This window comes from Diadema antillarum, unplaced genomic scaffold (assembly GCF_040938485.1).
Source record: "Diadema antillarum isolate AM-2024a unplaced genomic scaffold, OU_Dant_1.0 scf00000047, whole genome shotgun sequence".
Classification (NCBI taxonomy): Eukaryota; Metazoa; Echinodermata; class Echinoidea; order Diadematoida; family Diadematidae; genus Diadema; species Diadema antillarum.
Window position 1 is genome coordinate 1171394 of NW_027270936.1, and position 144179 is coordinate 1315572.

The 144179-nt window shown below is 39.2% G+C and overlaps 3 protein-coding genes and 1 non-coding gene across 5 annotated transcripts in view; 3 read left to right on the forward strand and 1 right to left on the reverse strand.

The window, feature by feature from the left end:
* The first annotated feature begins 19427 nt into the window (after positions 1-19427).
* On the forward strand, positions 19428-36073 carry LOC139715355 (nocturnin-like). The gene is made up of 3 exons (XM_071626932.1): positions 19428-19583; positions 33440-33714; positions 34797-36073. The coding sequence occupies exons 2-3, from the start codon at positions 33456-33458 to the stop codon at positions 35630-35632; spliced, it is 1095 nt and encodes a 364-aa protein (XP_071483033.1). The 5' UTR covers positions 19428-19583; positions 33440-33455; the 3' UTR covers positions 35633-36073.
* A 15814-nt stretch (positions 36074-51887) lies between these two features.
* On the reverse strand, positions 51888-115749 carry LOC139715380 (uncharacterized). Of its 2 annotated transcripts, XM_071626952.1 has the most exons (10): positions 115608-115749; positions 80302-80388; positions 78328-78472; positions 60167-60301; positions 58280-58393; positions 56274-56351; positions 55209-55379; positions 53735-53809; positions 53143-53335; positions 51888-52340 (listed from the first exon to the last, which is right to left on the reverse strand). In XM_071626952.1, the coding sequence occupies exons 2-10, from the start codon at positions 80365-80367 to the stop codon at positions 52238-52240; spliced, it is 1080 nt and encodes a 359-aa protein (XP_071483053.1). In that variant the 5' UTR covers positions 80368-80388; positions 115608-115749; the 3' UTR covers positions 51888-52237. The 2 variants fall into 2 exon arrangements, with proteins under 2 accessions (XP_071483053.1, XP_071483054.1); XM_071626953.1 differs by lacking the exons at positions 78328-78472; positions 80302-80388; positions 115608-115749 and adding an exon at positions 74070-74255.
* Positions 115750-116190: 441 nt separating this feature from the next.
* On the forward strand, positions 116191-116262 carry Trnaq-cug (transfer RNA glutamine (anticodon CUG)). Its single transcript has one exon. It is a non-coding gene; the product is annotated as a tRNA-Gln (tRNA).
* Positions 116263-136252: 19990 nt separating this feature from the next.
* Positions 136253-144179, forward strand: part of LOC139715356 (histidine--tRNA ligase, cytoplasmic-like) — a 17071-nt gene continuing 9144 nt past the window's right edge. The window contains exons 1-5 of the mRNA XM_071626933.1: positions 136253-136366; positions 139809-139895; positions 141141-141356; positions 142634-142759; positions 143560-143667. Of these exons, the coding sequence (XP_071483034.1) occupies positions 136253-136366; positions 139809-139895; positions 141141-141356; positions 142634-142759; positions 143560-143667 (651 nt within the window). The remainder of the gene's footprint in view (positions 136367-139808; positions 139896-141140; positions 141357-142633; positions 142760-143559; positions 143668-144179) is intronic.

Genomic DNA, 144179 nt, shown 5'->3' on the forward strand with positions numbered 1-144179 from the left:
CCTCCTTGGAGTGAGACAGTTCTCCCGATACCTCTATGTAAGGATTCTCTGACTTGTTTTCCCCAAGAGGTCGATGGTGTGCTCGTACCTGGTAATGAATTACCTGTTATTGTTGCATGTACACTTGGCTCCGTGGTTGATGGTACAGTTCCAGTTCGTGTTGCAAACCCGACATCGTCATCGGTCACACTTTATCCAGGCATGCCTCTCGGTGATTTCCATCCCATGCTGGGCCGCACAGGAGAGCAGTACTGTGCTTTGGTCGCTCCTCCTGTCTCTCTTGACTCTCCCCCTTCCTCTCTTCCTAGCCATTCATCCTTTGATCTATCATCAACATCACTGACTTCGTCTCAGCAGGCTCGTGTTAGTGCTCTCCTTCATGACTATGCAGACATTTTCAGTCAATCTGCCGACGATTATGGGCACACTGATCTGGTTCAGCATGAAATACCAACTAACAATGCTTCCCCTATTCGACAGAGGGCATACCGTGCATCACCCACAATTCGACAGGAGATCAAACAACAATGTGATCGCCTGCTTGAGGCCGGGGTTATCGAGCCCAGTTCCAGCCCCTGGAGCTCACCGGTGGTCATGGTCAAGAAGAAATCAGGGTCATATCGTTTCTGTATTGATTACCGTAAACTGAATAAGATCACTTGCCCTGATTCTCACCCACTCCCTCGCATCGATGACACGCTTGACTCCCTTGCTGGAAACACCTATTTCAGTACAATGGACTTGTCCAGTGGGTACTGGCAGGTTGCCATGGATCCCGCAGACAAAGCTAAGACAGCATTCACAACAGGTACAGATCTATTCCAATTCACAGTCATGCCCATGGGTCTGCGTAATGCTCCTTCCACATTCCAGCGTCTCATGCAACTGGTGTTACGAGGGTTACACTGGGATTCAGTCCTTGTGTATCTTGATGACGTTATCGTCTTTGGTCGCACTTTTGATGAGAAACTCAACCGCCTGCAAGCTGTCTTCGACCGACTCAGATCGGCCGGGCTCAAGCTGCGACCTGACAAATGTGCCTTCTTCAAGCAGGAAGTTACATTCCTTGGTCATGTAATTTCTCCAGCTGGCGTCCTTCCTGACCCTGCCAACATTGACAAGGTTCGTTCGTGGCCCGTTCCCCGGAATGTCACGGAATTACGTGCTTTCCTTGGCCTTTGTTCATACTATCGTCGGTTTGTGAACAAATTCGCACATGTTGCACAGCCTCTGTACACCTTGACGAAGAAAGGCATTTCATATGTGTGGTCGGATGAATGTGATCAGGCTTTCCACTCTTTACGTGACACCCTCACCTCACCTCCTTTGATGTCATTTCCCATCTTTTCCAGGCCATTCACTCTACACACTGATGCGTCAAACTTTGCGGTGGGTGCAGTCCTCACACAGTGTCTGGATGGTAAGGAACGTGTCATTGCATACGTTAGTCACACGCTGTCACACGCTGAGCGACGATGGTCTACGTATGACCGTGAGCTATGGGCCATTGTATGGTCTGTGCGGCACTTTCGTCATTACCTGCTGACGGCACAATTCACCATTGTCACGGATCACAAGCCTCTAGTAGGGCTTCGTCGGCTACCAGTTGGTCACGATGCTGGCATTGCCTCTTCACGCCGCGGTCGCTGGGCACTCGAGCTTGATACTTTCGACTGGGTTGTTGAACATCGAGATGGCGCTAAGCATGCAAATGCTGATGCGCTATCACGTATACCACAATCAACTGATCCTGCATCGATTGCAACTGTGACTCCTTTTTCTCCTCCTCCTCCTCCTCTTTCTCCCCCTTCTCATCCTCCTCCTCCTCCCCCTCCTCCTCCTCCTTCTCCCCCTTCTCACCCTCTCCCTCCTCCTCCTCCTCCTCCCCCTTCTCCCCCTTCTCCTCCCCCTCCTCCTCCTTCTCCCCCTTCTCACCCTCCTCCTCCTCCTTCTCCCCCTTCTCCCCCTTCTCCCCCTCCTCCTCCTTCTCCCCCTTCTCCTCCCCGTCCTCCTCCTTCTCCCCCTTCTCACCCTCCTCCTCCTCCTTCTTCCCCTTCTCACCCTCCCCCTCCTCCTCCTCCTCCTCCTTCTCCCCCTTCTCACCCTCCTATTCCTATTCCTCCTCCTGCTTCGTCTTCTGCACATCCTCCCATTTCCCCACCCACTCCTTCTTCGGCTCTCCAATCTCCATCTACCCCCTCTTGTCCTCACCCTCAATCAGTCCACTCAGTCCACACATCTTCCTCTTCTCCCTATCCTAACCTAGCATCTCCATCCCCGGACAGTGAAATTGCACTCTGTGCATCATTGTTGGCTGGTGGTCATCGCTTACACCAGGCTCAACATTCTGACCCAATCTTGCGTGAGGTGGTGTCGTGGGTTCGTTCTGGTTCGTTTCCCCTCAGGTCAACTATCTCGAATGCTGAGCTCTCTTTACGCAAGTTCTATGTTGAGCGCGACAGGTTGCACATTCGTGATGGCCTGTTATATCGGCAAAACCGTCTTCCCTCTGGTGCTACTGTGGACCAAGTTATCATCCCCCATTCTCTCATCCCCGAAGTTCTCTCCATCCTCCATGGCTCCCATCTCTCCGGTCATTTTGGCGCTGACAAGGTAATACAGAGAGCCACTCCAAGCGTGCTTTTGGCCGGGAATGCGTGCGGATATTACAGATTTTTGCAAACGCTGCCTCCCATGCCAAACGCGTCGTGCCCCCGTCCCAGCGCTTCGCGCTCCCCTGCAACCGATCACCTCCTCGCGACCTTTCCAACGAATTGGTGTAGATATTACCGAAATGCCCCTCACGCCTCGAGGAAACCGATATATACTTGTAGTCGAAGACTATTTCACCAAATATGTCAACCTTTATCCCCTCCCCCATCAGACAGCTGATGCTGTGGCAAGCTGCCTCTTCGACAAATACATTTGCCAGCATGGCATCCCTGAATCCATCCACTCCGATCAGGGTCGTCAATTTGAGTCCCGGGTTATGAGTACATTGTGTCAAAAGCTGGACATCTCTAAGACTCGCACCACCCCATACCATCCTCAGTCTGATGGCATGGTGGAGCGACACAACCGGACCCTGAAACTGGAAATTGGTAAGCGACTCTCCTCCGCCCTCACTGACTGGGACCTTGTCCTCAGTCAACATCAACTCACATACAATACGACACATCACTCCACTACTGGTTTCACCCCCTTCTTTCTAGTCCATGGTCGTGAGGCAAGGCTGCCTCTCTCCCTCTTCACATCATCAGACCCCGTTGTCCCTTCTCATACACCAGATGATTATGCGAAGACTCTCCTCATCCGCCTGCATTCTGCATTTGAGCATGCTGACGCCAAAACAGCAAAAGCGCGGAACTCACAAAAGTCCCACTATGACAAGTCAGTGCGATTTGTGCCATACAACATAGGTGATAAGGTACTAATGACAAATCCAACTGCATCACGAGACAAACTAGGTGAAAAATGGAAGGGCCCATATTGCATTGTGCGTAGAGATGAGCAAGGCATCATATACCACCTTTCGTGCATGTCTGACCCAAACTCCCGTCCAAAAGGCATTCACTACAATCGTCTCAAGCCTTATCTTGAGCCGCCACCATCCCACCTCAACCTGAAAACCAAGTACCACCAACTCCCAATGATCAATCAACATCTGTCTTTGTCCCGGTTTTCACAGACACCACCCGAAATCCTGTTTACAATTCCCACAGTTGCAAAGTTCCTACATCCTTTTATTAGCAATGTCATAGAACTTCTCAGTAAACTCCTGTTTACAATTCCCACAGTTTAAAAGTAACTATATTCTTTCATTAGCAATGTCAGTGAACTTCCCAGCAAACTGGTCATGTAATAGCCCACCAGCACAATATACCATTTCCTCTAGTAAACCCCCATTAAACTGATATTTAATCCTTTCCTTTGTTCTCCCGGTCAAGCCCAAGTCAATCCAGACTCCTGTATTTACAATTCCCACCGTCAGTCCTTTGTCTAGTTTTAGTACAGGTAACCAAAGTAATTCTTACATTAAAGACCCCTTACTTACTAACCCTGATATATCTGACCCTCACATGTTGAGAGGGATCATTCTGGACGCCCCTGTCTTGGGCAGAAGTCCTCAACTCTGATTCTCCCTGGCCATCAGATAGATGGCTATGGTTGTAACCTTATCGGGAGTGCTCTTATATATATTCGCTGTCATTCTACGCTGGATATACAGATTGTGTATATCTACTACCAATAAATATACACACGTTATGAACTGAATATCGAACTGTGTACTTCATATTTCTTCGCGTCTGAATGTACAGTAAGAGTTGTGATTGTACCACGCTACATAACCCGACAAGGGACTCACAAATCACGCTCTTACAATTGGTGGCAGCGGTGGGATTCGAACCCACGCCATCGAAATGACTGGTTTTAGGCACCAGTCATTTCGATGGCGTGGGTTCGAATCCCACCGCTGCCACCAATTGTAAGAGCGTGATTTGTGAGTCCCTTGTCGGGTTATGTAGCGTGGTACAATCACAACTCTTACTATACATTCAGACGCGAAGAAATATGAAGTACACAGTTCGATATTCAGTTCATAACGTGTGTATATTTATTGGTAGTAGATATACACAATCTGTATATCCAGCGTAGAATGACAGCGAATATATATAAGAGCACTCCCGATAAGGTTACAACATAGCCATCTATCTGATGGCCAGGGAGAATCAGAGTTGAGGACTTCTGCCCAAGACAGGGGCGTCCAGAATGATCCCTCTCAACATGTGAGGGTCAGATATATCAGGGTTAGTAAGTAAGGGGTCTTTAATGTAAGAATTACTTTGGTTACCTGTACTAAAACTAGACAAAGGACTGACGGTGGGAATTGTAAATACAGGAGTCTGGATTGACTTGGGCTTGACCGGGAGAACAAAGGAAAGGATTAAATATCAGTTTAATGGGGGTTTACTAGAGGAAATGGTATATTGTGCTGGTGGGCTATTACATGACCAGTTTGCTGGGAAGCTCACTGACATTGCTAATGAAAGAATATAGTTACTTTTAAACTGTGGGAATTGTAAACAGGAGTTTACTGAGAAGTTCTATGACATTGCTAATAAAAGGATGTAGGAACTTTGCAACTGTGGGAATTGTAAACAGGATTTCGGGTGGACTGGATTTCTCAATGAACCAATGTTTAGGGTACCATCTTTCCGTCTTACATTATCATACATAGGGTTTTTCCCTGACTGTTTTTACTCCGGAGCTCTTGCAATATTCAGGCTTTTGTAATACTATCTGACAAACTTTTTACTTTACCATTTTACTTCATAGCTCAGCATTCTCTCTCATACCCTCTTACCCATTACATTTAAATGAAATACAACTAAATTGAGTTTGCGTGCCTGCATAATACTCTTTGGAAATTATAAGTGAGAATGTTCTTAGGTTTTGGCTCACTTCAAAATGAGAACCAATCAAACTGTCACAACATGAGAAAATGTATAACTAATAGAGAACTGGAGTAAGACAGGCCTTTCATTTTGTTTTGTCTCTCCTGATCGTTCGTAAGAAATGCTTATTCATGACCACCTTTACACAATTTGATTGGAGCATGCATTCATAATGGAAAATAGTTGACATAATAATCTATCCCAGGCATTATCATGCCAACATGTACTTATATGTACATGTACTATATCTTTGTGAGACGTAGATATAAAATGTCTCAGGTTTTCGATTATAGTAATTTCGAGGAAATTTCTTTAATTTTTATCATATGTGACCGTGCACCTCAAAACGAACATAAAGTCGCACACTCTGATTTTGCGTGAGGACTGAAAATAAGTGAAGTGGGTCAACCTAACCGAACTTGACTTTTTCATATTTTCTGAAAGAGAGGGTCTTCCTTTACATTATGCTAAAATTTGGTATCATAAAATGGGCAGGAATTACTGTGTTTTTTAGCAGTTTATCTCGAACATTTTTTGGTAGAATAGTGTGGTTAGGTGTGTCTTTAGAATCCCTTTTTCATTTCTGAAAAACCTTGTCCACACTCTTCACTTTCAACTGATAACTTTTGAAAAGATAGTGTTACCGCTTTGAAGTTGGCATTGATTATGGACAGAATGTGTTAATGAGGCATGCTTAATTTCAGTTTAATCTGATAATCCCTTCATTGTTGTTACTCTGGTGGTTTACTTCCTGTTTTTTTTTTGTCTTATTCATCGCACAGCCAGCACGGTTTGGTAAAGATTAAGCGCTTGAATAGACACTGTACTTTAATAAGAGCCTCTTTTCTCAGTTCACACTTTTCCTGAGTTTGTGCTTTCTTTCCAATATTTAGATAGGTTAGGAGAGTCCATTTGATTTGAGTTATACATCATTTTAAAGCTTAAAGTGTGCTCTTTCAGAATATGGTCTTAACTAAAAATTCATGTCTGGCAACTATTTGTTTGTTTTGAGGTGCAGGGTCACATTATATGTAAACTTGAGGCTATTAGATTTTCATCCACTTACCTCTGTTCCTGTGAAAAAATGCAAGTGTCAACCTCAATGTCATCCACGAATCGCACGTACTCGGGCGGCCAGTGGAAAAAAAAAAAAACACCGGTCACACGCGCCAAGGGCCATGGCATGCAGTGCCAATATAATAATAGCTCGCACAAATTGATACATAACATTTGTGTTTGTGTGCATGGGGACGATCCGATGGTTCATACAACAAAAGGGTTTCGTACAATTATTTTTAACATTGTTAAACGTACTCTTCCACATTTACGTAGCATATAATGTGTCTTTATATTTATTTGGATTGTTATCTTGAGAATTGCTAAAAACCGTTATTATGAAAAAGTGGACCTTTCAGAATTTGGGGGGGGGGGTGCGTACGCACCCGACGCACCCCCCCCCCCCCCCCCCCTGGCTACGGGCCTGTATCCTCGTCTTCATCTCCTTCTCTTCCTTCTCTTTCCTTCTCCCTTTTTGGGAATAAAAGACGGAAGGAAGCGACAATTATATCAACCTCAAGGTAAATCGATGCAAGGATGTTGGAACCACCTTATCCCCCCTGGCATGTGCACCACCACCACCTTCAACCTTTGGACTTCTCCTTCAAGCGGGGCATCATTTCCCGTCGCTCCGATTTGAGTGATAACTGATTTTTGTCTGATCCCAGGCTATTTTAAATTCTCTGCCACATTATCGCGTAATAGGCCTTTATCACTGAAAACAACTAACCAACAATAGCCCCCCCCCCCCCCCCCCCCCCCACCGAAATCATGTGAACCCACAGGGACTGGTATGCAGAACCTGATGTGCATCTACTCATGCACATAGAAGGAATGCTGCACATTGACTGCTAGTTCCGCCATTGGATGCTGCAAATTCCTGCAGGTTCCGTCCTTGTTTCGTATGCAGTTGTCCTTGTTGTAGTCTTTTTCTCTCTGTCAGTTTCGTCTGACGTCATGATGTCAAAATTAATGACGTGGAGTCCTTGGCTGATCTTGATATGCCCTTGCTATCTTCCAGAGTCATTTACAAATTTTACAAGCTTTTGCTTTTCTTGTGGATTTCTCTTTTCCATATATTTATAGAGTTAAACAATACAATTTTGATTGCTTACGTATTGGTAGGCCCAGTTTTATAATTTACCGAAATATAGGCCTAAAGATTTAAAAAAAAAATCACTATGATTGTATCACGTAGGCCTATTACTGGAATTTGTGTGATTTGAGATTCTTTACTCAGTTAAGCATTATGTACATTATACCTTGTTATACTTCTTTTGATATGGAAATAAGATTATTTGAATTGAATTGTACTGAAGTGAATTCAACGCTCTCTTTTTTTTCTCCGTCGTCCACACCCATCATAATCATCCTAATCACTGCTGTTAGATCACCAGCTATGGTCTCATTGCGTTGATAGGCAGACCAAAAATCTCGAACATGACATGTACAGTAATTTGGACCAAGGATACTCTCTTTGTTTGGACATGGAGGTAGATTCTTCTCATGGTTTTGGACCAACACGTGTCAACAACATACATACGTCAATAAATTTTTAGTCCCCCCCCCCCCCCCCCCCCACCCCCCCCCCCCCCCCCCCCCCCCCCCCCTTCTATTGCCTACGCTGACGTCTACATGGTGATGTAGCGCGCGTTCATTACGTATATGCGATATGCATACTCAGTATTTTGGTACATGTATTGACACACACACACTATACTACACACACACGTACGTATCGGTACAGGATCAGCAGCGAGCGAGTTTACTGCTACTAACGCTTTTGTCAAAGAAAGAAGGTTCTGTGACGTCGGATCGACGATAACACCAGGTAAAACCTGATAGCCTGATAGCTTTAGAGTGATATTTATCAAATGTTTATGTTTATACAAATATCAAACTACAAAGTCAAACAAGGTGGATTCCTTGGTTGGCTTGCACCGTGAGGGCCCCTAGATGGATGTACTACTGGGTTTTTAATGGTCCCATACATTGTTTTCGCTGTTTGCTTTGCCTGCTGAGAGCTTCCAAAAAGGGAAGGCATTAGAATCTAAAATCTAAATAGAGTCTAGAGGATCTATAGCTTTTCTATAGGTCTACACTATATATAGCGATACCGGCCCATTGTAGTAACGGTAATTGAAAGGTTTTCGCTTAAAAGTGTCCATTTTGCAATTTTGCTTTGCCATGATAAAGGAGATCATGTGAAAAATTACACGGCCAAGCACACATACCGTTGTCCTGTTGAGTGTTCCATATACATTGTGGGCTTCATTTCATAGCATAGAAAAAATGAAGAGTGACACAACAAACAAAATCCAACATTCCAACCGCAGCAACTTCTTCAGACTTAAATTTACTCAACTGTTAATATGGTTTATGAAGTTTTGGTATGATTATACGGTAGACTATTAAATTTACAATGTCGTTTTAGTAATAGTAGAAAACTGGGCATAATCGTGATATAGTCCCCACCATAGGCCCCAACACAGTGCGCGTGCACCCGCGGACTAGGCTAGGGTATAGGGTTAGGTAGGGTTGTATTTAGAGTACGGACACTCAGCAGTGGGGACTATATCACCATTATGCCGAAAACTGTATACCACACGTTGATTACCATTATTAAGTCTCCAGACATTCACATCGCATGTAGTCATAGGCGTCGGTAGCGCGATGCGCTTTGTCATCCCCTTCAAAATTCACGCACAAGTCGAGTTCACAAGTCATCTTTGACCTACAAATGTAGGTCTATGCATTTACAGAGCATAAAACTACTTTAAAACATTTTTTTTTTAACAATAAGAGAAATCTATCATATCATTCTCGATACATATGATATCACGGAAGTCACATTTTGGTTGCAAAAGCACTAGCATTTTCAAATTAACTTACGTCTACCAGATGCGTTCAGTGCATGTTGGGCAATGGGCAAACGTAGGGCGCGCGTTTGGTCGAAAAGTGGACCCACAATTTTGGCTTAACATCACCTTTCAGGCATTTTCGCGGGTTCATCCCGGTAACAAATCCCCATAAATTTGGTGTCATATGAAAGCTTGTGGTGGTCTCATTCTTCTCATCCTAGGCCGAGTTCAGATATCAAGACGTATTGCTACCTAAATTCAGATTTAAGCCTAAACATCGCTATAACTCGGCTGTTCCGTCCGATTGTGAAACTGGCCAGGCTGATGTAGGAGGATTCAATGGTGCTGAATCCAAAAATAGCATTGGTTTTTCGCTTATTCAACGGAATGAACCCGCGAAATAGCGATTAAGATACCCTGTCAGCATAGTAACAGCATCAGCGAACTAAGCGAGGTGGGGCCTACAAATCTAAAACACGTAGTTACACGCCATGACTCGTGGTTACGGCGCGCACTTACGCGAAGCTCCAGAACAGTCGAGTCGTTTTTGCATACATACAAATGTAGGTACGATGTTCAGCCTCCGCACAGCATAGCGCACCGCCGGTACGTAATGTGAGTACATGTGCGCGTCTCCATGCAATCTGTAGGCCAAAAGCTATAACAATGCACATGCACCACTGTGCGCTTTTACTCCGCCGCGCTGTTAGACCAATGTTTATACGTACTGGGTCATCGGTCTCGTAAACCCATGTACAAATCGGTCTGTGGCCGGGAATATGTTCCGCGGAGACTACACTATACGTCTAGCTTCATGGAATCCTTTCTCATGAAAGAGAACCGTGAATGTGAAAAATGAGTAAAAATTCCTCCGGACCAAGAAATTTCTCTGTAACGACCTCAGTTGCTCACTTTCCGTGTTGTATTTTCCCAGCTAACCGTAAGTGCAGTATGGTAGTTAACGCAATAGCGCAGTACCGTACCATGCAAATGGGTCTAACGTTAGGGCAATTGCTTGTACCCCCTGGGCAATTACCATGGACCCTCCCCGTGGCCCTAACCCTAATCCCAATCCTGAACCTAATCGTAACCCTAACCCAAACTCGTAACCCTAATCTTTACTCTAACCTTATCATTAATCAGTATTTAGCCGGGGGGGGGGGGGGGGGGGGTAATTGCCCTCTGGGGGTAATTGCCCTCATACGTATGCAAGTATGTATTGCTGGCATGATGCATGTATACTGTATGACATCACAGAAAAAACCAGTGCGTGCAAGTACAAGTGCGTGCTGCGGGATAACGAAGCGGGCCTCGCACAGCTAGCTGGGTAGGTGTGTGCCAGCTGACAAGGATGCGCGCTTAGCCTTAGAAGCACGCGCACTTTGAATGTGATAAACACAGTGAATAGCACCGCCCACTGGAGTGCGCTTGACAGTGAATTTTCATTATGCTCGCGACCCACTTTTTCGCCAAGGTTTTAACAGCGTGACAATGTTTTTATTTGCTCATAACTTCACCATTATTTATGATTATGGTGAGAAATTTTGCACATGTATTATCTTAACTATGGACATTATGGATAGAATATCATACTATGTTTTTGTGTGAATGACGTGTATTTCTCCAGTTGCAAAAATCTACCAGATGCCCGACATGTAATGCACGCCGCGATCGGAGATCAGCTGGGGCGATGGATTTTCATCCCTCTCAAAAGACATTCCTAATTCACCTTTTTCCTCCATAAAAACACAAATAATTGTAATCCAAATGTATTTTACCATATGTAACAGATGACAAAACTATTTTTTAATGCGAGAATATTCTTTATTTCGAATGGATTTCAGGTGGCAGATTAACAAAGTTTTTCAAACGCGATGATGCACAATGCATCCTACATTGAAGTGTGTGTATAACACACGCGCTAATAATATGTGTCGCGCTATGGGTGGCGAACTAAGTCAGTGCCTATTGTTAGTTCGCCAACCCGGGATTGCATAGGAAATACACGCAAGTGGCGACTACATGTATACAGTAATTGACGTTACACAGTTTTATTGCATTAAAAAGTTCTTGCACAATGAATCTCCCAGTTGTCATGTAGGCCTTTCAATAGGTAATGTAGTAGTTAAGTAGAATATTCTGCTAGAGTTCTAGTTCTAGATATTCTGGTAGTCAGCAAAGTTAGAAATCACTTCAAGTCTTGATTACTCTCATAGTTAAGAATAGGCCTAGGGCAATTAACCCCTGGGCAATTACCCCCGACCCTTCCCCTGACCCTAACCCTAACCCTAATCCTCGATTCCTAATCCTGAACCTAATCCTAGCCCTAACCCAAATTCTACACTAGCAAGTCAAGGGTGAGTATGATACTGCTATATTGGCTGACCTTTGTAGTCATACATTCCATGGCCTGGATGGAGTGACTTAGAATGCTTGGCTACATTTCAGATAGGGTGTGACTAACTTGGTAAGACTTAAAAAAATTGATAAGCCCAATATATGTCAGTATAAACAATCATGTGGATTGAGGGAATGCAGCAAAATATCAGTATCACACATCAGCAAAGTTTAAGGAAGATAACACAGTGAATATGTTCAAAAGTTATGAATTTTGTATGTTTTGGTGCAGACTACAACTTTGTAAATTGTATGCACAACATGTTGCGACATCAGGGGGGCATTTCATGAAGCAATTTGTCAGATATCTCGTCTAAACTGTTAAAAGCTACTGAAATCCTTGCTTCTGATTGGCTGAGAGCAAATTTTGTCCGACAAGTTGTCGACAAAATGCTTCATGAAATGCCCCCCAGATATGGCAATGATAAAGAAAATACAGTGAAAATTCAGCATATTTTCCCTTTTCTAGCATAATGAAAGAGCACTTAACTTACTCTTTCAGAAAGCGGGAAAATGCGTATACTGGTATTACCCTTCATATACAACATTGACTAATTTTTATATTTTGGCCATCAGGGGCCCGTTGCATAGAAGTTACAATTACAAATGTATGGTAACTTTGCCATCCAATACAGTACTCTCCGCGTAATCGGGTATCGCCTAAACGGGTACTCCGTTTAATTGGGTAGTATTGTCAGAGTCAGTTCCAATGCACATTAAAATTACCTGATAATCGGGTTGCCTCTCCGCATAAACAGGTAAAATTTTTTCTTCTAATCTAATTTCTACCCACATTTTATCGCAGATATAACACTTTAAGAAAGCATGCATGTCAAATTTTTCACGGCTAATCACATTTTCTGCTTAATTTGCAAAGAAGACCGATCATTTTGGGAGTGATTAAGCATGCAAACACTTGTACACCCCACCGACTTGCCACACGAAAATGAACATTACAAAGGTAGCTGGCACTCACAACTGCATAGGCAGACAGGAGTTGAACACATTTGCGCTCCTGCCTTGCTCCGCAACAACATTCACAATACGAGAAGCTTGCAACGAAAATCAGGCCATGCACCATCTGGCCAGCTCCATTTAATTTTGCTGTTCCCCAGTCACTTCTCGAAAAGTAACCCGACGTTCAACGTGATTTGTGCACGCAAAGAGACGTGTTCATTTCGGAAAACGTCTGCGTGTTAGCGAGGAGTCTATAGTCAAATGACAACGTGTTCTGAAGACATATTTGTCCATAAAAAAGAGTGTAAATTCTATTGCTCGTGACTGAGCAAGTGTAAGGTATTTATAATGTGCCGTGCAAGCACGGGTGTTTAAGCATAGTGTAGGTGTTTGGTGCAGTATACAATGCATGTAAATACATATTCTGTGTGTCAATTGTGAATGAAAAGGGTTCTTCTTTTAATCGGGTACTCCGCTTAATCGGGTAAGAAACGCTCTGCCCGAGCCTACCCGATTATGCGGAGAGTACTGTAGTAACTTCCATGGAATTCTTGATTTTGATTGGCTGTTGAGTATTGTTGCCATGGTAGTTACCATTGGATGGCAAAGTTACCATAATTGTAACTTTTGTGCAACGGGCCCCTGGTGTCCTTTATAATTGTGTAGTTTCATATTAATCGAAGAATGATTGTATGATAATGTATGTTATTATAAAATGAAATGTGATACTGTACAAAATTCTGCAATTCAGCCATCTCCATGGCTGCAAATGAATCTTTAAATAAACCATTACCATTACCATTGTAACATACACACATCAGTCTTAACAAGTTGAATGTGCGCTTTTCATGGAAAATTAAATTTTGTGGAATTCTCTTCATATTTTACATTGTCCATACAGTGTATGTGATGTTACAAGATATTGAGGTCTTCTTCATGAACTGTGTACTGTATGTCATCTCATCCAGCACTATGGCAGCACCGAAACTTTACAAATTCATAACTTTTCAAGAGATTGTTTGATTTTCGTCAAAATTTGCTGATGGATGTTGTTGTTGGTGCATCCATGCAACGCACCTTTTGGGTTTCGTTCCCCTAAGTTAAATAAGAGGTATATTGTAAATGGATATTCTTCATGATACATAGTCATGGTCATATCATCGAAGGCCTATTTCTGACCGCCAAAAAAGCAGGGTGACTGAAATCTTAACTCAATATACCATATTATGTCATGCAACTTTCACTATTGAAGGTGGCTGATGCTGCTGCTCCCTGCTGAATATATTCACCCAGACCTACATGTTGTAGCTGTACATACACGTAGTAATCCAGGCGAGCTGCTGCAGACTGTAGCATAAATATTGCCCACCCACTCACTGCCAGAGGAGGGGTTTGATGTTATTAGCATCCCAGCACTACCATTGTACTGTACCACCTTGGTCGCAAGATGAACATCATGGAAAGGGTTAACGTACTGTTCATGTATGATTTGCACATGTATCAGCTTTAGGCAGGGTTGAATCTAGGATCTCTTATTGAAGTGTCTATGAATTTAACCATGTTTTATGCTTCTCTGACTAATTCTATGATAATATGCAGTGACACTTTATTTGTTACTTGTTGACCTCTCTAAATAAAGTAAAGTCAAGCAAAAACAGGAGATCAGAACTTTTATTAAAATTACAAACAAAGTGAAAACTTATGAACATTTTTAAAAAGTTTTACATACTTTTTAAGAAACAGTTAAATTCAGTCGTAATGAAGTGAACAAATTACTAGTACATGTAGATGGAAAGTGATTTCATTGTCTCATAGTTTCCTGTTGGTTTTTATAATGATAGATTACAGGCCTCGAAATAGGATTTTGGAGGGGCAAGGCCATTTAGAAAAGGGCACTTTTTCCAAGAGGCCAGGGCACTTGGGTCAGTCAGAGGGGCACCAAGGCCACATTGGAAAGGGCATGTTGGGTGTTTATACGTGATGTGAATTCCCCATAGAGCTGTGATGCTATCGACCGTGCTGCTACACTCAAACAGCGCACGCACGCATAAGATCTCTCCGCAGCAGACGACGTTAGGCAGTAGGCCATACGCAATACGATGTAGGTTCTGTAATACACTACGTTCTCAACGCGTACGGCGCGCTCGCTTTGGAGCACTTCCGGCGCCATTTTGCTTTGAGCATGCGGGCATGAATGCAGAGCGAGAGAGATGGCAATGCTCGCAGCCGTCCAACAGCTCATTTTTTAGCATGGCTTGCTACCACTTGCTCCGGCCCGCCGCTGCCTAGCTAGTAACTCTATGGCCACTGCGCTGCTGCGGAGGCGAGGCAGTCGGGACAGTAAAAGCCGGTCAGGCGTACATGTACGTAGACTTCTACACGTAGTCTCGTATTCGGAAAGATACTTTGAGTTTGAATCGGATATATTGGGACGCGAGTGAACTGAAGGTATGATATTTGAGATCAGGAAAGTTGTTCAAGCTTATTAAAGTGTAGACTTTGAGAAAGGGCATATTATAAGTCATAAATTATAACTTTCTTTCTAAAAGGGCACCACGGCCACAAGAAAAAGGGCACATTTTTTTTGGCCGTAACTTTGATCAAGGAAAAGAAGGCATTGCGGCCAACGAGAGGGGCACCGACGGCCATGGCCGTCGGTGGCCGTCGGTTAATTCGAGGCCTGAGATTATAAAGAACATACAATTTGTATGCCTTCAATCAATTGATAAATCACCAGTTACAATCCGCTTTCTTTCCCTTACAAGTCATTGCTACCAATTTATAAAAACTCTACCATTATCTAATGCGGCGGATAATCTTTTTTTTTTTTAATTTCAATGAAAAAGAATATATAGGGAAATGTTTACACATACTGTACATTGTATTTTAATCATTGTCACTTGAATTGGAAACTTACACTTTTTGTTTGAGGCCATGGCATCATTACCTCATCGAATCTGTACATAAAGCATCCTAAACTAAAAATTTTACAATTTGTATGTGTGGTGTTAATCCAGCTTCTTCCATTCTCGTGAAGTGTGATAAATGGTAAACATGGAATGACTAGATGCACTTTATCCATGCACACATTGTAAAGTTATCAATTGCAACTTCCCTTTGCACTTTCACATCCTATCTTCTGCGATTCTCTTTAAACTTATGTCTCCTTTGTAGGTGTGTAATTTTGTTTTTTTATTTACCCAAGTGCTGCAAGGAAGTGCAGGTCAGCTTACACTTTCACCCATTTAATGCAATTTATGTACAACTGTAATTTAACCATTTGCATTGGCACACATGGAAATCTCCAAACCGTAGGTTTCAGGACATCGGGGGGTGGGGGGCAGATTACAAGTTGCTGTATTGTTATCACTGCTTGGGGCACTACAGTATTTTATATACGGAATGATTTTATTAATTATATTCTTCATTGATAAAATTGTTTGAACAGAAATGATACATAAGAAAATATGATATTAACTTTTTTTTTTCTTTATCTTATTTCGTATTTTGATACTATTCAGATTGTCTATGGAATACATCATCAAAGCCATCATACGAGGACTGATTTTTCCACTCATTCGTGCTGTCGGGTGGTAAGTTGAAAAAAAAAATCTTGACTCTGTTCATGTAATAGTCAGTGTTTACATGTCAGCAGGATTTGAGTACAACGTATGTCAGATTATCTCCAGAATTGCATGTCAATGCAGGGAATACACAACACTCACAGCGTACTTTGGTGCATTCAATATTCATGGCTTAGAGAAACAAAGTACGGTAGGTAGAGGGTAAATTTTACAGTGGAAGAATAGAAAAATTGTTTAGATAGAAGAGCTGAAGTCAGATCAATCAGTCAGTGAAAATTTTAGAGCACTAAATCTGTGAGGTTTAAGAATATTTGACAGAACTTGAGTGTCAGGTACAATACATGCAGTCATTGGCTATTCAAAGGCTTCCTATCCAGACCACAAAGAAGCTGTGTGTGTCCATATGACCACAACACACAAACTTGCTTGGGTGGGATTTGATCTGTATGCAAACCAGCGGAGCCATCTGATTTCTTATGGAATTTGCCTTGTTTAGAGAACTATCAATTTTTTACTTGTTTGTGATTATATCACAATCTGATGAGTTGGAAACATGATTTGACTTTTGGATTTTGTTTTTTGTTTTTTGTTTTTATTTTAATTTTGTTTTCTTTTGTTTGTTTGTTTGCTTGTTTGTTTGTTTGTTTTTTAATCAAAATAGTTTGACTTTGTGCCTGGTCAAAGTTGTGATGAGTGACATGCTAGCAATGATATGGTCATTTGATGTGTATTGCACTAATGGAACCCATTAGGCAGAATGGCAGATGAGGTACATGTAGCAATCCTTACTGGAATGGTCATTTCATCTTTATATTTTCTGATTTGCCAGATTTTCACACTTCTGTCGGCTTTCTTTCACTGCGATTATGCATTGTACAGTCTCTCCTGCTTTAATACTCTCCCTGGGTATCAGCACATATTTACATTATGGCATTGATAGCAACAGTGTTTAGGATGACACTTATAATGTTCAGCATTGATGATTCTTGCACCAAGTTGTTGTTTTTTATTGCAAATGATTGATGAATTGCTCTTTATCATCATAAATATACACTGATTATTCGGTGTCAGTAGTACACTGTAGGCATGGTAAAAATCATGGGAATACAGTATAGCCCAAGTACAGTTGTATGGGTACCCGTAGTTTTTCTCTCGGCCATAATTAAAACAATGAGTAGTAATTGTGTTACGTACACCAATGAAGAGCGATTTCGTCTCGGTTGCAATAAAACATGCAAACTTTTACTTCAGAGAATACATGTACATGTGTGTAGGGGTATTCATCGGGCAAATATGTAAACACACAAAGTAAGCTATCATGGTAAGGCACATATTAATTATGTACTGTAAGCTGTCATTTTCACATACAGATATTTTCGCGAATGATGTGATCACAAACATTTTTGCAAATTGACACTGACGCTATCGTAAATGTGCTATTGTTAAAGTGTGTGGCGACTTTTTTGCGTGTAAATTCACGATCTAACTGTGATTCGTGAAATTCGCGAAAATTCACCCCTTGGGGAAAATAACAGCTTACACGGTATGTCAAGATTGAGGAGTGAAGTAGTGTAAAATTTGCTGTGGTCTGTCCTGTGTGTGTGTTTCATGTCAAGCTTTGTGAAAAATCCCTCGATGTACAGCAACGTCATACCAGTGTAGGTGTCAGTTCCTGCTGCTTTGCCCAGAAACTCTACCTGGCTGTTTGTTTTTACAGCCTGATCAGTCTTGTGTTATCTTCACAAAAAAAAAAAGAAAGAAAAAAGAAAGAAAGAATGAAAAGAAAAGACGAGAAAAAAAGAAGATCAACTTATGACATTTTCCACTGATGCCTTTAGTGATCTTTTTTAAATACTTGTGTGTGTGTGTGAGTGTGTGTGTTTGTTTGTATTTGTGTATCTGTATCCATGTTTGTAATTTCTGTTCTTTTCTGTTATGAGGGGGGATGTGAAGGCTCTATGGTTGGAATCATGAATACATGTAGCCAACTTCCTGGATTTGTATCACTTCTACTCTCAGTTCATGTAGTAGTTTACTTGGACATGAGAAATTTCTGAGGTCTTTTTATTTGTTGGAGGAGCAATTGTGGGTGTAAATTGCTATAATGCATGTTTATTAGACTTGGAAGATACAGTGTAGTTCTTGATTTGCTGTATGCCCTTCCCATCTACACCCTCATGCCATCATACACTAGTACATCGACTGTACATATACCAGTAGTCTTCCACTAATTGCTGGATGCATGATTGACACACTTCCTGAGAAACTGTTGTCACATACATATATGCACACATGCCCACACCCACACAACTATGAACGTACAAAATGTACATTGTTTTCGTTCACTCAGACCGTGGACCTACATTTTGTACACATACTATACAGTGTAGGTCTATGCTCAGACACTCCACCCACTTCCACATGTGGCCCATTCAGTGAACACAATAAATCATGCAAATATTGAGGAGGAAAGTTGTGGTGTAGCTGTCCTCATTACAGCACATCATTAGCTTTGCTAAATCTGTCCCTGGCCACTGCACATCAAAGTGCAAGTATGTGTAGTCTACAAGTGCAGACTGCATTATGGATGACATCTATAGATGTTGAGTGCCACTATACCATCTATACAGACTTGGAAGATGTGATGAATTACTGCTGTAGATAACAGAATTTGTGGTGATCTCAGAGCTCTGAATGTTATCTTCAGAGCTTTGTTAAAGGTGTATTGTTACCTCATGCAGCTCAGGAAGAAGGTACACGTGCATCATACGTGTATGGTGAGAAGGTACTTCCTGTGTGATGGGAATAAACAATGGATGGCTCTTGGGCAGAGGAAATAGCCAATTCTTTTCCATGTTGATCTAGTTTAACAAACTATTAAGGTTTTTCTTCTTTGTTTTGATACTCCAATAATATCCACGTTTGACTGCACACAAGTTTGATACCATTCATGCGTCACTCAGGTGTTAATTATGGGAAGTTGTGATGAGGAAAGCCTTTGATGGAAGAGGCAAGAAGAACTCATCTGGATGAAAGGGTTCTGGGGAGTTGAGAATAAGGAGCACCTTTTATCTAGGCGTTATAAGTGATGTGCTCCTAGCTGGTATAAATACACTTGTTCTTGCCCGCTCTGGATAAAAGATCTCAGGCCACTCCAGGAGACGGCTGGCACATATTATGCCTGAGCATATTCCTTGTCTGTGAATGAAGTTGTACTTTGCCTGAACCTGGGGTTTTCTGCTAGATACGATTTTATTGAATGCTGTATTAAGGTAAGAATGTCTGTCAGGGATATATTGTATAACCATGATGTCTGTGTCATTGTCATTTTTTAAAAAGTTATCACATGATATATTGTCAAGAATTATATAGTTCAATCATAAAATTGTTCAATCTTTTAATAAATAATCACAATCATTCTTAGTTACCAAGCAAGTGAGAAATTAAAATGCATGAATCTGTGTTATGTCTGTAGGTGATTGTCTATCATGCAGTTTCATGATTTGCATCATTTACACTGTAAGTACAGATTAAGTTTACATCATGGACGTTTTCTTTTCTTGATATGCAGTAACTGCAAACCCTAGTGTAGAATACCAGCAGAATTTGTAATACAAAGAATAAATTTAACATAAGCACACTCTGACACCCCAGGAACAATGTAATTTTCAAGAGCTGCATACATTGATATTTGTGTTCATGGGATGGAATATTGTGAGAGCAGATGTAGTCATCTCTTGAAGTGTATATTTAGGGATCAAGATTGATTATTATTCTCTCTATTTCTAATAATAGTTAAGCCTTTGTGTTTGCAAATATTGCACATAGAATTAAAGCCAAATTTTAGGGCCAACTTAGTGTTTGTAGTCTGCAAGAAAGATTCATTTCAGTGCTTTTATAGCAGTCTGTAATTCTAAACACATTTAGAATATGTTTTAGAGCATTACAAGGGGGGAGAGTTTTTTTTTTTTTTTTTTTTTTTTTTTTCCAGTCTGGGAATAAGCACAGATTGTTGTCTGTAATCCCAGGGGGATATTCCAGCTCAGCTATATTTCTTCTTGCTGCTTAATTAGTGTATTTATGCCAATTCCTTCTGTGATAAAATGGAACTTCCTATCCAGTGCCTACTGTATCTATATAAGTGTATACTGTACAGTGGATACGGCATATATTTCGCAAGTCTGTAAAGACAATAACACGAGTGGTTGTGATTGAGAACCACATTGACAGAATAAGAAGTAATGCACTTTCCCTTGTCAAGAGAAAAGTTGGCAATTTTCCACCTCTTAGACAATACAGTGCACACCATACTGGTATATTTCATGGGTTTTTATTTTTGTGAATTTTGCAGGTTAGGTGCTATTTGTGTTGATACAGTAACAACATGCAAAAATATGAACTGTGATCCTGACATAAATGTGATGTACTCGCATACATTTCTCCATTCATGACTGTACTCTGCAATTGCGAATTTAACCACATGTGAAATTGTCAGGAAGTCCTGATTTGCAAAAATTTCAACTTGCTACATTGTAAGTGTATTGCATACAGCAGGTATGCAAGGCATTTTTGTCACTGTAGACAATATCTGTGCGGGCTATTGCAAAAAGAATAATACCCAAATATACTGTACACGAATATCGGATACATGGGTAAACCTGTACACGTAGAAAACGGGAATATTTGTATGGATGATGGTACACATGTGTAAGCCCTGTAATTGTATGCCTTGCTCAAGGATACTACTGTAAAACATGATATATTCGCGGCGTGAATTTTTCGCGAATTGGAGCCGACAGCCTTTTTCGTGGCATGAAATTTTCGCGAAGTGCCACTGGCGTCTGAATGCATATAATGTAAACATGGACTTTCGCGTGCATTTTAATTTCGCGAATCCTGGCGCTCGCGAAATTTGTGAAATTAAAGTGCACGCGAAAATTCCTTGTTTTACAGTATGTACAATACGCAAGTCACTTTATTAGGCAGAACTTGAAACTTGGACACTCTCAAAGGTTGAAAACATACTAGGCCTATCGACTGGACTGCAAGCCCCCCCCCCCCCCCCCCCCCCCGTTACATTCCTGATACATGCACTTATGAACTCATATGTACACAATACATATTGCAGTGATAGCCCATCTGATGCAAAATTAATGTACAAACTCTATAGGGCTCACATGGGTAAATAATTCCCCATAGAGACGTGTGTTAAAATTCAAATTTCAAAAAATTCTGTAAAATAGCTGGGAGAAATGAGGTGTTTCATCTTCACTAACCTGAATAAGTGAGATATTACCTTTCATCCATCAGATTTCCAGGGTGGGTTGTTCTGCTCTAATTCTGTCCAGGGGTCCGCAAAGCCAGACTACGAGTTCTTGTCACTCAAAAAATCACCTATTTTCCGTACACGTACCCAATGAAATATAGTCCCCTCAAATTCCATCAGAAAAGCTTTCATCTTCCAACCAAAATGCAGTTTGTAGAAGAATTCATACTCAATATCTACAGCTAATCAGTTTTTTGCCAAACTACATCATTGATTTTTAATTAATTTTTTCTTCATTTATTTTGGTATCTGTGGTACGAATTTGTGAAGAGGTCTGGGACATTCCATTTTATTTACAGGTGTGAGCCCTATATAACCACCTGTGTGTCAATGAAACAATTTTTCTCAATGATTTCGGCATCCTTCAAGCTGAATGCCCACTGTGCAATTTTTGTACCCTGTGAATTTCAATAGCACAAATTGATAGCAACCTCAGATCTGTGTGAATATCCCCGATTTGACGCAAGTCAGCCCAATTTGGCATGCTCACTGTGTGATTCTGCTCATGAGTTTCCCCAAACTGAAGCTGGAGGTCGGCAAGTTTTTGAATGTATGTCGTAAACCCAGCAAATGCTGCCACCACCACCCCTGTAGCTGCAAGTTCCAATGATCAGGTGTGACCGTTTGGTGCCTACTACGAAACTTTCCACAGATCAGAGGGGATCACTCCAACTGACTCTGGCAAGATCTCTCTAGATTGCTACAACGTTTAGGTGCAAATTGCACAGCAGCAGGTAATGGGCTTTGTGACTGACATGCAAGCTGTGCCAAAAATTTATATCAAAACATGATGTACTGCAACTTAATTGTTTTGATCTGGTATGACACATCACCTACGGGGGAAATATTTATTTCTTCTGAAAAGGTTAAAATGTCTACAATAGTTACTTGTTACTATTGTTTTTGTTTTTTATTTTGGTTTTGTGGTTACTGGTAGGTAGCAATGTTACCAGCATCCCAACCCTAGTTTCTTCCTGAATAGAGACAGGTGCTGGTATTGATGGTGTTCAAATAGGACTGATCTTGTATGAATCAGCTGTTTGCATCACTGCTAGACTTCCCAAAAGCCTTGTGTGGATCGAGCCTGCTATACTGCAAATGATGCGTTTGTGAATGGCTGGAGTTTTTTAACCATTAACTTGTTGGTGTGAGATACATTTTAATTTTCATGTCGTTGCTCTGTTTGGATCAAAAAGTTGACATTATGGCCTCTACCTTTTTCTTCAGGATGTTTGGGACTATCGTGAGGTATGTAGTTTTGTACAAATGTGGAAGCCTCTTATATATTACACTCTCAACTGTTACCAAATTTTATCTGATCTAGACATGAATTAGAACCACCCAGGTTAAACTCATCGAATGTAGGACACCATGTAGTTTGTTGTAGAATTAATTTTGGTCTTATTATGCATACAGCTGCCCTCTTCCTGCTGAAAAGTGTACAATTTTGTTGGAGGTAATTTAAAGATGATAGCCTAAATCAGTTTCATTAGATTCAAGATTTATTTTTAAAGTAGGTTTCAGATTTTGCTCTGTTTTCAACCCTTTACAAAATTTTAATTTTACACAGGGGTCAAGTGGTGTGTAAAGGAGTGTGTGGTTAACACCCTTACAATGGTCCTGAACAATGGCCAGGATTGGAATGCTCTATTACATATTCATTAAAATTCCACAATCACAGCTAGTCTTTATTCATCCTGAAATGAAGGGTATGCAAGCACATGAAACATACAGTGTACATAAGAAAATATGCTTATTTTTTCGTGTACATAAGAAAATATGCTTATTTTTTTCATGTGCATGCATTTTACCCTTTACCATGAATTTAGACTGGCAGCGCCCAGGGCAATCCATCATGAATTATTAATAAAGCATTCATGTGCTTTGGAGCAAGAGTCCAGAAGCCTAGTCAGTAGAACTCTGAAAAGGTGGTATTCGTGGTATTCATGTCTATTGTTCAGGGTCATTGTAAGCACACACTCACATACACATCATTGGTTTTTGTGTAAGGTTCAATTTTGTATATTAGAGGGTTCAAATTTGACCAAAATCTGGAACTTAACTTTAAAATTAATCATGGATATGATAAAATTGATTCATGCTCTCATATTCAAATCACCTCCCACTAAATGGTACACTATTCAGCTATTACTCATATCAATGACAGTGTTATCTGATGTACTATAGTTTTTGAACTATTAAAGGGACACAGTCCTCACGAAATTAAAAAAAATATGTTGTTGTTGGTACCTCCAATGAACTACTTTCACCAAAAACAAACTTTAAAATCACCAAATAAGCTCGTACATTTTGGTTGAAAAAGTGTGACTCTGCATGGTGAATATGCTAATGAGCAAGTCTTGGCGGAGAGTCATACGTCGTCGATGCACAACTCTTCCCAGTCGTGTTCTGCTCGTTATCCGTACGCTCCCCAGTTTACCCGGATGCATGAAGACGTCGGTGGCTACTCCGACTCGTATTTGACATTGTTTCTACGTTGTGTGTGTGTGTGTGTGTGTGTGTGTGTGTGTGTGTGTGTGTGTGTGTTTGTGTGTGTGTGTATGTATTGTGTATTATATTCGCACGTGTGGACGGTACAACTAGATGATAGATCTACGGTAGATACGCGTACGCACCCCGTACGCGGTTTGCCCTTCGCACTTTTCCAGTCTCAAGCGCAGCTGCAGCCCTACCTGTCGCCGCTCATGCATGTTCTATAGTACGTACAGAGTGTACATATTTGTAGGTAGAAACGATTCTACACAGGCGCTAGGCCTGCTAGTACACTACAGGGGCGACCGCATTCAGCGTCGTCTGGTCAGGCTATCTTACATCAGTAGTTTTGCTCGAATCGTGCAGAAAATTTCCCAGGAAAATATCGTGAAAGTATCGTGAAAGGTGAGCTGTATGGCTGGGAAATATCGGTACAACGATGCCGAACATAAGAAACTTAGGGCCTACAAAATCTCGAAATCGTGTTGTGACCTACCTGTGCGTGGACAATTTGTGAAGCGATGTTTTTACGTGGACCGGCAGGTTGTGGCCCTCGGTTATAAACCGAGAAAACTCCTGAAACCAGATGCAATCCTGACCATTTGCTCACATGAGTTATAAAACAGAAACACCTCAAGCATCGACTTCGAAGAGAACCGAGGGAAAAAAGTGTAGAGAGGTAAGGAAAGTGGCTAGCTATGTTTAATTTACCGTGGGCCTGCAGCCGGGGTTGGACTGCAGTACAGTGCCACTGAGCTAGCTGCTGCCAGTGCCGACTGGACATGCACGGCAAAGTGGAGCGAAATCATATCCCTACGACCCCCTGTGTTTACCCTTCCCGGCTCACGTCATATTTTTTTTCGAGGAAAGGCGATTATCTGACTACTTACAGAAATATTGAGATACAAACAATATTTTCTTTGAAGAATTCGACTCTCTCATGCACAGGTTGTCTTCGGTTTGAATGCCAAAATCGACTGGACGGAGTCGAGTGTGTACTGTGTATGTATACATTGGTATGGTAAGGATTTGCGCGCGAGAGTGGTTTCTACGCTAAGAAGTATGCAACACGGACGGAAGCTAGAAAACGACCGTGCCTATTTGATGTCAAGTTCATGGTATATTTGGTTTAAAAATACATATAAATTTATGTTTACAATATTAATTTTTCATAAATTATATATATCTAAGCTTGAAATATTTTGTTTGAAATGATAAAACCACAAACTTTCACATTATATGATAAAATTGCAACTAATCATTTGAACACTTAAATTGGTTTTTAGAGGCACGGCTGTCAACTTGGTGAGTAGGGCATGCACTACGTAGCATCTTTTTGCCGGCTCTTTCACGATCGCTTGCAGGAATTATTTTTCAAAAATCGCGTACGGAGACAATTTTTGATGTCCAAGCGTATAAATTGATGAAAGTTTATATTTTTTACTCTTCTTAATTATCAGTACAGTGAAAATCTCAGGACTGCTTCCCTTTAAGGATCAAAAGTGGGAAATGTTTTTTGTAACACCTAGTGTAGTACAACAGAGTCACCACCGTTTATTCAAGACTTGTTTAAACAGGATTGATATACAGTATAAATGTAGTTTGTACTAATAATGGAAAGAGCTCAGCATTTCAGTGATGCATGAGTTTTATTTTACATAGCTAAAATAGGACATATTATTTTTGTTTATCGGATATTCATTCATATTCTGATATTCTGACTGAAGAAAGGAAATTCATTAAACTTTGCGCAAAATGTAGCTATGGGTAATAAACAACCTTTCAAACAAGTCATGGAAACTTCACATACAATTGTACATCGTGTACAATATGCTCTGAATGAAGGAACATTCAGTTTGATTTGTACTGCATAACAATGCACCACAGCCATGACAGCTACACATTTACATTTTTTAGATGAGCCTAGGTTAGTTACATAAAGTGCAGTCGGGTTATAGCGAACATAGTTATAATGAAAATCTCAATACAGTGAAGTAAATATTCAGGTCTCCAAATTGTCATCTGCATGTCTGTTATATTATTATTTGGCTGTAACGAAATTTCGATAAAAATGGAAGAAGATTGCTTGGTCCCAAGGACTTTGTTGTAATGGGAGTAGCCTGTATTAAACATACTGCTGTATTTGGAAACTCATGAATATGTTGGGAGATTACCAAAAATGGAATTGGTTACATTTTCTTTTCTAATTCCCCCTGGTATTAGCAGTCATCCTCTGCACACGTCATTGAATATGATGACAGCAATATAATAATTAGACATTTCTGTACTCATTATGTACTGTCATCCTGTTGGTTTTGCACTCGATGAGTAATTTGGGTTTGGGGGTATGCTTGTAATTGTGTACATTGTATGACTGCCAAAGCAGCTTGTGTCATATCCTACATGACAAAGCATCATGACATGCATGGCTAACATGTACTCACTAGCCAGTATTTAACTTCTGCTATGATTTTATGATATTCAGCTGATTCAAAAGGGAAAGGCCAAATTCATTTTGATGATAATTTCACTTAGTTGTGTCTGAGAATATGAAATGTTGATTATTTTTGTCTACTAAAAAAATGTGTGTTTACAAAATATGAAAAAAAGTGCAAGAAATTGTATACAAAAATGAGGCCCTGATCTGTGAATCTCATACAGAATTTTTGGGTCCTTTCAAATCTGTTGGTATGGTAATCATATACAGTACTGAACATACATGTACATACTGACTGCAAATCACAGTGCTCTTGCCTGCAATGCTTCAAAATTCTAAGATTGATACTTAAACTTCTGCCTTGGAAGCTTAAAGGGACTGTACAGTACTGGTTTAGGTGGGGATTCATGTTTTGGACATTTCTAAGGGAGATAATGAGAAACCTCTTATGAAATATGAAAGAGCATGTAATTTCAAGAAGGATTCAAAGTCTTATTTGATGAAAATTGGTTTTCAAATGGCTGAGATATCCAAAAAAGTGATAATAGTAAAAGACTACAGGCCACGCCTTTTATTAGGATCTCTTTGTTTCACCTTGTTTTTGGATATCTCAGCCATTTCAAAACCGATTGTCGTCAAATTAACTTTTGATACCCCTTAGAATTGCATACTCTTTGACATCTCATAGAGTGGTTTCTGAATATCTGGCAAAACGTTAATTAAGCTAAATCCTCACCTCGACCAGAACTGTACACACCCTTTAAAATTGGTCATTCTTCCTAAGTCATCAGTATTGGAGCTACATGTAGGAATAAGGCATTGAATTGAGTGTCTACATAGATCTGTATCAATGACCTTCCCATTCAGATTACATTTTGACATTTGTAGCATTTTGACATTTCGCCTGTGAATATTTATAAGTCCTTATAAAACTGTTGCACAAAGATGCAGTTGTATGCCAAGTGGTATCAGCACAAATACAATTGTAGCTACACATAGAAGTTGTACTAGGTGTTTCAAAAAACATTTCCCACTTTTGATACCTAATAATTCATAAACTATATGTCAGATAACACTGTCATTGATATGAGTGATAGCTGAATAGTGTACAATTTTGCTGAAGGTGGTTTAGATATGAAAACATAAATCAGTTTCATGAAATCTATGATTAATTTCACAGTTAGGTTCCAGATTTTGCCCTATTTTCAACCCTCTGTACAAAACTTTCACTTTGCACAGGGGTCAATGGGTGTGTATCTGAGTGTGTGGTTAACAACCTGACAATGGTCCTGAACAATGGCCAGGGTTTGAATGCTTCATTATTAATTCATGAAAAATTCCACTCTCACAACTAGTCTTTATTCAGCCTCTGGCAGTATCTGAGTAAAGTCAAATGGCTGCCGATACCGTCGTTGAGTGGTCTCCCTACTTCTGAAAAACGAAATTACAATGAATACCTTCTGTTCTGTCGTAAACATGGTGACAGGAAGCAAAGAAAATCAATCAGAATATACACTTATGTATATGGAGCCTTAAATAAATCTACTGTGTAGCAAATCACCCTGATGAAAAATGCTGCTGAACTCTTCACCAAAAATGATCTCTTTTATCGAAAAAGCGACAAATTTGTCAGACTATTAGTAGACAGTTGTATTAAAATGAAGAACTTTAGATCATTTATGCTTATTTACATCCCAGATTTCGTGATAATGTGAAGCAAAATCTGAAAATGATTGCCAGCTGGAATGAAATGTGGTGTTTGCAAGCACATGGAAGCATGTGCTTTAAAGTACTTTTTCCATGTGCATGCATTTCACCCTTAACCATGCATGAATTCAGATTAGCAGTGCCCAGGGCAATCCACATGAATTATTGATTAAGCATTCATGTGCCTGGGAGCGCGAGACTGACGCTTAGTCAACAGGTGGTTCAGGCATGTCCATTGTTCAGGGCCATTGTCAGCACACACTCACATACACATCATTGGTTCCTGTGCAAATTCATTTTTGTACAGAGGATTAAAATTTGACCAAACTCTGAAACCTTACTACGAAATCAATTTTAGATTTAATGAAACTGATTTATGCTTTCACATCCAAATTACCTTCAACAAAATTGTACACTTTTCAGCTATTATTCATATCAATGACACTTTTATCGGATGAATAGTTTTTGGACTATTAATGATCAAAAGTGGGAAATGTTTTTTGAAACACCTAGTACCTGTAGCATAAACTGAAGCCTCATTATTCATTATCAAGATGCAGCTTGTCTCCCCTGCACATGGGCCACAGGGCTTCTGAATATACTGAGATCAATCAAGATCATCCATACAAATTTGTAGGATGACTCTTGTACTTGACTTGCGATTTAGATTGATATGTGTTCCTGTAGATAAATGTGCATGCCTGTCATTGAAGATCTACTAGGCTCTTTGTCCTGGTTTCTTCCTGTACCTGTATTCCTTTGTTACCTGCAATGTTTATGTAATGATACTTGATACAGTGTACATTGTGAGAAATTTTAGTTTCTACCATCGTCACAGTATGAGTAATATAACATGTACATGCACTCAGGGATGAGAAAAATGATAGGGAAGGCTGATATTAAAGTACGTGCATCTGGATGTATTGTATTCTGAAAGTGTCATATTACTGTATCTGCCATGTACAAATGTATGTACACAGTATACACAGTACACAATGTGTGTATAATGTGTGTGTGTGTGTGTGTGTGTGTGCCCATACCATTATGATTTACCGTAGTAGGATATATATAGGGCTTTCCAGACATTTCAGCAATTGATGCCATTGCAGTGTTCAGTCGGAACAGACTAATTTGGGATTGTGGATTGTGCAGAAATAATCTGTAAGTGATGGTATGGTATGGTATGGTATGGTATGGTTTATTAAATGAAATGTTCTCGCAGCCAAAAGGCTGAATTGCAACATTTGTTCACACAATACATGGTTGATTAAAAAAAGAAAGTATTTACAATTTTCAAATCATTCATCACTATTTAAAAAATAACAATTAACATCATTTACAACATTATTCATTATAAAAAATATTACATTCACTACATTCAACACACTGTACGTGACGAATAAACATAAACTGATCAAAAGGGACCAATGCGGTTACTTCCTTTTCTTACATTGTATTCACATCTTTCCCCTCCCTCTCTCTCACAAACACACACGCACGCGCAAACACAGGTACACTCATAAACACATACACACAATCATCTCTTCATCACATCCAATAAGTGACTCTCACACACATAAACACATACAGACACTACAAATTCTCATTCTCCCACCACACGGCATTACTGATTATAAGTGTACATTCGTCACACTTAAACTGCGTTTTGATCACACAATGTTTACAAACAGTCAAATGTACAATATAATGAATGTTTACAAATATTGATGAGAGTACAACAAAAGTATAGATTCTGCATCATAAGATAATCTGATGCGGTGTGATATCATAAAATATGCCTAATATACTCTCATATACTCTCATAATATATCTCCGGGAATTAAAAACAGTATCAAATGAACAAATTCAAATTATCAACAGTTACCACCGAAAAAAAAAAAAGGCTGCGCAAACCTGTTGAAAGGTTGTATGTTCTCCAAGTAAGGTAATATTGGTTGGATATTACTTAGCAAAAAGAAAATTGTGGCTGGCGGGGTAAGTGAAAAGGAAAAGAAGAAAACATTTCCAATAAAAATGTATACGTATATTATAAAATTACAAAAATAGTAATATATTGGTCATTCTCAACATAACAAAAATATTGCACTGCTGTAAATCTTCCAAGTATTGTAAGTATTCTCTATCAAAGAGTCTCACAATGTTACAGGCGGTACAGAAAGAGAGGAGGGGAGAGGGGTGGGAAAGCAAGAAAGAGAGAGGGGGAAAGAGAAGGAAGGAGAAAGAGGAAGAGATCTAGGGGTGAGGGGAGAGAGAGAGAGATGGAGAGGAAGAGTACACCGCAATACTTTGTGTGTAGTGCTTATAAGAGAAAATACATGAACGTTAAACTGTTGACCTTGTCGGACCGCACCCATATTCAACATTATTCAAACTTATCCGGCATCATATCTGGTATGAGTTTGATGATCATGATAACCTTTGTTATTGATTCACATAAATCGTGCATTGATCGTTCTCACAAAGTAAGGCATCGCACTGTTTTTCAGTCTTTCAGTTCTACATCTGTATTCCCTCAATCTCTCACTGCGCCTAAGGCGTCTTTTAGAGCTCTGCATTTCAGGAAACCAGTCTCTGAAGTGTTTGAAGAGAGACAGAGCGAAATTCAAGCATAGATCCTCACGTCGTTGGTACAGGGTTGTGAGTCCGCTTTGCTGCAGAGCAGAATCATAGTTCAGGTATCTATCTCCCAGGATGATTCGGAGTGCTCTTTTCTGTACCCGCTCAAGTTCTGCACTCTGCTGGGCGGTGATGGAAGAATGCCAGACAGGTACACAATACTCCAACAAGGGGCGAACATAGCATGTGTAGATGGTCATGAGATCCTCGGTGGAGGCACGGAAACGTTTTAGCGTGCGGATGACGTAGAACTTTCGAGAGGCTCTCTTGGTGATGTCTTGGATGTGACTCTGCCATCGGAGGTCCCTCTGAAGTATCACACCAAGTAGCTTAAGCTCCTCGACCTCTTCCAGAGTGGCATCGTTCAGCTTATACTCCGATGGTGTTGGTGGTAGCACGTCTCGTGTAAATGAGATACGCATTGCTTTACACTTAGATGGGTTTACACTGAGGCTATTAACAGAACACCAATCTTGGAATTGATGCACATCGATTTGTCGGCAGCCATCTGAACTGCCTTATATGCAATTTTTGTACTAGAATGATATTTCGAGATGATAATAGCATTTGAATTGAACCCATTTTTCAATCATCAATGCTACACTATTATGGTTCGCATTTCCTCTTATTTTTGTAATATATGTCAGACTTCAATTCTTACTCTAACGTGTGATGTTGTAATCGAATTGTATTTGAAGGAATTATGCGAGAAATTGCAAGAGAGCTATGTTGTTTCGGTTTGAGAAAAACTGTTGTCTTTTACCATATGTGACATTTTTGTGGACTGCGTGCACAGTACTTGCGGTCACAGACCCATCCGTTTTCTGGAAAACATGTATGCCTATGGAGAAAAGTAATTATGAGCACTATGAAATGACAAGAATCTGTAAAAGTGATGATTTTTCAAAAATTACAACAAATTAGAATTGAGGGAGTGCAGCAATATCAGTAGAACACATCAGCAAAGTGTGAGGAAAATTGCTCGATCTGTTTGAAGGTTATTAATTTTTAAAGTCTTTGTGCTGCCATAGCAGGATGTAAAACGATGTACAACGATGTAAGGAAAATATAAAGAAAATGCAACATATTTTCACTTATCTAGCATAATGAAAGAGCATTTGATTTGTACCTCTTTCAGAAAGCAGGAGAATATTTGATATCAAGGTACTCTTAACATATGTATGCAATGCTGCACACTAGCACTGGTCCGATGGTCCCTGACCAGTATAAATCACTGTCGAACCAGTAACGTTTTCAGTAATGGACCAGTAAAAAATGGAAAAACTGGGTACCGGGTACCTACGGCTACTGGTCCGACAGACAGGTCAGACCAGTAGAAAAAAAAAATGGGTTAGTGTGCAGCCCTGATGTATGTTAGTAATAAGTCAAGGAAGTGTAAACTTTGTCTAGAAAAAATTGTGGAATTCTTTTTATGTTCTATTTAATGCGGTTGTCCATAGTGATGTCACAAACAGAAGTAGTCTTCCCATTCAGCCATGACTTCACCAGAACTTTAAAAATTCATAACTTTTCAAGGGAGTATCTGATTTTCGTCAAACTTCGCTGATGTGTTCTACTACTATTGCTGCTTTCACTAAATGCATGAACATTGTATTTATATTGGGTTTCATTCCCTTTATGGCAGCACAGAGAGATGTACACAGTGTATAAATGCTGGGCTCATAAATCTTTAGCAACAGGTTGTTATTGAACTAAGAGCACTAAGGGTAAATTGTTATTTAGGGAGCAAAATTGCACCTGTTCTGGAACTGAATATTTCATGGCTTAAAGTGCAGGGAGGAACTGTGACCTACATGTACAGTATGTTGTAGTTGATATTGTTGTTCCTTGTTACAAGTAGATTGTAGTTTTGATAAGGGTCCAGAAATGAAAGAGCAAGCTGTGTTGGATGAATGTAAAAAGAATGCTTCAGAACTGCAAAGTTTGACTTCTTAAAACTGCAATTGATCTTAGTATGCCTCTTTCACATTTAGCAAATATCACTCGGGTGCACACAAATGAACCTGGGTGATCTTATAGTAGGAAAGGTCTCATGAGTGAAATCCCAAGTAAAATTGCAGGTGACTTTCTACAATTTTCCCCACAAACTGTCTCTTGGAACTCCCAGATGAAGCTGTAGTGTGAATCAAGAATGGTATCAAGGTGCGGTTAAAATTCCCAGATGAAATGCAAAGCCCAGTATGCCAACAACATCTTGCAGGCTGTGTCACACATGTGGTATACCGTGTGTCACTACATTATTTCCACTGTAGAAGAGCAGATGAGAGAAATTCATTGTGAAGCTCATTCACTAGTTTGAAAGAAATTCTTCCGGAGTATCCCACGTTTGATACCCCGGTGAATCTTCTGGGTAATTCTCCGAGTGACTAGAAATATAGGGTATTAAACTTCTATGTAAATGTCTGTCCAGTGCTGCAATTGACCTATCTTGTTCTATTTGTTTCTAATGCCCCCTCCCCCTCTTCCCCCCCCTCCCCCCCCCCCCCCCCCCATCCGCCAAATTACAGGCTAGTGAGCGACCAAATGTCTTGCATCCAGCTCTCCGGCACTCGCCTGGAGGCATCCACCCGTGAGCAGCTCCTTCATCAGTGCCAGGAGGCCCCCGTGAGGAAAGTGCCCCTCCTAAGGCGACAGTTTAAATGGTTGCCACCGGCAACACCAGATAGCTGCGGGGATGAGATGGACAGTGGTAGCCGTGGCAACGGGGCCGGTGGGGAGGATGCGGTGATGCCGTCCAGGGACTCAAGAGTCAGGGTCATGGTGTGGAATGTGTTGGCAGATGGTGAGTTTTCCTGTGGATGCACACTGCACTTTTTAGCATTCAGACACAGTGTGATGAGAAGAAGTGAAAGAGACTGCTGTTTGGCAAGAAATATTCCCACATTGCTCATATTTGTCGATATTAAGGTAGATGTAAATATCTTTCATGTATTACAATATTAATGCAGCTGTACACTGTCATTTCAAAGTAACAATTTGTGGAGACCATGTGGAATAAAAAAAGCCATCGTCATGTATGGAGCATTTTAGACGTAATTAGCGTGTAACTACTGTCCCTAGTGTGATACTTCCTTTGACATGATTGGTATATGAAGGGAAAACTTTGCCATTTTTAACTGTTTGTCTGTTTCCTTCATTGTTGTCCCCTTTGTGGATCAAGTGGTGGGGGTGGGGGTGGTACACTCAAGTTGGCACAGAAATGCCATGCTGCAACAGTTTTGTCTGATTGAATATCGCACAAATCCATCAAACGTAATACCTTTGGTACAGCCTAAAGCTTTTGATCCCCATAATGCCTTTATGATACAAACAAGTCATCCATCTGCCTCCCTGATACCTCCCAGTAATAAAGTGGCATTCATGCAGATATTTGTCATTGTAAGAAATGTTTAATAGGAAGATGAGTCTTCGGATGGCTATGCCCTCTTATAAATCATGAGCACTCATTCCGGCATGTCTCCACTATGTTGCGATGCTGGAAGCATATATTGTATGTAAGCTTTACTCATCCCAGCATTTACAGTGCACCTTAGGGAGATTAAGCATAATCTTGCAATGAGATAGCATGCTTGAAGTTGATAATCTTTCAAAGATGAGACACCGTAGTTATATGATAACTTTAGGTCAAAGAGCAGTGATCAGATCATGCAGTTATTGAGCAGTATTTCAAAGTTTGTATGAAAAATCTGGAAGTTTTCACAAAAAATATGAGATTGTGTCTAAGGGTATACTGTTGCTTGTCACTTCCTGAGTTTCATCCTAGAATTGTTGTGTTTTCCTCAGGCTATGAATATGGCCTAAAAGAAAGTTTACATCACATGAATCTCCAGTAACTCCTGCTTCTAAATCCTTCTTTTTCTCAAGCGCTAAGCCAAGGCAAAGACAACTTCATCAAATGCCCAAAGGAATCCCTGCTGTGGGAGAACAGGAAATACGCCATCTTGGAGGAGATTTTGACCTATGACCCCGACGTTGTGTGTCTCCAGGAGGTTGATCACTACAAGGATTTCTTCCTTCCGGTCTTGCAACAAGTGGGTTACTGCGGTGCTTTCAATCCCAAGCCGGACTCGCCCTGCTTGGACTGCCTGTACAACAATGGCCCCGATGGATGTGTGGTCTTTTACAAGACGAATAAGTTCAAGCTGATGCACAGCGCATTGCCAAACCTCGAAGTAGAGAGCAATGGGCGGAGGTACGTGTCCAACCAGGTGGCCGTCCTACACCGGCTGAAGTGCATGTCCAGCGAACTCCCGGACACTGAATTTTGCATAGCAACGACTCACCTGAAGGCCAAGCGTGGCTATGAGGTGATGCGTTCCAAGCAGGGCCAGCACCTTATTGAGGTCCTGAGGAGGAGCTCGGAGAAGCTCCCCCTTATCATCGGGGGAGACTTCAACGCCGAGCCTACTGAGGACGTCTACGCCCTATTCGAGGGCTCCGATCTCAACCTCACCAGCGCCTACACCAAGCTCAGCGACGACGGCAACTCGGAACCCCCGTACACGACCTGGAAGATTCGCTCGCGGAGGGAGGAGTGCCACACCATTGATTATCTGTGGTACACACGAGAACACCTTGCACCGGTGGCACTGCTGCGCTTCCCTGGAGAGCAGGAAATCGGCTCCGGGAGGCTGCCCTCGTGGAGCTATCCCTCTGACCACCTCTCGCTTGTTTGTGACTTTGTCTTCAAGCAGTCATGAGAAAAGTTTGGTTGATTGTGCAGTTATATTCACTCTGATATCCACCTACACAAAAAGACGCGACTGTGTGTTGTCTTGCCTTCAAAGATAGCCGTCTGCATCATTCCACTCTGGTTTGAAAATCACAACACTTGCGTCCAAGCTGTCCACCAATCTTTTATTTTATCATGTTTTTTATTATTATTTTTATTTTGTAGTGGTCTGTCGTTTACAGAATCATGTCATGGACATTTACTTGCTCAGTCGGGTCACTTATAATCTGGCTTGGTGTTGTCCGTCCATCCAGCCATGTGTCAGTCATATGATTGTTCTATATCATGGTTTATCTGATGAAGACTGAAAGGTGTGCTGTGACTAGTTTGGGGCTTGGATTCAGGTCCAATGGCTACACACAAAAATCTTGATGTGCTTGTGTATGTGTGTGTTTGTTGTGTGTGTGTGTGCACAACTGCATTCAGCCGCAGCAGTTGTTTTAATAGGTGTGTAACTACAGAGTTATAGTTGAGATATTCTAAAGATGGACTAAGTGATGAGTGGTCCAATGCACGTAGCCTCCAAGAAATTATGTTAACTCTCGTGCAGTACTCTACATTCTGGAGCAGTGAGGAAAGCTTGAGATCCAGGGTAATCAGCTTTCATGTGGTTTTCTGCTGGGATGTTAGCCAGGATATACTCTAGAACATTTTCAAAAAGCTTCAGGTTTGAGGCATAGAGGGCAGTATGTAATTGCAAATTGACAATAACTCTAGCTCTGAAGTGATTTGGCAGTCTGTAATTGGTGGAATGTTATTTAGTGTTTGCATAGATGGGACTACACTATGCATGACTGTGTGTATGTTCTCTGAAAGATTCACAATCATTGCATATTTACCTCTGTCCAATAATGTGTCAAATTGATATATTTCGTGTAGAAAGACCATCATCGTTCATGTCAATGCAAATTACAATCGTCTTCTACCAATAATGTCGTGTGTCTAAATGACAAAAGACAACAACAAACCGTGAAATCAGGTGTGTAGTTACACTGTAGTTTGTACTTCATATAGTATTCAACACATGTGTGAAAATATGTAAATATGGAAAAGTGTTGTATATGCAGGGCCTGTTTTCTTCCCCGAATAGACTGTATGCCCACTGAATAGCATCATTTATATTTAAGATTAAGTGGAGATATGTGTGTGTCAGACATAATTATTATAAGTGGATGTGACTTGCTGACTTCTGTGGTGAGATGGAGATTTCCAGTATATTCGTCAGGCAATGAGGTGAAACTTGTTTAAGGTACCTTAAAAGTGGCGATATTTCCACAATCAACATACATGTGTATTTTTTCCTTTTCTGAGTAAGGTGAATTTTTGCATGATAGTCACATTAGGTGATAGTCACAGTATCACCAAATATTGTATAGCATTTAGCCCCCAATTATGCGAGATAAAATTTCTGATGTAACTCATGCGCTGGAGTAGTCTACGTGTTGCAGTGCAGCAAAGCATACAGTAAATACATTAACACCAGCACTTTGTACTGTATAATACCAGTGCAAAAAAAAGAAAGAAAATAAAATAAAAAGAAGTACAAATTGTAGATAACAGCATAATAAAACAGTGAGTTCTTTAAAAGTGTAAAAAAATCAAATTAATGAAATATTTGTGTCAGTTTATCTGTGCCAAATGCACACAATTTTCACTCATAAAAGACCCCATTTTGATACTTTTTTTCTTTCCTACGAAAATAATACGCTTTGCTGCAGTGCAACATGTAGTGTTCTTCTCTGTCAGAGAACTGCACATTTGTAATGGAAATTACATTTGAAAAAATCATTTTTCATGTGTTTCATCATCATTAACTAAATTTGTTCTTTCATTACCTTGAGACTTCATTCTTTCAGAGGCTTATTCTATTTTTTTAGATGTTTTAGACCACATGGTTACGTCGTGACATCTCTGCTGGTAGCCTGTATGTACACAATGCCAATGGAAGTTTGTAACATTGGCACATTGAGGGTAAAACTCAGGGAGCTGTACAGGGTGAATGACTGAGTGAGGGTGCCGTTTCTTTTTCTTGTTCTAGTTTGTGAAACTGACTTGATACTGTAGAACAAGATATTTTCGCTACATGAAATTTTCGCGAACTGGAGCAGACGGCCTTTTTCGTGGCATGAAATTTTTACAAGTTGCTTCTAACATTGAATGCATATAGTGTAGACAAGAACTTTCGTGTGCACTATTGTAATTTAGCGAATCTTGGCTCCCGAGAAATTCGCGAAATTAAAATGCATGTGAACATTTCTCGTTTTACAGTACACTTTCAATGCCTATACCTTATTTATGTGGGATTTTATGTCATGCTTTAGAAAATGGGTTGATATTCTGGCTACACCTGTAGCAGCAATAGCAGTAACATAACAGTAGAGAGAAAGAATTGTATTTGTTCTGCTTTGTTTTGTCTTTTCATTTGACCTTAGATGACACTCCAGAAATTGATATTATTATTATTCTCCACTTAGCTTTCTTCCTTGTTTTCTTGTGGAAAACTTGTTACGATATCATCGAAGAGTGCAATGATGTTTACTTGTAGGACACCGGATGTAAGAATCTATGGAAGTTACTATTTGTAACTCAAACTGAAACAGTATTCTCTCCAGATGGAATACGGTAGTAGTGTGTAACAAGCAGTGTAGACTACATTACATTGGTAAAGCTTCTATGTTGTGTGTGTGGGTGTGTATGTGTGTGTGTGTGTGTGTAATGGTATTGATTAATCTGCTAAAGCTCTCTGTTGTGTTTGTGGAAAAAGGGGGTATTAAAGTTTAAGTGCTTACAAATTCATATTGATTATTGCAATGTAGACATTGCTTATAACTTTTATAACAAACTACTGAAGAATGGCTAAAAAAAGGCATATTGTGTCTCCTTTGATGGGCTCTGTGTTCTCCCATTGTTTTGTTCACAAAAAGCATGTTATAAAAATATTGTGTTGTCCAATTATTTAGCAAATTCATTTTTGTTTGACCCATAAAAGGCATTATTGCTCTATTAAAACAATATTTTGATGTGACAAATTCATGCTTTTCTTTATGATTTCCTGTGAAATAATGGAATTCAGTGAAACTTGGCATGTAGGTCAATGAGACAGTATGAGGTGATGACGTCATCATCTCAGCTAATTTGCATATTTGGTCTTAACCAATGTCACTGTTCTGTGGAAGCCTCTCTGAAACTTTGAAATCCTGGAGCTTAGAACTGTATTTTGTGCTTGATTTCGATGAAGCTTTCACCATTCCTTCTTTGTTGGATTCTACTCTGTTTATGAATTTGACATAAACATGATATGGCATTGCATTTGTTAAACAAGTGTGTGTGTATGTGTGTTGAGCCTTGCTGTACAATGAGACGTTGTTGCCACAGGGATACTAGTTTGTGGCTCCAGGGTGCTAGTACTGTATACGCCGTTATTTTCGCGTACCGATATTTTCGCAAATGAGGAGGTCATAGACATTTTCGCGAGATGTTGTTTTTGCGAATTGACACAGAAACCTTCATAAGCGCACTATTACCTTAGCGCATAGTGACGTTTTCGCGTGTTGTTAAATTTCGCGGTCTACCTGTGATTCGCGAAATTCACAAGAATTAGACCCTTGCAAAAATAACAGCTTATACAGTATAGCGAGTAATGGACTGAGAAATGTATTAGATTTAATCTCTCCTGTGATTTTTGTTTACAGTCAACAAACTCAAAGAGAGCAGTGTGGAGCCTTTTATTTTACTACATTTCTTGTATGGTCTTCTCCTTATCTCTATGAATTGGTGAGTAGGCTGTATCCCCTGCATCGTGCGATTCATGCGGACATGGCATTTGGTTTCGCCTGAGAATAATTGCAGTCCTTTATAGCACAACAACATGAGCAATTGGAATCCTTGAAACCTCAAGCATAGAGGGATTACCTGAATTGGAAATTTATTATCTTCACTCTATTTTGGGATTGCCTGCCTCAATGTCGCGTGTGATGTCGCTGCTTGTATGAGTTGGAGTGATAATGTTTTTTGTTTCCTTTTTAATAAATGGTACCTTCGGCCCACCCACTTTTATCCTTCCCACTCAACTACTCCCCCCCCCCCCCCCCCCCCACCCCCTTGGTGCCATTAAAGGCCCACTGACATCCAATCAATCCTAGTTGTGTGTTGATAACTTCTGCTGAAGTGAATAGGTATTCAGGTCACAAATTCAGTAATTATTTGCTTGAAAAAATGTATTAAGTGTTTTAGATTGTTTCTTTTTTTTCATTATTTGTCACCCACTAAGCTCTGCCTTTTGTGATATCTTCAGCAGTGAATTCAGTTGAAATGAGGACAAAAATACCTCTTGTGCACCTAACCAAAACTGGTTGCACCAGCTTCCATTACTGAGACCGGGATGGTACAATATGATTCTACACTTGCCATACCTTTGCTCACAGTCATAGTGCATTTGCCACATACATGTAGAAATGACTATTATGCTATCATACTATCTGATGCTTAATTCCGTGACACCTATCCTGCTTGCTATTGTGAGTTTGTGCATAAATCAAGGCAAGATTGATAACATACCATTTAAGAGCATTGTGATGCTTATTTCAGCTGAATTTCCTCTTGATAACATTGTGAAATGAAAGAGAGTTGTTTGTGTCTATGTGGTTTTTTGTTTTGTTTTGTTTTTGTTTTTTGTTTTTAACTGCCGGGGCGCTTAGGGGTGCAGATGAGAAAAAGGAAAAGTAAAATTCTACAAATCTACAACACATATTTTGGTGAAATAGTTCTGGAGTTAATATGTCTACATGTAATGGATGTCAGGGGGCCTTTAAGGGTGATAAGATATTGAATGGGTTACTGCATCGAAAGGATGTACCATCAATAAAAGGTGTTCATTCGAGTCCTTGTCACAATCGAGTGGTTCACCTGTCCGAGCTATTCTAAGGTGTGAGCAATTGCCTCGGAGCTTTCATGGGGGTCATGGCAGGGATCTGTGTTCTCCATTGTTGCCATAGCAACTATCCCAATAGAAAAAGACAACATCTCTGTACTTTTGGAGGTCAACTTGTTCCTACATTATGTAGGTCAAAATCAGTCTTTACGACAGTACGACAAATTGTGACATATTTATTTAAGGCGTTGTTTCAAGCAATTGTGATTTTTGGAAGGCATATTTGTTGATGATGATTTTTTTTGTGTGTGTGATGATAATGATGATGATGGTGATGATGATGATGATGATGATGATGATGATGATGATGATGATGATGATTTAGTGAGAGTTCTTGCAGTAAATGTGCTTGGAGCAGAGCTCTACAGGTCAGTGTAGTTTTGGATGGACTTAGTGACTAACACAATTGGAAAAAATATATTCAATCTCTTTGGACTTACCTAAAGAAGTAATTGTCCCTTTACTTTCTTTTGTGTTTGTTTATTTGATCTTTTTTTAAGTTGTTGATGGGGCGGGGAATCAAGCCATTTATAAAGCTCATACGGAGAGAATGTGTGAGTGTACCAGTAACAGCTTCTACCATTTGGTAAGAGCTTGACATAGAATATGTAATAACATGTCTTTGTGATGGATAAGACGGAAGATATAATCAATTGGAAAGTTGTCTGAATATGTGTTACTGCACACAATATTTTTTTTTTTTTTTGTAATCCATATAGCAGAACATGGCTCTTTCTCTCTTGGTATGTGTGTGCAATAGTAAGATTTTGTATGTGTGTGTCTATGGTTGCTATGGCAGTTGTTTTATCCATTTTTATGTAATTTTTAATATCATGTTTTTGTAGATTACTAAGTAATGCCTCAGTGTGTGCTTCCATTGCAATCGAAAAGGAATCAGTCCAAGGGCTGTGCTCTGACCTTAGCGCGATATTGATGGGGGAGGGTTTGGGGTTGGGAAGAACACAAACCCGACATGAAAGCAGATTGGCTTTCATGCCGCAATGGTAATGCATCGGTAGAGGGAGAAAGACAAATATGGCCCTTCAATTAATTCTTTGCAGCCTGGTGAAATAGTCCAGCTCGTCTCATCAGTGTAAGAAGGTAGTGGGTGTAATCCCATGGCATTTGAATAGATGCTTATCTCTTGGATCCTCCAGAATCTTTGTGGTGAGGTCAGATGGTAAGCCAGGTATCGGTCATGAAATATGATGACTTACTCCCCAGCAGGCAGCCCAGTTTGGTCAAGGGAAAAGTGCAGCATGAGAACAGAATGTGTGTACTTTGTTTTGTTTTGTTTTTCTCTCCAATGGCTCAAACTTATCCAGTGTAAATGCTTACTGCAGTTTCAGAGGCCACCTAAGACTGTTATGTATCTGACTTCTGTTGGAAGAGAGCAGTGAAAAATAATATATTTATGTTTTTTTTATTTATTATTATTTTTTTTATAATAATAAATAATATTTTTTCTTAATTTTTTGCTGTAGGAAGAATGAATACTACACATTTGATGAAAATGTCACACACTTGTGGCTATCACTTTATTGCTAGATAAAAATATGTCAGGATTTAATGGTGTTTAGCAGTTGTGCTCTTTTTGATTACACATTGCACACAATAGTGGGTTGAGAGAAAATATGTCGGCAAACAAACAAGGCTCCAGTTTGAATTTTCAGGCGTGTCACTTGAAAATATAATGACACATTATGTAGGAATGCTGGGAGTTGGAAGATATTTTTGATGTGAATGACAAGGTTGAGTATTATTCCAGTGCACAAACTTCACTTCTCGTATCAGTCCTAATTATTATTATTATTATTTATTTATTTTTTTAGAGTTTAGTACAGCATGACATTAATCTATCGGTATCTTTCTGCACATTTATTCTGATGACAAACATGTTGCTGGATAAAATTTGTTAGGGTAGTCTGGATTTCTGATTATACCTGCTGGATTTATGCTTACATTGACCATGGAGGTAGAAAAGAGAGTTTCTACCTCCATGCATGGACCCAGACTTTTTTGAGAATTGCAAATGTCTAAATACTTTTTAGTATGTGGCTCTTCCCTGGTGTGCTGCTAAAAGGTACCCATGACTCTTGTGCAATGACAAAGTAGCCCACCAGATAGAATGTTGTTTGTTTGTTTGTTCATTCTTTTTTGTCATCTGCAAAGCAAGTGTTTATGTATTGTGAAGATGCAAGTGGTTGGCCCTACACTGTGGTTGGCACAGCCGCAAGGAATCCAGGGCTTGTTTTCAAATAAGCGAACCTCAGTAAGTTATGGACTTTGAATCCAGGGCTTGTTTTCAAATAAGCCAACCACAGTAAGTTATGGACTTCAGTGTATATAAACTCATCCTGGTTTCTGGTGGCTATCTTTATCTGAATAGGCGCAAACTTAATGTTAATCAAATTATCCCAGAGGTAGTGGTGACTATCTTTTTTTTTTTTTTTTAACTAAGAAAGCCATGATTGTGACCTAGCTGTGGCATAGTGGAATGATCCAAAGTGGAGGAAGTAAAAAGAAAAAGAAATAACTTTGTATCACTGCTTTTGCTGTAGACCACAGTAAGGTTCAAAGCTTGTGATTCGATTACACAGCTGCATTTCAATGTAGACAACCACCAGCACACATTTACACTGTACCTCCTTTTGGCTGATGAGGCTACCTCAAATTCTCTCTTGTTGTGGTGTTTCGTTCTGCTCCTGTATACTCACTCTCACAGAGCTAGCTGCTTCATAGAAGTTGATCGGTGCAGTGAATTAAAAAAAAAACCTCCTCTGTTTGGTGTGTTGTTGGAATATAGTGTGCTGTGTATCTGCAAGAGGCTGTACATTTGCACAAAGTTTGGGTAACTGTTTACTGTGCTCTTTACCTGTAAGATTGTCAACTATGTCTGCACACTCAAGGCGATGCATTTTTACACTGTGATGTCAGTAATTGTGCCTTTGCACCCTCAAACCTGATGGTCTCCACCAGAAACAATGTGGTTTTATTTCACAAGAATGACTTCAAACGCTGTCATTGTTACATTTGTACAGGGAGTGTTACACCATCTCGAAAACGTGTGATCAAAAGACAGTCTGATCACAAAGACTATATTAATTTTCAGCCAATCAGAGAAGCTCAGAGAGAGATTTGCATATGATGTATCCTCTGTGGTATATATTCATATATTCTGTTGCAGAAGCATCATTCAAAAGAAACAAGATGCATCATGGGACATTTTCAGTATCCCTGAGAATTCACGATACATGTCCATTTGCATCTTGGAAAAGATTCATGCAAGAGGACTATATTTATCGGCCAGTATTTGTGATATGCATGTATGCAAGTATATTTTATGCAAGAAATATGTGCAAAGATGGATTTTGAATTCACGTATCTGGTCAGTTTTAACATTTTGGTGTAGTTGTGTTATACCTACGCAGAGGGTCAATGTCAATATATATTACAGAAAAGCAGCACACAGACACACACACACACACACACACAATAAGATCATGGAGGAAACAAAGAAATGGATTTATCCGGCGATGATTACTGATATTTGAAGGAAAAACAAAACAATCTGTGATTGAAGTGGAGCAGTCTGCTCTTGGCTTTAAATGTCTTTCCTGTGCCCTTGCAAAATATTGTATCTGACACATATTTAGCAAGTCTAATTTTTCGCAAGTTTGGACTTCTCGACAATATCGCGAGTGTTTAAATCTGTGAACGTGGAGTACAGCAATGGATGGAAAGATATTCATGTGCACATCAAATTCATGGCTGGATCAAAATGAATATTTTTTGCATTTTTAAAAATTTGTGAAAAGTACCCGACTCGCAAAAAACAAGACAAAAAAAAAAAAACCAAACAAACACACACACACACACCTCGCAATACAGTATGGCGTATACAGGACCCAGCTGTTATAGTAAGTCACAAAGATAGCTGAGGACGTAGTCTGCCACGTATTGCAGCTGTATGTATGCATTGTGTGTAATCCTATGATCACATACTGGTAGAAACAAAGGGGTTTTTAACATTGTAGATTTATGTTGTGTGGCAGTAACAATCATTTGTTTTTAATATCATTATCAAATGTGCTGCTCTGGGTGTACCATGGTGGTATACCCTTGTTGCACAAGTAGAAGCTGTCATGTACATGAATTGTTGTAAATAACACATGTGTACATAAGCAACCCTATGGATGTCTTCTTGCATGTTTGTAATATATGAAAGCACAAAACCGAATGAGACAGAGATGAAATGTTGTACATTTTTATAGCAGTTATAATTGTGATATATTTGGAAAATTGTGACATGATTAGCTTAATTTATTGAAATCCAGAAGACTGTAGAGATGTTTTCGTTAAAAGAGCTTCATGCCAAAATCATTGAAGACTCTTTCATTTGTTCAAGGACTTGTATGCTGGGATTTCATGCAAGGTATGCATCGCCAATTCTGTGTAAAAATGTGACAAATTCCCTGCACCAAATGTGAGGCAGAAATCATATCATATGCTGATCAAGATAAGGTAATGGGGAGGGCATTATGAAAAGCAATTTTATGTTATCCATATAGACAGTAAGTAATATGCCCCATATGGAGAGAGTACCAGTATGCAGAATCCAATTTGTCTCACATACAGAGACTCCAACTCTCCCATTTTCGACAGGAGATCTCCTGCCGAAAACCCATTTTTGCAAAATCTCCCGTTCTCCCGCTTGAGATTTAATTTCTCCCGCCCTGGCTCTGTGTCTCCTGTTGGAAAGGATTTCTTACTTACTGCTATTGTATGTTGAAAAAATAAGCCTTAGATAGCACCAGAGAGCATCTAGAACCCCAGGAACTTCGCGCTTCGCACACATCAAGTTGGAGTCTCCTGTTTGCTAGGGGTTTCAGGCGGGAGAATCTCCAGATCAGAAGGTGCTTTGGGTTGGAGTCTGTGTACATATGTTCTCAGAATGAATACAACAAGGTCCAGGGACCAGAAAAAAACCTTACCATTACCTATGCATATCCTTCATGGCCATATTATAATACATTACCTCACACTGAAATCATATCGTGTGTTTGTGTGTTTTTACTTTGTTGTTGTTGTTGTTGTTGTAACAACGACTGTGGAGTACTTGTGAGGACCAGCAATCTAGAAAGCTGAGTGCTGGATGTTTGTGGGTGTGTGTATATAATGTGCATGTGTGCTAGCTTGGTTTGACTTTGTGAAAGGTCATAGCATGCTCACAAGAATGATGACAGTGATGATTACAATGATGATTACAATGATGATGATGATTTATGTAAAACACATACAAACACACACACACACACATATGCACGCACATATACACATACCCTTGGCTTAGGCATACACTTCTTGATGTGTACATACACCTTTTGTTACACATCATGCTTATTAGGACCTTCCTCCATAGCATGGACTCTTTCAGTATAATGTGTCCTTACTGCCAATGAGTGAACCAAAGGACCAGACCTTATGGTTCAATGGATAAAACCATGGTTTCTCAAAGATATGGTCCCTGGATCAATCATCAGTGGTTGTGCCCTTATTAGCAAGGGACTCACTTTTATTGGCCTACATGTAATCCTCCAGATGGGACTGTGGCTCTTGTAGTAGCTTGCTCTTGACCACTTACAACACTTCCTTAGTGGCCACACATAATAAACACAAACATACCAGTGGTATTTACAAACACATATACACACATGTAGGAATGTACCAATTGTTAATTTGTGCATTCACTGCTGAAGCAGTACTGGTATATTGGTAGCACTACCCACCCCTCCTATTTTCACATTCCATTCTGCTGTGAACTTGCATTCACATGCATTTGTACACAGATTTGTCTCAATTTTGTTTTGAAAACAATCATCCAAATGCAATAACTTCTTTTTTGGGGGAGGAGGGAGGGACTCTAATGTTCATGGAAACCAAAGACAAGACAAGAGCTGCAAAATTTCATATGTATAAATTTCTTGTATTTTCTCTCTTTTTTTTTTTAATCAACAAATATCATCTGAACACTGTACATCATACCAGTATTGGTCACACTAGTCTCACCTCAAGATACCGAGGATGAACTAAAAACAATTGACAAACACACTTTGTCGGTGAAGCAGTATTTGGAAAACACAAATAATGCATGGCCTCTATCAGGGAAGCAATATTTGGAAACACATATAATGCAGGGCATTCCTGTCGCTGTGAAGAGATGCTCCCTAACAATGATCCACAAAGGAATGGATGTAGAACAGACCAGAAAGAGTGAATCGAACTGTTCAATCTGACCTCATCACAAAACTTTAGTAACAAATACACATTTCATTTTTGTAGTGAACTCGGTGACCTGTTCAATGTAAATTATACAATTGTAGAATTAAAACACAATGAAATCCAAATGATGTCCACTTGAATTTGTATTAAAACCATGCATCTTGCACACAAAACAAGTCAAGCATACAAGAGCAATAAAGGTACACCTGAAGCAGCCAGAAATGTTAATTCGTTCAGGAAATTTGTGTTTGGGAGCAGCTCCCATCTTCGGTAGAAGCATGGATTGTCTATGTATCAAAAAGGAAGCCATTGCAAATGCCAAAAATACAATTCCTGCATGGCTAACTGTTGTTGAAACCTTTGCCATGGCAAAATGGACTATCAATTTGACAAAATGTTGCCCGCTGATCAAAGTAACCAAAAACATGTAGGTTTGACAGTGCCAATCTGCTGATGAGCTCAAGGTATTAAAAAAAAAAAAATCAAAATTCCTCTTGATCTACTACAGTTATACTCACTGCATATGTTTTGTTTGTATTTGTGGCAGTGTAATGCATTGTCTCTTTAGTAATGTGCTGCACTCGTCAATGGCCCACAAGTGGGGATGAAAATCAGTGTTTAATATAGGCTACGAGGCACTACGTACAGTAGAAATATCTGCATGGGCCACTGTAGCTAACAGCAGCTAAGAAAAGGTAGCATGAAGAATTTCTGTTGGGTGGGTAATTTGGAAAGTGTCATGAGATAATACTTGTGCAATTTGCCCTTAAAGGACCATGCACTATAGTCAGATATCTTATGCAGTATACCACACTACTGCCCGCATTAAGTACACTGGCTGAAAACCTAAAAGAGTGGTCTTGTGTTTGTGGATGATTATGTTACATATGGAAGGAATGTGGGCAATGAACAAAGGAACGCCAGGATTGGTGTACTACAAGTGTAACTTCAGCCAGGGACAACTTTCTTTACTTATGCCAGTATGAGCCTTTTCCTCTTTGGAACACTTGCTCATATTCAAAGTCATATTTTCAAACATGAACACAAAACGGTAAAACAAAATGTACATATAAATTTCATTGCATCAAAAATAATGTAGTCACTTCTTTGTCGTGTACACATCATATTTACAGAGAAAGTTTCTTTGTGACAAGACTTAATAGACAGTACCAACTCCATTTAAAACATCAGAACTTACTACAATTGTACACATGTGCTTCTCAAGATACATTGCATCACACTGTAACATCCATTACCTCCACTCTAATGCTAAAAAAAAAAAAAAATCCAATCATGATCACTTAGCAAGAGTGAAGAATACTGTAAACGTGGAAATTTTCGCAGTGTGGAAATTTTTGCGCATTTGGCGCAACCAGACGCTAGCGCAAAAATAAAAGCATGCGAATATTTTTGCATGCCATATAATCCAGTATTTAATGTCCTGATTCTGCGGAATTAAAAACATGCGAAATCCATCTTACCCCACCGAGTGCGAAAAATTACTCGCGGTGAAAATATCCACTTTTACAGTTAGTACCTGGACATTGGCCATGCATACTACTTGCCTCTTGTCAACAGATCCAGCAAAATTTATCTGATCAACATTTCTCTTATGCAGTACGCCTACGCCATGCATGTTTCTGTGATGAACCAAGTCACCAATCAAAGATATGGCTGTATGTATCTATTTCAAATAATGAGCACATTGTGAGTTCAAATCAGATACATATTATCAAAACAACTGATATGATCATTCCTCATAGCTTCAAGTTCAAGGACAAATACTTCTCCAAAGGGGATCATCCTATCTGACTGACTGGTTGAATCATTGACATCAAGTCATGAAAATAAATCTGTCAATATACATTGCTCATACTACATACAGCATCTACATTTTGTACATGATATTCAAGGTAACCTTTTTTTTTTTCTGTCTCTTTTTCAGTATGTTGGCAAGAAATGAGTTGGAATAACGCAATGCCCCCTGAAAACACTTTGTCTACCATACTATCACTTCGCAATGGTCACAATCCTTCCGTGCAGGGATGCAAATGTATACATCGTTCGAGTCCAGGAAAGAAAATTGAGCAATGTGCTACACACAGATGAGCTAGTGTCTGTGAAGTTCGGACAAAGTTCAAATGACAGAGCTTTTTACTCTGCTAAAGCGCAATCTATCCCTTCTGCCCATCAAAAAAACACTGTTTGAACTGGGCCTGAATTCACAGACATATACTTTCAGAACAGAGATCATACATTTGTTGGGGAAAGTGCTCAAATTTCCCACACAAAATTACATTCACATATCACGATGGAATGGAAATCTTAACAAAGCACATCAAAGGCCAGAATTAAGATATTAACCCCAGGATCTAAGTCACCATCTTGTGCATCAAATGTTCATAATCAGACAAAGTAAATCATCATCTCCCTCCCTACCCCCCCCCTACAAAAAGGAAAGAAACATACAAACAGACAGACAAAATCTCATGTTTTTATGACATCCTGCTCATGCGTAAGTCCAGACCAAGGAATGACATGGGAGGCTTCAACTCATATTATGGTACATCCCTGAGTGAGGCAGGAATTTATGATTTAGAATAACTGTTCAGACTACATTATTCAACATGGCAGTGAAGTGAACATTTACAACAACCCCCCATCCTCATTCCCCTAAAAAATGTGTGGCACACACACACAAACACACAACTACCTACAGTGTATAGCACAATGCCAATGCATGCATGACAAGCCACAAGGGTAACGATGTAACATGCGGTGATGGACAAAGGCAGTTAATTTCAACAAGTCACCACAAAACTTACTGTGCTAAAACTGTCTATAAATTCTCTCACTAAAAGTCACCCCAAAATAGGACATTTTTTTTTTAACTTCGCTGTCCTCAATCTGGGGGGAAAAAGTCTAAAAAGTGTTAAACAGGTTTAAAACAGATTTAAAACATGACACACACATCATTAAAAGACCTTCCTCATGTTTTTTTTCCCCCAAAATCAAAAGCCGAACAGCCAAGCTACATACCCCGACAATCTTTGTCACATGCGCATGTCACAAACAATAACAAAAATTTCATTGTGCTACCCATGTCCATGATTCCTTGTCAGAAAATAATTTTTCATTTTGCATAGCATACAATTCTTTTTAAAGAACTTGAAGTGCTATCACCTCATAGCTGTTTCTGTTTGAGCTAAAAATGTATTTCAACATGTGTACTTCAATGAAACCCCCCCCCCCCCCCCCCCCCACACACTCAGTTTTAAGTCAATCCAAACGCTAAAATTACCAGCATAGCAAATTCCATAATAAGGTTGAAATTAGGGTCTTTCCAGTACACCATGTGGACCACAAGAACATTGGTAAAATCATCAAATATGTGCATAGCAAACATAAACCATCTGTGAGAAAACGAACATTATCTTCCCACATCTTCCTGATCCAAAGAGAGAGTTGTTTTTGAATTCTCCCTGAATGAGTTCACACAATTTGGTACATTTTATGACACAACAAATGTGCATGAATTTCTGCCGCACATAGAAATTCTCGTCGGACACTGAGCAGCACATTTGGCGTAATTTCAGCCCCTGTCCATACACCAATAAACGTGAAACATGCCAGGTCTACTGCAAGTCAAACAAGTGTGTATCTACAGAGTAAAGAGATGAATAATTCACATCAAATATTCACCAGATGTGTCCAATGAAAGCTGAACTCTTAACTAAGTCAATGACAACAAAGTGTTTGGGCTTCTCAACTTGACACATTATAGGGATTACTGCTTTGGAAATGGAATAACCAGAAAACTAACAAAGTAAGTCTCACATGGAATGGTAAGAACACACACAAGATGGAAATCTTTTGAAAGTTTTTCAATTGCATTTGTCGGATCCATCCATTGTATTTCTACTTTTTGAGACTCGATATCACTTAATGTTCTGTTCTAAACAACATAAAACATAATAAATAACCAATGAAAACATATATACAAAAATTTTTCTTTTGTTTTCTACAATCCAAAAAGGTAAGTCTATCACCCTCTTTTCCCCTATTTCACATGACTCTAAAAGCATTCTCCCCATGAGGGTATGTAATTTTGATCATCAACATGAACAGAGCTTGGTCAAGACCATTAAAAAAAAACTACTAACGTGCACATCTTTCACAGCTGTAAAATGTCTGTATTTCAGTACTTTTTTTCCCCCCTAAGGATAACATACATCATCAAGTGGAGAATAATGCATCCTATACCCTCATAATGGTAAACTGACACTGTATTGTGTCATGCACCTGATCACCCAAGCGCTGAACTAACATGTATTGTTATCTAAATCCGTGCTTGGTCATGTGACCATGAGGTCACATGATCAAGGAGGGGCCAGATGCCAGTGGCTGCCAGTCACCCCATGTCTTTGCCCTGTGCTGCCAATTGCATTGAATGGTCGCAAATTGGGGAACAAGCTGTATCCACTCTTTCCCACATTGGGTTCCCTCGGAGGTCAGATTTAACACAGGTTGGCAGACAATTTGGGAGACTGACAAGCTTAGATAAAATGGTCAAACCTAAATCCTTAATTCTCTACCCATGTTGGCTCCACTGGCGTGTCCTTTCCTTGTTATCCCCATGCCATTTGGGGTGACTGTAAACTAAAAAATAATGATTGACAAAACACAACAAAACAACAACAATAGCCATTTACAAATATCTTTCAACTTTGAATGTATTCACAACAACTGTTGTCCATGGACAGGCCTCACTCTGGTGTTGTGCTGCAACATACAGTACTTCAGTCAAGTCAATCGTATTTCATTAATGCGGGAATGAATAGCAGCGCCATCCTGTTGTGTGTAAAACGGTGAAATTCCGAGCCCGACTGCATGCCAATTCTTGTGCAACTGTCGCGGGGGGTGCACCAGTCCCCGCCAATTCGGAGGCTTGCCACGTTGAGCACAACCCAACCTGAGGCTACCCTTTTTCTGGCATGGCCACACCAGCACAACACTTTTCAAGCAATCCACAGCCAGTTCAGGCATACATACGGGCAGCGGTTTCCCCCGCCAAGGAATCCACGACAGCACCAGGGCGGGGCTTGATTCCAGTCGAATGTTCGCAAAACATACTCATCCACGACACAACTTTGTCCTGAAACTTGGCAATAGACCATGAAAGCTCTGTCAAGTATATTTCATAGACATATATCTTTCTATATATATCTATATGTATATAATCATATATACGTATATATATACATATAATCTGGAATCTCTGGAGAAGCAATGTCAGATCGGTCAGGCAGAAATGGAAGTGGGCCCGTGCTATTAGTCCAGGTTGATAGCGTTGTGCTGTTCTCAACTGCAGTCAATTTCACGAATGTTTTTTGGGATTTCACAGAATTTGTACACCAGTCGTTGTCCATCCACCTTGGATAGAATCCCCCTTTGGTAGTAGTATCTGCAATGACAAAAGTACAAAGTACAAAATATATTTTGTAGGGAAATCATCGTACTCGTTAATGCTATGAGTAGTTGCAACAACAACAAAAAATAACACAAATCTTGTCGGCTTCACGTGGAGTATTAACATAATGTAATCATGAAATATGCAAACATTGTGGTCTTTGCAGTCTGGAGATTACTGTTGCATTATTGTGGAATGCCACAATAAATTTAAGATCGAACATTTTCTGTCAGTGATATTATGGACCGGGCAGGTAGATACATGGTTTGCCAAATCTCAGTAAAATGGTAACACCCAGAAAAAAACAAACAAACCTACTTTGGAAGACGCAAACTTCTGAAATCTGCATGGATAAGGTGAAAAGTGATATTAGTGACACGATGACACATTGTCTGTGGTGCAGACATATCGACTTTGATTTCGGTGGACTGAAGTCATTGCCGCTTATGGTATCATCAGCATTGCAAACCGGCAGCATTTGAGGATGTGGAACTCTGTGAGCATCTAGAGCTTGACTGAAGTGTTATGAAAATAGTAACAGGCAATCATTTTGGAGGCGTTAAAGTTTGCGCACACTACTTTCATTCGTGAAATTTACAAATAAGCAAAATTTACTAAAACTGGAGCAGTGAAAAAAGTAATCAACTTTCATGGTAGTCGACTCTATTTAGTGATCGCCATCTTGTACAAGTTCTCCAGCAATTTCACCTCTGGAGCTTCAGATATTAGTGGCTAAGTTTTCATTAGCCACACACTGTGTCAATTTCACAATTTATGGACATTGCTCGACTCTCACCTCAGGGCTCTGCCCATTGTCTCGTAATTCATGTCCGGCTTGTTCTTGTGCTGGCCCCATAACTTGGAAACGGCCTTGGAGTCGACGAGTTTGAAGATGCCCTGCTCACGGCTTGTCCATTTGATGTAGCGCGGACACGTCTCTGAGTTCTGCAGCAACTCTAGGAGGAACTCCCACAGGTATGTCGTATGTGCTGTGCAAAATAAGGGTATGAGTGGCAGTGAAAGGGCAACATCAATATTGAGGTAGAGGGTTACCCTCTGAATCCTTCAGGGTCTCGAGGTTTAATGCATTGTCAACCTTAATTTCCAAAAGGAAGAAGTAAATTCTTCACTGGACTCTGGTCATGTGAATTGATCATGTGGACTGATCATGTGATCAAGAAATGTTTTCCGCAAAAAATGTAAAATTTCAAAATGTCAGATCTTCCTTATTTCTTATCTGATTTTTGTAATTTTTGTATCGTTTGGTAGGGAATATTTTTCTCCTTCTTTTGAGGTTTGATTATTTTTGTGGTGGATTTCCTCTTTGAAGGCTCCTTTGCTTATACTCTGTTTTGCCCCCCCCCCCCCTTTCCCATCAGATTACTCACTGTCTTTGGGCTTCTTTCTTATTCCTCCATTTGACAGTTGAAGGGGAGATTCCGACTTGATTTTGGGCTTCCGACCTGCACAACATATCAATATACAGACAATGTAATGAAATGTAGAAATTGATGCTATTGCCATGAAGAGAAGTCTTGTTGTCATCATGCAACCATACATAAATATTTTTGAATCATTTTAAAGCACTGAACGTTTCCTCTATTCTACAGATAACTTGATCTGCGCCATTTCAAATGGCACTTATTGAATCTGAGGTGCACTGATATTATGATACGCAATTCCTTTTGAAGTACTGGCATTGCTAGTGGCCGATTTCTTCTGACAATCTGATAGAAATACAACGTATGCAATACAGTGACTGAGTTTTAAGACTGAAAAAGAAAAACACTTTGTGGTAAAACATGTTGAATTTATTTACACTGGTAGAGAACTTTATTTTGGTTTATTTCATTTTCCTCAAGAAAACCCTCAACACAGAGAATATACTTAACAGAGAAAATTATTTAAACAAGAGTAGTGCAATCAGAAACATAGAGTGAATCAATTAAAAAAAATCAGAAAAGGCTCGGGCTGATACAGACGCATATATGAGTTACCAGCTGAGAGGGATATGCAGAGAAGGTAAAGAAGAAGGTAGTGGAGTAGGAGAAGGAAAGAGGATGTAGAGGAGATCAAGGAGAAGAGTAAAGAAGGTAGAGGGGTGTGTGTGGGGGGGGGGGGGAGGGGAGGGGGGCAGGTGGCTGTGTGGGAGGGGGAGGAGATGGATGTGTCAGAGGGGAAAAAGGAGGAGGTGGTAGTGTGAGGGGAGGAGGAGGAAGGGGAAGAGGTTCCTGTGTGAGAGGGGGAGGGGGAGGTGGCTGTGTGGGAGGGAGAAGGTGGCTGTGTTGGAGGGGGAAAAGGTGGCTGTGTTGGAAGGGGAAAAGGTGGCTGTGTTGGAGGGGGAAAAGGTGGCTGTGTTGGAGGGGGAAAAGGTGGCTGTGTTGGAGGGGGAGAAGGTGGTGGTGTGGGAGGGGGAGAAGGAGGGGGTTGTAGTCTTGAAGGGGGAGGGGGAAAGGTGGCTGTGTGGGAGGGGGAGGATGATGATGTAGTGGTGTGGAATAGGGAGGAGGTGGCTGTGTGTAAGGGGGAGGAGAAGGAGGAGGAAGTGTGGGAGGGAGAGGAGTAGTAGCAGGTGGCTGTGTGAGAGGGGGAGGACATGGCTGTGCATAGGGGAGGAGGTGGCTGTGTGGAAGAGGTGAGGGAGAGGAGGAAGGGGGCAGAGAAGAGAGAGGGCAAATAGGGTCAGAAAATGGAGGAGGGGAATAAATAGAAGGTACACAGAAAGAGGCAAAGGATACGAAGATGTAAGGAGGAGAAAGATCAGTGCCAGTATTAAGAGGAACTAAAGAAGAATAATGAAAAGAAGAGAAAGGAAATGGGTGGGCATGAAGAAGGCAGACCTCTGTACAGTGGTTTACTTACTTTTCTTGGACTTTTTATGCCTTTTGTGCTCTTTGATTTCATGGCGGTTAAGATGTAGGTGGTGATTTGCGGCCGACATTGAGAGCTCATAGCTGAGGTCCATGTTACCTTCAGTAGGTGGCTCGAAGATAAATTGAGGTGACGGAATTGAAAGTACTTGGTTGGAATCAGCTGTGATGTAAAACATAGAAAGCAAACAAAGTACTATAGTCATTTCTCTCATCAAAATCAGATCCACAGCAGTTGTGTAAACCTGTTATGATTAATTCAATGGGTTTATTCCGTGAGGATACATCAAATGTTATTCTTTATCTCAAAATGACAGAGAGTTGTTACTTCTAAGAGAAACAAAACAAAACAAAAAATCATGGCTTGCTGCTTGAAGGGGGGTAGCTGTATTACTGCCATTCCACAGATTTTTTCTCATTGGTCACTCCTAAAAAGTAAAGCCTGTTGCTCCCTGCCACCCAATGAAGTGTATCAAATGGCAGTCTCTTGAATCCGACTTGTGTTGGTCGACCATCAGTTCAGTGTTGGACATGCCTGGAGTGATCTGTTGAGGAAAGACCGTCTGACGAGGATCACGCGTGACATGTCTGACACTGACCCGATAGTCGACCAACACACGTTGGATTCATCAGACTGCGACCTGACACACCTTGGTGGGTTGCCAGAAGCAACAATCTTTGCTTCAGATGAGTGACCGATGAAAAGAAATCTCTGTGGAATGCATTTAGTCTTTTATGTGACAAATGTGTCAGACTAATTTCCTCTCAGCCAATCAGATGCTAGGATATCAGTAGCTTGTAACATTTTGTCAGAAAAAAATATCTGACAAAATGCTTCATGAAATGCTCCCCTGGACCCCTTAAAAAAGAATAATAAATGAATAATAAAATAATAAATAAATGAAGTTGTGATTTATTGCAGAAATGCTCTACACATGGTAATCAAGGCAGTGGATGATGACAGATATAAGTCTTACAGTTGCTTGGAAACCAATTAAAGTATTTGAAGGCCTTACAGAGTTGGAATAGAACCTGATATCCTTCTGATCGCACCCACCTTGCTTGAGTGTCGCTTGCATGAGTGTGTTGAGCGTTTCAGCAGATGGTGCACTTGTGATTCCTTTGGAAGCCAACTCTGTGAATCACAAAGAACAAAGAGAAAATGATAGCAGCGACTAATGAGAAGCAAGAGGGCAGTAACTCCAAAGAACTGGCACTGTAATAATACCCTTCTGCGTCTCCACTGGCATACAGTTGTATGAACATCTCTGTACATTTGTGCATATTGAAACTCATTACAAAGGAACAAAGCACATACAAAGTTCACAAGAAGCACATGACATGCCATGACAACATGTGATGTCAAATAACACAGTCCGATTGAAGGCCACAGCCCAAGTAAAACATTTCCCTGTTTTTGTTTTGTATCATCAACTAATTATGAACAAAGCCTTGCTCTTCATTGGCAATCACATAAAGATGACATGGTCTGAAAAGTGTGTTTAAGGACAAGTTCACCTTCATAGACATGTGGGTTGAGTGAATGCAGCAACATTAGTAGAACACATCAGTGAGAGTTTGATCAAAATCAGACAATCCGTTAAAAAGTTATTAATTTGTGAAGTTTCTGCTCAGTCACGGCTGGATGAAAAGACTGCTATAGCTTGTGATGTCACAGGAGTACAACGATATAAAGAAAGAATAAAGAAAATTAAACATATTTCCATTTTTCTCGCATAACAAAAGAACACTCGACTTCTCTCTTTCAGAAGGCAGGGGGAATAATATTACCCTTAACATACATCAGTAGCAAGTCGAAGAAATGTGCACTTTATTTAAAAAGTAGAGTTTTGTGAAAATCTCTTTATATTCCTTATATAGTTGTACGCATGTGACATCATACACTGTAGTAGTCTTCCCTTCCAGCAGTGACTGCGCAGATACTTATATATTTGTAACTTTTGAACGGATTGTCCAATTTTCCTCAATTTTTCACTGATGTGTTCTACTAATATTGCTGCATTCTCTCAATCCTTATGTATATGAAGGTGGACTTGTCCTTTAAGTACAGTTGTAAGCATAGATCTAATGATGTTAATGACATATTCTTTACCTGGTCGAATAAATAATGATAATAATAATCACTTGAGATACAAACTTCTACAACTGAATTGTGGTTTCAAAGACTTCTTACATAATGAAAAATAACTGCATGAATAACTGCATCCCATTTGCTTATTTCTACATTCACACTTCTTGGCAAAAATTTTCCTTTGGAAAGTTTTGTTTATATCCTCTTCAATTTTGCAAGTCTAAACAATCAGTGATGTGTGGAGGAAATTTGAATACTCAGCCATTCTGAAGCATATTTTGGCATTATCCCTGAATTTTTTTACTTATCATAAACTTTCATACAAACACTAATAGACAATTTACTGAACACCATAATTCTCTGTCTATAAACAAGACACACACACCAACAAAAAAAAAACAACATCTTACATTTACAATAACTAATGAACTATATACAGGATTTGCCTCAAAGCATGTAAAGTAATCTCACTTGTAACCCATCATCATTTACCCCAAGAAACTGGCAGACATTAAGACTTAGAAAACTACAAAATAAATTGATCGGGCTGAATTACAAAACAGAATTTTAGACTTATTATCATCAAAACTTGAACATTTGATGTCTTTACTACCTCCTGTGCATTACCAGATCAGAGCCTGAGCAACATTTGAAATGGGAAACTCTTCACACTTTACGAAGCATGTTACCAGGCTGTATGGAAATGACTTACATCATATGGATGCATAATCAGCTTGACTGCATCTAAACTTTAAAGCTAATTTTCTTTAAAAAAAGAAGAAGTTTCTTCTGAAGACTGGCTTCCATGACACTTTTGTGGCAGGTTTATGGAAAATAAGACAGAATTAATCTTCTATCTCAGGAAGCTTAGCATCCAGAGAATTCAGAAAGCACCACAAAGATTTGAGATTGATGGTCTATGACTTTCACTGGCTCTGGTGTTGATGGGTCACGATTGATCTCGGACGTACCTCTCATCGTCTCTTCATCTAATTGGATGTGCGATACCCTGGATTTTAGCATGTCATCATCATCGTCATCCGGGTCCAACGCCCCTCTTTCTGCTGGGCTGGATGGAGGCGACACTAAAGAGAAGCAAGGATGGAGGGACTAGACATCAAATACAACTCATGATACAATTTATCCCATTTCACAAGGAGAGGGCAGTCATACATCACGATACTTTCAGTTACCATAGCAACAATAAAAGTGCTCACAGCCAATTATTTGTTGTGCACCTACTGCCATAGTGATGACAAATGTTTGAAGTGCCATGAGTATGCTGCTTTGATGCATTTCTTTTCCTTCATTTAAGCAATTCAAGTATGTTGTACAATAAATTTGATTTTCTTTTTCTTGTGGGAAAGCATTTCAAAAAGCATCATCTCAGAATGGTCTGCCAAGATGGCAATTACAAACGTTGTATCATAAAAGTGGAATTTATTGCACTTGGTCAATGTCAGTGAATCTTGCATATTTCTGAATTTGAGGTTAAGGGTATGTTTGAATAAAACTTCATATTCTGAAAACATTCATTTGCCATCATTTTTGCAATAGTTCTGTGAAATTCATTAAAAAATCCCATGTTTTAAGTACATAAAACAAACAGAGTACATAGTGTATTACTTTTCCACACTGCTCTTTACTTAAATAGAGCATCAATATTATGTTTCAAATGGCTGAAACCCGCCTAACAATGAATGCTTTTCCACAGTAAAGCTGCTACGAAGTTGATGCTATTATTTTCGATATAGACTACAAAGCACTCTTGAAGGATGGGACCATAGTTGACATGTTTTAACTTCTGAAACAAATGATTACTTTCCTTACAAACGATGCAAACTGACTTTTATTAAACGGGCAGTGTGTATCAATTCCAGCCATTAGACTGTGCGCATTTCATCAAACAATCTGTGTTCTGAAATCAACGTTGTAAAATACCAGATGATGCTGGCATGGCAATAATTAAAGACCTTGCTCCCTCATTGATACCTTACCCAGGAAATAATTCACAGACAAACTTCCCCAAAAATTACCGATAGAGACATAATGCATAATGCACAATGGTAGGAAGATAAGCCGACAACAAACATATGGTGTTCTATCTGATGCGTTTCTTTGTGCTCAAAATGGCTTTGATCATCTCGAAGGTCATGACAATGACATGGCGAGGTGCTACATAAAGCACTTTCTTGATTGCCTGGGGCAAGTGAAACCAAAGTCTGGCAAGTGTTTCGGGGAAATGAGAAAAAAATGCTTGCCTGACATGGGTAAGCAAAAAGTTTTGAAGCCACTTTTTTCCCCACTTTCTCTCCCCTACAACCAACAAAGTCAACCATATAGAATCCTAAAGATAATGACTGTTTAGTGATGCAATCCAACACCAACACCCGATTGAACCAAGTTTGTTACCCCAGTGCATTTAAGTGTGCATATCAACATGTGCTATCTATTCAAATCATTAATTGTGTTTGATCAAACCCTTGACTTACGAGTGATTTTTGGACTTTCATGTTCAGGCGAGTGTTCTGCAACAATCTGAAAATCTGCTTACCCAGTTAGGCAAGTGATTTAAAAAAAAAAAGTTATGTGGCACCCTGCATGGCATTATGTACAGCAATAATTAGTGATGAGCTTTCCATAACTGCGGCTGATTTTGATATTCATGTCCTTCAGAGTTTCTTTTCACATGCCCTTCCCTCATTCCCCAAGTCAACACTCATAATATGATCTGTAAATCCTGAATATGATTCAGGCACTATACAGAGCCTGAGGGGCAACATTTAGCTTCAAATACTTTTAAAAGATAATATAAATTACTGAACTGATGAAAAGAGAAGAGAAACACAGTGGATTACCATCTGTAACAGGTCCTTCTACAGGAAACTGCTTCTCATCACCATTGGTTGTGGGAGAAATGTCCAACAAGGCCTGGGCAGCCATGATGGTCTCGGGTGGTTTGACTGTATCTCCAGAGTTGGAACAAGCATTCACTGTAGCGAGGTCATAAGACAGAGAGGAAGGTAAAAAGAGAGAAAAGAAATTTAGTGATATATTCTGTATTTTATTCTTGTCACATAGCACAAAATGTATGTTTAACTGTGAATGGTCAGTACATTTATCATACAAAATGAGTAATAACTGTACTCCACAATCACATACATCACACTTATCATTGTATTACCTGGAAAATTATAGGTTAATCCAACTCAATGTGAAATATGGCAAGACATCAAACTTTTTTGAGTCCTCCTTAGATTATTTTCAGTGGACATGGAGATGCATATGAAGTGTCTGGACTAATGTTACATTCACAAGGCATGACATTAGCTGTGCCGCCCAGTGCCCTGGGGCGACCACAAGTTGATGTTGGGCCACCATTATCTAACTTTGAAATTTTGAAAATTGCCAACATGAAGTCTGATGCACGACAGCTGTTCATTCTATAAGACCAGTATAATCTGCACAATGTATCTCAAGGTGCATATTGTAGTAGGCTCCTCTTGTTACTTTTTTTTAGCATCTCCTACTCAGAAGTTCCTGACGGCAGGAAATTTGCATGAGACGGGAATGTGGAGACCAAGTCACCTGGACAAGTACGTGTAAATGTCCAAAATACCACCTGATTTTGAGGCACACATTACTATTGTTGTATTTTGTATTAGAGTGATAAGAGAAAAATCATTTTGAGTGTGCATGGGTGAACTTCATTGTTATGGTATTATAGCAGGTGAGAATGGACCATACAGATTTATAGCTAGTGAATCTCAAGGGAGTTTTTGTCTGAACTTTGACCTTAATCAGAGTTTAAGATCATGGAGCAACACATAAACATGAGCTGGAGTACAGTAGTGCTTGACGACACCATCAAACACTGCTAAGTACTACCCTCCTGAAACCAAGAAGACAAAATGTGCTACTACAATAAATATGGTTTCCTCAAAATTCTTTATTAGTCTCTCTAAAACTGCCACTCTTATCCATTTCAATGGCAGTAGCACTAGGCATTTTTTTGATGCCTCTTACAAGTGGTGATTTAAAGGACAAGTTCACCTTCAGAGACATGTGGATTGAGTGAATGCAGCAATATCAATAGAATACATCAGCAATAGTTCGAGGAAAATCGGACAATCCGTTTAAAAGTTATGAATTTTTGAAGTTTCTGCTTAGTCACTGCTGGATGGGAAGACTACTACAGCTTGTGATGTCACATGCGTACAACGATATTAAGAAAATATAAGGAAAATTCAAGGTATTTTCACTTTTCTCGCATAATAAGGGCAAGTCCAAGATAAGGTCCCCTCAGAAGGCAAAATTTCATCTTTGCTCAATATTGACATGTTTGGTATCATTTTGAAGCTTATGAGTTGAAGTTTTGATTTCCGTGGAGGAAAAAATGATATTATGTAAATTTATGCAAATTTCAAGGGCTTCATTTGCATATATGTGAAACACAGCGTTACGTATGGGACATTTATAAAAATTCATATTAATTCAAAGGAAAGCAAATAATATTTGATTAATATGTGGACATAAGAAGTTCATCACATAGTATAACTTGGTATGAAAATTTAGGGATTATGCAAATGATTATGCAAATTAGCTCGTGTCCTATCATGAGATGTCCCATACGTAACAAAATGAGGTCATTTTTTTAGGTTTTTTCTGAAATTGCTACGGTTATTTTAATGCCCTTTTGGAAAGTTCTAATTTATTGTTTAGAGAAATGAAATACCAGAGAAAAAAGAAAAAAAAGTAAAAGAACTATTTTTTATTAGGCATTGAAATAATGTTACGTATGGGACAAATGCGTTACGTATGGGACATCCTCATACATGTTGCATGTGAATGCATGTAGCTAGCTGGGAAGGTCTCTCAGTACACAAATGGTCAATCATCCTGAAGAAAGCATCCCAACATTGTAGCTACTTCTTGAGTTATAGACACTTGAAACAATACATGAACTTGACTGAACAATTTTCAGAAAGGGGGAGGGGAAAATGGCAAAACACACAATGAAAAACCAGCATTAAAGGGATGGTTTAGTTTTTTGTAGAAATGGGGATTCAGTTTTCAACATTTAAAGAGATGATTGGAAACCAATTATATGAATTACTTAAGAGCATAAAATCCTAAGACTAGAGGAATTCAAAGTTTAGGTGACGGAGATCCAATTTGAAATGGTTGTGATATATATAGAAAACAAAATAAAAAGTAAAATGATTTTTTTTTCAATGCAAGTGATACACAAATTGTCCTTATTCAGTTTTCAGTAGTAGCCACAACAAAATTCATGGGTATACATACTGAGGTGTGACTCGAATCAATGACCTGACTGCTAGACAGACATCATATCTACTCAATCACTGGGGTTCCACGCAGCAGGTATTCCTTATTTATTAAACTTAATATTTCTTGTGTCAAGTTGTTTTTTATTGAAACTAAATGGCAAACTGCCCTTCATCAATGGAAGTAAACACTTTAAACTACCAGGTATTCAATTTTTCAGTAGTAACTGTCCTGATAAAAATAGGGCATACATACTCAGGTTGGTCATAAAAAATATAGAATATGATTGAATGTGATTATGATGGTAAATATCTGGGGAATATTGTTCCCTTGTCAATCTGGATCAGTATTTGAGTAATTTCCACTGATTCCACCTCAATAATTATGCAAAAATTTGTTTATGGGTATTTTGCAAAATTATTTTGCAAAATACCCATAAACATGCTTCTCCACACACTAAACGAATGGGGGACAAAGGGCATGCATACCCAGGTTGGTCATAAAAGCATAAAAATGTGATTGAATATGATTATGATGGTGAATATTTGGGGAATATTGTTTCCTTGAAAATCTGGATCAGTATTTGAGTAGTTTCAACTGATTCTACTTCAATGATTATGCAAAATACCCATAAACATGGTTCTTCACACACTAAATGAATGGGGGACAAACTGTCCCATACGTAACTGTCCCATACGTAACACGTCATGTCTGTCTTTAATTAGAACCTGTAATTAGAGCTTTTTGCCTAATGACATGAAACTTACCTATGATAATCTTGAGTGTTGTGACTTTCATCACAGTGAGTTACAAGTTGTAGAATGGTATACTTTCAGAGAGTTTTGAGGTTGAAAAAAATGTTCAAAAAAACAAAAATTTTCTGGTCCCATACGTAACGGCACACATTTTCTCTTCTAGAATTTAATTGTCATGGTTATTTTTCTCAATTTTTTACATGATTATACTTCTCCTAGATATCAATCACCATTATAAAGTTCAATATGATCAAAGGCCATTAACACTATTTTTTAGGTCATAAAAATCTCTGAATGTCCCATACGTAACGTGCGCGTTATCTTGGACTTGCCCATAAAAGAACGCTTGACTTCACTCTTTCAGAAGGCAATGTGAATAATATTACCCTTAACATACGTCAGTGACAAGTCGAGGGATTAGGCACCTTTTTCAAAAAGTAACATTTTGTGAAATTCTCTTTATATTTTCCTTACATCATTGTACGCAGGTGACATCATGCACTCTAGTAATCTTCTCATCCAGCAGTGATTGTGCAGATACTTTAAAAAATACAGAACTTTTGAATGGATTGTCTGATTTTCCCCAAACTTTCACTGATGTGCTCTACAAATATTGCTGCATTCACTCAATCCACATGTATATATGAGGGTTGACTTGCCCTTTAAGGAAGAATTGCTCAATCTTTGACACATCACTGCACATCTATTATGAGGATTGTTTATACTATACAAGCTGTAGTGATTAAAAGTTTAATATAGAGGATTAGAGAATAACATTCCATGATTCAGGCTGCTCTGCGGAGCAGCTTTCACGTACTGCACCTTTTGTGTGGATATAGAGTATATTGCACATACAAGTGTATATGCACAGTGAGTTTCCGCACTGTGTGTCTGCTTTGTTGAAAATTTTGATCTAGTATTGAAAATAACCTGAACTTGAACACTTTTTGTTGGGCTCTGAACTTTGTGAGCACTACAGGACACAAAGATTACGGAGACAAAGAGTCCAACTGGACAAGGGTCAAATTTACACACTCAAAATAAACACTGAGTATCAGTAGACTTTAGTGGGGTGAAATAGGAAAGGGCAGCTCAGGACAAAATATACCCTATAAAATACAGGGAAGGGATACTGTATATTCTAGACAGACAAGAATACATAGGGGAGAATGAGAGGAAAAGACAATGACAAACACTATGTACAGTAACAGAGAGCAGAAAGAGGGTGAGAGAGAGAGAAAATGACCACAGGACAGGAGAGAATGGAAGGGCACGAAAAAGGGTAAAAAGAAGTGCTCGACTTTGTGAGAAGTATGATTAACACATTGCCATAAAATCTTATACCAATTCTAATCTGAACCACATGAGGTTATCATCCACAACAGACTGAGTTTGAATTAAATGATTCCTGTTTAAAAAAAAAAAAGAAAAAGAAAAAATGTATTCACAAAATGGGACCACGCATGCTTCCCGCTGTTTACACACTGCCTACAACACAAAGCACTGGCTAAATGCAGGGGAAAGAAAAAATGAACACCTGTATGTATTTGACCCCCCAAATCCTTTGTTCCTAAAGTCAGCTGCCCTTCTTGGCGGCAGATGTACACTGCACTGGGCATGTGTAGCTTGATACAAGAATGCATTGCACATTGCTTGTATAGAAATAAAAGCACACCTTAAAAAGATATTTAACATTGGTGGAGATGTTTTTTCCCCTTCTCTCTTTATGGAGATAGTCCTTACCCATAAGGGTGGTTCAATTTATAAAATACTCACACTTTTCAATACCTCTCTACTTTGCCTCTCATTTCCACGGTACTTATTGTTGTTAACAATTTTTGTTTTTCCAAAAAAATCCCAAATACGTCACATTACATGGGATCTAGTGTGCATGCATTTAGATATTGCTATGTCAGGCAGCCACATACAAGCTTTTTGGTCATTAAGACCAAACTACTGCAGAAATACATGAGCATGTATCAATTGATATCAATGAGTAAAAATTGAGCACATGAGTTGTATAACTACTTTCATTAATCTCAGATTTCTACTGAATGTAAAACTTTAGTGATTACTGTTGAATTCAGCTTGTATAGCTTTGCTACATAAGGCATGCTCAAACAAATTTTCTGCTTGTCAGTGAGTAACCTTCTTTATAATGGTGCAGTGTGTATGTACAAAAGATTTGAATAAATTGTGAGTAAAGTTTGCACATGGAACATGGTGAAAAACTGTACATTATCACATTTATGCTTCTTCACATTAATCAAGTAGCTTGAAGAAGGCAGATCAGAATGCAAAAATACTGATTTCATGCCTCAACAAACCGCAATTTTCTGAATGAAGAAAAAAAAGATTGCACATGTTTATGAGACAAACATCTTCATTGGCAATGGCTTGCCTAACCTGGCAAAAGTAGCACATGCAAAAGCCATGGAAAGAGTGTGACTTATCGTTAATAAAGCTTACATAATGAGAACATACAACGTGTATGGAGGCTGAATTGTAGTTTTGTCTATTACCAAACACACCCAGTCACACACACCATCTTTTCTCCCGCATGATGCAATAACAGAGTTGAGTTTCAAAAGCAGGATTGATTCTTACAAGGTTTGTCTGCTTATAACATTCATTCTTTCGCATATGTTGCACAATGTCACGGAGTGCATATTTCAAACTCTGAATTTGCTATAACCTTTGAATGTCTTGTATTTCTTAACACAATTTATTCTCCCCCCCCCCCCCAAAAAAAAAAAAAAAAAAAAAAATCATATTTCAGGCATACAAATCTTCTACCAGTGTGTACATGTCATTGTCAGTCAGATATCTAAGATTGTATGCTTTACTCTTCCATTACACTAGGAAAGCTTAAATAATGAACCATGTTCAGAAGCTTGCACAGAACATTCCCTCAAAAGCACTGCAAAACAATAGCTTACAAATGTAGTCTTGGCTAACATATTAACCCTTTTACATTTTCCGGCCTGACATTTAAATGTAATTTTGCTCAAATTGTTGCAAAATTAAAATAAACTTTTTTCCTCTCCTTCAATTCAAAACTATAAAATTTACATTCATGAACAAATTCTCCTAACATATTACATATATGAAATACAGTACGGAATGATTCTAGCTCTCAAGCAACAGAAGTACTGGTTCCTTCAAAACAATACATTTAGAATCGTTCATTCGAATAGATTTGTATCCGGTAACTGCTGCTACAAGAGATCAGAATGGGGGAACTTTGGAAGCACAGTGCCATGATTTTCTACTTTATTTCAGCCGAGGCCCACTTCGGCTCCTACGTAATTAAAAAAATATATATATTTTTTTAAATTTTTTTAAAGGCCCAGTTAGATTGTTGTACAAATCTTGTTTGATTTTATTTTTAGCTGAGATCGTGGCCCACCAAGTGAGAAGCAAATGCCTGAAGGATATGATGCCTGTCTAGCAATTAGGAGGTTGTTGGTTTGAGTCAAATGCAAATTTATATGCATAAATAATGTATGCCCATGATTTTTTTATCATGGCTTCCACTAGAACACTGAATAATCGGTGTTTAAACGTCAATGTAGGGTAATCTGTCGATCAGTTGCAATATACAATGTAAAAACAACTCGACACAAGACTCATCAACTTACATCATCTTGGAAGTGTTTTCTACATTCTGGTGAAGCAGTAAATATACACATGTAACATGTAAGTTAGTGTGTTCCATACACAGTATACAAGTTGCAAGCACATGTACAGTAAAATGTAAATGCCCATGGTTGACTGAAAGATCGGTCTGTATCTTGTTGATGGGGTATGTTCCTCTAACCTGAGATACATTTGGTTTCACAGAATCCTATCCAATATGCAGGAGAGCCGTAAAAGTAAAAAAAGAAGAAGAAGAAGAAGAAAAGATAAAAAACTCCTCTGGACAGACAGATTTTTCTGTCTAATGTAACAGGGCATAATCATGATATAGTCCCCACCGCTGCGTGTCCGTACTAAATACAACCCTACCTAACCCTATACCCCAACCCTAGTCCGCGGGTGCACGCACACTGTGGTGGGGCCTATGGTAGGGACTATATCAGTTCGGGAAACCCACTCACAAGGGGGCCCCTCCTTATAAGTAACCCGTCCCCCTTATAAGTAACCCCGTCCCCCTTATAAGTAACCCCCGGGGCACCCCTTATGAGGAGTCTCCACGCTTTTTTGCAATGCAACACGAAAATGAAAGGACTGCGGCAATTCGCTTGATTATGTCCATAAAGCTTCACAAGTTTCCTAGTTACTCACGAAATTTGAGCAAAATCGGTTTGAGGCATCATATCTAAAATCATGGATTTAAATGCGATGTCAAACGACCCATGCGAATGCTGAAATGCGAGCGATTACTGGCGTGAGTGTCGCCAGGCGCGGCGGCGCGGCAATGCTTGAGTGCAGACGTGGCGACTGCATTCAGCAAGTTGTTCAGCGCAGCTGGGAGCTGTTGGAAATTTCAAGCTTCATCGGTGAAACTTGCAAGTTTCAACTTAAAATTTTTGTTTAGGGACGACTTCAACTGGACAACCCTATGGGAACGTATCCTTTTGTATATATGCATACCAATTGCAAAGGTAGGTGGTTGACTATTTCGTTACTTTTGTTATTTTTCCTTCATTTAAAGCCACCTGAATGAACGAAAGTCTCCGTACTCAGTCGCCACGTCTGCACTCAAGCATTGCCGCGCCGCCGCACCTGGTGACACTCACGCCAGTAATCGCTCGCATTTCAGCATTCGCATGGGTCGTTTGACATCGCATTTAAATCCATGATTTTAGATATGATGCCTCGAACCGATTTTGCTCAAATTTCGTGAGTAACTAGGAAACTTGTGAAGCTTTATGGACATAATCAAGCGAATTGCCGCAGTCCTTTCATTTTCGCGTTGCATTGCAAAAAAGCGTGGAGACTCCTTATAAGGGGTGCCCCGGGGGTTACTTATAAGGGGGACGAGTTACTTATAAGGAGGGGCCCCCCTTGTGAGTGGGTTTCCCGAACTGATATCACGATTATACCTGTAACAGGTGCAAAAGACGTCTTTAGTTTGTTTTCTTCACCTGAGGATAGGGTCAGGGCTCATTGACATTCCTGACTCTGTCATGACATGACAGTTCATCATTCATTTCACTGCACCACACAATAATTGTTAGCTGTGAGCTGTAAATGTATGAATTTTAGTTGCAAATTTGAAGTTTTATTCACACTTGCTTGCCTCTTTATCTGCTGCATTTCTATCCGAAAGTAATCTCCAACGGTTATAGCTTTTTGATACTATCACTATCAAGGATCCAGGCTAACTCGGCCCACGGGACAACTCGTCCCACCCGTCGAGGGTGGGCCGAGTTGTCCCACCCGTTGGTATCGATAGTGATCGTGAGCGCTTGTCTGTGTTTGAGGTTATTTTGTCTTTGTGACGTCTTTTTTAACCGTAACTTTTATGGAATTGTGCTCAGTGGTTTCTGTAAAGAATATTTGCCAACTTTTGGGGGATACAACGACGTAAAAATGAAATTTCAGACGTGTTTATCGCGGTTCGCGATCCCCATAGGTTCACGTTCATTTCGCGCGGTGGACTAACTCGGCCCAGCTAAGTTTTAGCTGTTGTTTTGTCAGTAAATCTCCGTAAAACTATCAATTTTATCATGTATAAAGGTGTATTCAGGGTACCTTCAACTAATTTCATCTTCGAGGTATTTTAATTTTGCGCATGTTTGGGGAAATGTTGGATATTTGTTCGCATGGTTTCATCTTTGCCGTATCCGCACCGCACCGGTCTCGCCACCAGCAGCTCGCTCACACATCTCTGTGGCAGAGCTGAGCAGCGCCATGCCCATGCCCACTCTCGGCGAGGCAAGGGGCGGCGCGGGGCACCCGCGCGAACGGCACAGAGGGAGCAGCCAGCCACTCCGTAAACGTAGCTACGGATACGGGCGGTGGTTGAAATTGGAGGAAAAGGCGTCATTTGCTGCACTTCCAATTTTCTCGCGTGAGTATTAAATTCTATGCAGTAGTCAGTTGGCATTTTCCTATCCATTGTCTTGAACTTTGAGCTGAGAGCTAGAGAGGGAGCAACTTGTTTCAACTCAACTGTGTTTGCTGCAACATCGCGTGAATTGGGCTGAGCTGGTGTGCTACCTATACCGCCAGCCAATGCCAAGGTGAAAGGGCAAGGGTTTCTGCTAAAGGCTGGGCATATAGGGGGTTGCTTGACTCTTTTTTTTTCTGATTTTTTTTTTTTGTCTTTTCTTTTTTTCTGATTTTTTTTTTGTCTTTTATTTTTTTCTGATTTTTTTTTTGTCTTTTATTTTTTTCTGATATTTTTTTTTTCCAGGATGACTCAATACACATGGTATATGTATTCCAACCTCATGCAGTTTGCAGTTGTCATTTTGCTGTTTTTCTGTCTATCCCCCAGCATCAACGTTATTATTATTAATGATTGATACTGAATTAAAAAAAAAACACACACACACAACACACACATAAAATAACGATTTGGATGCATGCTGTATTGTTGGCAATTATCACGTGACTCGGATGACACTATTCGCAATGTTGGGACACTGCTCCTTAATTTACAAATATGTAACATTTGTGAAATAGTACAAGATTTAATATGTGAAAATGTCACCTTTTTGTGTCTGAAATGATTTACTAGTACTATGGTGAAGTCTGTTTTCAAAGTGACATTTATTCAATGTACTATAGATTGTACTGTAATACTAGTTTTGGAACTACATGGCATTAAAGATCAAAAGTGGGATTTTTTTTTTTGTAACACCTAGAACTTTCGACAAAGCTTAACATTGCTAATATTTCACATTTTTTCTTACCTGCGCCTAAAATTGTATTATGATGGCCTGTAGGCCCACGGTAAGACAGCAAACTTGAATTTGTTGAGCTTCTTGGCTATTTCATTCTTTTCAATCTCAGATCATTATGTTGTTCAGTTTGTAATTGTATAGGTTCATAGGTTGACACACATTCTCATTGACCTGTATGCTGTTTCTTTTTATCGCCCTCATTTATGGTTATTTGTCTTATACTGTATTGCAATCAGTGGAAAACCAATAAATACAAAAAAGATCTACAAAACACCTAACAATAATGTCAGAGCATTAATGTGACCAGAAACTAATTTTTTGTGTAGCTTTGGTTTGTTGTTGTTGTTGTTTTGTGTAGCTTTCCATATTTGTAGTTTACTTTTCAGACATACCCCTAATGAATTATCCACATTTAGTTTTCCACACAACCTAATTCTCTCCACTCACCTCCACACCTACGTCCTCAAAATCTTTTGATCTGTTTCCATTCATGTTCAACTTCACCTTGTGATCACCTGTAGGCCCTACCTTTATTTTCCATCGGTTCCTTCGGTCCTCGGGTGAAACTACTTTCCTCCTTTCGTTTTGGTTGATTTGTCTATCTTATGATTTTAATATGTAAATTAACTACCCTGGAAAAAGTAAGTGGGTAGCATTAAGAAAGAGTCTACCACAGGAACTGACCGAGAACAGATCTGCTTTCTTCAGCCCCTACAGCTATAGTGAATATTCAGTTTTGAGAGGAAATTGTCTGGTTTTGCGGAGTGACTGAGCATAATGTTGGACACCGAAATGAGTGTTACAATAATGCAACATTTCATGAAGTGTATCTGGATTGACATATGTACAATAATCTCATTTCCTGCAATGCACCTCACCTGGGGCAGAGTTCATCAATTGGCAACTACCTGGTAAACTGCATGTATGTTTTACAGGTAGGTCAAGAGGTGAAAATCTAGAAGAAAGCAAACTATCGACTGAAGTAGGCCTATTAACTGAAGTAGGACTGAAGTCAGTGTCGTAATGGTTCCATGACATTTGCTCCTGCAACAATTGTTCACTTGAAATTCTGCATGCTAAACCAAACATAAATTCTACAAAGGAGCATTACTCTAACCCTACTCCTATCACAATCCTAACCTTGATCCCAAGTCCTTGGAGAAAATAATACACCAGAGCAATTGTTACAAGGTCACAGGAACAAATGTTGTATTACCGTTATAACACACTATAAAATGTGGTGGAATTAAATTCACATTTTATGAATGCACACTATTCACTGATGATGAAGTGTGATGACTCTAAAAAAAATATGTTTTTGTCACATACGTTTTTATGCCTCCGCCACGAAGTGGTGCCGGAGGCATTATTTAATCCATAGTACAGCGCTACTTGAGACCTTTTTTGAATTAAAGATATCAAATTTGTCTACATTGAACATCAGTGTAGATACGCACACACTAGTTGTTCTATGTAAATATGAATTCGGAAAAAAAAATACTGGTGTGCAATTCACATGAAGTACTAGTATGCAGTGTTTCAAATCAAATCTCATTTGACACTTGACAAACACATTGATCGCACATAAGAAAAGAATGGGTTGATGGAAGAGTGAAAGAGAGACGGGGAAAGGAAGCGGAAATATTGGCAGTAGGCGATCTATAGAGCCAGACGAAGAATCATAAAAAAAATACAGAACTTTACAATGCAGTTGTGGAAAGAAAGCTTTGTACACAGATGATACTTGGTAATGTGATAATTGAAAATGAAAGTACCAGGTAGAGAGAGATATACTCTGTATATACAGTACATATATAAAAAGAAAATTACAAAAAAGAAAAAGAAAAAGAACTTGACGGTTGGCCATTATCGTGCAGGTACAGGTGGCAGAGGATTTTTCTCTTAAATTAGGGTAAGGATTCCCATGGCAAAAATGGCAATGTCATCAAAACAAAAACAATTCCTTTTTATTTTTGAAAGTACACACAAAAGGTAGGCCCTACAATCATAAACAAGGCCAATCTAGCTAGCACTACATTTCATTAGCGGTTTCATGGTCTCAACCATTCAACCAAACCATCCATATCTACAGGTCAAATAACTGACCACTGGATATCAAACAATTTATTAATTTCCACGGCAATGCCCATAAACAGACTCACCCCTTTGACTTTTGCTTGTTTGTTTTTATTAAGAAAAAAGGTAACATTTATTGGACAGAAATAACTTTTGAGTAGAACGCAGATCTATACAAAAAATCAGCAACAACAACAGCAGCAACAACAAAACATTTAACAGTTAAAATCAAATGCATATAATGACCTTCATGTAGTTCACATTGAATGATCTGCTACATAATTTGATTTCTTCTCTACTGGGGATACGGAGTGGCCGGCTGCTCCCTCTGCCGCTCGCGCCCCACGCTCCGAGCCCCGCCGCCGCGCCTCCCCGAGTGGGCATGGCGCTGCCAGCTCAGCTCTGCCACTGTGTGTGTGAGCGAGCTGCAGTGGCGAGACCAGTGCGGTGCGGACACGGCAAAGATGAAATCATGCGAACAAATATCCAACATTTCCCCAAACATGCGCAAAATTAAATTCCCTCGAAGATGAAATTAGTTGAAGGTACCCTGAATACACCTTTATACATGATAAAATTGATAGTTTTACGGAGATTTACTGACAAAACAACAGCTAAAACTTAGCTGGGCCGAGTTAGCCCACCGCGCGAAATGAACGTGAACCTATGGGGATCGCGAACCGCGATAAAAACGTCTGAAATTTCATTTTTACGTCGTTGTATCCCCCCAAAGTTGGCAAATATTCTTTACAGAAACCACTGAGCACAATTCCATAAATATTACGGTTAGAAAAGACGTCATAAAGACGAAATAAACTCAAACAAAGACGAGCGCTCATGATCACTTTCGATACCAACGAGTGGGACAACTCGGCCCACCCTCGACGGGTGGGACGAGATGTCCCGTGGGCCGAGTTAGCCCGACCCCACTATCAAGTGGTCACTAAACAAAAGCATTTTGATAACGTTATTAACCAAGTACACACTCAATTTACAAGACGAACGGGCAGTATGAGGTAGCAATATTTTGTGGTGGGGTGTTGAAACCTGCATGTTCCAACATTAAGTTGTGAATCTGGAATTTTGTTTCCACTTCATTGCCTCTACAGCTGGCCTCTTAGTCTAGGTCTCTACATTTGTTAGCTCCATCTGCTGCATTTCCATCCAAAAAAGAAATCAACTCTATTGCTCAATGTGATTAAGACTATCACTATCCAGTGGTCACTAAACAATGGTATTTCGAAAACGCTATTAACGAAATAAACAGTCGATTAACAAGAAGTAGAAACAGTCATTGTAGTAGCAATTTTCCGCGGTGGAGCGCTGACTGAGGCCAGCCAGCCAGCATGTTCCAGACGACTCCCGGACCTTGTGTAGTAATCGAATGGCACTTCCTGGTGCACATGCATGCATGTGAGTAGAGCGCGCGAGATATCCAAAACAAATACGAAGACAAACCGAAGCGAAGCAAAATGCTACAAATTACGTACCCAAATCGCCATTTTACCCTCACATTGAGGCACGGTATAATCAACCATAACATGATGATGCATAATGTTAGGAAATAACGGCGCAAGTGGTTAAAACCTGAGAGAAAACGGATTTCGTAAATACCGGAAGCGATTTCGTGTGAATGACCACGTTGTGTTGATCTTACATAGCGTTGCGTAGGCACCACTTCCGTGTTTATGTTCGCAAGATTATTTTCAGTTTTTCGCACATTTTTCCCGGAAACTGAACATTACCAAATGCCTTAGAATACAACATTATCGAAAGAAACATACCTGCTGCTAATAACAGCTCCATATTCGTCTTCCCATCTCTTTTTTCTGCCATCGTAATATCCAGTTGTCATTCACCAGTTGCAGTCTGCTGACAAACGATTCAGTCGCGTGCATGCACAAAAGTGCCCTATACAAAAGGTGCACACTGCCAATACACGCACTACACAGTCAGATCCTTGATCAAAAGTCGCGCAGGCAGCAGGTTAGGGCCGCAGTGACCGCGGGTACCCCCCTCTCGTGTGTACCCGTTAAAAAATATAAGCCTGCTTGACGACATAGCTGAGATCAATCCGCGAGCAAGATGCCGGAAGTGATTTGCATAATAAATGATTATTGTTTGCAGGGAACTTTACGTGCGCTGAGACTAAAACCTGGGACTGAAAGTGACAGTCAGTGGGGTCTTATTATATTATATCCCCCCATACATCCAGACGATTAAAAAAAAAAAGGCTTAACATCTGGTAATATTTGCGTCAGTTATTTATCCATTTTTGTTACAGATGACATTGTCATTAACAACGCAAATCAATCATCTACATTTCCAAAGGCATGTTCATCAATCCGATCAACCCGCTGCAAAATTATTTTGAGTCAACTAAAGCCTTGATGAATTCAATGCACAACAAAGCAAAATCTGGCAATAACAGCTGCTGAAACAGTAAAGGCTACAATTAAGTGCATAAGCTCATTAGTTATGTTTACCGCCTGTTCCTATTCTTCAGTACTTTAGCCAAAAAAAAAAAGAAAAACTATTCTTGATAATGCTAGCCACACCAGGCGTTTGTACATCAACGACATCAAGATCAAGATCAAGAAAATATGAAAGCACGCGCTGATATTGAAATTGAATAAATAATGAGATATTATTTTTGTTTGCTTTGATTGCACATATCACGCACAAAGTATAGAAAAATCCCCCCAATTAAATTTGCACCAAAGAACTTTATTTTTTCAGTACAACTAGTCATAAAATCATCTTTCTACATGAAAGTAAATACGGCAAAACCAAAATAGGGAAGAAGCTTGCTGCAAACGCAGAATTGGTTGCAAACTATATTTTTTGAGCGGACATACACAATGTGCGATCGCCGATTCACACGTGAGATTGATTGAAACGTGTTTACATTTTCACGCACTTACGTTACATGTACGTTCACTGAGTTCGAGCTGTATGTCCACGCGTGTGTAGGGCCAGGGGTCGTGTGCGTTTGTTTGTGAACATGTGTGGAGCTAGACACACACCATCGCATCGCATCGAGCTACCGTCGCGGTACGGTGGACCGTCGTGGCGGTGCTCGGCTAAACTGCGGGGAGGGAGCGAGCCGATCGATGTCCGATAATGGGAAGTTGCTGCTGGTGCAAACGCAGCGCTGCAGCATTGGTTCGCTCAAGAATACTAATAAACTTTCAACGTTAACGTGTGGCATGGCACAGTTTGTTTCTTCTTTTTTTAATCATTTGTGCAACATCCACTGGGGCAATGTTCACCCGAACTTGATCTGGGAACTACGACACGTCATTTTGTTTATGGGCCCATCACTGCCCACTGGCCATGGCTGATTGCTGACTGATGGCTGAAAAAGTGAAGTCTAATCTTTAGTCAGAAGTAAGAAGTAGACTAATAGTAAGTCTAGACTATTTAGCATTTATTACGTTAATTCTTTAGTTACAACTCTGTTGGGTGCCTATTTCTGGCAGATGCATTTTCTTTCATCAATAGAACAGCTAATGAGCATCATGTGGGCTTTGTTCCACTTTGAGAACACAAGCAGACATGGCAGGAGTTACTCACAAGTGTTGTGGGAAGTGACACCTGAATGACCTGATAAAGCCATTTCATCAATGAATGAAATGTCCCCGGCCGCAAATAGGCGCCCTGTACAAAACCTGCTGTAAACAGGGTTGGTTGTTTTCTCTATATGATTTGATTATGCGATCGGTCCACAGTGCATTTATTTTTAGGAATCAAACCAATCAGTGTCAAGAAATCGAGAGTTTGGGGTAAATTACAGAATACCGGCAGCCAATCACGGAGGGCGCAAATCGCTCTGAAAAGAGCGTAATTTCCCCCAAGAAACTATTTTACTCTGGGGCGCTCCTTGTACATGCAGTTACATTATACTGTGGGAGCTTCGTGTTTGGTGTTCGGGCTGTGTTTCACAGTTACACTTAATTATGAAATTATACAGAGCTTACTATTCTAAGAGGAATTAAAAGTTGATTAAATGAAAATCGGTTTTGGAATGGCTGAGACATCCAAAAACAAAGGAGAACAAAACAATCCTAAATCTTAATGATGGTGGGTCCCACCTTTTATCATGATCTCTCTGTTTTGGATATCTCGGCCATATCAAAAACAATTTTCAACAAATGAATGTTAAATCTCTCTTGGAATTACATGCTCTTTCATATTTCCTAGGAGGTTTCTCATCTCACCAAAAATGTACAAGAAACCTGAAGTTAGGTCTCAACCAGATCTATACAAAAACATTTTTTTCTGTTACAGATATATGGAAGGAGAAGTGGTGTGCAAAGCAATTACAGCATTATGACTACGAAATCACATTTTAGGCTAAATTTTGACAGTCGGTGCTGACATCTTTAAATTAGGGAAGCGATCAAGACATGTATGACTTTAAACTCTTTCTTGCATGCATAAACTGCTGCAACCTCTTCATAATATCCCTTTGCAATCTTTAGCAATGTTTCTTTTTCCCCTCTTGTCTTGGATAATTGTGTGGTTTTTTTTTAATGTCATAACATATTCTTGACTGTGAACACATCATAGTATGACTTCAGATTGTTTACCAGCAAACCCCCTCCCCCCCCCCACACACACACACACGCACAAGTGACACACACACACACATTCCACACACATTTTGAAGATTTGAAATGAGTACATTTATGACATGATGACAGTTTAAACTCCCAATGATCATATACTCCTGTCCTTGGGCAATTACTGACAATTCCACTATTCCATATTCCTGATTTTGTTGTTGTTGTATGCATGCATTATTATTTTTTTTTCTGGCCCGACACTTCGGAAGCATATCAGGGAAGCCTGATTTTTTATACTCTTGTACCATGCTTGTGTTTTGTTAACAGGAAAATGCTGCACGAATAATGGTGATATATGCATATTCAGCATGACAAAACCCCAAATTGATGGGTATCTAACTGAGCACTTCAAAGTTTTGTGATCAGCACCAATTATCTGTACCAAGAGATAGCATCCTCGTAGAGGCCTACTGACCTTCTAAAGCCAAAATGAAATTTTGTCAGGTGCTACATCACAAAAACCAAAATTGATTATGACCATTTTGTATTATCAAGGGGTTTGCCAACAGTTATTTAGTTTACAGTGGCAGGAAGACAAGCCATATGAGAGAAGGATCACGATTAGATTTAAAAAAAAATGTAGAGGTCAGTCCAGAGTTCATTTGAGGTACTTTGAGCACCTTGAAGTAGTATAAAGGCTCCTTAAATAAATATTGATATACCGTAGTAATTCTGGAATATTTTACTGCTTAGAGTTATTGATTTTGACTTGAGTGCAATTGGAATCCAACAACAACAAAAACAAAGTAATACAAAGATAAATCTCTCAATTGAGTAGGACCATGATGAAATTAGATACCTGGTACCCGGTAGTAATCTGACAATGAGTCTAGATTTTGAACTTTTTCATTTCTCAGAGGGTCTGAAAGTTCATTGGCAAGTAAGAAACGGCACACAGCAACACAAGCAGATTTACACATATCTGTCCATATACAGCATGTATGCACATCAAAATTTGAAATAGCTGAGTTCAACATTTTGAATATAATGAATTCCAGAGACTCCAACCCAAAGCACCCTCTGATCTGGAGATTCTCCCTCCTGAGACCCCTAGCAAACAGGAGACTCCAATTTGATGTGCGCTAAGTTCCTTGCGGCTGGGCTCCAGGGCCTGCTCAAGGACCCTGGAAGCTCTAGGGTTCCAGATGCTCTCTCGTGTTATCTAAGGCTTATTTTTCAACATACAATTACATTTCAAGAGGGAGACACAGAGCCAGGGTGGGAGAAATTAAATCTCAATCGGGAGAACGGTGGATTTTGCGAAAATGGACTTTCGGCCGTAGATCTCCTGTCGAAAACGGGAGAATTGGAGTCTCTAGAATTCTGCATGTGACATAATCTTAATCATTCGACTTGGTAATTAATCCTATGCATGATGCATTGTCTTTGATGAGATGAAGAGAGATCTACTGACCTTGTTTTTCTGTGATGCCAGCAAGCTCGTCAAGGGTCTTGATTTCTACCTCTTCCCCGTAGTAATCCAGCGCTGAGGGTGTGAGGAGTTCGCTCGGCGTCAGGAGCACGTCGTTGATCTGGACGATGACTGCAGGGCTACTTTGCTGGTAAATGGAACGGGGTTGATCGAGGCTGATTAAACGGGAGGAATGTGTTTTTCCACGGAGGTAGCGAATGAGGCCACAGATTGATGAGATATTCGAGCAAAGGCAGATGAATTAAGAAAGTTACAACCGTGTCTGCCTATCATTCTTCTGATATTGGTCACATGACTTCAACCAAAGTCATGAAGAAAACAAACAACAATTGATTCTTATATGTTTTCATTGGCGTTTTCTTGTGGCTCTGCAATTACTACATTAATGAAAAATATAAATATATAATATACATAGAAAATCAACACAGAGCTCCTCTAGCTTGCTTGTGAACTGCTGTTGTTTCTGTGATCAGCAGTAATTTGCTGATTTCTTCGTAATCCCGGCCACATACACACAAACATGGGGCGTTTACACTGCCACAAAAAAATAATAATAATAAAAAAATATATATTTTTGTACATTCCAACTCTCCTCAGAAATGATTTTGTGTGTGTGTAAACTTTACATTTGATTCAAGTTTTTTTTTGGCAGTTTAAATGCTCACTGCCTGGCTCAAATAGTTTTATTTAGTCTTTGGTCATGTGACATCCACCATAAAACATTGGGGATCTCCTGCCTGCCAGTGTGTTTGTTACAGTTGCAGAATTGTCAACAGTCTCTAAATTCCCTATTTCACTACTGATCTTTAAATTGGCAAATTTAGAAGATTGAAGTTCTTGTCCCTCTCTCTCTCTCTGATATTGTATGTTGTACTTTTTTTTTCTTATTTTGTGCCATTTAATGAATTGAACCAATTTCATCTAATCATTTTCCTACATGGATACACAGTCAAATTAAAGGACAAGTTCATCTTCATATACTTGTGGATTGAGTGTATGCAGCAATATTAGTAGAACATACATGTATCAGTGAAAGTTTGAGGAAATTTGGACAATCTGTTCAAAAGTTATGAATTTTTAAAGTTTCTTCGCAGTCACCGCAGGATGAGAAGACTATTACAGCTTGTGATGTCCCATGTGAAATGATGCAAAGAAAATATAAAGAAAATTCAACATATTTTTACTTTTCTGGCATGATAAAAGAACACTTGACTTGCCTCTTTTAGAAGACAGGGGGAATAACATTACACTTAGCACATTATGTCAGTGACAAGTCAAGGAAATGTGCATTTTTATCAATATCTGAAATAAAATTCTATGAAATTCTTTTTGTATTTCCCTTATATTGTTCTACACATGACATCATACATAAGTGGATTGAGTGTATGCAGCAATATTAGTAGAACACATCAATGAAAGTTTGGGGAAAATCAGACAATCGGTTAAAAAGTTATGAATTTTTAAAGTATCTGCGCAGTCACTGCTGGATGAGAAGACTACTACAGTGTATGATGTCACGTGTAGAAGTGAAAATGTGTTGAATTTTCTTTATATTATCTTTGTATCATTCTACACATGTGACATCACAAGCTGTAGTAGTCTTCTCACCCTGCAGTGACTGTGAAGAAACTTAAAAAATTCATAACTTTTGCACGGATTGTCAGATTTTCCTCAAAATCTCACTGATGCGTTCTATTAATATTGCTGCATTCACTCAATCCACATGTTTACGAAGGTGAATGTGTCCTTTAAGTGTTGACAATTTAATGAGAACAAGATGAGAATTTCTGCCACAAACTAAGCCAAGGAGTTTGTGGGTTACAACAGAGATATTAGCTTTGGTCTGAAAGCAAAACAAAGTGAACTGGAGTGTCTTGAAGGCAGAATAAAACAAAGTGTCTCTAGAAGTGCTTCTACTTTCCCTGCCTCCATCTGAAAGGGATATCAAATAGTCACCTGGAATGGTTTGTCTGATGGACCTACGCTGAAGCCAAAGAACTGCCCGTCCATCACTGCAGCCATCCCCGGGGTCTAGTCGCTGACCTATGGCAGAACGAAGAAGAAACATAGAGGGACATTTAGCTCATGCCAATGTACTCTGAAATGTAGTTTCCTTTTTTGAATATGAAATACATAATCATAGAGTAAATAGTCTTACAGTGTTCACAGTGTGGAGTTCACATTTCAGGGGCAGATCCAGGAATTCCATAAAGGGGGGAGGAGGGCACCTTACAAAATTTATATTTTTCTTTTTCTTTTGTTTCAATAAAAAAAAAGGGGGCGCCCGGTGCGCTCCCCCCTAGATCCACCACTGCTTTTGAATAGAAATTGAGGAGTGTTTGGTTTCCCATTAATTTTTACCTGAATATGAATTGGTATGCAATGCAAGGGAACTACGGTTGTAGTATTCGGTCCCAGAATGTGTAAGATTGCGTTGATGATTTGCCATGTTTGAAATCCTGGTCCAGACATGTATACAATGTGTAATTGATTCTCGTTATTCTTCACCAAATACTGTAGTTAACCTGAAGATTGACTGTAACACAGTATTTCACCACAACAGGACTACACAAAGTGTAACACAAGGCACCCCTGTTGTACAGAAACTTAATTAAAACAGGACTTTAGAATAAAATATTTCAGATATGTTTTACACTGTTGTGATCACTTGTCAATTTTTGTGAAAGATATTTCATCTTGTTTTGAATGCTATGTATGAAAGTTGACACATATATATGTGGATGTTTTTCATTGTAATCTCACATGGGATATAGCAGTTAGCTAAATTTGAGGAAGCTTTCAAAAACACTCTGGCGCTTTTCTGTGAAAATCATCAGAGAGAGATTTCTTTCCAAATCAAAGAACACTATCAATCAGTGGCCAAAGAGGGCGACATTCTATAACATCACTGGCAATCACTGATCTGTAGAGATTCTTGCTAGTATTCTCTATGTAGATCAGCGCTGGCAATGCCACTGCAATTTTCCCCATTTCCTGGCAAAGGGAACAAAGAGGTATTAGTGTGGACAAAGGTCAATGAAGCATTCTGAGACCAAGCTGACCACAACACCACTATAGAGGGAGACATTCATAAACTAGAGCAAACCTCATTTACACAAGCTCCACATCCAAAGGTGTCAGAAGTTTTTTTTTAAACATTAGTCATGCAACAGGAGCTACTGTGCTCTGCACTTCTGCACTGTGTTTGTTTTTCTCTCTGTATTTGTGATTTTTTTTTGGGGGGGGGGGGTGGAGGAGAGGTGGAAAGGAGAGGGGAGAGGAGAGGAAGGTACTGTAAAAGTGGATATTTTCGCGCGACCAATTTTTCGCGCTTGGTCGGGTAAGAAGAGTTTCGCGTGTTTTTAATTCCGCGGAATCAAGACATCGCGCACAGGCACATATAGCAAGCAAAAATATTCGTGTGCTTTTATTTTCGCGCTAGTTTCTGGTAACGCAAAAATTTCCACTTTTACAGTATTACACTTGCTGATTTCTGATGTATTTAATACATAAATAACATCCAAAAGCTACTTGAATAGACTTCTTGATTTTTGTTTGTTAGTTTGTTTTTGTCAATGAAGAGACACTATCTACAACTGTAGTGTCATAAGCTGTTGTCAAAAAGCAATAAGCATGATTGTCTTGTACAGACTATGACACTGAAGTTTGACAACTACTCTGACAGTGGAAAGTTTCGAGCAATTTTTCGGTGCCCAGTCTTATGGGACAAAATTTTGTGTACCACGTTTAAATCTCTTACTCTAGACACTTTACCTGTGATATTGCAAATTCAAATGAACAGCATATATGTATGTGTTATTATTTTTTCAATTTTTTACTGGTATCAAAGGGCACCAAATGCACAAAAATTTCCACATTGCAAAATATTCCAAATTTGTAACATTGTTTTTTTCACCAAGTCATAAGGCATGATATATATTATACTGTAAAGCAAGATATTTTTGTGGCATGAAATTTTTGCAAATCGTCACTGGCATTCAATGCATATAGTGTAGACAACTTTTGTGTGCATTTTGATTTTACAGTAGTTCTATACTCCCTATATACATGATATTTGCTTTGTCATAAGTTTGAACACCTACAATGATGAATAAACAGAAGAATGAGTCACTGTTCACAACTGTAATGTAATACACAATGGAAGGATGAGCATTAATTTTTCATAACTTTTGCCAACACATCACAAGATATACTGACATTCAAACAGTTAAGAATACATCATCATTATGTCCCCTAGTACAGTGCAAGTCTCTGTATGTTGTAAATTCTGTTCTGCTCTGAGGTTTTTACTCAGAGGTGTACATGTATCTTACCCTAAATATGTTATTTGATATATTCAAAAGTGAGAGAAATTCTTGAGTGCAGCACTAAACACTCGGTTGGCTAAAAGCCAGTGCTTTTAAGTGCATGCAAACTGGCCAGATTTCAAGTTCGTTTTCATATTTGCTGTTCAAATTATGTATCTCATAATGCTTTCCGATTTCTTTTCAGTTTCTCTTGGTCTGTGCAGATGATGAACTTGCTTTTCTGACTGCCTTTGTGGTTACAGAGCTACAGTCTTGGCAGAGGAAAATTGCACAGGGTGGAACCACAACCTGTCTCCCCCTTTGTCCAAGGTAAATAATAAAACACAAGCACACAATCATTACCTGCACAAGCATCGAAGCGGTTGATTTTGTTTTTTTCCACATCTCTCTCTCTCTCTCTCTCTTTAAAAATTAGTAACTAAGAACATATCCATGGGCAAGTGAATGTCTGGCTACTTTTTTTCTCTCTCATTTTTGTTATATTCTGATAACAGCAAATTCAATAAACAGGGAACACAACGGGTGGAACAGGAGAAAGGGATGAAAAATGTTTCCTGTTTGATTTGCATGCATCTAATTTACAGATAGATAACAGGAGTCATCCTAGGTGGAATGATAGTGTGTTATGGAGCCACATCTGCCTATTGCAGGTACAGAAAATGCCACCAATGGCTCATTTCTAGCCTTAAGTCTTCCATCCCAATTCTTTGGACAAGTGATTCTTTCTTGGGGGCAACCATGTTATTTAATCTCCTTGCCTGACATGACGAGCAAGAAAAGAAAGTTGCTTTTAGCTCCTGGTGGTGATTTGATCCTCTAACACTCATTAGTTTCAGTTTAAGTTTAGCACCACTTAAAGTGGAGGTCAAAAGACATCACTCTCTTTGTAGAAAAGGTTGGTAGCACTTTCTCTGCTGATGAGTATAGGCCTGTTCACACAAACACCCAAAATCAATGGTTTGTAAAAATCATTTTACAAAGTGATCAAAAACCTGATAACTCTTGTGTGTGAATGTTTCACACTGCATTGTATGCAACCTGATTTTATTCATAGCAGGCTCTTGGCGATCTTGTGTTTAATCCTTTTTTTTTTCCTTTCCTTTTCTTTTTTTTTAGCTTATCCACTGTGACTTTGTGATCTTGACTCTAGAGAGTAATAAAAGTGGTAACAATGTCTTCCAGGGCCAATTTTCTGAACTTTGCCTAGGACAGGGTCGGCCCATGAGACCTTCCAACTTATCCACTCCTGTGCATTTGTTCCGTTTCTTGTTTAATGCATTTAGAATAGGCACATCAAATGCAAAGATTTTGAATGCTGTTTGTTGCATGCCTTCATGGCCTGATCACAGTGGTAAAAGAAAAAAGAATAAAGAAGAACCTCCAGTTGAATTGAACTTTAAGGTGCAGAAAGCAAAGGTACCATGAGAAAATGACTGCTAATAAGAAGATTTCGTTACAGTGAGCACATATTGAGGGGGACTGTGTGTAGAAGTCCTTGCCTGTCCATGATTAATGTTGCTTACTTATAATCCAATTAGAAAGTCATCAATACAGTATAATCATCCACAAGTACTGTATGGAGTAACCAGTCCAGTCCTGCCTTTGCTTTTCATTGGGGCTGGAAAATAGATTTACACCCAGCGCGCCCAGAGGTGGTACGCTTTGGGGTCCAAAGATCAACTCCTTGCAATTTTTAATTAATCGTCATTGGGAGCGTTGCTCAATTTGGAAGCCATTTGTCATGTTTGATCAGTGCAAGGGTGCGCTGATTTGCGTGGTAACTATTTGGACTGGAATACGAAACTAAACCACCCTAGGAGATGTCCATACAAAGTTAATGTATTTCAGCAAGAACTACTCCAATATGTCAATAGAGTGGGTTGTATGTAGTGTGCTATGATCATAAGTTCATCTAAGCATGATACACTGTATGCACATTAGTAATTGGCAGTCATATACTGGGAAAAAAAAACAAAAAAACCTCACAGATATCCCTTTTGTCGATTTCAGTTCATGACTTAGACCAGTCTGTAAGCATGCCACGAATAGCACAAGTACATGTGATTCAGATGGACTATTGCTTTCTGTGGACAAAGGGAAAATAGCACATCAAAACTTAAAGGGTGTGTACAGTTCTGGTCGAAGTGTAGATTTAGCTTTTAACATTTTGCGAGATATTCAGAAACCACTCTATGAGATGTAAGGGGGAATGCAGTTCTAAGGGGTATCAAAAGTTTATTCGATGAAAATAGGTTTTGAAATGGCTGAGATATCCAAAATAAGGTGAAACAAAGAGATCCTAATAAAGTTGTGGCATGTCGCCTTTTATCATTATCACTTTTTTTGATATCTCAGGCATTTGAAAACCAATTTTCATGAAATAAACATTGAATCCTTCTTGAAATTACATGCTCTTTCATATTTCATAAGAGGCTTTTCATTATCTCACTTAGGAATGTTCAAACATGAATCCCTACCTCAACCAGTACTGTACAGTCCCTTTAAAGGCAAGGATTAGAAACACACCCCCTTCCATGCACACACATGCACACACACACACACACACACACACACACACACACACACATGGACACAAATTAATAGAGGCCAAAGTTTATGTCACATGCACATAACACAATGTCTCACATATCAGTTCAGTTCTTGTTTTGTTTTGTTTTGTTTTTGCTCTAGCAGTACATAAAGATCTGAGTGAAATCTGCCATGCCCTGTGAAACCTGGCGATGCAGATTTGCTGGTCAGCCATTTCTGTATCTCACGGTGGCAATTCATGGAGATCATCTCCTGTTGCCAAATGCTAAATAATAGCACCGTTATTCAATTCCCTGCCTCTGATCATGCTTGCTGGCATCTTGGTCAACACTACATGTGCTTCCACTCTCAGGGTATCATTGTGATTTTCAGAACTTTAATGACTAAAAATTCTGTTGTTGTGCAGTTGTTCACTTTCATGAACCCTGAACCCAGACAGATTTGGTTGGACCAATCAACTCATTGTTGTTAGATTGAAGTATGAACTTGTGAATGTCCCCTGCTGTGAAGAAATTGCAGTATTCTGGTAATGTTTGGCCTTTCATTAGACCATTAATGTCTTGCTTTAATGGTTCAATCCAAATGTGAGATTTGGTCGTCTCAATGTCGTATGACAAAATGCGTCATACAGTGAGTCGGGAACTGATGTGTTAACATATGTCATCAAATATTAGCTTGTCCATTAATGTGACACATGCCATTTAATTTTTTTTTTCTAATAAAAGTATTGTGTGGTCATATTCAATAATTTTCCTGTTTACAGGGTAGTAGTTGCACTAAATGCCATTATCTCTCATATGCAGAAATGCACAAATCATATTTATCTGTTGACATTGATTTAAATTCACAGTCGTGGAATGGATCTTTTTTTTAATTTTTTTTTTTTGCTCACTGCATTCTAATAGATGTCAATTACATTAAAAGCTGTATTTTTCTTCAGTTCTCTAGTACCTCTGATGATTAACTTTAATCACATCAAAACAAAAGTAGCATTGATCATTAATGTCTTCTAGCAAGAGTGCACATTTTAGTCATACTAAAACTGGCAGGAATTGTTTATTTGCACACTATGTTTAAAAAAATACCTCACCCCCCAAAAAAAAGAAAAAAAAAGAAAAAAAAAGCATGAAGCACTTGTACACACGATCTTTGTAGTTTGTCCTACCTGCGGTTTTTAGGGGAAGTTGGGTATATCCTGCCCTGGTGGGTGAGCATCTGGTTAAAGCTAGTGTGTATTTGTCTCTTGTTTTAATTTTGTGAAAAAGTATAGAAATGGTACATTCTGATTGAAGTACGCTGTACTACCAGTTTCATGGTGTTGAGGATTATCTACCCTGATACAGTCAGTCAGTCCTCTGTCTTCTCCTTTATGCAAACACACACACACACACACACACACACACACACACACACACACACACACACACACATACGCACATAGCTACCTAGTACAGTATTGGTAGTATCTTTCACAGTGAAATAAATACCAATGGTGTTGCCTTATGTAACACACACACACATAAAAGCAGGCTGGACTTAAGGCTAAAAATAAAGACAAAGAAAAACTAAGAGATGGGGGAGGCTAGTTCCAATGCTCAACTTCAACAGTTTTGTTTGCCAATATTGCGGTTGCAACAGATCGAGGTACCAATAATGACAAAATGACCTGGCAGTCTGGTAGGATAGGTATCCTTTGGGGCATTCAAATGTCCATTTTGCCCACAGTAGTCTCAAAGAGCAGAAAATAAAAAAGTTCAGAAAAGTAGCAACTTAGTGGCTATTGTACTCAGACTACTGTTGCAAGCTACTATTTGTTGTACGGTTGTACAACTTTTTCCCATTTATCTCATTGTAGACAACCCAAGTTCAACTGAGCTTACGAAGGTGGTTCATTGCTCTGCAGTTGAATTTCAGATCAATATAATTTATGAAAGATGTAGTTGGTAAAAAGAGAGAGAGAGACAGAAAAAAATCAAGACATGAAGAGACAGTAAACACAAGTTGTAATTCAAAGATGCAGTCTACTGGTGTCAGTTTGAGACTTGGTCAATTCCTTTTACATGAGTTCAAGTTGAACTGATTGATTAATTGATTGACAGGTGAAAGGAAGTTTGTATGGTTCTTTCCCTTTCTACATTTCATTAAGATTATAGCCCAATATGAAATTGAAACTTTTATTCATCATGTTTCATATGATTGCTATATAATCTTTAGGGCCAGAAATGTTCTTCTCCTTACAAATTAAATCTTTAAACTTTCAATTGCATCTTTTGAAGTGATGTGGAGAGAGTTTAGCTCTTCTAAAAATCGAAATCATCCAACACCATATTCCACTTACACTAGATATGTAAACACAACTTGCATGTCAACTCCCACCACCTCTTTTCTCTTGAGAGCAGAACAAAACAAACTATAAAAAAAGAAAACTACATTGTAGTTGCACACAGTTTTTATATTGTCAGTGCAATTCAAGTTCAAAGCAGTTCAGGGGTGTATCCAGGATTTTTTCTGGAGGGGGTCGTAATCAAAATTTTTGGACCTTTACCTTTGCGAGGGAGTGGAGCGGCCAAGCGGGGGAGGGTGTGGGAGGGGGGTGTCCCCCCTCCCATGGTAGGGAGTTTTTTAATTTTATATCTTAAAATGGGACCATTTGGTGCATACAAAAGTGATCTTTTCGGCATGGCAGTGCGGCTTAGAAATAAGGTATGGCATATTAAAACTAAGTTATGAACTTTACGAGGTTTTTGACAATTTGCTGGAACACCACCTGGTCACTTTTTTTCCTGTTGTATATAGGGTAAAAAGCCCTCAAAAAACAAAAATGTCTTTTACAAAAAGTGGACCTTTTGAAAATTTGGGGGGTCGTACGACCCTCCTGACCCCCCCTGCATACACCCATGCAGTTGTATATAAAGGAATATGAAACATGGTGAGAGAGACTGTGTCTGAAAGACTGGAGCGTGTGATGATTCAACTTTGGTAGCACTGAATAACACAATATCATTTTGTGTTTATTTCTGCTTGAATCAGAATGACAATGGCGAGGCTGCGGTGAAGGGTTGGTGGAGTCAGGCTTGGGTGACTCCAAAGAATTAGTTTGCCAGCAATAAGGCAGTTACGGGCTCCCTAGCTCTATGTAGCAACCCACTATCTCCCTTTCACAGGCAGGTCGTTTGTGTGCAAGGAACGCAGGAAACACTTACAAGTGAAATCTTGAAGCAGAACAGATCTTAACCCATTGAGGACAATTTGATTTTGCTGTGGTTTGATTCTTTCCCATAGACACTTGCCAAAGTATACTCGGGACTTGTCGTCAATGGGTTCAAAGAAGAGCTGTGTTGATGCTGAATGTGTCAAACCATCTGTAAGATGATTCTCTGTGGATTTTTATTTCCAGACTTTAGAAAGTTAAGTAATCACACAGAGATTTTTGCCATGGAGAAAGTTTCCCACCCATGACAACTTCTTTCTACTCCTCTAGATCATTCAATATTGCAGAAAATTGTAATACATCACTCACCAATGCAGAGAAATTAAGGTAGATATTTGCTTTGTCTCCAAAGCAGAAGCTTCAGTTCTCTTCCCTATCGAAGATCCCATGAAGTTCCAAACCTTAGAAACTGAAGATTATAGAAACTGAAGCTCAGCGGGTGGATGAGCTGTGAGATACAGTTCAACTGCAAATGATCTCAGATCACACATTTCCCTTGTTAGTCGTTGTGTGCCAATTTGGCTAGGCAGGAAAACCATCTTAGGACTCTATAGGCGGAAATCTGGCTGGAAGTTTGGCCAGAGTTTTTTTTTTTTTTTTTTTCCTGGTTAAAATTCAGGATTCACTCCATATCTCTTCCAGGAGATAATTTTCTTCATGCTGACACTGTGGATGTGGACAGATAGCTGTATTGTCCATTACCCAAGTAGTCCACGATGATGATTGAGGAGGTTAGACTGATGTTTACGGTGTTTGGGTCAACAACCAAATGACTAACAATTGACTTAAATCAGTCTAACTTTGGCAAAACTACTGTATACTCCATATATTCCATTGTGAGGTTCTTATATTCATGAATTTTATTGAGTCTGGTGCTATTTACAAACTGTAAAATATGCAAAGTTATTAAGTCTGATCCTAATGTGAATGTGGTGTGCACATGTACCCTTCTCCATCCATTGCTGTACTAGGCGATCACATGACTCATGAAAAATTAGACTTGTTAAATATATTGTGTATTCAGTTCATGGCATAGTTTCACAGTTCATGACAAATCAAAGTAGACATGTTTCAAAGTAATATAATGGCAAGTAGGTTATGAAGAATCACAGAAAAACCAAAAATTGGGCAGTTTTATGATGGAGATCATTATTTTGAAGACAAGAGGGAAAAAAAGAACAGTAGTACACTGTATAGTCAGACATTCCACCTTTTTTTTTAAAATATTTTTCATTTCCTACAGCAATTTAAACAAAGATGATTCCTTTGGTTCTGTGCTGATTTGCATGATATATAGGTATCACCAACAAAGCTCATACATTATATTTTAGGGACAGTGAGAGAGAGAAAGATACAGTATATATATATATTTTTTTCTTTTTTGCTTTGTAAATTTCGCTGGAGCTGTAATCGATATGCTATGCTATAGGGCTGGGAATCATATCCAAGCTGAATTCTCAAGGATATGGTTGTATGTTGGCTTAGTATCCGTGCTATGGCCAGTTTTGGAAAATGGGTTTGGCTTTTAGTTGTATACTGTATGATGCAGCAGGACCCTGGAGCTAAGATTCTACGTGTACCTCCACCAGTAGGTGAAACCTGTACAGCTGGCAGAGGTTATTCTTTCAGTTTCAGGTTTGTCTGTCTGTTTGTGTACGACATAACTTGAAAATGGATGAATGAATTTTCACAAAATTTGCAGGTCGTGTTCATAATGAGGTAAGAAAGCTACAATCAAATTTTTGGGGTCATGAGGTCAAAGGTCAAAGGTCATACAGGCCATAAAGGACTTGAAAAAAAACTGAAAAATGGATAATTGGATCTTCATCAAACTAGAAGGTCTGTTTATTTTCAAGTAAGAAAAAAAAATTGAGGGTCATGAGGTCAGAGGTCACTGGGGTCATAATTTCTCATAAAGGACATGAAATAACCTTAATCTCCCAATAACCCAACAATGAATGATGAGATTTTCACCTGATGTATTTTGTAGATGTCCCCATACCTCTATGTTTGTGTGGAAGATATCAGCTGTCTACGAAATGGCGATATTTTAATTATGACTGCTTGGCAGAGGTCTGCTTTTTCAGAGTGCTCCTCTAGTTGATATCTGATATAGTAATTAATTTTTGTCCCCATGAACCATGCTGGCAAGCCTGTGCAATTGTCAGTACATTTAAAGCAACATATATATATATGCATCAGTCAGGGTGGGCCAACACTGTTGTCTTCTGTGGGAGGAATTACTCTTGATATATTGCCTTCACCCCCTCCCAAACCCCAGGATGCCAAGTTCAAAACAATTTTATGAGTGAGATTTTCATGACTTGGCATCTCGGCATGCGAATGTGTGCGTGAGCGAGGGTGTGGGAGGGGTTTTTCCCCCCTGTGGCCTCCCACGGTAGGGAGCTTTTTCAATTTTTAGCTCCTAATGGTGCGATCGGTGCATACTTAAGTGGCTATTTTTTACTTATTTTGAAAGACAAAAGGGAAATATACCTTCAAGTGCAGCTATCACTTTAATCTTTTGAGCTATGTTCATTATCATAGGCCCAAGTTGCAGACTTCACCCGATGCATGAGAAAAATGGGTGCCATGCGTGAGATCGTGAGATGGCCCCTAAATGCTTGAGTCTCATGCAGAATGCGTGAGACTTGGTAGCTCTGCAACCCTAATCCCAAAGTCACTATAAGTTAACCACAGTTGTCAGTAGCTGTCAGACACGAGACTGTAGGTTTTTTAACCCGTTGAGGACAGACTGATTTTGCTACAACACGCATTTCCCACAGACACCTGCCCGAGCATACTACAGTTGTAGTACTCGGGACTAGTCCTCAACAGGTTAATATCAGGTGAGCATTTGATGATTGTCCCCCTTACCACACCCCAACCCCTCAAATCCTCAAGTTACTAATTGATCAGGGTTAAACATTAATTATGGTGTGTTTTTGTGTTGCATGTGTTTGTCTCTTTATGTACATGTATATCAGAGTTATGTTGACATCCAAATTGTTGTTTTGCCTCTTATTGCTGGTCACATACCATCTGTGTCATTCACTTGTCCTCTCTTGCACACGAGTGCCAATTGTAAGCTCTCAGCAGACTGATTTCTGACAGTGATTGTAGAGTCCTTGTGTCAGGATTCCATGACCCCCTGACGAGCCACCAAAGGGAAATCCTTAAAGGGATTAGACTTATCCGCTTGTATGAAGTGTCTCCATTTGCATGCGACTAAAACCTCCGATCCCATTTCTGTCTCGGTCCAGTGCTCATGTTTTCGTGGAAAGAAGTCGGTGCTTGTCAGCCAAGCATTCTAGTATGCAATGGACTTCACTTCAGTAGACTCTTTTTGATAAAACTTTACAGATTTGTGTAGATGTTTGTGCAGCAGAGACAATTATATCCTGATGGAACCAAATGCAGTTATGAAATGATGACAATTATCTTCTTCTTTTCCTGACAATAGAGTGAGTGTACATTGATTGGCTATTGATATCAGAGTCCAATGTACTGATGTGATTTACAAAGGGTAGGATCTGGTATGTGCGCTTACTTGTGTCGCTACATGTTAGGGTGAATTCCTGCTGTAAATCATTACTTTTGGAACGGGAGCATTCAAAACTGTCCAATCATTCATCGGAATGGGCTAGCCTTTACACTGAAGAGCTGCTGATTGTTATAAACACTGTGATACAATGCCTCTGGCAATTGCTCACTTCACCAGTCTGGAGACAGAAAAATATTACGAGGAATATGGGACTGAAGATCCTTTTGTGGTTCCAAATAGCAATGTTTCATTTGAATACCAGTACATCTTGCAACAATAGCCATTTGCTGTTACCTTCTTCATATCTCTGCAAATACACAAACCTCTGTATGACCAGGGAGGTGAGAGGCTAAAACAAGCATTGGAAAACGACCTTTTCTGTAGTTTGCCAAAGTGCTGTCAGAAATCAAATAATTATGACTCTCATATTCCAGTACTGCACATTATCATTTGTTTTGTCAATACCATTCACTTGATAGCTTGGGCATAAATGTGATATGATGTGACACTTCAAATTAGATTTTAGAGCTATGCATATTCTCACTGTCGAGGGAGTCAGTACTATACCAGCACAGTTCATGTTAAGTTTTCCTCTTACCAGAAAAAAAAAAAGTATTGGGTATCCTTCTCCCCATTTGTATCTTTTTAAACACAAAACAAAACAAACAAAAAGCAAAACACATACACAACAACAGCAGCAGCAACAACAACAACAACAGCAACAACAACAACAACAACAACAACAACAACAACAACAACAACAATCCAACAACCCAACAACCCAACAACAACCCAACAACAAAAATGGACACTGTCCTTCTATGGTGATGACTCAGTATTATTTTTTTCTCTCAGCAAGGTTCTTTGATGTTATGAATATCTTTGTATGCCCCATGGCCTAACTTTGCATGAATTATGCATCCCCTGCCTACAGAAGAAAAGCAAGGCAGGTTGTTATCTGCAAAAGAAACAGCTCTTTAGATTTCAGGCCACTCCACAGGTGCGTATGCGCAAACACTCAACTGAAAAATGTTCACCGATACCAAGAGCAGGCGACTTCCTGAGGAAATTTACGCAGCGCTTTCTGCTACATGGTGATTATTATGTCATCTCAGTCCCCTTGCAAGCAGAAATCCTGCAGGATATCCTTGCATGGAGAGGAAGAGCGGAGTTTCCTCCAGCCCTGGAAAGTTTTCAGCATATCTTGGGTCAGCAGACAATGCGCGAGACATCGGCAGAGTAGCTCTGAAATGGTTTCATCAGACCAAGTCTATCTCTCCCTCTCTCTCTCTCTTTTTAATGCACATTAATGTGATTTAAGGCTTGGCTTCCTCTTTCTCTCTTTTTAATCTTTTTGTTTAAAGGGGTGGTATAGTTTTAGTTCAGATGGGGCTTCAGGTTTCCAACTTTTTTTTTTGTGAGGTGAAGAGAAACCTCATGTGAAATATGAAAGAGCATACAATCCCAAGAGGAATACAAAGTTTACTTGATGAAAATCAGTTTTGAATGGCTGAGATGTTTAAAAATAAAGAGGTCCTGATAAAAGGTGGGATGCACCTTTTATCAGGACCACTTTGTTATAGATACTTTTGTTTCTGGATATCTCAGTCATTTCAGTCATTTCAAATCCAATTTTCATCAAATAAACTGTGAATATCTCTTAAAAATGTATGCTCTTTGATATTTTGTAAGTGATTTCTAGTTATTTCCCAAAAAAGTTAAAATCTGAACCCCAAATCTCAACCAAAACTATACCATCCCTTTAATCCATCGAGGAAATTCTGTGATTGACGGTGTCTGGGGGTAAATGATTTGTGTCTAGTTGTGGGACTACAGATGGTTGTTGTTTAGAGTGATCATATTTTCTTTGTTTCAGTTTGTTAAGAAGTTACGCAACTTGAAGATTTGTGATGTTTATGGTATTAATTGTAAGTGCAAAGTTTTTCTCGTAGTACCTTGTCCCACAAACTAGATATATGTGTTTCTTGTTTTTTTTTAAACCCCTTGAAAAGGAGTCTCGAGAATTCTTGGGCAGGTGTGTATGGGAAATGCGTGTATTAGCAAAATCAGTCCATTCTCAACTGGTTAATGGACAGTTTTCATGGAAGGTTTTCAAACTTTGTTTCAGTTTTGGGGTCTGAATACAGACTCTGTTGATTTGGCCATGCGTGAATGTCTTTTTGGAGCTACACAAAACTATTCCGTCCCTTTGTCATACTGCAAGCAATTCTGTCCATCCCCTCCCCCCCCCACCCCTCAAAAAAAAAGAGAAGAAAATAAGATGCAGAATTGCTTGAGTGAGTGTTTGGTAATACCTGCATGTACATTCATGTAGCTCTGAGCTTTGTGTTACTATTAGTTTGATATTGGTTGGATGTGGGTTGAAGAAGATTTTAGAGCTGATGCAAATGCTAGCCAGCTAGCCATGGGTTGCTTTCAAACGAATGTTGTGCCCCGATAGGCTGCAGTTGTGCCTCCCTCTATGACTTCAGCAATGTGCGAAAACTAAAACAACAGCAAAATACCCCCCCCCCCCCCAAAAAAAAAAAAAAAAAAAAAACCTAAACAAAACAAAAACTGCACTCTTACTAAATTTAGAGAAACAGTGAGTTCAGGTGGCAGACATGAATTTACTACATTGTATCGCCATTGTTATTATGTATTATGGTTAAGAATGATAGATAATTATCATGTTAACAGAAGATATCTTCACTACATCAACATTTCATGTAATCTGAATTAAATCTGATTGTGATATATTTGGCTCTGCCCACACCCCACCCCATGGGGAATTAAGCATAAATTTGCATGTGGTGTAAATGTATCACTTCAGTTTGAACTGCATTAATGGTAAGACTCTCTTCAGGATTAAAAGGAAGCATTCTTCCTTCTTGTATTAATTTCACAGACTGTATTCCAAAGGAAAGGTTTTGACCTTTGGAATCCCAAGAGCACCACACTCACATAGTTAGACTTTGTTCAGTGTGACCAAGGAGATACCTTATACCTCCTAGGTGTGATACCTCTTTTGGTTACAAAATTTAGAGGAATTAGGAAACCTTTAAACCTAAATTATAATTATGTGTTGAAGAAGTGATGAACAACAGAAAGCTCTCGCCATCTATCAAGTTACTGACAATGTTGGAAGCCACTAATTTTTGTCATATACAGTGATTAGAAGAATGTTCTGTTGTATGATTCTTGTATGAGCTAGCTTTGGATACAGCTCACTATTATCATGCCTACTCAGCTGGGCTTTGTTGAAGCCCCGACATCTGTTTACAAGTTGTACGTGTTTATGGCGGCCTCATTCCCATTGTTCAAACAGGGCCTTGTGGCGACTGTTTATGGGGGCTGTTAAAAGCTCAAAAACCAACTGAATCGTAACAAGGAATGCATACTTTTATTTACCTATTTTTTGGTCAGAGGTTACAGGCAGGAATTAAACGAGATGTAGGTACACGCAATTTGGATCAGTAGGGCATTTACAGCCAAGAAATAATACCCTCATTGTATTCAGCTGATATGTCTGAGTGATGATTAATACTTTTGATCATGAGCAGTATCTTTATATGGAGCAGTATGAGAAATTTGATCCGGTATTGTCATACTAAAGCAAGGTAAGTAGGGTAGGTTAATTCCCCCGTCCAATATAAAAGCAATCTCAAGAATTACATCTAACAGAGACAAATTTGTGATTTCTTTTTAAATCCCCAATACCCAATACTTCATGACTTTCTGATGTCCTTTTAAAACAATCCATGTGTCCAATTTTAACATAAGTGTATTGTGCTATTTTCTATTTTTCTACTTATTAGTGGAACTCTGGATATAAAGTTCTTCTTGATGTTTAACATCTTTAAACTTACTTCAGGTTTTTTTCTTAATTTCATTGCTGGCTTTGACAAAGAAGATTGTAACACCAAGATTGTGGTCATTGTGGCTAGGCCTATAGGAGTACTGAGTACACACACTCCATAGCTGGCTGTTCATGATGTGGCTGTACCTGACAAATAGCTATCTAGTGCTGTCCCGAAACCAAGACTATAACTTTTAAATTGACGCCAGTTTAGCCGTCAAGCTTGTTGGGGTTTCCTTTCATGGGAGAAAGAGCCATTGTCAGATTTCTACATAAATCTCATGGGATGCATATTAACTGCAATGTAACATCAGCAAAAAGTATCACTTCATTGCAGAGCAAGATTGGCACACTGGAAGTGAATGCAATACACTAATATTGAAGCTGGTGTGGATAGGAAATGTAGAAGTAATCATTGCATCTATTACCCCGTTTATACTAAGGAAAAAGCGGGTTCTGAAACCCCCTGTAGCCGCTTCGAGTAGGCTTTCAGCTCAGTATAAACAGACAGAATTCAGAAAAGGCGATCCGGTCGGGTCGGGTCCGGTCGGGTTCTGAAACCTCCTACGGGGGGAGGTTTCAGAACCCGCTATAGCAGGCTCGAGGAGGCTCGACAGCAGTATAAACGCTAGGGGGTTCGAAAAGCCGCTTTTTTGCCGACCCGGAAGTTATCACTGGAGGTCATCGCGCGTTCATGATGTAAACAAGCAACTGCACCGGATCGTGAACCCACGTTGTTCTAAATTCGCGCTCAGCAGTCACGTTTCCGCGCAAAAGTGATGCCACGAAAGCGCGCGCCGGTTTTCGGAGGGGAATTCGGTTACCATAGGAACGGAAGCCGTGACCCTGATAAGACCCTCTCGGGCCTGCTTTCGCTCGCGCAGTATAAACAGACAAGAGCCCGCTTTTCGTAGCGGGTTTTCGAACCTCCTCAAGGCGGCTCGAAAACCCGCTCGCAGTATAAACGGGGTATTTACCTTTTGTAGCATACTACCTGTGCCATGTAGCAAAACAAAACACAACAACAGCAACAACAACAACAAAGTCTTTTTTTTCTTTACTCATGATAGTGAGATCTGCCATGGCTGGACAGATGGACAAATTAATGGACAACCCCTAACTCTGAATGCTTCGGGAATTCTGTTGGGTCCAGGTATAATAACAGTGTGACACACCCTACTCCACAGACTGTAACTTGGCTACAACAATTGAGGGACATTACTTAGCTGCTGCTGCCTCATAAGCAAGAAGAAGCATATCCTTAATTAAATGACTTTGCTCACCAAATTCTTTTCACCACTTGTTAGATTTATCCAGGAGATATTCTGATTGATATATATAATTTATACCAAGGTTTATATTTTTCTCTTCTTTACGTACAACTATATATGGGCTCCAGTTACAAATACAGAACGAGAGTTTGAAGTTCACTAATATCGTAGTGAATATTATAATTTTTGTCATTACCATGTTTAGTTTTACCATTATATGAAAGAGAAAATCAGTTGAAGTAACTACTATCTTCACTGATGATAATGGTTGTGCAATAGATATATTTTAATCATCTTCTGCATAATGTTCATAGAACTATGATCATTTCAAATTCTGAGTCATCCTATGAGTATTGCCACTGCATTCACTGTCAGAGATCTGAAAATGTGACTGGCTTGTGCCAGCCACAATATCTCTACATGTATGCACATGGGACACCACAGTAATGGCGCATATGTTGCCAGGTCAGATCGGTCTCTGTAGTTTTGCACACTACGTCACAATCAAAGTGCGATTTTAAACAGTCAACAAATGAGCATGAATGTATGAATTCAGGAACACAAATCAACTCTAAATAATAACCTTCATGCAAGATACTCAGTCAGGGTTTGATAAGGGGCACAAAACGAGTTTTAACTATTGTTTTAGAACTTTCTTTCTTGTGAGTAAAATGTGCTTGTATGATCTTATAGCAGTTAAAAAAAATTTCAGAACACCTGCAGATTTGTGATTTTTCACTGCAAGTCTGCAAATTAGAGATTTTCAATAATGTTTGAATGCAATGGAACCATCTGAAAAAAAAGTTCTTGCTGCAAATATGCAAAATACATAATATATGATATGAAATACATATAATAGTGGGCTATTCATTTTAATAAAGTTCCTACACAGAGTGGCCCAAAAAGAATATCATGCACAGTATGAGATCTGTGTACAACTTCCAATTACCTATCGTCAAATAAATCATATTCTCAGATTTTAAACCCCCCCCCCAAAAAAAAATTATTTTGCAGAATTAGAAGGCTAAGAAAATGAAATTCTGTGGTTAGGATCAGACTTCAAGGCTTCTATCTGACATACTGTCACCTATGAAGTGATGGACAAATCAATAAAATGTATATAAATTACAAGTATTTTCCATTTTGTTGCTGCAATCCACTGCAATCCTTTTTATATGCGGTAGGAACTAACTAAGGGAAGCAGCAAAATGATTTCTTTTTTTTGTCTGTTTGTTTTTATGCACTGCTCCATGGAAGACTTTCAAAACATTGGCCCAAAACAATAAGATTTGGATAAGGATTTTGTGTCATTAATTAGCAGAAAAAAGTGAAAACAGCGGAGGCAAATAAGTTATGATCTGGTGGTGAATCTCTCTTAAAGAAAATTATTTATCCCATTTGTTCATTACTATTGTTATGAACAAGAAAAAGTATTTGAACATTGGCACTCTCCTGGCAAACGCACCCTTTCAGCAAAACCGGGAGACTTTGGATGAATAGTGAGACTCGAGTCAACATGGCGCGGCGTGACGCTACCCACCCTTTCGGTAAAAGCCAGGGAAGTCACATGTGACATCACCCCTTACAGTGTACCTCCTCATCTTGACTTCAGGTACATTTACAGTGAGCATTCCCAGCACAAATTTGCACCTCTTGTGAAACAAATCCCGCACTCTGCCTCTCAATCTGTACCTGAAATCCAGGCTACCCCCTACAGGGATCCCTCCAGCACGAGAGAGGGGAAAAAAAAAACTGAACAAAATGCAAACTGAACTAGTAAACAGTGCCAAAATCAACGAAGGAGTTCTTCGGCAAACAGTGAAATGTGCCCCTTTGTCCTTGGTCTTCCTTCTGCGAATTTCGAGACAGTCTTATTAAACCAAGCATGTGTCAGTGATTGTGGAGATGTATTCATGATTCACAGACGGCTGATCTAATGACTTGTGACTCACTGAAAGAGAGGGAATAGGGGGGGGGGGGAGGGGTATTAGGAGAGAGATAGAGAGTATTGGTCCCAAAAGTCATACATTAAGGGAACAACGTGGGGCATGTCGTCGCAAAAATATGAATAGTTGTAGGATGTTGCTAGCCATGTGTTTTCACTGGCACCATTTTTTTCTTTTTTTAATCGAGATGTAATGTAACTTCAGTCTGTGAGGAGGCCCCAGCCTGCTTCTGATTAGCCCCACAGACCAGCTGATGTTCACTCAGCTGTTCAGGTTTAAGAACATCTGGTTGCCGTGGATTTCAAGCTTGTGATTTCTTTTACAGAGTTCATGTCTAGAATACCCGTTACTGTGCACTTTCATCGTTTCTTAGGCAAAATCTGGCCTTAATGCTAATGTATAATATTGATCTGTATCATGGTGAATATGCACAAGTATAACTTGGCATGAATTAGCCAGGGATATTAAATTGTCCAACTTTCCTTCACTGTGCCCATGGTATCAATGTGAAATGTATGTTGAAACAGACTCTTTTCGCTGCCAGTCCACAAGATGTGATTGATTATGATTGCCCACTCATTCAGATATCCGAAAGAAATACTCATTGAATGGCTCGAAGGTAAAATTCCAATCCTCCTTATAACCTGCTCAGCGTGAGACGAATTTTGGCACTGACACGGTTCTCTTCTCTCTTTCTTCCATAGCTACCCCTCCCCCAACGTCCTCCTCCCCCCCTCTGCCATCAGTCTCCACGCATTCGTTCCCTGACCTATTCGGGCTTCCTCCCCGGCATCCCCGGCACGATCAAGTCGGAGAAACCGTCTCGCCTCCTGGAAACAGGGGGGCAGGGCAAGCCATGTCTCGGAGTGTGTTCACGTGGCTCAGTACCATGGAGATGAGTCACAAATGGCGTGTGATCGGGGAAGCCTTTTAAAGGGACACTCACCCATCCAAGTGCCCCATCAGCGGATGATTCATGAAGTTTGCCTCCATCAGTGAGGCAGCCGTGAATGAAGTTCTTTTTTGAGATTATGCGTTCAGAGCAGTATATTTTTTTATGGCTGTCACTTCACATGCATTATGTCATGTTTCCTAAAGGTGCATAGATGTCTTAGATATTATGTGAAAAAAAAACTGCTCTATTGACCGTGTGCTGATTATACCATCAAGTGCACATCAGCAAATCAAACATGTAAAATACAAAGAGGACAGGCATCTTTATTAATTCACTTTTTCATAGGATGCATTTAATGTTCATGTGGATTAATTATCTCTCTCTTAGCAGATACAATGTTTGGGGAATAGTATGCAATTGTGAACTTGTGTTTTGTGCTTTCTGTGGATGAAATTGTAAAAGTGGGGAATTGTGTGCCACATTGTGGTAAAAGACCTGCAATCAAAACAGATGACTTTAAACCAGATAGTATCAACTTGTGTGTGTCACATATTCCCGTCTTTCCATGAAGAAGTCAATGGTTACGTTCTACTCGTGGAATGTCATATCGTGATTCCTTTTTTTTTTCAAATTTATTAGTGCACAGATGATATCAGCATGGCTCACGAATGCAGGCAAGCTAGCAGGCTATTACTCAAAGCCAAGTTATTGGTGTCCGAGTGAATGATTAACCGAAGACATAAACTGAGCTGGCTGCGTGTCCAGAGCTGCCTGATGCATGAGTAGGCCCTATGCATTGTGGCTGCATGTGTAGTCCTCACATCACTCATCCGAGTTAAACTGAAGTTTTATGATCCTAATTTTGTTTTTGTTTGTTTTCCTTGCCAGGGATGATTTTAATATAGGGATGGTTGCATTTGAATGGGTGATAGAGGGAATGAAGATATGGAGCATATGACTGACATACTTTTTTATATATTTTGTTGAATTTCTAGAACAAAACACCTCTATCTTTTGAATGGAAGTACAGTCTTCAAAGTGATCACTTTAGCTCTAATGATGAACAGAAGGGGCAACAAGTGCTGATGGTACCTGTTTAATTGTGTTCAGCCTTTTCTTGTGTGCCAAGTATATGTTCTATCAACATTTCATTACAGTCCACTCTCTGTAAAAGAGTTGGACTTTGAAATTACTGCTTGAGAGTAATAGCAGTAGAGTTCACATTCCAACTCCTCCTCCCACAAAAAAAACCCACACAAACACACACATATAAAAACAAAAACAACCCCAAAATAAGTTCAAGTTTGTATACTGCATCTAGATCAAATTGTGTGATGTCACACATAGTGAAACACAATCGTAAATTCACAATGCATCAAATTCTAATTGCCTAAAAATATGCCCGAGGACTCAGTCACAGCACATAAGCACGCAGCAAAGACTGCCACATCCAACGGGCTCAAGGTTTTCTCATCATTTAAAAAAAATCATATCTAGCTGGCCACAATGGTTATGATGGAAGAGGGGAAAGGAAATGAAGCAAACAGTGTGACATAATGACATCCGTTTGAAAAACAAACAGAGAATACATTCCAGCTTCACTTCGTTAAACATGTGGTATAATGTTAACACAGCAAGGTGATGATTGTTATACTTGACCCCATTGTGTGTTGAAAATGTTGTTTTTGAAACAAAGCCATTCTGTTTAGTGTTATCTGCTACTTTTGGTTGTTTTGGCAGAGTGCAACATTTTCTTGTGCAGTAAGCAGAATATGCAAATTCAGTGCACTAGATCATAAACTCCTCTCGATTATAACATTTATGACTTTATTGGGGGCAGTTACACAATAAAGAGAATTGAGAAAATTACAAAGATGATTAATATCTGGCAAAGGATTCAACACTTCCTTACGAGTGGGACTGAACAAAATTGTTTTGAAACTTTTCTCAAATTTTGTAGGGGCCAAATTGGAGAAAACAGAAAAAACAAACAAACAAATAAATAAACAGTAACTTCCAAATATACCTGATTTAATTTGAAATTCCAATGAGCCGACAGACTGACATTCATTATTATTGGGTGTGCTGGAGTCAAAGATGATATCTGCATTCCACCTACAACCCACGCAGTATACCAGTCAACAAAAACACCCCACCAGGCAAGCTAGAGTATACTTGACCACAAAAAAAAAAAAGCATTTGCACAAATTTGTGTGTGTGTGTGTTTTTCCCCATTTATTTTGAACCGTATGGGAGGCTGATAAAATTGATGCACAATCTGATGTTAGTTGAGCTGATGATGTGTAAACCAGATGAGGTAATTATTTGATTTTGTGGTTGGTTTTTCTTTCCTTTTGTTGGGAGGGGGGAGGCAAGCATGAAGTAATGACTTGAGGTACTGATTGACACTTCTTTCTGGTGATTACATTTGAATGAATAAATGAGAAAGAATTAAACTTCCACATGTGTGTTTTTCATGCAGTGTCCTTGCAAAAGTGAGGTGATACCTCATAAAATTTAGCGATTAAATTTCCCTCCTACTATATCAAGTTATGTCTCTTGGTCCCTGCATTTCTCCCCTTAACCCTTTGAGGTCGGGCTGATTTTGCTACAACACGCATTTCCCATTGACACCTGGCTGAGAATACTCTGGACTCGTCCTCAACGGGTTAACCTCCTCACTGCCATTGGCAACCTGTATGCATTTGTGCTTCACTTAGAATATAATGTACTCATGTGAGAAGTGTTATGTATATTGCTTGGTATTACTTTATATGGAAATAAAACCATTTGAATGGAATTTAATTGAATTTATATGGTGTATGGCATCTCAAGATAGTGGTATGAAAAAGGTGAAATTTTCCTCTGCTCATGAGAGTATTATTTCCATCATAAGCCTCTTAGCCTCCTTGTTTGTATCTTTTTATGTATAGAAAATATATATTTTCTGTTTCATTGTGTCAAAAGGTATTTTCCCATTGAAGATGTGACAAGACCATTAGATTTTCTTCATCTTGAGGGGCATGCAACAAGCACACTTCAAGCCTTTCAGTAACTTAGTTCACCAACTCTTTGGTAACACATACATGTATCAAGAAAGAAAATGCTGTGCTTCCAATTTCTTCTGTTTTGATGTCACACTTGATGTATAATGACATGAGTTGTCAATATCATAAATATTTATCTTCAACTGTTAATGCCTGTTCCTGTATGGGACAAATTATAAATGTGACAATATCACTCAATCAAGTAATTGTTCAGTCACAAATGTGGGTGCATTCTCACTTCGCATCATACATACACTTTGACACATGCTGGTTTGACACTGAAATCAATCCAATAAAATTTCTACTAAAATGTGAGTGCGCGTGAAGTGTAGGGTTTCATTCTGTAGTGTTTTAAGGCATCTACTCGTCTGTTTTCGGTTTCTGCCTGCAAGTCTTTTATCGGGTGAGCTGACATCATGGTCATGCCATTAGTGTCCACTCAACTTACTTTACAACCAGAAACATTCATGGCATGAGACTTTCATGAATTGCCAATGGCATTCAATGCATTGTGTAGATAAAACCTAGGGTGTGCATTTTACTTCACGAATAGTTGCTCCTTGCGAAATTCACAAATGTTTGATACAGGCAAAAACAAATTTCTGTTAACAGTACATATTTGTGGAACTGATAGTCTGCAGAACATGACTTGTATTAAATCGTATCTAGCCAATTACCCCCCCCCCCCTCCCCCGCTAAATACTTATTAATGGTAAGGTTAGAGTAAAGATTAGGGTTAGGAGTCTGGGTTTTCGATTAGGTTCGGGATTAGGATTAGGATTAGGGCCATGGGGAGGGCCGGGGTAATTGCCCAGGGGGTAATTGCCCTAGACCCGTATTAAATGTATGTGAATACATTGCTGTTTGGTGAAATGCAGAGCAGAATGAACATGAATTTCTAGCTTGTGTGCACTTATGACATATTGATGGAATAACCTACACTTTGATTGTGTGGGAAACTACAATTTGTATGACATGAGAATGAGAGCAGACTATTAATCAAAAGTGTTTGAAAACTTGGTGTTAATGGCGTGTGATGGGGGAGCCTTTTAAAGGGACACTCACCCATCCAAGTGCCCCATCAGCGGATGATTCATGAAGTTTGCCTACATCAGTGAGGCAGCCGTGAATGAAGTTCTTTTTTGAGATTATGTGTTCAGAGCAGTATATTTTTTTATTGCTAAAGCAGTAGTTATAAAATGGAAATCGTAAGCATCATAACTGCCGTTACCACCACTCCAGTGTGATACTACAGAGGCTGCAGAAATTTCCGCAATGACCAGGAAATTCCTGCATTGATCCTCTCCAAGGGTATAAGTGCTCAAGTACACAACTGTATCATTAGACTTTCACATTTCTGCAGGAGGGCATCAACATTACGTACAAGAGACCTACCGTAGCAGATGCTGATGAAGAATATGGGAGAAAAGTGTGCCCCTCGCACCTGCCAGCTTGTGCTCACACTGACCTCAACTATGAATGAACTGTCTGCCTGGGTGTGAGACTAGCTGGAGGATCGGTGGTACATCACTCATCCTAGAAGAATGCGAGTCATCTGTGAAGGAGGAGGTCAAAGTCACCACTCCTCATAGTTCCTTGCACCTGACAGGGAGGAGTGTTCGCCCACATCTTTCTCTCTGTCACCCCTCCTTCGCTCTGGCTGTGGATTTGGTGTTTTGAAGTTTCAAACCTCATTGTCAAGGTGCTACATCTTCCCTTAAAGGGGGGGGGGGGGGGGGGGAGGGGATGGGGGAGGCGGGGAGGAGGGGAGGGGAAATCCCGTGCAAATACAAGCAGCTCTGTGATCTATCAAATAATGATGACTACTGCAATGCATGTTTTAGTATTTCAGTCTGTTGTCATGATTTTTGTGAGTATGTTTGCCTGGGCATGCTTCTCTGAAATAGACTGGGAAATAACCTACAGTATTTACTGAAAGTCAACAAAAGAGTGACAATGTTACCAGTAGGCCCTACTTAGAAAAACTGTAATATGACCAGTGCAAAACATATCCTACTCATAAAGATCCTTCAGAAGCACAGGGAGGAAATTAACTGGGCACATTGTAATGATGATAATTTTGATAGGAAGATTTTTTATGAATTGGATGGATAGGTAAAATTTGGTGTGTGACATCCTTTATACAGGTAGAAAAGGGGGAAATATGTACAAACACGATCTGGATGATGCACACACAGTTGTAACAGTAATCGTCTGTGAAAAAATCCTCATCCCATCTGGCCTCTACTTGATAGATTCTTGATTATTTCTTGAGTGTTTGACAGGTCTCAGTCATTAAAGGCCATCCTTATATGGCTGCTCTATCCGCAAACAAATCTTGTATACTGCAAAATTATTATGAAATGAAGAAATGTGAAAGTTCTGGACCTTGATCAGCTTTATGCCGTCAGTCTCGATTTTGTTTGCATTCTATATAAAGCAATGATGCATCCATTTATGGTTATTGAAGTTCATATCACATCTTACTCCACTGGAGTAATGGTGGTTTTAATATGCCATATTTCTATGAGTGTGTATATATATACTGATATATATGTTCCATTGCACTTGAAGGACAATCACTGATAAGTGATCAAGCGGTCCATGGCTATGACAACCTCAGATAAGCTATATCAGGTTCCCTTGCCTATTCAAAAAATAGAGGATCACATGCACATTAACCTGTTGAAGACGAGTCCCAAGTATACTTGGGCAAGTGTCTATGGGAAATGCTTGTTGTAGCAAAATCAGCCAGTCCTCCATGGGTTAATACACTTAGGGATTGCAATTAATGTCGGACGATGTATGCACACTACAAAATGTAAGCATGCAGTCCTTTATCAATGCGTTATGTATATTTTACTTTAATGACTGGTACAGAGAGATGGGTGGTGTAAAGTCATCATAAAAAGTGGGGATTACACAAATGATAAGAACATAAATTGTGACTCTGTCATACCGCAAACAATGCCGCACCTTCTTCAATGCCCTGTTCCAATGAGGAACAGTACATAGCCAAGAAGACATGATGGCTGCAAATGAGAAGGCTGTGTACGATGTGCCACGTCCTGGCCAAATAACTAGAGGTTATGTAGATGACGATTACATGGAAGAAGAATGACTGGACATGTAAGATCATGTAGTTTATCATTTTGACGAAGCAAGTAGGAAGGAATCCTTGAGAACAAAAGTTAGATTAAAAATAAAACTAAGAGATAAGGGTGTAAAAGTACTGGTCATTTGCCTGTTGAGGCTAACAAATTATTTGTGTGCCCTGTGAGACTCATAAAGGTATTAAAAGATGTGTGAGTGTCTTGTACAGATGCATGATAGTAATATGTACAAGTGTAGCTGACTGTTGTGTACTGTGCAAGCTGTTATGACATATTTTCTCTAGACATGATGAGCTTTGTGGTCAAAGTTCACTTTATCAGTATTTTCACACAGTTATTCATGAAAGAGCAAAGTATGAATGTTGTATACAAGTATCTGTTAAGGGAGGCACGTAAACAAAACAAAGCCACAGCAATGGATCTGCTCTAGGTTTCATATTCATATAGATAAAGAACATTGATTGAGTTTGATTTAATTTTTGAGCCATATGTGCCACCTCACTGTTCATAGTATCTGCCACACCGCAGTATGAGGTAATACTGTATAGGCCATATATTTTGCAAACAGGACTTGTAAGCCAATTTTGCATGTAGTTAAATTTGTGATGAAAACTACAATGATGGCATGTGAAAAATATATCCCTTTTCAGGAGAAAACTTTGTGATTTCTAACCTTGAAGACAATATGCAGTACATAATATATTTGTGTTACAGGAGGTGATATTTTCTCAAGTTGTTCGTTTTTGCAAATATTGGTTGACTCGCGAAATTTGTTCAAATAAAAACACAATGAAGTATACCACGTATACCGTAATATGCAGAAAAGAAAAAAATGAATTCAAAGCTAACATCCGTCTAAATGACAAAATTACACATAAGGCTCTTCCAATATCATTCGCCAAGGAATTGAGATTGACATTTCTTCCAGATGCTTGGCTCACTCATTTTAATCCTCCCTGTGCCAGGGCCTTTGGACAGTGTGTATAATGTATATACAGGGTTTTCTATGTCTGTCAGGACTCAAAGCACACAAAGGGTTAACAGAGATACGTGATTATCCAAGTCTTATCAATATTTTTGACTTTACAATCTAAGAATTGCAACATTTGGGTAGATAATACATACAATCTAAACTTTACTGTCAAATTGGACTCTTATGCATTTTGCACCTTGTTTTACCTTTACTTTGATTGCCAACTTACCAATAAAATACAGTGCTATAGTTTTTGTGTCATTTCACACTGACACACCCTTTTATCAATAATTTTTTCCCCCAATATGTGTGTGTTGTTGTTGTTTTCTTTTTTGCAGAACATGATTCATCCTTATCTATTTATCAAATTCCATGTTATTATTAAGGTCATGTAAAAGTTTTAGGAGCACTTGCCAAATTTGATTCCTACCGTTAAAATCTGTAGAAGCAGCTTTTCCTAATTTGCATTGATTTCTTTATGGTTTCATGATTTGTTTGTCTATTTAATCCGTTGAGGACGAGTCCAGAGTATTCTCGGGCAAGTGTCTATGGGAAATGCGTGTTGTAGCAAAATCAGCCCATCCTCAATGGGCTAACATGTCCAGGTCAAAAAGTATACAGGAGGTAATGCAATGATACACAGTTTAAATTGTACAGCTTTGGGACTATAAGCACTGAAGCAGAGTCATTATATTTTAGTGCAAATGTTGGAACTTGTCTTGAATCAGTCATCATTCATGGTGGCTTGCCGTATCCAGGTACGGTGTATATAATGTGTGGTGGCATTTATGGATTTTGAAATCTTTTGTTGTTATTGGAAGTGAGTTGCACACAAAAGAGGACAAAAAGAAAATCAATGCTTGCCTGGTGTTGTAACTCAGTTTAAATAGCACAGATGTAGATCAGCACTGTGCACTCCCATTGTAATTAACACGGTTATAACAAAAGTTTTGATAAAATGAAGTAAAATTCAGGGCCCATAATTATCAGCTAGATTTCTTTGATGCACTTTACATTGAATTTGTGTGGATGCAATGAAATTTTGGTATGATGGGGAAAAAAAAAATAACTGCTGGTCCCAAGGACTTCATTATAAGAGGAATTGCCTGTGGTGCATCAAATGAATTAAATTGAGTTGAACTGAATTGAATTGAATTGCAAAATATGTGTACTTTTCTTAGAAATAGTACCACACCCATGTGTGATAGTGGTACTGTCAAGACCAACTCCTGATTTTTTTTTCTTCATATCAAAGTCAAGAGGTACATTGACAAGTATTATGCAGGATTGGTAATGAGTTGACTGACTCCATGACGTACTGTAGGGTTGATACTGACATCCATGAGATCATAGATTGTGGACATTTGAGTCACTGATATTTGTAATCTGGGAAGAAAAGGAAGAGCATGTGTAGGTCCTACCTACTCTATCTGTACTATTCAAATCAGTCATTTTTAAAGACATACTGCCGTGACGATTGATTTGATAATGTTAGTTATTATGCTTGTTTGAAGATCCAAATTATATGAAATAGTATGGAAAAAGTTTGTGGAACAAACAATCCACAATTACTTTTTAAAGTGTCTGGTTTCATGCTGATTTGATATATTACTATGTTGTAACTATAAAGAGCTTACTCATAGAGGTCTATTAGTCTTTGCTCCACATGAATAATATAGCCATTATCATATTTGGCCTTATCATCGTTAATTCTAGTGCAGTAACAGGTATACCTTCATTTAAATTTAAATAATTTCTCACACAAGACCTGCCATACAATCAAGAATGTTATGTGTAAGATGTACTTTGCAGTAATGCAAAAATAATAATAATAAAAAATTAAATAAAAACTGCAGATGATCGATTTTATCAAGAATTATGTGGGGCAAAGAGATGCTAATTACTACCAAATGCATTTAATACATGGTATACTGTTTGTTCAAGTTGATGAATTCTCACATTGAGCCGTCTTTATTGCAACTGATTGACCAACACAAAAAGCATATTAGTATTTCATGATTAATGCCAGAGGTGCAAGTGTTGAATCAACAAGTCATGAATTAATGAAAGCATCTTGTTTTATTACCTCTCTTGCAAACCTAAAAAGTGTATGTTTTTTTTTTTTTTTTTTTTTTTTTTCATGAAATGCATGTAATAAGACCTGGCAAGCAGTAAAAGTGAAATGTTTCCAGTTCCAAAATGATATTAATGTCAATCAATGATGGAGCAATCACTTCCATAGATACTGTCTAGGAGATTAGTATTGATGTTAAATGGAAAATATGACATTATCAGAAAAATTGTTCTTTGTATAGTGTAATAAATTGTTTGAAATAGATTCCAGCAAGATTACCACAATTAATGTAATTAGATGTTTCAATATGGTCACTCTCTTGCTTTTTCTTGGCAAAAAGAGGAGAGTTTCATTTTTCCCAAAAACAAAATAATATGACAAAGAACCATGGTCACAAATTTCAGTGTCCACTGATGTCTTGTCCTCATGTAAAAAATAAAAATAAAATGGTGTTTTCCACTTCCCATTCTATCTGAGTTGTTCATTGAGTGGCACACGTTTCTTGGCTCTCCTTGTCTAAAATCTTGAGTGTTCCGCTTGTTTTTGTGCTCTCCTGTATGTATGTTGTGTAATGGGCTGCCACAAGATAATAGTCGCTACAGCTGTTCAAAGGGACACATCGAGCTGCCGTGGGTATTACATGTACATACTTGTGTGGTAACAGTTGTGAGCTAATCCTGCGAGACGCTCAGAAGACAGCGAGGCCGCAAAATCTCTCCTCTTGCGTTGGCGTTCGCACACAATTCGCAACTCTTTCCAAGTCTTAGACTCAGGCAGAGTTGTTTGTCATTATTTCCCGATCTTTTCCATAGCAGCAACTGATACAATGACGTAGGGTATATAACGCAGACACGTAATGATGTCACCGCCAGTAGCTCTTTTTCAAGACACAAAGTGATACTTTCTGGTTTGAGAGGTAAAATAGGTATTTTATCCACGTACAACATGTTCTGGCCTGATATTACGTGAATATTACATTAGAAGTAAATATGCCAAACAGCCTGGAACTCAAACTAAGCTGTGAAAGTTGTGTGAAGTTCTACAGTGAGTCACTAGGGGAGTGTAGCATGCAGACAAAGGATAATGATAATTAAGCAATTAAGAGGGATGTCCCCACATTACATTTGACATTTGAAGTGCGAAGGAACAATGTATAGGGTCAAAACATTCGAGGCACTGTGTTTCTTTTACAGTCAGTGTCTCATGAGTGGGATATCTCATTTTCACCACACCAAATCATATCAAATATGTTTGTCATAAATATATATGTTACTTTTATCAGCTTTCTTACTTGTCATGTGTCTTCACAATGGGGCAATTATTACCCTAACCTGAGAGATTTCTGTGTTTTTATGATTAATGAAAGTAAATTAGTGATGAATAGTCATAAAATTCAACATGGTGTACGTGGAAATGATGATCAAAGCTCTGCTTGCATCTTTCAGTGAGTCATAAATTAAGGTTAGTTTGTCCCAAACCTCCCACATGGGGTGAGAGGATATACACACAATGGATGAAGATGACTGACATGATTATAGAACAGACTTGCCCAATATAATATGGCAGGAAAAACGTTACCATGGTGACAATAAACATTGAAACAAAGTCAATTTGGCTCCACCTGCAATATTGTGGTACCCTGTGTCTCCACCTCCTTTGTGTGATGTATCGGTGATTCTTTGAATTGAGTCTTAGCTTGACTTTTGGCTCAACAAAGATGGTAGTCTTTTGATGGGTTGGTTTATTGCTGTACAAAGGGCACTTTGTTATTTGTGCATAAATAAAGTCACTATTATTATGAGCAGATGAATTATAATCTAGTCATTTGTTTCAACCTCTTAGGAGTTAATATCATGACACACAACACCAATATGGGTACATTAATGATTCTTTTGAGTATTTTATTTATTTTTTTTTTTAAATGCCAAAGTCCTCAAATCGAATGTCATACTTTTCCAGTATAGTATTTTAAACAACTTGATTGTTTGTCATGACAGTTATGCTTTCTCTAGAGACTGAGTTACTGACCTCCTGGTTGCTTTGCAGTAACAAATAGGCCAGTCATGCACTGTTTGAAAATGTATACATAATTAAATGGATGGTTTACCGTCTGTTAATTGATTGATGTTATATGCTTGTTTCATTTATCATTTAACCTTGATATCATGGAAGGCAGATCAAGCAGAGTTTAGTTCTCACAAGAAGCTATCTTATACACATACACACTCCCCATTTAAAAGTCGGGGGGCACAGGAGTGCTTCTGAGGCTTTTCAACTTATCAGTTGGTTCATCAACCACCCACCATGCCACATTTGAATTGGTTGAAAGAGGCATAATTATTGTCATGGTAACCTCAAACATATGCAGAGCACATAAATATGTTTGTCAGTTGCAGCATACACCACTTTTGGAGCACTCTTAGATAATAATAATGATGACCATTTTATGCAAGAGTCAGAGTGCCTTAGGAGCATTACTGAACCTACCTTTGAGAAGGGCACAACTTTAGAGCACTTCAGAGCCACTTTGTTCACACAGAGTTTAGTGTGCTTCAGAATCACTCTTTGGAATGTTCTAAATTCCTTATATATGAATAGGGTATTAAACAGCAAAACTTTGTTTCCTTTTCCTGTTGTGTGAACGAAAGGCATTATATATTAAGTTTAAACATGAAAACTAGATTGTTTTTCAAATTCATTGACACTATACATTTATAATTATATGTATATTGAGTCTCAACACTAACTTTTTTTTTTCTCTGTTGGCTGGTTAGGTTGGCCTGAAAAAGAAATGTAGGGGCCCGAAATAAAGGAAACATAACATTCCATTGTAATTTTTATTTGTCCACAAATAGATAGCCCTTTTTGAAGTTGGGTGGCCTCACATAAAATTTTTGTTGTCCAAGGCCACTGGGCCATTCACTGCTAATGTCAAGCTAGCCCTGTGTGTGTGTTTGTGTGTGTAATATATATATATATATATATATATATATATATATATGTATATATATATATACATATTTATGTAATGAATGGATACATTCATAATTAGGCCTAACTCCGTGAGTCAACAAGTTTCTTTGCTTCATGGTCGTGTTTCCTTTTTCTTATCTGGCTATAAAGGGATGGTATAGTCCTAAAGTCCACTTGTGGAGACATTTAAGGGTATACTCCAAATAAGCTGATTTTTTTTTAATGCTTTGTTAGTACTGGACCATTACCGAGAATTTGTTGTTTATGATAGGAATGAGGGCAGATATGTTTGTATTGAAATTTGAATTTGATATCTCTAAAATATGGCTTAATATCGTGATGGTTCAGTGTATACATAGAGCAAAAGTCCATGAAATTTTCACACCATGAAGTATTCCACATTTACAACATGTGTGTGAGACATGAAAATAAAAACCAAACGAGCAAAAAAGTATGAGATTAGATAGTAGTAATAAGCTCATGATTTTAGAGATAAGACACTGAAGCATTTACAAAAGTACCCAAAAAGGATACAAAGGTAAGGGATATATGAGGAAGCTAATAGGCCTATTGATGTCACGAATGATTTTGGTGCAATATGACCGTCAAGCCCTTTGACTGCATAATGACCACGCCCTTCTTTCGCACAGCAAACTCCTGACGGCGCCCCACAACCTTTTGGGACTTAGATTGTGTGTATGTAAAGGATAGTGTTTTCCCCTTGTGCACGTATCCTGTGTCTGCATACCTGCTATGTACTTTTAGTAATTTCGTGCTAGTATACGCATTTACTATTATGCTAAACCAGTGGGCCTAAGTGTAGGCTATTGTGATACGCTTGACTGGGCTTCCGGGATGGGCAGTAAAGTCGGCACTTGTGTTGCCGTTTCTCGAAACCCCCGGGTAGCAGTACTATGTAATTGCCCGAAGAGAAATGAAATTGAAGAGATTTCTGCTAATAATTGCCGGTCCTTCATAATACGGTTAATTTCCCTCCCATAAGATCCGCCCCTGGTGAAAAGCGCCTGGAGTCAGGCTCCAGCAGTAAACGTGTCTCTTCGACTTTCATAATTTGTGGTCTAGTGGATAAGACTTCCGCCGCTCCCAATCGGAGGACCCGAGTTCGATTCGCGCCCAATGCTTACGTCCTTGTTCTCGATCCCGGTGTATAAATGGGTATCTGTCAACGCTAGGATATCCACAGTAATAATGGCAGAACCCTCTGTTCGAGCAGTGCGACAACACTGAAGAGGCTACCCTGGATAAAGAAGACCTTTTTATTACAATTATTATTAATGCTGAAGAATGGCTTCTTTTGTAGCGCACCCCACTCGCCCCTCGAGTTGAGACGGCAGAGTAAAAAGTAAATTCAACGAAGTTATATGAGTTACACACATTTAGATTATTAGTGTATGACTTTATAGCCTAATTGCCGTTATGAAAAATCGAGATACCTGAGCTGGATATGCGTGCCTTCCTTTATGTAGCTTATTTGTCCTTCTGTTTTTCTATTCTTGTATAAGCAGACGCACCAAACCTTGACCGACTGTGCGAAAATACATCGAAATTATCAGGGGCATTGAAGAATTGGCGCAAGCGAGCACAGCGCAGCGGGAGACCGACGTACGGGGGCTACTCAGTATCCTTCGGCAAATCAAGGCCATTTATAGGCCTACTAGTACATCTTCAAGTCGTTCTTTTCCGAGATTGAATATCACATAAAATCAGTTGGTATGATTTCTATCACATAACGTAAATGTAAGAAGGCTACCTAGAAATCAACTACAAAAAATACCAAGAAAGTCGTACAACAAAACAAAACAAAACCGATTTTCCAAGGATTTCGCCCTAAGTTTTTCCCGTCGAAGGGGCGGGGGAGGTACCATTGACCTACCATTGTACGAGAACACACACACACACACACACACACACACACACACACACAAAAACATTCCGCTGCCCCTCTCAGTCGTGAAAATAAAAAATAAAAAATCGTTTGTGAGTAGTTCATTTATTCAAAATTTATTTGGTGGTAAAGTATCATAAATGATGATTTTCGGACCAGGAGGAAAACTATATAACATTATATGGGACTTCAGTGACATATAGAGGTCAACTTTTTGATAGCATATCTCGTTACAAAAACAAACAAAGTAAAAAATAAAAAATAAAAAAAACCACACAAACTTTACTTTTACAGAACCCATGCCGGCCAGTCGACACTTGCGATATCAGCGTGTTTATTTTTTTATTTTTTTTTTAAACAAAATCGCTACAAATCTCGTACAAACTTTTTTACCATATAGTATGGATCATGCTTTTTTAATGCTTATCCAATATGATAGGGCCTACGTCTGATCTAGCTGCGACATGTGCTCTCTTTTACGCCAAGCAAGCTGTAGCTGTTTTTAGATTATTGCAGAAGACGATGTGGTAACACACACACACAGAAAGACAGACAGACGCTAACACGCAGGCGCTCAAAACACGCACGATATGGCCAAAGAGAGAGAGAGAGACACACAGAGAAAGAGAGAGAAGAAGAGATAGAAATGTCAATCATATTGACGTATTACAATATTAATACATTCGAGGCGAGGTAAAAGAGTCGCGGTGTTGTCACACAATTAAAACATACAGGTCATGAATATCGAGTGCCATGCAATGTACTTAGTATACATTGTACTATGTATCTGTGTCAATAGGGAGACACGTAAGGCCTACAAAGTGAACTGTAACTGAAATGACAGAGTACCTCGGTGCGTCATGGACTTACTATTAATTTTATCTGATGTGAATATATTCACGTTGCCAAATAGATTAATCACATGCTGATGCGATTTGGAGATATGGATCGCGTCTACTTTTTCAAGGGGGGTTCATGTTGGTTTGATGGTGTTTGAATGAATCTGCGAGAAGACAGAATTTCGATTTCATTTATGGATAACCAATGTTAGTCCGCCGCAATATCATTGGTCGACGCAGTTAGCTGAACATAATATATTAGTGCATGTGCTTCTTGATGAGTTATATGCATGGGATTATAGCTCCATGATATGTGTTATATATGTATAGTTCGTGCCTATAAACCAGCGCTATCGCGCTATGTGCTGTCTCCATGGGGTGTATTGAGCCAGAGCGCACGTTCGAACACAGAATGAATGAGTCATTTCTTGATAGAATACATTTGCAGTTGTCAAACGAGGGTAAAACATACGATATTCTGCGTTGAGGATGCATTTTCGGTGCATAGAGGTATGGTTACAGTTTTCCAGATCGCCGCCACAGACCGTCGGGACACACCCCATTCTTGTGCCATCGAAAAAGTAAACAAAATTGTTTTCGAACAAGTGGTAGCCAGCCGATCGCTGCTGGGCCTTACTTACACTATTGACTATACATGCTATGCAGCGATTGTAATGACGAGTATGTCCAAGAAAAATCAAGGTTAACGCCACAGAAGTGAAAACACACTTACCAACTTTTCGAGAAATCCGTAGAAGGATGGTCAATAGATGTAATCCAAAACTTCGTAACTTATTCCTTCAATTCGGGACCGAGAACGTAATCACTTATAAAGTTATACCGATCTGCCGTCTGCGCTCTTCGAATATAGCCACTCGGTCGGTCAACGGGAGATACAGTTTAGTACATAGAGAGCGGAGTCGCGTAAGATCTGCTCAAGCATAATACATGTACTCTGACAACAATACAGAACTTTCGTGCCTGCTCCATGATGTCATGTGTGGAAGCACCCATAGATGAATATTCATGAGTGAATCACAGCTGGGTAATGTAATTGGTCGACAAGTAAGCGTGCGGCTCGGTCTGTATACCCATATAAGGAACGCCTAATATAGTGTCGCGAAGAAGGCTTTGTCTTTGAATGAAAATACGAAACAGGCAAACTATTATGAAAAATTCATCATACAATTATGATCAATGCTTTATATGAATTCGGTTTGGAACGTGAGGATTTTGAAACGTCGAATGTGTCCTGGCTGAATGAAATGCATTAATTTATTCTATATAAATACTAAGTTGCCCAACTGTGCAGAGTAGGTCTTGTGGTGTAACGGTTAGCACCCAGGACTCTGAATCCTGTGATCCGAGTTCGAATCTCGGCAAGACCTTAATTTTTTTTCCTTTTTTTTTTCCTTTAGTCCTCTGTTGTATTCAATTTTTCATTCACTTTGACTTTATCATTTTGCTTGAGTTTATTAAATATTTCGTGTTATTTATATATATTATGTGTAATGGGTACGGTGTGTGTGCATCTAACGTTCATAGTGTAGTTCATAGGGGCCTATACGTGTATGCCTTGTTAATATTAGTCAGACATATCTGGCAAGATCCAGGCAAAGGCACTGGCGTAGCCAGGGGGGGGGGGGGGGCGATGGGGGCGATCGCCCCCCCCCCCCCCTAAGATTTGGACCGGGGATTTGGGAGGCGGAAAAAAAAAATGCGTGTATACTTTATGCATGCACATGAAGCGGGTCTCCTTTGCAACCTTTCATCAAATAAGATATTTTTTTGAATATTTCACTCAAAGTGTGCACCAGATCGTTGAATTTCAATTCAAAATACGCAAAATCTCTCGTGCTTGGGAGGGGGATACCCCCTCCCAAACCCTCCCCCTCTGTGCCTCTTTCCCTAGCTTAGTACACTTTTTAGATTTACAAAAAAATTATGAATAATTCTGAGTGCACAACACTTATCACTTATATTCCGAAAAACTCAAGGTTCCCTCATGTATAAGGGGAATTTCCCCTTTTAATCGACCCTTTCCTCCCTCAGTCCCCCCATCAGTTTTTTTTTTTTTTTTTTTTTTTTGGTGTGTGTGTGATTTCCCAAATGTTGATTCCATCATTACAGAAAGTAGACGAGATATCTCAATTTCAACCTTAAAAAGGCAAAAGCTCCAAGGGTGGGGAAGGGTGGGAAGGGTGGGGAAGGGTGGGGAAGGGTGGGGATAACACTCTCCCACGCCTTCTCCTTGCTCGCAAGCCCCCCCCCCCCTTCCGCCATGCATAGAAGTAGACTGTGGCTATACCCAGATCGCTTTATTTCAATTCTAAAAACGCAAAAGCTACGCGAGCGGGAGGAGGAATCCCCCTTCCCCTAAACTCTGCCTCACTAGACTTTATACATACACACAGATGGTGCACATTCGGAATAAGAGCTAAATTCCGTGATTTTATCACTTCGATGAAAAAGTATTGCACCAAAAATTTGCAACAGATGGCTGAATTTCAGGTCTGAAAACGCAAAATCACCTTCGTGTGGGAGGGGATATGCCCCTATCTACACCCTCGTGTGCATGCTTTTTCTGTTTGACTGCTGAACAGACAGTGTTCATGATATTACAGTGTAAGAATTAATACAAGAAGATTATTTAAATGATACCATTTTATAGGCAAATTGTTCAATAATAATCTACACTAAAATATACTGCTACCTTCAACAAGGGGGACTGTTTCACGTCGATAAAACGCACAAAAACATGCATCAAATTGCACCATTTGCAACATCAAAATGCAAAAAGTTCTCACCGTGGGAGGGGGACACCCCCCTCCCACACCCTCCCCCTTCACTCGCTCCGCTCGCTCGGGTTCAGTCGCGTTCATGATATTCAGTGAAAAGAATTAATACAAGAAGTGTATTTAGCTTATACCATTTTATAGGCAAATTGTTCAATAATAATCTACACTAAAATATACTGCTACCTTAAACAAGTGGGACTGTTTCACGTCGATAAAACGCGCAAAAACATGCATCTAATTGCACCATTTGCAACATCAAAATGCAAAAAGTTCTCACCGTGGGAGGGGGACACCCCCTCCCACACCCTCCCCTCCCCCCTCGCTCGCTCCGCTCGCTCGGGTTCAGTCGCGTTCATGATATTCAGTGAAAAGAAGTAATACAAGAAATGTATTTAAATAAACATATTGTACCATAAGATATAGGCAAATTTTTCAATGACAATCTACATCAAAATATACTGCTACCTTAAACAAGTGGGACTGTTTCACGTCGATAAAACGCACAAAAACATGCATCAAATTGCACCATTTGCAACATCAAAATGCAAAAAGTTCTCACCGTGGGAGGGGGACACCACCCTCCCCCTCCCCCTTCACTCGCTCCGCTCGCTCGGGTTCAGTCGCGTTCATGATATTCAGTGAAAAGAATTAATACAAGAAGTGTATTTAACTTATACCATTTTATAGGCAAATTGTTCAATAATAATCTACACTAAAATATACTGCTACCTTAAACAAGTGGGACTGTTTCACGTCGATAAAACGCGCAAAAACATGCATCTAATTGCACCATTTGCAACATCAAAATGCAAAAAGTTCTCACCGTGGGAGGGGGACACCCCCTCCCACACCCTCCCCTCCCCCCTCGCTCGCTCCGCTCGCTCGGGTTCAGTCGTGTTCATGATATTCAGAGAAAAGAAGTAATACAAGAAGTGTATATAAACATATTGTACCATAAGATATAGGCAAATTGTTCAATGACAATCTACATCAAAATATACTGCTACCTTAAACAAGTGGGACTGTTTCACGTCGATAAAACGCGCAAAAACATGCATCAAATTGCACCATTTACAACATCAAAATGCAAAAAGTTCTTACCGTAAGAGGGGGACACCCCCCTCCCACACCCTCCCCCCCCCTCGCTCGCTTCGCTCGCTCGGGCTCGGTCGCTTCGCTCCCTCGCAGACTAACCGCCCCCCCCCCCCCCTAAGATGAAATCCTGGCTACGCCGTTGGGCAAAGGGAGTGGAGATTTGGAGTTAGGTACTTTCTAACATGTGAGGGCATTCCAGGATCCCTTTATTAATTACAACAGGGATGGAAAAGAGACCACATTCCCGGTAATTGGCGGAAACGTTATTTCCATTTAAAGGGAAATATACCGATATGATGAGTATAGGACACATCAGTGAAGTTTTAGGAAAGCCGAGAAATCTGTTCCAAAGCTTTGAATCATTGTTCGAATTGGAATGGTTGTTTTTGTTTTGTTGTGTTATGTTTTGCTTTGTTTTTTTTGTTTTTGTTTTTTTTTTGCTTTTTTTTTTTGGGGGGGGGGTCAAATCCACGTGCCTTAATCTCTGGACTAAACTATTATAACTTGTGATATCAAGAAAAATATGAGCATGATATAGATATAAAAAAAAATAATGAAAAATGTACATTCTTTCGTCTTGTTACAAAATAAAAGTGTATTATAATTACGGATATTCCCCTGCCTTTTGAGGGCGATGATGATATCGCTCTTTCTTTATGTAAGAAAAGATTACTATGTGGACTTCCTTTTAGATTTTCTGTATAACGTTTATCTGATTCTACACAATTAACATCGACTGTCGTATAACCTCTTTAACCAAACTTATCCAAACTCATCCAAACTATATATACAAATTTAGTCTGCTGCATATTCGTTTAGAGACAATTCTAACTTGCGTTAAAAGCATATTTCTGTCTTCTGAGGTATTTTTGGAAGAAAAATTTTCCTGAAACTTGGATCCTGTGAACTTTATTGTTTTCTTTTCAAGGACAGTTCGCCGAAAGAAATTATATGTGGAAGGTGATTATAGCAATAGATAGTCATCTGCCGAATGTAAAGGCATGCGATAGGATAAATTAATCAATATATTTATTTTTTTTAAAACATGGTTTGAAATACTGCAAGCCATTCTTTTCGGGATACTTTTTTTCCGTATTCAGACGTTATTATACAAGCAAGTTAATACATGTACCTCACGTTCAGAATTCTACGTGTAAGAAAAAGACTTAATTTCTGCACATGTCGTTTTGCAACAGTTCCTTGCACATTGTGAGAGCTTATCCGATTATCGGGCATTGGTACAAATTCTCCACGCTATGATTAAGCATAGCATGGACCTACAACGAACGTTGTATAGGTCTATGCCTCATTATACAAGCAAGTTAATACATGTACCTCACGTTCAGAATTCTACGTGTAAGAAAAAGACTTAATTTCTGCACATGTCGTTTTGCAACAGTTCCTTGCACATTGTGAGAGCTTATCCGATTATCGGGCATTGGTACAAATTCTCCACGCTATGATTAAGCATAGCATGGACCTACAACGAACGTTGTATAGGTCTATGCCTCATGGAAAAAAAAATCATATAGATATTCTTATTTTGATGATGTCGGCAGCTCTATAGGGAAATACATTTAAGGCTTGTTTGATTTAAATTGTTTAGAATGCTCGTATTTCAAACCTATTCACTGAGATCATGAGATATATAGTTTGATAATAATTTAGACGTCTATAAGAGTTCATCAATATAGGAGTCCCATCCCAGGAATTCGATTTACTCAAGCAGATTCACCACCACTAAAAGTAGCCTGGTCTGAGCGTTGAGAAATTGCAAAATCACATTCAATGTGTTTGTTAGGGAATAATTACATATAATCTGTCTTAATCCATGATTCAAACGATAGGCCTGGCTATACTATAACTACTTCATTGTTCACCCGTATCAACAAGAGCAAATAAGTGATCATGAGGGATAATAGAAAGAGTGATGTGAGTCTTCTGGTAAGAAAAGGGAAACGGCAGATTGAGAGTATTCCATAGGAGGAGAGGATCCAGGAATTTAATGGGGGGGGGGGGCGCAAAGCAGTTTATATTTCTGGTGCCACTTCCGGGTTTAGAAAAAAACAAGAAAAAAAGATCAGCTGACAAGCGAAAGAACACAAAACAAAAATATAAAGTTCACAAATTGTTTAGGTTTGAGAAGTTACTTCCAATTGCCTAATTTGTAGTGACATAGGCCTGCAACAGTGGATGATCTTATCGAACGAGTATAGGTTCCTATACCTGTAACCATCCGAGTCACGTTATCCGAGGTTTTTCGTTGTTTGTTGCGTGGTGTTTCCAGGGAGGTGAGTTTCACAGCCGACAAATATCGCTATGACAACGCCATCTTCAAAAACTGTGAATGCACTTAGGCCTACGGTTGATACGCAGGAAAGGAAAAATTAATAGAACGAAATAGGATGGCGAGAAAAGACAAGAAAAAGTAGCAAAAAGGCTATACCTGTTGTAATTGTATAGGCCCTCTGGCAGATCTTTTCGGTATCAAAGTGGACGTATATCATAATATAGTGAAGAAATATTACATGACAAGTGATTAAGTTGACTGGGGGAAGTTAGAACGAAGAGATCAAGGAAAATAAGCAGAAAATATAAATTCTATAATTCTTTCCTATGTTCATGAAGTCATAAGTTCGTAAATAGCGACTTGTTTTTAATATTATGTTTGCGATGTGAATGTGTTATGATACCATCCGGCAGCCAAATCGGAACGAACGCGAAGGAGTGCACGATGAAAATACCGGATAATCGTTAATATCCCAGGCCCCTGTGGGAACAACTTTTTTTTTTTTTTTTTCATAGGGGTGCTGAACCCCTGAGCCCCCCGACAGGTTGCCGGACCATAAGAAGCGTGTCATTATGAGGGGAGGATGTATTTCACCAAATCCTTACACTCTCACGCTGATATTAGCATCTCTCAAACAAAATAATTAAGTGGGTGCCTAAGTAATAATAAAAAAATTGAATAAAGAAATATGCCTTTATCATTATCATAATAATAATAGTAATTATTATTATTATTTATTTGGCCGTACAATTGCAATATGATATACATACAGGGGTCTATGTATAAAGATATATGTGCTCATTCGAAAATAAGCAATTGCTCGACTTCGATTCTGATCTCCACTCTGGCACAATCAATGGAAAAAATTCAATTCCGCTCTATGCCTTCTCAAATCGAGTGATTGAAGACTATCAGTACAACTATAAACAACACAAAAAGTGAGGAAACTCCATTTTGATCTGTTATAATTTTCTGTAAAATTAGAAAATAGGCATCTTGTTTTGGTATCGTCTTACAGCTTGAACAATTCTCTATGCGACAGTACCATACTTGATATGATTTGTTGAATGGGGAGTGTGCAGGCTGCGTAATTGTGTGGAAGGATCAAAAACAAAATGTTGGTGAATGAGCGATATTTTGACTTTGAGTATACCTGATGATGTTCGGACAATTTGATGATTTGAATTCAATTTCATGATCATTCGCTATGTAAACCAGAACTTTCAAATGACATCTGGATATCGCAAACACAGAACTGATCTTTCATATTTTTTTTAATTATTATTGTTTGATGGGGAAAGGTTGTCAAACATTCAAAGTCATCGGAAGACAGTAACACAAAGCGGACACTTTTCTTTCTTGTCGTCCTGTAGCACAGCATTTGGCCCCATTTTGAAGATCATGATTCCGAGTTGGATCAGGTGGCTGCGGAATCTTTTTTTTTCAGTGTGTGTGTGTGTGTGGGGGGGGGGGGGGGGGGGCAAGGGTAGTGCTCGTGATTGGGTCAAAGGTTAATGGTATATCCTCGCCCCCCCCCCCTCCTTTGCTCCCACGGAAATTGTCTCTACAAGGAACCCTCGAAGAGGCATGGGTTTTGTCGTGATCTTTTTTTTTGGGGGGGGGGGTGGGGGTGGGGAAAGCTACACCCCACGGTTCAGCAGCCCCTGTGGATACAATTCCACACACACAGCTTTAGCTACTCAGCACAAAAACTGACTCGACTCGACTTTGATCAATATTGTATTTCTGTATAACTATGAGAGTAATAGTCGTCATGTTTGATATCATCTTAAAGCTTGATATTTTTTTTGTTGTTCAACATTACAATCTATGTATATGCTTAATGATACAATGGGCAAAATCAACGAAGCTATCGGCGTCCATGCCATCGTTGAGTAGGCAGGATAATGGTATAACTGACTTCGTGTGATGTCTCAAGCGGCTCATCAAAGGGATGCACTAATCAGCATCGTGTGCGCGGTAAACACATGCGTTTATTATCCACTAGAATAAACGGGTGCGCATGAAGAATTGTCATAAACAAAGAGATTTAGTATGCAATTTATTCGTGTATAACCCATAGATATCACGGCTGCAGATACGCCTCTCTGCTATACCCATTACCCAGCATAAGTTTGGAAACTCGACTTTGATCAATTATATTTCTGTAATATATGTTTTCCCGTTCAATTTCATACTTGCGTCATTTCAAGTCGTTAATGTGCATTCAAATTCACACAGGGCACGCATACGAAAACATTCGAGCATTCAAATTCAGAATCCGAGCGATCAATTTCATTTTACGGGAGTTCTATTTCGTTTTTGTGAAAATCTAAATTCACGCTTGGGCTTTCAATTTCCAAAAGCGAGCATTTCATTTCCTACTCGTGCATTCAAATTCACGCGATAGTCATGCGATAGTTCCGATGAGCTTGTTTAGAGCGATCAATTTCATTTTCAGGCGATCATGTTCCTACTTCGTGCAATCAATTTAAGGAGGAAAATGGAGTAGACTTTTTTAAGAAAGGAGAAGGGCATACACTACCAATGAAGGCTTGCATATAGTGTATATGTTTAAAAGGTTCTACGTTGTTCTCTGTACATGTATTCTTTGTTTTTTATCTCAATAAATTTTATTGCAAGGTCCAATCAGCAGTGCATCCGAACAACACAAATACAATCTAATCATATTTTTTGATGATACTGCATGATGACAACGCCCCAACACTAACCACATAATGACAATGCATCAAAAAAGACTTACTGACACACAATGATCTCACGTAGTCCCGCAAAAGTAAACCAATAAGATAGCAAGAAACAACAAGCAAGACGTATTATACATTGTTCATGTTATCAGTTTCAGTGTAGTCGAAATTGCTTTTTCCCCCGAAGGTGTCAACCAACCTTCCGTATTATCATGTTCGTCTGTAGGCCTATCACAGTGCCTAGTAATGTTTGTTTGTTTGTTTGTTTGTTTGTTTCATTTTCCATCAAAAAGATGACTGAATAGCTCATTTCAGCTGCAATAGCTGGTCGTCCATGGGGTCCAGTTGGATGTAAGGTGGGACCACTTCACCAGGTTAAACACCCTCTTCTTTGCGATGAATGAATGAAGTGGGATCTTTTACGTGTATGAGTTGTGACTCTCTCACACAATCACCCCATGCATGATGGGACCTACATTTATGTCCTTATCCGAGGGACATGTGCCTGTATATTCCTTTTCGTGAAGCTCGAGTTCAAATTTTTCAATGAACGGGTGGACCTCTACTGCAAAAAAAAAAATAATAATAATAATAATCTTCGTCATAAATTCCAATATATATATTCAAAGCTAAATGAAAAAAGACACCCATATACAGCCCCAAACGAACTAAATTCAGGACTTCTTTTCAATTGAATGCAGTTAATATTTGGAAAATGGTTGCCTATTCACAAATTTGAATGACCGACGAGATTCCGTCGCCAGCTTGACATGAATTTGAATGCTCATTGCTGAAATGTGTGCTCCTCTTCTAAATTTGAATGCTCCGATAGTGAATTTGAATCAGCTCCGACAGTGAATTTGAATGCTCCGATAATGAATTTGAATGCTCCGATAGTAAATACGAATGACCGGATTTTGAATTTGATTACTGATTCAGTGCTGCGAGCGCGGAATGCGTGAAATCGAATGCTCGGAATACGAACTTGAATGACGAAAGTATGAAATTGACCGGGAAAAACCTATATATTAGAATAATATTCGTCATGTTTGGTATCATCTTAAAGCTTGAATAATTCTTAAAAAAGGTAGGGTCCGTAAAGGAAGCTCGACTTTGATCGATTATATTTCTGTAATATCAGAATAAAAGTCGTCATGGCTGGTATCGTTAACGGTTGAACATTATTAGGAAACTCCATTTTGATCAATCATATTTCTGTAATGTTACAATGCTATAGTCATCATGTGTATGCTATATTGTCATCTTAAAGCTTGAAAATGATAACATAAAAGGTGATGAAGCTCGACTTTGATCGATTAAGCCCATATTTATGTAATATTAGAATAGCTGTATTAGTCATGTTTGGTATCATCTTAAGTTCTAGCTTGAACAATTCTTACAATATGATACCATAGGGTCCTTAAGGGAAGCTCGATTTTGATCGATTACTAGTATATTTCTGTAACATCAGAATAAGAGTCGCCATGACTGGTATCATGTTAATGGCTGAACAAATGGTATATAAGGATACTTAACTTTGATCAATTATATTTCTGTACATAGTGTTAAAATACTATAGTCGTCATGTGTGACACATTGTCATCTTAAAGCTGAATTTGAACAATGCGTATAAATATAAAAGGTGAGGAAGCTCGACTTTGATCGATTAAGCCCATATTTTGGTAATATTAGAATAACAGTTGTCATATTTGGCATCATCCTTAGTCTTACTGTCTTCACTATTTTTTATGTATGAATATACATTTAATTGTCTTCCAAAAATTGTTGATGGCTTTTTCACTCCAAATTCCACCGTTCATTCAATATCCAACACGTCAGTCGTCCGATTACCATCTTGAAAACCCCAGAATCATTTTAGCTCAAAAATCATTAAAACATAATGGACCAGATATTTGGAATTCTTTACCCCCTAATTTAAAACACTATTTCGTCGTTGAACATTTTCAAACGAGAACTAAAAAACACCCTCATAATCCAGTATACTTCTGACACATAAATATTCATACCACCTGGTCGACAAACACCCTAAACAATGAGTTCACGGCCATAACTGAAGTAACATTCACCTCATCACACTGATGCACAAAATAACACTCAACGTACAAACCAAGATTCATCCCAGCACAATGCACACCGCACTGCACCGCACGCCCTTCGCACAATTACTTCCCAATCAGTGAGTGGCAAGATTTTCTTTATGTATCTCTTTATTGTGCCCTTCGCACAATTACCTCCCACTCAGTGAGTGGCAAGATTTTCTTTATGTATCTCTTTACCTGGGACCATCTTCCTCGTCAAGCTTAGCTTATGATGATGGTCCCCTGCATTTCATTTTTATCATTTCCTATTGCTTCCTTTTATATATAATATTCGTTCTTGAAAAAAAAATGTATGTATGATCCAAACGTTACGAATATTAGCTCTGTAAATGACTATGTAAGCATTTTGTTGATTTGTTGATTTGTATTGATTTTGAAATGCAGAAGTAAAAACTGAACTGAACTGAACTGAACTGAACTATTGACCGCATGATCCAAGCGATAGGACCAATTATGCACACCATGTCTCGGTGATGTCGTTGTGTTCTTGTAGTACTCATACATTCAAACTCGTTGTTCCTTGAACTCTCAAGAAAATAACTATAGATCTCACAATACGTAACAGGTGTCCACAATCAAACCCATGAAACAATGTTCTGTGATTTGGTGATGTATCTTTTTATTGCAATTTCACCAGGGTAATCATTGTTGATATTTCATTAGGTAGGTCTATGCCTCCAATTTGTTTTTCTTTCTTATTGGAAACTTTCTGTTTCTTTCGTTGTTCACATAATGTATTTTAAATTTTGGTTGCAAAAGTTTCTAAAGCCTCTTTAATCGATGAATTTATCATGCTAATTCTTAAAATTTGGCAATACATCTCAAAAGATTAAAGTTCATGTTTCTCGATCAAATTGGCCATCTAATACTTTCTTTCTGAATTTCTGCAGATTTTTTTTTTATAAAGATCCATCTGATTTTCTCCAATCTAAGATATGCAGTAACACTTGAAGTGCTACCTAGCAGTACTAATCATCTTGAAAGTGTTCCTCCTCATCATTATAACAGAAAAACAGAGAAACTAGTACACATCACAGAGAAACTACTGATCAGAGGTTTCGTGCTGTGCGTGCAGAGATAAAACTACTGATCAGAGATTTTTCTTTAATTGCTCATGCTAGTTAAAAACCTCTGGTCAGCATAGTTTCGCATTGATAGTGCAAAGTTAAAACCTCTGATAAGTAGTTTTTCTGTTGTTTGCACAGAGTAAAAACCTGTGATAAGGGGTTTTCTGACTTTTACAACACGTGGCGTTCCATAGGCGATTTCATGTATACTATCAAAGTAGAGGTCGATCATTTCTTAATTGAGTTTTTAACATCATAAATGTGTTTTTGATAATATTTGCCCCTATACATCTAGCACACTGAAGGGTTATAAAGCTTCTCAAAGGGACACTTTTGAAAATGATGCTCTTTGTTTTGTTTTGTTTTGTTTTTGTCAAAAATAAATCTTGCAGTGTTGTAGCTAGTTCTTCATTAAAGATGAATACATAGATGCAAGCAGTTATCCTTGATTAAGGGGGTGTCATCATCACCGTATTGCCTACAAAGTGCTGTATAAGACTGTGATTTATCAAACAGATTAACTTTATGCATTTTGAGCTGTTTCAATGGTAGCCAAAACAAAGAAATAAATTAAAATACCACAGTCATTCAAAGTTGTGTGACAATGATGACTACTATGTATAAAGATCTACTCTCTAAAACAATTCGAGTGAAAATATTCACTCTTAAAGGAGTGAACAAAAAAGAGTGAATTTAGAGTGAAATTGGAGTGAATTTTGAGTGAAAATGTTCATTTTCACTCGTTTTATATAGAGTGACGTCAAGGATCACTCCAAAATCTTCGAGTGATCCCTGAGGTCACTCCAAAATGAGTGAAAATGAACACTTTCACTCAAAATTCACTCCAATTTCACTCTGAATTCACTCTTTTTTGTATTCACTCTTTTAAGAGTGAATATTTTCACTCGATGTTTTTTTAGAGAGTAGCACCACAAGAACATAATAAGAAAACAATTTGTATATAGTCAAGCAGAGTGAGAGGGAGGGGGGGGGGGTAGAGAAGGGGAGGTAGAGGGGGGGGGGGGGGAGGGATTTGACAGAATAGATCAACATAAACCAGCAGAGCTTGTATGGGATAAATACTTCCCATTGACTTGTGTGCATTACATGCATACTCTATATAGCCTATAGGGCTCACATGGGTAAATAATTCCCCATAGAGACGTGTGTTAAAATTCAAAATTAAAAAAATTCTGTTAAAATAGCTGGAAAAAATGAGGTGTTTCATCTTCACTAACCTGGATATGAGATATACCCTTTCATCCATCAAATTTCCAAGGCGGGTTCTTCAGCTCAAACTCTGTCCAAGGGTCTGCAAATCCAAACTACGAGTTCTTTTCACTCAAAAAATCAACTATTTTCTGTATAAAAAACTATGAACCCAATGAAAATTGTGTAGTCCCTTCAAATTCCACGAAAAAAACTTTCATCTTCCAACCAAAATGCAGTTTGTAGAGGAATTCATACTCAATTTATCTCCAGCTATTCAGTTTTTTTGCCAAACTGCATTATTGATTATTAATTTTGTTTTCTTCGTTTATTTTGGTATCTTTGGTACGATGTTGTGAAGGGGTCAGGGACATTCCATTTTATTTACAGGTGTGAACCCTGTCTGGGACAGAAAACCGAAGTCGAAGTGATACCTTCGCACAGGAAAATGGCACCCGGAAATTCATGTCACATACCATGTGCAGGAATTTTTCCTGGGGGAGGGGGCGACACTCAAGCGAGGAAGCCCCTTGTCAAACGAGGGAACTTCTGAATTTTTAGTGAAATTCAACGACTTGGTGCACACTTTTTGCGTTAATTTTTCTATCGAAAAAGTAAGAAAAATGAGTATCCAGGGACATTGGGCCGTATGCATAAAAAGTAGCAATTGCTTGTGCTGGCCTTTTGCTTGAATCCGTATGCATGAAAATAAGCAATTGGTTGCGAGCAAAAGCTTTTGCTTGCTGCCAGCGAGCAATATTGTTTTGAGACCAAGCGTTTGCTTAAAAACGTATGCATAAAACATAATTATAATATACCTTTTGCTTGTACAGGACAAGCAAACTGTTTAAGTACAAGCACAAGGTTATGCATATGGATTTTATTAATTGCTTGAGCTTGATCTTTTGCTTGACAAGCTTGTGCTTGTGCTTGTGCTTGAAGCTATTGCTTGCAAGTTATTGCTACTTTTTTATGCGTACGGCCCAATGTTGATGGCTAAATCTGTCACCTCTTCTCTATACGTGTGCGTCTATTCACTGTGTACTAAGTCTATGGATGTGGATTGAGTGGTGAGGGGGTGTATCCCCCTCCCACGTGAGAGAACCTTTTGTGTAACTTATTGAAATTTTTAACACCACTCACCAGCTATGACAAAATAACGGTAGTAAATGCATGGAGATGTGATAGATATCAGTGGTGAATGGGGGGGGGGGGGGGGGGTAGGGGGTTTAAACCCCCTGGGATCCTTTTTTTAATGCTTTTTTTGTTTTTGTGGGCTTAATAATTATAACCCCCCCCCCCCCTTTTTTGCTTTTTTTTTTGCTTATCAGCAGATTTGGGGGAAAGAAGTTTATAGCAACAAAAAATGTAAAGACTTTTTTTAGCTCGTCATGACCCATCATCATTGGGTTTTCACCCCCCCCCCCCCCCCCCAGCAAAAAACTAGATCCGTCCCTGGATATCACGATAGATATCTTGTCAGGTGTATTCTCACACCGGGGATAATGAGAAAATAATTGGAAATCACAAGACAAAACAATTACAAAAACTACATTAACTTTTAAATTGTTGCGTGAATTATTTGAAAACTTAACATGGTTTGATTTTTTTTTTTTTAGGGGGTGGCAACTTTTCACTGAATTTATGAAAATTTCTTCAAGTCTGCCGTAACTATATACTTTGGATATGATTATGATGCGTCATATTGTCCTGAAATCAGATTCCTTGTTTTTGAGAGACTATAATATGTATACTGAGAATCTGCTGAGTGTCTACGAAAGCGGAATTTTGAAAAAAGTTTGAAAAACTAATAGTAAAAAGTAAAAGGGACAGCCAAAATGCACATCAAAAACTCCGGCACAAAATAATTATCATAGCCTTTACAAACGGGCTTGTGCTCGCCAAATCATAACAAGACATTTTCAGATTCTTTTTATGTCATACCAAAAAAGGGACCTTCAGCCATCCACTATATGAACATTTACTGAAAGTATCACACTTATTCCTCCGGGCGGGGGACTTTTCAAAACTGTCATTTATAAGCACCTTCATAATTACAGATCGAAGACAAACTATAAAAAGATTAAACATAATTTGTTTGCAAACCCCCGGCTGGCTGATGCTGGCCGGAGTGCAGCATCCTCGGCTAAGCATATGTGAATGCCATAAAGTGTATACTGCTTGGATACCCCTAACCCCAGGCCATGCCCTTGCCATTATTACCACGATTGACTAATCAAACAATTATGTTATATCTTGTATTAATGTCTTTATCAGGACAAAATTTTTCTTCTCTAGCTAAGAATTGATAGGATGATAGGTGTAACAGCTAGGGCTTGCTCCAGCATACTGTAACAGGCACATACAATTTTGTATAATTATGATATAAAAGTAGGCCTATGTGCAGGCATGGAGCTATAACACATTAATTTTGTTGTAGCTTCATGGTGCAGGCATTTAAACTGTACTCTCTCACACACACACACACATACACACACACACACCATCTTTCAATCAATGGACTCAGTCAAGGTTCTCTATAGACCTTCCTTTCATTATTGTAATTGATATAATAACTTGGCCAAATTTTCACTGAACCAAGTGTATCTTTTTTTTTCTTCTTCAGAGACATTGCATACGCATAATGAACATGCCTGATTATAGTCAACTACAGCATAGGCGCCGGAAGTGGGGGGGCAGGGGGGGGCGGCCGCCCCCCCAATCCAAAAAGTGGGGGGGCAAAACGCATTTTTGCCCCCCCAAAAAGCCCCCCCCCCAAAAAAAAAAAAAAATAATGATAATAATAATAAATGAATAAACAAAGAAAATAAAATAAATATGTATGTATATGAATAAAAGGGAAAAAATATGGCTTCAAACGGCAGCTTTTGGACTGTAAAATGTCAAAATTTTCAAGCTCGCTCGCTTCGCTCGCTCGCATTGAATCGTTATGCCATTCTCCAAATGTTGCTGCCAGTAATTGCCAGCAGTTGCGCCCGATGCGCCGCCCCATTAATTTCCAAAGTGAAAGATAAAGCTACAAACCCCAGTTTTGGGACTGTAGAATGTCAAATTTTTCAAGCTCGCTCGCTTTGCTCGCTCGCATTGAATCGTTATGCCATTCTCCTAATGTTGCTGCCAATAATTGCCAGCAGTTGCGCCCGATGCGCCCCCATTTATTTCAAAGCGAAATATATAGCTACAATTAAAACTCCAGTTTTGGAACTGTAGAATATCAAAATTTTCAAGCTCGCTCGCTTCGCTCGCTCGCATTTTATTGTTATGCCATTCACCTTATGTTGCTGACAGTATATAATTTGTCGATCGTTTCACACCGTCATTCCATCATCCATGTAAGGAAAACTTACAATGTTCCTCAATGACTGCGTTGTTGAATGTATCACATTCCGTAATGTATTGTAGTCCCATTATTGCTCACGCACACACGCACTTGATACAGACCGTCAAAATTACTTTATGGTTCCCCCCATGTTTCGACCCACCGTACGCCACTTTACACACACACACACACACACACACACACACATATATATAATATATATGTGTGTGTGTGTGTGTGTGTGTGTGTGTAAAGTACATATATATATATATATATATATACATATATATATATATATATATATATATATATAATAGATGTGTGTGTGTGTGTGTGTGTGCGTGTGTGCGTGTGTGTGTGTGTGTGTGTGTGTATGTATGTGTATATTGTGTAACATATGCATGGTCTAATCTTGAGCCCCCTCCAATGTTTGCCCCCCCAATCCAAAACTGCTTCCGGCGCGCCTGAACTACAGTACTAGTATACTAGTTAATAGATGGGCACGCATAAGTTGGGGGTGCTTCTGCACCCTTAACTTTTATTTTTCATAGGGGTGCTATGCCTCCCCCCCCCCCTTTCTCCATAAAGTCAGGGGTGCCGCAGCACCCCCAGCACCCCCGGCTCACAGGGGCACTTCCATTTCGAAGGGGACTGTACGCACGTCACAGTACTGGTTGAGGTGGGGATTCAGGTTTATAACATTTCAAAGTGAGATAATGAGAAACCTTTTATGAAATATGAAAGAGCGTGTAATTTTAAGAAGGATTCAACATTTATTTGATGAAAATTGGCTTTCAAATGGCTGAGATATCCAAAAAAGCGATAATAATAAAAGGTGACAGGCCACGCCTTTTATTAGGATCACTTCGTTTCACCTTGTTTTGGGATATCTCGGCCATTTCAAAACCGATTTTCATCAAATAGATTTTTGATACCCCTTAGAATTGCATGCTCTTTGACATCTCATAGAGTGTTTCTGAATATCTCGCAAAACTTTAAAAGTTAAATCCTCACCTCAACCAGAACCGTGTGTGCCAGTTTACGTTTGGGGCAGTGATTTCATCAATGTTGCAGCTTCAATCTCTCTTAAGAACATCATGCTCAAATCGTTCTATATCAAACAAGCCATTGATTGATTGTACACTCGACTTCTTTGCATTACACGAGCACGACCAGACAGCTAGTAGTAGTAGTGCAGTATTCTACCAAACTTTGTACTTTGGAGGTCCCACGTGGATTACGGAGCATCTCAGCTTGATTGCATCAGCTGTGTGACGCCATACGTCGTAGGTATTGCTCACAGTGCGTTGATGGTACGTCGATAGGTACTGATCAAGGAGGCTAGGATCGGCAGCAAGATCGAGAGAGACACTTGCGTGAGAAACATGGCTGACGGCAATGAGATTGCAGACAGGAAGGTGCTTCAAGAGAAAATCAGGACTCAGGGAGAGATTGTCCGCAAATTGAAAGCAGAGAATGCAGATAAAGAGAAGGTAGCTATCTGATGAAACGAGTGCATGAAGTACGTTTGATTTTTAAGTATAATCCACTTGCATGTAGACAACTGGAGCTGGAGATAGATGGTGCTGTAAGTAGATTCTACTGGCTGCTATAGCATGCATGCTAGGCATGCTGCATGCATGCGGTGTAGCGTAGGGGCTCTCAGCCTATAAACGTTGTTACAGGAGGCCCAGCCGGCTGGCCGGCCGGCCGGTCTTGGTGAAGTTTTGCTCTCGACTCTCTCTGCTCTGTATGCTAGTTGCTTCTGTTGCCAAAGCCTCTGGCTGGACTTGGATGGACGGGAGGGCGCCGACGGGAGAGGCTCGATGAGGCCAGAGACTCCAACCCAAAGCAAATCTGGAGATTCTCCCGCCTGAAACCCCTACCAAACGGGAGATTCCAGGTTGATGTGTGCGAAGCGCGAAATTCCCAGGGTTCTACTTCTAGATGCTCTCTGGTGCTATCTAAGGCTTATTTTTTCAAGATACGATAGGCGGATAGCAATAGGTAAGAAGTCCTTTCCAATGGGAGACACAGAGCCAGGGCGGGAGAAATTAAATCAGAAGCAGGAGAACGGGAGATTTTGCAAAAATTTGCTTTCGGCGGGAGATTTATCTCCCGTCGAAAACGGGAGAGTAGGAGTCTCTGTGAGGCACAAAAATCTGTCTGTTCGGATGAGTTTAATGACATTTTTTCCTTTTTTTTTTCTTCGATGTTTGCAATTGATGGTTCTCCAAAGAAACAGACGGACGTCAATGAGTACCATAGTTATGGGTAAACTCGGCCTAGTGGGTAAAGTTGGCCCCCAGCGCGCACAGTACAGCTACTTGTAATGCGCGCGCTGGGGGCCGACTTTACCAACTAGGCCGAGTTTACCCATTGATAGGGTACTCCTATACTGGGGCCTTGTGGGGGATATTTTTAGAAAAAAACCAAAAACAACCATGCATGCACGCACACAGGCAGTCAATCATACATGTATACATGCGGCGTTAGTATGCTTGTGTTGTGTAATTTTAAAGTTTTTCATGTTTTCACAAATCAGTGATTATATCATAAGTGAGGTTAGTTGCGACCACTAACGTTACTGTATACTACTCATATTGGCAGAGGTAAATAGTGCCGTCTTACAAGTCTTCCATTGAACTATAAACAAATCTTCACTGAATTTCCTGTTCAAACATTAAATCATTAGAGAATGGCAGAAGAGCATTGCAGTTGCTAAATTATTAGCCGAAAAGATGATTTTCTGTGCAAACCAGTGGAAGAGCTGTGAGGGTACGATATGATATCCTTGCTTTTCCTCTAGTTTTCATACATTACCACTGTATGTGATTGTGAAAGATAGTACTGCCGTATGCATATTTTGTAGTGTTTAAGTTTCACAAAGTTGCAAGTCAACTGATATCCACAAAAATGGGTATACTTGTGAAAATATTGCCTCCCATAATAGAAATGCGCTATATACATTAATATATCGTTTCCAGGGTGGGAAATCACTGACTTTTCTCTTGAAAAAGGATAAATCTTACCTCTCTTTCTGTCACCGTGGGCCTTGATCTGGAATTCAACTATTAGCGACATTGTCTTGGCAAGTCCCAATCTATTAATTGGGAAATATTACACAGTGACTCTCAAAATGTACCGGTATGCCAAAAACAGTATTCTGTTAAAACGTATCAAAATTCAAATGCTGTAACTCTCTTACTTGTAGTTCATGTCTGATGCATATCTGTTTGTCTGATTTTGCTATTAGTTGAAAATCAACTTGATCGTGGTGTTGAAGTTTAGCAGACTTGCGTATTAATTTACTGCCACACAGAGTTGTTTACTCTGTGTATGATGTTGTGATGCTGTGAGCATTGCAGGCAAATTTTTGTCACTCGGTATGGGTTATTGCAAGTACAAATGTAACTAATCAAAGAATTTAGAATGAAATCAGCCAAAAGGTCCTTACACTTTTGGAAGTTCTGATTTTGGTAAAAGTTCTGTCAAAAGAATCAATCTGTCAAGCAAGGTCAATGAACTATTTTCAGAAAACTCATGGAAACCTGTTGATAGTATAACACAGTTTCATACACAGAGTGATATTGTTTACATGAATAATTCAGGTACAATGTAAGTCTACAAGGCATCCAAATACAATTTAAGTCACCAAATTTTTCTGTCTGGTGTCTAGATCACATACGATTATATTTTAATATGTCATGTATTTCCTGAGATATTTTTCCCTTCTGTTTGTCTATTTTAACTTCATTCAATATCAGTGTTTGACTATAACCAAATAAAAATGTGTAACATGGTAATAGTATTGCCCGTATTCAGGTTACATTATAGGTTCAGTATTTAACTTAATGTGATGCTTGATAATGGCTTGTCATGTGTTCAGCATATGTGGTATAATTCCAAAAGTACTGAGCACTCCCTAAAGTCATGTCAACCCAGGTGTAGTCACTTGGTGGACCCTGGACCTGTTTTGCAGTGGCCTTTGTTCCTGCAACTGGCAGTCTATGATAACAATGAAGGTTATCTTTCCTTTCTGTTGGTATGGGGTGATGCACTTTGATTCCTAATTCTGGGGTAGGCAGTACTGTTCAAAATGCAGCAGATTCTGTCATTTTGTAGAATATAAGGTGTAGAGTGAACACTTCAGGTTTTGCAAGTATTGAACAGTTCTCAACCAAGTTCTGAATTTTCCATCTTCATGTCTCATCATGGACTTCAAGATCTGTGCATTATCTTGTTAGTTTGTCCTTGACTGAAGTCAGTGGTCTTTTGTTTGTGGTCAGTGTAATTGGCTGCTCTCTTTTGAAATGGCACTGTGCACTGATTGCAGCATGATTTGGATTGTATGACACGTGTGGTCAGCGATACCTGTGTGACAAGTTGACCGGCAAGAACCGCAGAGCCTGAGAAACATGGACGTCTCCTTATGCCTCATTTTTGTAGATGACCAGAACATGTTCTGTGAGAGACATGATTCAAGCTTATTCAGCAGCTGATTTGTCTCTACTTTGCTGTGAAAACAGTTAACTGGTTGAGCTTCAGCTATTGGAATGTTATTTTTAAGTCCATCCCTCATACTAGCAGACCAAATGTCACTCTGGCTGAACGTCACCTGCAAGAATCCACGAAAATGAAGAGCATGCCATGATTTGTGACATTTTCGTACTACTAGGGAGGACACAAAATATTGATGAATACGTTCACGTACCTCTCACGGGAATAGAATTTCTGTGAACTGTGCCACAATGAGTTCGGAAGATGCTCTGAGGCGCCAGTACAATATGTACCGCAGTATTGTGATCATCGGCTGTGAGATTAAGGAGCTCAAATTGAACAAACCGCTTGATTACAGACAGCGGGTAAGGGATTCGGAGGAAGGGGACTTAATCTTATGCTTGCATAGACTGTGCTTTTAATAGATAGAATCAATGCTGTCCAAGCTAGAGTTCAGTGAAAGTGTGAGGGATGTAGGGCAAGAAGCAATGAGTTAAAAGACAACAACAACAATTTGAATATCACAAAGTTCTGTGACATAATGTTCTACTGTATGGGTATTTATTCAAGTTTCATTTGTCAGATGACCCAAATATTGCTTGTGTGAAGTACATGTATCATCTTTATACGTAGTGGTACTGGAAGATTTTAAGTTGTGATTTTTTCATTAAATCTTATGCGAGTTGAGTCTGTCTGTATGTTGGCGAGGATGAGGAAGAATAGAATTTCACAGTGAATCTCTGGCCATTGACATCAATGATACAATAAATAGAAAAAAAAATAATGAAAATATATATTTATCATGGTTTAGATTGATAACACTGAAAGAATTTTCCAGTGCCAGCACCAGTTAGCGTCATGACCAAGAGAGCTCAAGAGGTATTCTGGCAAAAAGCAATAGATAATGATTTACTAACATTCCAGTTGTAATGGCTTTTGTGGTACATTTCAAATATGCTTCTACTGATCTGTCACTTTTATTTCAACACTACATTCAATGGGGGAGGGGGGGGGGTGTCCATGAGATACATCTTCTTCCCTCTGAGGTCTTTTGTTCTTTTACTTGTTTCCTAGCACTCTTCTATCTACATGAAATATATATTCGGCATATTTATACTGATTCTACTGTTACCACTTCTGTCATATGTTTATTTCTGCAAGTTACACAGGAGACTCATGTTCATTCTTGATCATGATGATCGCAGTTCGATCTGGTATAAAACTGACTTGAAATGTAAAGTGAAAAGTTCTTTATTATTTATTGATTAAGTATTTTGTTTCAAGAAAATAGTCCAAGTCATTACATTGTTTAATTGTTTTCTGGAACAATTTTTCCCTTTTCTGTGTTTTACTTTACTTCTGCTTGCAGCAAGTCTTGCAATCACTGGATTCTGTAGGTCATATGAAAAGCTCATTAAGTGAAGTAGGCCAAGGCAAATAATGCCTTAACCAGTAGCACAGTTCTGCTATAAAGGGGATACATAACCTGGTACTTTAACTTGCAGAGCGCCGTGATTATTTCTTTGATAAATGGCCATTTCTAGTGGTTGAAAGCCAGTAGTCACTTAGACTTAACAACGTCAAGATATATTTGAAAGAAAAAATTCTGGCATTTAAGGACATATGAGGTATTCATTATTCTAAAAAGAATGCTGACTCACATTGTAGTTGTGAAATTTTAATGTGTGCAAAATGGAAAGAAATTGACTTTAATGGAGAGTATTGCATCGCTCACATTTATCACGAATATTGTCTTAAAATCAAGTAGGAATATTCTATCAAAGCAGTCTGTCTCTCTGAATATTGTGTATTTCATGCCATGTTAACTCTGAGCTCTCAAGGAATTACTCTCCAATTGTTCTCCCTCTTTCCTCTGGCGCTCTTCCGCTGCCTCGCTCAAACCTGCCTTCTGTGGAACTGACCTTGGTAAACGGATACTCTGCGACCTGGTAACCACGGATCTGCCGCTGCAACTGAAAACTACCCTGTTATCTTTCCTGGCCTGACCTGGTGAAAAAAAAAATCGGGAACTGTCTCACCTCCCTCCACTCAAACGGATGTGGATTCTGTGCTCGTCTAAATGTGACCCCAACGTGACGCCTGGATACTTGAATGCTGATACCTGGTTTTGGAAACTGTGTTGTTGATTCATCTGGGGCCATTCTGTGCTGTTAAAAACCCCCACAAACCCTCTGAACCAACAACAAACGATATTATGATAATTGTTGAATAATGGCCCTGACGTGGACCAAATTGTGCTGTTTTTACCGTCGCACGCTTCCCCTGACATGGCGTGGCTTGTCAACCGCAATGGGATTGTGGTCTGATTCATCAAATGACCAGGTACACTGTGCTACTTGTATCTCTGATGTAACTTCTCCAACTTTTTCCCATTAAGAAAGAGAAGATTAAGACAAAAGAAAACAGAGTATGGAAAGTGTTGATAAAATCTAAAGTCTAATTGTGTTGCTATTACTAGGTATGACATCAGAAGAGTAGGTATCACAATTTGTGAAAGGTACGCATCATGAAAAAGTGAGCTGTCACATGGAATATGAATACCCATTAGGAAGAGGCTAGTAATGGAATACGTCATCGAATGCAGATTTACTATTCATTTACAGTGTACCTATCTTTTGGGATAGATTTTCTTTTTGACGTCACTTTGAAGGAGAGAGGTTGGCCCAGTATCATATTACATAGGATGGGGACAATGTCTAGTGAAGGTGCATGCAAGTGTTATGATCAATACTATACTGGTACCATTGACCTTGAGGGGTGCATGTGTGTGTGTGAAATGGGTGTCTGTGTTTGTGTGTAGAAGATATGTATGACAATAAGCGTATCATTAACATTTGAGTGTTTTTGTGTTGGAATGAGTGTATAAATGTATTTAATGTATGGTTGTGTATATTACACAGTGTATAAGGATGTGCATGTATGCACTATGTTCATGTCATCCTCTGAATGCACTGCAGCAAGATCACCTTGATACACTGTAGTTCTGTCATCTGTCAACAATATTACCTTCCTGGATGCTTTATCTGTTCAGGTGATTTCCTTTTGTTTAACTGTAGAGGTGATTGGCCTTGTGAGTTTTTTTTTTGGGGGGGTGTCTGTTTTGGCAGTGATGATATAACAGTTGAGTGTAGAGGATTAAACAATTGGTACGTGTATTGCGCTTAATATCTTAAGTATTGGAAAGAAGGAGCAAAGTGCAAGTATGGACCGATAAAACAGTTAAAGGGAAACCCCATTCCATGATCAAGTTTACTTAAAGAGAAAAAAGGATTAGTCCAATTCACATAATCCAAGTTAGGAAAGCTCGATGAAAGTCAGACAATGGGAAATATTCTGTATGGAATTTACACAGAGATTGGCATATGTTTTTACAAAATGGGTTATTAGTCACAATTATTAGTGCAAATAAGATTTAAGATAATGTCATTGCCTTTGATTTTTCTCTGTTCAGTGGAGATTTAATTCAATACAATTCAGGCATTTATTCAATAATAAAAATCATTTGAATATACATATACATATTTGTACGGTGTACGACAGTAATGACCCCATGGGATGGCCTGAGATTTAGGTTCATGTTGAATCAGGAACCCTAATCCACGACATTTGTCCATGACAAGAGTGATTCATTTAGAAACTGAAAAATGTTGTTAAAACCAGGCACAGTTTGTCTGTGAAGATAAAAATATCATCCCCTGTACTGTACTTTGACATTAAAGCTGTAAAGCAAGGATATATTGGCAATAACACATGTTTGTTTGATTTGATTTGATTTTTTTTTTTCAGATCAAAGAGGAGGTGGGTAAGCTCCTTGCCCTAAAGGCCCAGCTTGGAGATGGCCCCACCCAGAAATATGTGCTCAAGACCGCAAAGGTAATCATTTGTTGCCCCATCACAATTTTTATGATATGATTACGTTGGTTTGTTTTTTTTCTTCTTGTTTTTCTGTTCTGTTTTTTTACATCACCTGTGTTTAGCTCATTTTGCAGTGCTCGACATTAGCGGTGGCCGGGGCTACCAAAAGTTTGTGTCGCGCCACCAAACTTCCAAAAAGGTTATCTTTTGGTGGCCTTGTCGGGCTGTTAACATTCAAAACTATTTTTTCCCCTCTTATTTCAGAACGCTACTTTTCATTTTCAAACCACCAAATTTCAAATTCAAAGATTTTAGTGGCCTGAATGGGCTACCAGAGGGAAAAAAAATTGTGTTTAGCTCTGTATTATGTATTTACAGTATTTACTATTGTGGTCATCTGCTGACATGCCCTAGTTGCTGTTGGGCCCAGGTGTTAAAAAATCAAGTCAGGATTGATGTAGATTACATAATCATCTAATCCTTGAATTGTCAGATGGGTTCATGTGGAATGGTGGCTTTGTGACACTTGAGGGGTTCTGTCTAACTGATATTGTGGTGGGTACAGAGGGATCACCCAAATGGCAGGACACTGGTGTCCTAGACAAGTTCTGTAAGATCTGATCTATGTCACTACATCCACAGTGAATGACTTGAGACAAATGATATCCTCATTAGATTTGAAAAGTATACTGGATTGCATCTTGCTTTGAAAGACTTTATCATTCCTATTAGTTTTCAGTGGAAACATCACACTTTAAAACCAGAGACATTCGCGGCATCAAACTTTTGCCAGTTGCCACTGGCATTCAATATACTGTGTAGACAAAAACTTTTGCGTGCATTTTATTTTTGCCAATTTGGCTCCTCGTGACATTCGTGAAAGTTTCATGCGTACAAAAATTTCTGCTTTTTGTGTTACATACAATTGTCTTGATTCAATATACAACCTATAGTCAAGGAAAGTTTTGTAAAGACAATGTAACTGATATGTGCCACTCAGAGGAGTAATGTTTAAGAGTATAGTAAGTATTGCTTTAAAATGGAATATGTCAAGGTAAATTTTTCTAGGGGAAAGAGCTGTTTCAAGGTGCATGAAATTATTTTAGTGAAGCAGTCAACAGCCAGATGTTTTGAATCATTCAATAAAGTAAGTCAAACCTGATGGTAATATGTATTCGTCTTTCTATTATTTCAGAAATAGTCATGATTGTTTCCTTTGGAGAGAGGTGTTGATGCCAATGATTTGTAATTTCCAATGTTCAGGGTACTAGAGACTACACCCCAAAGCAGATGGCCATTAGGGAAGGCGTCTTCAAAGTCATCATTGACTGCTTCAAGCGCCACGGGGCCGAGACGATCGACACACCCGTCTTCGAGCTGAAAGAGACGTTGACGGGAAAGTACGGAGAGGACTCCAAGCTCATCTACGACCTCAAGGACCAGGGCGGAGAGTTGCTGTCACTCAGATATGATCTTACAGTGAGTGACTCTCTTTATATATATTTGATTTACTTCATAAATTTGAAGTCAGTAAAATCAAAACCATACACGGCACGGCAAACATCTTGAAGAAAGAAAACTTCACATCAAGGTTATAGAGCAAAAACAAAAGTCCTTGCAATGCTTCTTTTTGGTGATTTCCCATCGTAATGTCCCTATACGGTGATAGGATTATTCAGTTGAATGCTCTTCATTTTTTTCTATGTGTATATTTTGGGTGGGGGGAGGGGAGAGCATGACCAATTTTGTGGACCCACAAGCAAATATTTCATCATAAATCTCACCATGAAAAAATGAGAGAGAGATTAGTTTTCATGCCCCTCTATGAATTAATCATGTTAATTTATCAGGAGGAAACTGCGTATGTGATGGAAAAATGTGTCTAATTATGATTAATCATTATGTATGATTAATCTTGTGATGTCTTAAAGTCTGCAGTGGGTGTCCCTAAGATATTTCCTTGTGTGTATAAGGTGCAGATGTTTTTATGCCTCCGCCAACGAAGTGGCCGGAGGCATTATGTTTTCGGGTCGTCCGTCCGTCTGTCCGTACGTCTGTACGTCCGTACTTCCGTACGTCCGTCTGTACGTCCGTCTGTACGTCCGTCTGTACGTCCGTCTGTACGTCCGTCCCGTTTTGTTTTTGTCGTGAGTTGATTTTGCATCAAACTTGGTATGAGGGTATATCCTGGGGGGATGATACTTTGTTTGGATTTTAGGGTCACAGGGTCAAAGGTCAAAGGTCACAGGTTATTTTGTGAAAAAAGGTTGAAATTTCATGTTTTTCTCCATATCTCGCAAATGGTTCAAGTTATCTTCATGGAACTGAGTATATATGCATGTACCGATGGGCAGTGATTATCTAGGGAAGTTGGGGGTCATGGGTCAAAGGTCAGGGGGTCAAAGGTCAAGATCAACTCCTCAAAATATCACTACTTTCCTTATATTTTGGCCATACTGTCACAAAGTTTAATGAAATTTTCTCATAGAAATGTTGTATCATGCCATCATTACACATTGACTCATCTCCTCTGATAATCAGCCTAATTGTGAAAAAAAAAGTGCTTGTCGATGAGACACTATTAACATTGATGGAAGTTTGAAATGGTTTGATGCGGTAGTGGAATGAATATCGGTGTATATCACTGATATTGAATCATGTTTATGTATGCTACTTGAAAGATGTTTTGTTGGAAATAAGTATATATATTTTTTTACTACTACAGTCTTATTGTTTTACTTCCTGTGGAAACTCAGGTCCCCTTTGCACGTTATGTAGCCATGAACAAGATTGCCAAGATCAAGCGCTACCACATAGCCAAAGTGTACAGGAGAGACAACCCAGCGATGACCAGGGGACGGTATAGGGAGTTCTACCAATGTGTAAGTAATGCCGTTAATCATTTCCTGCATCGTTGGCATTGGATAAAAATTGATACCTGGTGGAGAGCATGTATTGATTCTCAGTATTTCAAGGATTTAAAGCCCCTCTTGTTGCAAGGCAGAGTGACTTGACCTTGCCATCTAAACACACCAGATTTCTGAGTGAAAACATTGCCATTTTCTGCACATGAGGAGATTGCATACTTGGCGAATTGATTTTGTGATGACAAATGACTCAGTCACAATGTAGGTAATGTATTAACAAATAGTAGATGTATCACAACCTTACTACATGGTAGTTTATGTATGAAGTATCACACATATTAAGTGTGTATCTTTCCTTCCTGCTTTGTTATTTCCAAGTACCTTGTTATTATGTTATGTTTAGCCTGCCATCTACAGTGGCTTTCCTAGTACTGTACTGCCATCCAGGCCTTAGAAGCATAGTATGAAGCACATTTGATTGTTATAATCATCCTGATTGACATCATCATGATCAATGTTGTTGTCAGTGTTGTTCAGGGGTGGATCTAGCTTTTTCCTAAGAAAAAGGTTGTGAAATATAGGGTGAAACATTTCAGTGATAATCCACTGTGATGCTTATCTGACATATTTAACTTACCGACACAAAGGTAACAATTTTTCATGACTTGATGTGCTGCAAAAGAGATAAAGTCTCTGTGTTGGATTTCATGGAATGGAAATTTCAAGTTCAAGCAAATGACAAGTGTGGGACCTTTTGTGTATGTTGCTCTGACAGCAGCCTTTGTATATTTTCTCTTTTATTTCAACCCTTGCAGGATTTTGACATTGCAGGTCAATATGACCCAATGATCCCTGATGCAGAATGTATCAAGATTGTCCATGAAATTCTTACAAACCTTGAACTTGGTGACTTTGTCATTAAGGTAAGTACAATATTAATTGAGATATTAGTTTCCTATCAAGGTATAGTTTTGTGATCATAAAATCAGAAGCCCTTGTACATTTTCCTGACTAAATTCTAACATGCTTTGTATTTTTAGCTCACCTGAGCCAAAGGCTCAAGTGAGCTATTGCGATCGCCCTTCGTCCGGCGTCCGTCGTGCGTCGTGCGTCGTGCGTCGTGCGTCGTCCGTCGTCCGTCGTCCGTCGTCCGTCGTCCGTCGTCCGTCGTGCGTCGTGCGTAAACTTTTTACATTTTCATCTTCTTCTTGAAAACCCCAAGACCGATTTTCATCAAACTTGGCAGGTAGCATCCCTAGGGGGTTAGGAACTCAATTTGTTAAAATGGGCACCATGCCCCACCCAGGGGGCCCCCAGGGGGGCCCAAACCCCCCCAAAATTAAGGAATCTGTAAAAATCTTCTTCTCTAGAACCAGAAGTGATAGAGCTAAGTTAATAATATGAGTTAGTACATTGATGACTGTAGTTTCAAGTT

Bases quoted from the DNA above. Each gene is read 5' to 3' on its own strand.
- LOC139715355 (XM_071626932.1), top strand. From the start codon at position 33,456: ATGTCTTGCATCCAGCTCTCCGGCACTCGCCTGGAGGCATCCACCCGT. The intron at 33,715-34,796 runs GTGAGTTTTCCT...CTTTTTCTCAAG, and splicing joins GTGGAATGTGTTGGCAGATG to CGCTAAGCCAAGGCAAAGAC.
- LOC139715380 (XM_071626952.1), bottom strand. From the start codon at position 80,367: ATGGCTGCAGTGATGGACGGGCAGTTCTTTGGCTTCAGCGTAGGTCCA. The intron at 56,352-58,279 runs GTACGTCCGAGA...TGTGATTCACAG, and splicing joins AGATGAAGAGACGATGAGAG to AGTTGGCTTCCAAAGGAATC. The intron at 53,810-55,208 runs GTAAGTAAACCA...TATGTTGTGCAG, and splicing joins GCATAAAAAGTCCAAGAAAA to GTCGGAAGCCCAAAATCAAG.